The sequence below is a fragment of the Papio anubis genome, chromosome 2, assembly GCF_008728515.1.
Source record: "Papio anubis isolate 15944 chromosome 2, Panubis1.0, whole genome shotgun sequence".
Taxonomy (NCBI): domain Eukaryota; kingdom Metazoa; phylum Chordata; class Mammalia; order Primates; family Cercopithecidae; genus Papio; species Papio anubis.
The window spans coordinates 122,849,812-122,993,990 of NC_044977.1; the positions used below are offsets into that span (position 1 = coordinate 122,849,812).

Below are 144,179 nucleotides of genomic sequence, written 5' to 3' on the forward strand. Positions count from 1 at the left end.
GGGGACTGCGTTCCGCCTCGCTCCGCCCGGACAGCCCGCAGCCCCCGCAGGTGTCTGCCCGCACCTCCTGCCCCCCATCCCTTCCCGGGCTCGGCCCGCTGTGTCCGCGCCAGGTCCGGCGTGGGGCGGGGCACACTGTTGTCTGCTCTCTCCAAGCGTTCCGGAGCGCGCCGGCGCCACTTACATGCCCAACCGGAGCTGTAGGGCGCTTCCTGGCGGCCAGCCGGCAACCGCCCAGACGCAGAAGCACAGTCGCGAGGACGTCTCCGCGAGGCTGATCCACCCTGGCCGCCGCCCGGGCTGCGCGCGGCGCGCCGTTCCGGCTCCGCAAGTCCGAACCCGGCGCAGAAGTTGGGTTCCTCGGGCAGAAGTTGGTGCAGGGCTCGCGAGGCTGGCGCGGTGCGTCTGTCTGCGGCGGGAACTGCAGTAGTTTGGCCCCGACAGGCGTCAGAGGCAGCTGGGAGTGCGAGAGGAGCGGCCGGGCGAGCCCCAGAGGCTCGGTGGCCGCTGAGCTGCATGCCCCTGCTCCGCCGGGAGCGACTGAAACCGAGTGAGCCCAGCGGCCCCGCAGCCCCCGCAGCCCCGGTGCCATGGAAACGCGCTCGCCGCCCTCCCGCCCCAGCCCCTCCGGAGCGCTTAAAGAGACAGCCCCTCCGCCACCGCGGGCGCGAGGCGCTGCTGGGCGTCCCCCACGCCCTGCGCCCTCCTCGCCCCCTCCTCTTCACCCAGCCGCGGCGGGGGCTGGGCGCTGGGGACGGGAAGGGCAGCTGGGACGCAAAATAAGGGGCTTCGCTCAGTACTCAGCCTAACTCTGCTCCCACCTCATTCTACCCTCCCCACTCCCAGCACACACACTCAAATCCCGCCAAAGAGCCCAAGCAGTCCTGGCTTTTCCTCTCAAACATCAGCCTGCTCAGAACCAAACCAGTTGTGCAGGAGCAGAGACCAAAAGAAGGCTGACTTTTGATTCTCTTGTTCTGCTCGCTCCCCACCCCGAGTCTGGGGAGCTGGTCAGAGCGGTAGGCTGAGGGAGGTGTGTTTGAAGTGGGAACCAACTGGCAGTTGATTGAGTCAAATCTGCCAAATCGACAGTTGCAGGACACATCGCCGGCTTATCCAGAAATCCTCCTCACTCAAAACGGGGTCATCTCTCTTCGTTTTATTTGGCTATCATCTCATCCCCATTAGGCACCAGAGTTATAAGGAGGAGCCAACGCTTTTACAAACTTAATCCCTCCTTTCCTTCAAACCAGCTACTTTCCCCCAAATATAAGGAGGAACAGCCCCTCCTTCCCGGAATGGGAAGCTCTCTGGCTGCGGTGCTGGCCAGCGCAGCCAGGGACGCACGGCCAAGCGCGAGGCAGTCGCCAGCAGCTCAGGCCGTAGTCTGTGCCTCTGCCCGGTGCCAGCTGCTGTCTGGAAGGCCACAAACCTCTGGAGTCTGTTTCGTGAAAATAAAAATCTATGGTGCATCGTGCCCTCCAATAAAGGACAGCCCAGACTCCGAAGCCATAATCTGCTGTTTATCCCTGAAAAAAAAAATGGATCAATCTGCAGCGGAGCGACTTTTTTCTTTGATTCCTAAACTTACCAAAAGTGGCTCTCCAGTGACTCATTCATGTCAAATACTGTACTCAAAGTGGTACCACCTGATTTCCTCAGTTCTGGGAGCCCTAAAAGGATCTTTCCCAAATGGTTATGTGGGCTCCCTCTTGTCCTGCATATTTGAAATAACCATCTGGCTCTTAGTTTCAGTGTTTTGAGCCTTTGTTCCCTTTTCTTTCTTCTTCCTTTTTTTTTTTTTTTTTTTTTTTTTTTTTTTTTTGGCTCTGTCGCCCAGGCTGGAGTGCAATGGCGAGATCTCGGCTCACTGCAATCTCCGCCTCCTGGATTCCAGCGATTCTCCTGCTTCAGTCTCCTGGGTAGCTGGGACAACAGGCGCGCGCCACCACGCCCAGCTAATTTTTTGTATTTTCAGTAGAGATGGAGTTTCACCATGTTGGCCAGGATGGTCTCCTGACCTCGTTATCTGCCCGCCTCGGCCTCCCAAAGTGCTGAGATTACAGGCGTGAGCCACCAAACCCGGCCCAATTGGGCTTTTACAGAAGGGATTGAGAAGCAAACTTTTGTCATTTCTCTGAAAAGGAAAAAAAAGATGGAGGTGAGATAAAACCAAACTACTCCTGAATTTTTCAGCATTCTGTGACTTTGCTCTTCTTGAGTTTCAGAATATGGAATTCAGGCCACCCTACAGTATCTTCTATTTCTCTGAGACATATCTGTATCTTTTACTTCTTTTAAAATTGAAGTTTAATTTAGTAAATTAAAAAAGCCACAGGTACAAGTACATAAGTAAACATCTTTATCCTTTGACAAATATCTTTAACAAACATAATTTTTTAGCTCTTTCCACAATAGAAATCATTACCTAACCCCCCTTATTTCATTAAAAAAAAAAAAAAAGATTCATTCTGACTTCTGTTTCTAAATGCCAGATATACATCAGCCAGGCCTTCTGTAACCCCAGAGACAGTGGACTTGGTGACAGTGCTGATTATCTACTGTAGAGATGCATTGTAACTTGGCTAACTAATTAGTTCTAATATTAACAGGCCTAGCATAGGCTGCTAAAACACATTGACAATTTAAAAATATATTTTTAACTCTTCTAACTTCTACTCAACCTCTTTGCCACCTTTTTAAACAAGTAACAAAGTTGATTGCTTAATTTCAACTCCTCTTTTTTTTCTTTCCTCTTCTGGTGAGATGCTAATGAACAGTGAAATGACCAAGGCAGGCAGGGCACTGTGGGGGAACAAGGAAAGAAGAGAAACTGACTAATACACAAAAATGGTGGTTCCTGAATTGAGTGTACTAACTATATAAGGTGGGGTTGTTTTTCTCCCTATCTGGATATAGCTATAGGTAAAAAAATAATAATAATCGTCTCCATTGATTCGATTTTTTGTTTGTCTTTTGAATGAAATGTAAAGACTCCAGATTGTTTCCCTACAGTTTAATCTTAATTATTTTAATACAAATTTATAGCATACCTAGAGATGACAGTAAAAATTAATTGTACCCCAAAATTTCCTTTGACTTGCTAAGCTTTTATTTGCTCCTGAACTAGTTTTAACTCTGCTTGGATGTATCTCCAACCAATTTCATTCCCTCCTGGAATGTAAAAAGTTTCTAAACATTCTGTTTCATAATATCACTGAAAGTCTTGCATAAATAATAGATCACATTTATTACAAGGCTAAGTTTTATGTAAGCCACAGCTAATATTCAGAACTATTTTAAAAGCTAAAGAATAATAGAAATACAAGAATGTTTGTAAATCATCTGATTGCATAGTTGTTTAGTAAAGGACAGCTTAGGTACGTGGGAAGTAACTAAGCCCATTGAAAATCATAAATTAGAAAATTTTCCTTTTATATACATTGGTTTCAAAGCACATTTTTTACTATAGATGAATATTTAAAGCACTTAGGATGCTACAGAATAAATATGAATAGTGTACATTTCAAAAAGTGAGATTTATTTCAAATTATTCTAGCATGGATAATAATATGAACACAATGTCATGTAAGCAACATCATTAAATGAAATATACTCTTCTAACATAAGTGTTAAAATTTTGCCATGAACTTGAAAACACTAATTTGAAATCAGCTCCCCTTCTGCAGTATATTCATACAATCTTGAAATAACTGGTTATTTGGTTCGATTGGTCGGGTATGCTGTATCTTTAAAAAAAGTATTATGAAACCTGTTAGTTATAATCTTCCATATTATAAGAACAATGCAGTTTGGTGTTTGGGGGTTGTTATGGACACACAAAATGAAGGCAGACACAGAACAATTAACTCGGCCTTTATTGTCAAAGGAAAATAAATTTTAAATTTAACCAAGCAAGAGAATGAGCCAGTTACACAAAAACCAATTTTAAAAATAAGAGAATAAAAAGTTTTGTGTTGATGATATCCCTTCTTTGGACATAAATATTACAGAAAAAATCCAGAAACATTATCTATTTTTATTTTTGTTAATGATCTTTCACAATCTCAATCTAGACAGATTCTTAAAAATGAGTTAGAAATTGAAGACAAACATTCTATCTAAAAGGAGTCCTAAAGATTTTAAGGGAGGCCTTCATGGGAATTCCACATGCCACTTCACTCTCCCTCCAGACCTGTATCAAAGGAGTAATAAATCTAACCAGCTTCTCTCTTGTTAGGAAGGGGTGGGGTAAGCCAATTTAATGCTTTATGTATGCTGGTTGTAAAAGGGGATGCTTACCTAAAAAAAATAAATTCCGACCAGGTGTTCTAAAAATCTTCTTGAGTTCCTGCTTGAAGCTTTACAGTTACCAGATACTTTATCTTCTCATCTATCTTCTTCTCATTGAGAAATTGTTGATCCATGGCAATTCAACAAGCAGGCTGCTACAAACCTTCCAGCCAAAGCTTTTCAGTCCTGCTCTCCTGCACACAAAAAGTTCCAGTGTCTATATGGGGACAGGAAAGGAGTACAGGCCACTTCATTCAGCAGGTGTTGTAGGTTGAAAGAGGAGGAGGTCAGAAAGCAATTCTTTAAAGGACAGCTTCTGTCACCTGAAAGTGTAATAAATTGCCATTGTAAAAATGCCTACAAGCACTAATGAGCCATGCACATTGAAATCTTGATGTCAGGCAAAATAGAACGAAATTCACCCGGGAACCAACTGAGATTGTCACACCAAGATGTGAATAATCATTCTCCCTTTGGCTTAATCTGCCACTAAATTCTGCCCCTCCAAGTCCATAGTTTTTCTCTCTCTCTCTTTTTATGAAAAATAATAAATTCTTCATAAAACTCATGAAATATATGGCTAGTGATTTATACATAATTTCTCAGCACTCCAATCCTCATTGGTCATAAAGACTTCCCAATCATATTTGAGTTAAATGGAATGATCAGATCTGGAATTATATGTATTTATTAGAACAGAATTGGAAGATTAGCCCAAATACATATTTTTTTAGAAACTGTACTTTGCACAGATAATGCTTTTTTGGGGGCGTATGGGGTGAAAAATATGTAACTTTAAATTTATAATCTTAACCATTTTTAAGTGTATAGTTCTGTACTGTTAAGTATATTGTTGTGCAACAGATCTCTAGAACTTTTTTATCTTGCAAACTGAATCCATATCCATAAATACTAATTCTCCCTCTCCCTTTCTCCCAGCCCTTGGCAACTGCCTTTCTATTTTCTGTTTTTATGTTCACTATTTTAGATACTTCATATGAATAGAATCATAGAGTATTTGTTGCTTTATGACTGGCTTATTTTGCTTAGCATAATATCCTTGAGGTTCATCCATATTGTGGCATATGACAGGATTTCCTCCTTTTTAAGGCTTTATAATATTCCATTGTATGTATATAAATTTTCTTTATCCATTAATCTGTCAATGAACATTTGGGTTGTTTCCACCTCTTGGCTATTATAAATAATGCTGCAATAAACATGGATGTTCAAATATCTCTTTGAGATCTTGCTTTTAACTATTCTGGCTATATACCCAAAAGTGGGATTGCTGGAACATACAGTAGTTCTATTTTTAACATTTTCAGGAAGTTTCATACACTTTTCCATAATGGTTATACTAATTTACCAACAGCATGCAAAGGCTTTCTTTTCTCCATATCCTTTCCAGTATTTGTTATATTTTACCTTTTTGATAATAGTCATTCTAACAGGTATGAGGTGATATCTCATTGTGGTTGTAATTTGAATTTATCTGATGATTAGTGATATTAAGTCACTTTTCATACACCTGTTGGACATTTTTATGTCTTCTTGGGAAAATGTCTATTCAGGTCCTTTGCCCATTTTTAAAAATCGGGTTATTTGTTTTCTTCCTATTGAATTGTTTGAGTTTCTTTTATAGACATACCTTAGAGATACTGCAAGTTCAATTCCAGACCACCACAATAATATGAATATTATATTCATATATATGAATATGACCACCCAATAAAGTGAATCACATGAATTTTTTGGTTTCTCAGTACATATAAAAATTACATTTACACTATACTGTAGACTATTAAGTGTGCAATAGCATTATATTTTTTAAAAAGTTACATACTTTACTTTAAAAATACTGCTAGAAAAAGGCTAACAATTAACTGAGCCTTCAACAAGTCATACTCTTTGCTAGTGGAGGCTCTTGCCTCAATGTTAGTGGCAGCTGACTGATCAGAGTAGTAATTGCTATAGGTTGGGATGGCTGTGGACATTTCTTAAAATAAGACAACAATAAAGTTGGCCCCATTGATTGACTCTCTTTCACAAAAGATTTGTCTGTAGCATACAATACTATTTTCAGCATTTCCTCACAGCAGAACTTCTTTCCAAAGTGGAGTTAATTCTTGCAGATGCTGTGGCTGCCTCATCAACTAAGCTATGTAATAATCTAAATCTTTTGTTGTCATTTGAACAATGTGCAAAGTATCTTCATCAGGAGTAGTTTCCATCTGAAAAAAATCACTTTCATTGCTCATCTGTAAGTGCCAACTCTTTAATGTTTGATCGTGAGATTTCAGTATTTCAATCACATCTTCAGATTCCACTTTGAATTCTAGTTCACTTGCTATTTCCACTACATCAGCAGTTCCTTCCTCAACTGAAATCCTGAACCTCTCAAAGTCATCCATGAGAGTTAGAATAAACTTCTTCCAAACTTCTTTTAATGCTGTTATTTTGACCTCCTCATCATGAATGTTCTTAATTACATACAAAATGGTGAATTCTTTCCAGAAGGTTTTCCATTTTCTTTTCCTGTATACATCAGAAGAACCACTACATTTGGCAGCTATCATCTTACAAAATGAATTTTTGCCATTATAAAAAGGTGTAAGCCCAAATTGTGGCTTAGGCTCTAACTCACCAGCCCAAAATGATGGTGCTTGAAAGTTCATTATTTTATACTTTCATAAAAACATAGCGCACATTTGCACCTGGAGTATTTTCTGTAGTTTTGTTTGTGTGTTTGTACAGCAGATGAAACAGGCAGCTTCAGCTTACTATACGACTATGGAGCATAGTATCCAAAGTATAGGCAGCATGCTCTCAAGAAAGTGAAAAGACAACTCATAGAAAGGTTTAAAATATTTATGTCATATATCTGAGAAAAGATTAGTATTCAGCATATATAAAGAATGCTTACAACTCAACAATTTTTAAAAATGGGAAAATGGTTTAGATAGATATTTCTTTTAGAAGATATATAAAAAGTCAATAAACACATGAAAAGAGGCTCAACATCATTAATCATTAGGGAAATGCCATTCAAAATCATAATGAAATGCTACTTCACACCTACTGTGATGCTGTAATACAATCAAAGGTACAACAACAAATGTTGGCAATGATATGGAAAATTGGAATCTTCATACATTGCTGGTAAGAATGTAGTGATACAGCCACTTTGAAAAATAGCTTAGTAGTTCTTCCGAACATCAGACATAAAGTTGCCATATGACCCAACAATCTCACTGCTAGGCCAAGATAATCAAAAACATGTCCACACAAAGACTTGTACAATAATGTTCATAGCAGCATTATTTATAATAGCCAAAAATTGGAGATAACTTCAATGTTCATCAATTAACGAACAGATAAACATAAACAAAATGTGGTACATCTGTACAGTAGAATATTACATAGCCATAAATAAAAAGGAATGAAGTACTGATACATGCTACAACATGGGTGAACCTTGAAAACCTTATGCTAAGTGAAAGAGGTCAGACAAAATGGGCTACATACTGACTTATGAATCTATGTATGTAAAAGGTCTAGAATAGACAAATTCATAAAGACAGAAAATGAATTAGTGGTTTTGAGGGGCTGGGGGCAGAAAGAAATGGGGAGTGACTGTTAATATGTATAGGGTTTCTTTTAGGGGTGATGATATGTTCTGGAATTACATAGTAGTGATGATTCTGGAATTAGATATCTGCAATTAGTATTTTCACACAACTTCGTGAAAATATTGAAAAGCACTTTAAAAGGATAAATTTTGTGGTATGTAAATTATATCTCTCTTTTAAAAAAGAAAAAAATAAGCACAGTCTGCAGACCAGTGTCAAACTGCAAAGTGTTTTATACTGGTCCTCAACAAGATGAGAAACTTATGCCAGAATGAAAGCAGACGAAAGCACTAAGCACATTAGTTTAGCAGACTCTTTTATGACAAGATTTTTTCAATGGAGTATGCAGTCCATTGACTTTGATTCTGAGGTAAGCTCCTTATCACTCTGTGGGCCAGGTAATGAAGAGTTTAAAAACCAGCCATTTTAAGCAAAGCATCTATAATCTAAATGCCTCACTTTGAGAGTGCACTTGCCATTGGTTACATGATACACTATTGAATAAATTAATAAATTAAGATATTCATAATTTTTAAGGAAAACATTCAAAATGTATATCTTATCTATCGCTTATACTTAGTAACATAACTTCAATTCCACTCGTCATGCCTCTGTATGCCATGCAGAGAGTTAGGTAACAGAAATAAAGAAGAAAGAGGAGCAGAAGAAAGAGGAGGAGACTAGGAAGTTGAGAAGAAGGAAAGGCGAAGGAGGAGGAAGAAATATCTAAATACTAAGACAGACGCTGCATGCTCAAAGGGTTTACTCTATCTCAGATGAGTCAGCCATGTGACTTGTCCAATGTGTCCAATGTGATTAGTATCATGAGATAGTATCATGAGATAAAATGCAGATAACTGAGGCGTTACTTTGGGGAAGCATAGGCGTTCTATATGTCAAGAAATTCTTCCTCCAGCTGTATATGAGGTGAGTCATAAAGAATGAATAGAAGTTCCGAAGGCACACATGTTTGAACATTAAAGAATGGACTAGGGTTAATTTAACAAGAAGGCCATTTGTATAAACTGGAATTTGTAAAAGTGTGGTCCCCAAACCAGCAGCATCAGCATTGCCTGAGGACTTGTCAGAAATAATTCTCAGGCCCGTCCAATACTACTGAACCAGAAAATCCTAAAAGGGGCAGAGACAGCACACATAGAAAAGATATCATTCAGAATATCATTGGACTTTTGGAAAAGAAACATCAAAATGATATAAAATAGGGAAGCAATAACTTCAAAATATAGAGGGAAACAATTTTAACCTACTATTCCATACTCAGCTGAACTATCAATCAAGGGTAAAAGTAACGCATGTTCTCACTTATAGGTGGGAACTGAACAATGAGATCACTTGGACTCAGGAAGGGGAACATCACACACCGGGGCCTATCATGGGGAGGGGGGAGGGGGGAGGGATTGCATTGGGAGTTATACCTGATGTAAATGACGAGTTGATGGGTGCAGCAGACCAACATGGCACAGGTATACATATGTAACAAACCTGCATGTTATGCACATGTACCCTACAACTTAAAGTATAATAATAAAAAATAAATTTAAAAAAAAAAAAAAAGAATTATGGAATATCTTAGGATGGAATGCAGTGTTAAAATTACTCGTATTCTCACCGCAGAATTATAGCCTCTGCAGCAACAGTTTGAATAAAAGAAAGAAAACAAAAAAAAAAAACAAAAAAAAAACATTTTCCAGACATATAAAAACTAAAAAAACTGAGCCCCACCATACCTTTTCCTGGAAGCTACCGGAGGAAATGCCTCAGCAAAATGAAGAAGTGAATTAAGAAAGAAGAACATATGAACACCAGAAAATAGGCAAAGGGAATTTGTAGGAAATTGGCAAAGGGAATTGTACAATTCAAGCTATGAGCCAGAACTAAAAAGTGTCCTATTAAATGAGAATGAGTAGGGAGTAGAGGATAAATATCTCCAAATGATAAAAGGAGGTAGGTCATTTAGTGTGTTTGGGAGTTACAGAATTTATTTCTGTGCATGGAATATTTGAGGGGAAAATGAACTACTTATGTATGAGAAAACACAAGACAATTATTAACTATAGAAAAAAATTGAAGTTCATATGAGAAAATAAATCTTCTAAGACATTATTTGGCTTAGCTATAAACAATATTCCACATATAAAATAATGCAAATATTCATACAGACATAATTGAGAGCACAAAGGAGAGGAAGAAGGTTTAGGAAGCGTGGATATAGCAGATCCAAAACAGGGAGGAAGTTAATGAATATAGGTTAATGTTGATAAGTTATGAAGTAGCGAATGGGATATTCTATCAGATAGTGGTGTATGTGTGGAAAAACAAAGTAAAGTTATAGGACAGAAAAAGAAGAGAAAAGCAGACTGTTTTGTAATGTGATCAAGCTTTCTCTGAGCAGATGCATGAATTCTTGGAAGAAAATAGTCATTCCAAATCTGGGGAGTAAATATTCCAGGCAGCAGTAATAACAAGTGTTTTAAAATTTTGAAACAGAAATAAATTTGGTGTGTGTCAGAGAGGACAAGAAGACCAGTAAGCAATGAGCAAACAGGAACAATAAAAGAAACATAACTATATGGGAGGAAAAAAAATGAGCTTCAAGATTGAGATATATCTAAGAAGATTCCATGATTCGTAGAAAAACAAAACAGTATCATATCTGAAATCCATATCATGGATTTCTCCTGTTCCACATTACGCCGTCTTAACTTCTTTACCATTTTTGTAGCACCAATCATTAACACCACAAGGTCCTGTATTGTAGTAAACGCTCAGCAAAAAGTTATTTGGTTAATATATCTGTATCTACTGCTTGTCAAGGAATTAGTTCATTACCACATAAATCATGCCTCCTCCCATTTCTATCTGCTCTACTCCATTTTGCATTTCTCAATATAATCTTCATCTTCCTGATTTCCTATTTGCATTTTAAATAGTAGTGACTTATAATATTTCACATTTTCTGAAAACACAAGGTTCTTGTGTAGAAATTATAATTAGGCTGGCTGGGCAATGTTCTATTATTAGTAAGAATTGTGATTTTTTTTGGAGTTGTGGGTTAATTGCTAATAACTGTATGCAGTGTTTTCCCTCAAGATGTTTTCTATTATAGTAATTAACTGAGCAGCTGGGAGAGCAGACATTAACCATTTATCTTCACAGTAGCCCTCACTTGGGACTCTCCCAAAACCTTTGCACGTGGCTTTATTTGTTGTTTGATAGGTGATTTAGGAGAGAAGAATAAATGATATAGGATGTTCATACTTTCGGATAGACAGCAAGTTTAAAACTTTTTTTGGAAGAATTCTTTATCATGTATGTGATAAATAGATTCTGAGAACCACAGAATGTATTTTAGTTAAACAGACTTCCTGGGCTAGTTTTTATGGGCATGCTTCTTTTAATATCCTCATATAATGAAATTCTATCACAGTGTATACGTCAGAAGCCTGAGTTACTCTGAAGACACCACTGGTTTATCTGTTTACAAAGTAGATTGGATCAGTGAAAGCTGGTTATACTAAAAAGTCTGTTCCATAAAACTTTAGGAGCTGCTTTGCCTGACAGCCCTATTCTTTTTCATGATAGCAGAATCCCATCAGATTATTAACTCAGCTCTGCTCCTTGATTTCAGTATCCTGCATCTCCCTCTGAGACTCTTGGTTCTTCCATGTGTGAATTCCTGCTTACTACCTGCTATGGCCCCAATCTCAATACTCTATGAAAAATCTGATGCTTGACCCCAGCTTCTCCTTACCAACTCCGCTATTGTTAAATGGACTCTAGCCCTGCCAACTTCCTTTCTATAGAATGCAAAAACCTGTATCTTTTCTTAGTACAAGGGCATTAATTTTCTTTTAAGGGGGCATTTTATTTAATATTGTTTTAAAAAGCAATGTCCAAACCACAAGCAGCACTTAGTACAGAAGAAAAAAAAAATGAAGGTAGACTTTTAGAAAATTGTTAGGTACATAAGAATGTTTTATCTTCCCTCCTGTTGAATAAAATAATACATTTTCTGCTATTCAGATATCATCACTTTTTTTAACCTCGTTTCTCCAGAGGCAAGAATTTTATTTCTTCTTAAGATTACGCCTTTTCTTTAAGTCCAGAAAAGCTCTGGGTTTATACTGCCATGAGCATTTGGTTGTAAATGCCTCACTAGAAAGCTATCTGATTTTCTGTAATTTCACAGAAGCCACACAGAAAAAGAGCATGCCAGGGCCTCTGGTAAATGAGGCTGGCTGCAGTTTCCCTCCCACTCTGAAAATTTCAGTTACGGGACCCTGATCCTCTGTGCTATGGTTGGTGGTGGCTTGGTACAACCTGTTGGGGCCACTCAGTCAGTGTCAGCGGTCAAAAGGAAGATTCACCTATCAGAGACCATGCTCATGAGTCTAAAATTGTCAAATCTCAAGCCTATTTTGTATTTGAGACGTCCTGAATATTTGAAGGCAAACAAAACTGTAGTATATGTGAGGGGAACTTTCCATACAGATGAGACACTACAAAAATCACCAAGAGCCTGAGCCATTGACTGGAACAATCTGGAAACATTGACAAGACAACCAAAGTTACTAGGATGTGGAGTCTGGATTAGATACAAATGAGTGTGAGTCTGTGGTCCTCAGGGTCAGTGAGAACTTCAAGCAAAAATAAAGCAATATCCTGCGTACCTTCTTGGAAAGGAAATGTATCTGACCACTTAGATGTGGATGAGGAAGCTCTGGGGCATCCTGCTTCTTCCTCTAGAAAACTGGATTCCATGGACTCACTCTCTCTGTACAGCATTCAGACCTAAATGATGCTATCTGCTTAATTATTTATAAACAGTGCCTTGAAGGGAAATACTTTAATGAATCTTTTTTGATTGACTGGTTGTTGAACCAGTTTTGGAAAAGCCCTGCAAAGCATGACTCAAAATATATATTGAATTTAGAAAATATCAGCTTACATATTCCAAAAAAAATGGTAAGCACTTCTTAACTTGCCCTCACAATTTTTCCTCATGGCAAGCCATTTTCCAACACACTCCCAGCAGTAACTAACATGGGAAGGTGAAAAAAAAAAAAAGCGAATATTTTCTGCCCACCTAACAATGAAATTCACATGATAAAATTTGAGTCGCTTATTTCACATTCATATCCAAATGTTTTAATTTTACTGTCCACTACCCCCATCCAAATTTATTTTGAGCTCCTTGAGATGGAAAATATGTCTCTTAACCATTTATCTTCACAGGAGCCCAGACACTGTTTGGTGAGGCCATGTTGAATGATTGAAGTACTTTAATTAAAACCAAATATCCTAGGCCAGGCATGGTGGCTCACACCTGTAATCCCAGCACTTTGAGAGGCTGAGGCGGGCGCATCACGAGGTCAGGAGATCGAGACCATCCTGGCTAACATGGTAAAACCTCATCTCTACTAAAAATACAAAAAATTAGCCGGGCATGGTGGCGGGCACATGTAGTCCCAGCTACTCGGGAGGTTGAGGCAGGAGAATGGCGTGAACCCAGGAGGCAGAGCTTGCAGTGAGCCGAGATCATGCCACTGCACTCCAGCCTGGGCGACAGAGCTGTCAAAAAACAAACAAACAAACAAACAAACAAATATCCTAAACGCCAACTAAAAACTAACAAAAAAGTTAACTTATATTGCCATTAATACCTTGATTAACAGAAAAAAAAGTAAGATAACAATACCTCTTTTGGTTAAAATATAAACACCATCCCATCTAAGAAATTAAAACCAAGGACAAGTCTTGACATTTGGTGAGTTCTTTATAAGCAAAGAAACGCGTAAAGTTTTGCTGTAATTCAAGAGCCACTCTTGTCAGCGCTTTAAAGAGAGTAGAAATTAAGCTACATTAAAACTTGTCTTGGCCCAGTTATAGAATGAAAGCAAGCATCTATGGAATGGTTCCAGGATAGGTTTCAAATCAGTTTGAATCCAACTATTGGGTCCTTATTAGGACTTCAGGGGACAGCCAAGAATTACATTTAATTCATTATCTTGTTCTGAAAGTGGTACATTGACTGCTACACAAATTGAAAGCAGCATTTACACAAGCTAATACCTATGGTATCTTTCCAATTTATCTTTTAGGCATTATCACTTCCCAGTGTGCCTCCTTGAAAGTTTGACATGTGGCCTGAATTCTCATTTTGTAGGATGATAGCTATTCACCCTGAAGAGAACATTGAAGAAAATGGCCCTGCATTAAAGTGCCAAGAATGCTACCTGAAATACATTTTAAAAGATTTGAAAATAGCTACAGCCTTGTGGCAGAAATTGTGTTAAGAACATACCTTCTAAGCAGTTCATTCTCTCTAGATTAAGCTGCAGCATTCTTGAGTTAATTCATTGCTGTTTAGCTCATGTTAGTCAATCTGGTGTAAATTCACATGGAATTATTGTCCCCCTTTTTGAAACATTCAAGGCAACCAATTTTTGTCCTTCACTGTTCTTGAAAAGAGAGAAAATTTAAACAATATGTTTGTCTCTGTGATGTCAAAATAACTATGTTAAAATTCAAGACAGGAAAATGTTCCTTTAGTAAACCAGGAGGGATGAAGCAGGAAGAAATGTTGCCCACATATAGAGTGACTTTGAATAGTTCATTGATTTCACTGTTTAGCATCCCCTTTTATAGAGTATTAACAAAACCCTGCATAGATACGAAATTGACAGTATAATCCTAGAGTGATATGTTACTAGACACTAGCGACTGAGAATACTGTATTGACTCTCAGATTTCAGCCAATAGCCCTCCAAGCAACTCATATTAATGCTGTACATTGATATGAAACCTTTCTTCCAAAAGGACAAAGCACTTCCTTAAAATTGCCTTGCTGGGTTTTATAACAACTCAACGATGAGACTGAGACCACGGTGTGTTAAACTGAGATAATACATTAAGTTTTCTCATTTTCAATCTAGTATTTCAAACACTTAATCATTAGTTGTCCTTTCAGTCTCCAAGAATGCCAGGAATTATCCATTCTATACAAGATTTGAAAAAGGTTATGTTTCAGAGAAGGTTCTTTTGGAGTCTATAAACCATTAAATAAAAGTGTAAAAATCAATTGTATGAGACATAAGTGACTTTCTTTTTCAGCTAAGGTTTCTATTTTTCCATCCCAAAGAAAAATAACATGAATGTTAGAAAATATCAATAAAATAGATATTTTCAGTAACTGTACAAAATATTTCAAAAGTTAAGCACACTCTTTACTAATTGAGAATGCTTGACTAACCTTTTGACTGCAGAAAGCTTTCACTGGTCTTTTAAAAATGTAAGGATTAGCCATATTAGGAAATATTTAAAAACATTTTGATGCAGATATCAAATGAAAGAATAGGGTTTTTTTAGAAGTTAATTATGTCTTCCTTTCTTATGTTATTTCTAGTCTCTGACTTAACAACATGCAGTGCCTAAATTACAAAATCTGCTACCAGATGTAATAAATGCCTGAAGAAATGAACACTATAAGATCAAAGCTCTATACAAGTGCAAAGTAAAGAGAGGCTTAGTGGTCCAAAGCAAGTTATACAAGTCAAGGCCTCAGCCATTAATTTGACTTCCTGTTTTGTTGAATCTAATATGATGAGCTAATGCCTAACCCAATGCATTGCCCTTCTCTGTTCTTTTTAGAGCACCTCTTCCCTTACCTTCCTCTTAATCACTTGATCCTTTGAAGATATATATATCAATGAGAAGGAAAATCCTTTCCTAAAGCTAGCAGCTCACAGTTAGCATCTCATTGAAATTTCACAAGGAGGAGCACTGAGCATGTGTTTTTGCCCTCTGCTTTGATAAGCTGCATGATGGCTTTACCCAACACCCACCGTTACAATTGTATTTGCCCTTTGGATTAAAAACATAGTGAAGGAGAAAAATATATGTTTCATTTAGGTTTAAATGATCTCAAACCAGCAAAATCATGTGCCATCTTTGCCTTTTCTAGAATCTATATACTTTCTTTTTCATTTGGAGCAATAGTGTGTTTGGTTAATAACCTGTTTTCTGCTGCTAAGGGAGCTGAAGTGCCATTAACACATATTAAAGTACCATTGATTCCATTAGCGCCGACAAGCACTAAATCCCAATTTCTTTTTAAATAAGCATTAAAACAAATGCAGATGTCCTTTATTAACAAGTAACATGCTGAGCAACCCTTATTGCAATTGTTTAATATATGAGAGATGTCTTAAAGACCAAGTTAGAATCTCAAGGAGCTGAAATGCTAGAGCTTGGGTACAATGAAAAACAAGTGAAGGAATGAATGTGAATTTCCTCCATGCATAGGAGCCTATCCAAAGTGCCATTTTTTAAATCTCTCAGGTTAGAAACAATCACTTTTCACTTTCATATGCTTTCACATTCATATATTATAATACAAGTAATACCACATCAGTAAAGAGACACAAGTTATAGAGTTACAATAACCTAATTTATGATTGGGGAACCTAGACCCAGGAGATGGATATGGCTTAGATGGACTCTCCTCTGTGGCCTCTACATGTGATCCCCATAATTAGATGTTCCCACAGAATAGTCAAACACTTGCCTAGGAAGGAATCGCACAGAAAAAACAACTATGACCCTGGGCATCAGGCCTTCTTAAAAATGTGAGTATTCTAAGACCTTATCTTATCCTAGGAGAACTTAGAATCTTCTAATTAAACCATAGAACCAAATTTGTGGCAAAAACAAATATGTTTTAACTTTATGGTATTAGTCTCATTCCTAAGCACCGCTTTATTTCTTTTTCTCTTCCCTGCTTGTTTATCATCTCTTCTTCACCTATTTCTACTGTGTATTGTGTTATTTATACATATTCCTTGTGATCTGTTTTTAATATTTTTTCAAATACAGTTGAAGGTAATAAGACAAACGTGAGAGATATTGACTCATTTTGCTTGCTGCTGTATTTGCAGAGCCTAGAATAATGTCTGATATATAGGAGGCATCTTGGTAAATATTTGTTGAATAAATAAAAATATGGTAGATGACAAGCAGGTAGGTGTGAAGACAGAAGATATAGCACAGGAAAGGAAGGAAGGAAGGAAGGAAGGAAGGAAGGAAGGAAGGAAGGAAGGAAGGAAAGAAGGAAGGAAGGAGAAAAGAAGGCGAATATTTTGGAAAAATTGAGGGGAAGAAAGAAGAAAAGAAATGAGAAAAAATATTGGTATCCAAATGAGAAATTAATTAGGGGGATATTGGTATTTGTCATAACAGGAATGAACACTTGCTTACGTCAAATGTGCCCAAATATGTAAGATTGTTTTCAACATGTCAACAATCCATCAAATGTTTATCAAATACTTATGTGTACAACAATGCTAAGTGCTGGGAGGATTAAAAACTACATGGCATGATCTCAGCCCACAAGATGCTTACAATAGATTTAGACATATGTAAAAGTTCACAACTGTGTAAATTTTGCCATATTTAAATAGCTTTGACTAAGTGGAAGAAATAACTATACAAGTTAATGGATTAGCCTTCTATGGGTCCATGGATGCTAACAGAAGAGAGGTGACTCTTCGTCAGAGACAAGGAACTATATTACTGACAACCAAAACAAAAGCAGGAGTACTAGCATATTTGTGCTGGTTCTACAAGTTCCTAAAGTCCTTCAATAGGGATATATGGAGGGCCAGGAAGCCCCTAAGCATGGAGTAGGATGTACCACAGGAGTTCCATGAGCTAGAGAATCTGTCACATTTTAGAAGCAGTAAGCAAGCTGTTCTTTGTCTGGAAGGTAAACAGTTGCATTGTATGAGACCTGTGATTGTTTACCTTGCTTTCCATGTTAGCCACTCTTAGGATTCCCAGTCCAGTAAAATAAGCATCCATAATGGAGGATACATCTGTTATAGTATGTAGTTTTAGAGATAAAACTGTGTTGCACTACAATGTCTGATTAGGAAATAAGCTGTGATTATGTATGTGCTGTGGGAGCTGGCAGATAACTGAGAGGTGATTGACCAAATAGAAGAATCATAGCAGAAAGTTATCAGCACATTCATCATATAGAATAGCCTTAGACAACTTGAAGCACATGGTAATGTCTTCACCCCTTCCCCCAAAGTGTCTATTATGGATGGTTTGCACATACAGAGGCATGTATAGAAGTCACTGTAGTACACTTAATAAGGAGTGTGACATCAGGTGTTAGCCTGGGGTTGCAGGGGGCTGGGAACTTTGTAGGGGTAGACGTGATAGGCTACCTAATTAAAAAAACACATAGCAAAAGTTGAGTTCATTTCCTAGTTGTTCAAAGGAATGTTCACATTGTAAACTGGTTGAATAATAGGGCTAAAGGCTTAATACTAACATCTATGTCCACAATATAATGTTGTCATATCAAACCTCCCAGGTGGCTTGTGTGAGCATTCTCTGCAAAGTTCTCCACTAAACACATCCCACTGTAAGGTTATTGAGACTGTCAGAATCTGCCTTCCTTCTTAAAGAGTGTATTTTGAAAACGTTTTGAGTATATTCTCTTTAGGAAAAAAATGCACCTCATTATATTTGGTTTTTACATGTAGCAACTTCCTGAAGAATTTTGTTTCATTGGACAGCAGGGAGGTTGGAAGCAGAAGGACACTAATGAAATTTAAAAAGAACATATTTTTATCTCTCAGGGTTTTAGCTGCTTTGGTTACTTGTTTATCTCCTGAAATTCTAACTTCCTCTTTTTGATATAGAAATCTTAATTTCATTCATTGCAATACCAAAAGCAAAACAGAAACCATGCGCTTTTAGATGAGGAATAAGGATCAGGCTAAATAAACTCCTGTGCACACTGCCTTGATGTGTTAATGGTCTATAGTCAATAACTTGCTATTCATTTTGCTTTAAAAAATTACAGTTTTATACAGAAATTCAGGTGGATAAACACAAAAACTTGGTATAAATGTACCAGATTTGTTTTTCTGCACAGGTATTTCTAGGTTCAAAATATTTTCGTGAGTGCATTTTTACTTTTGTAGAGCTGCATGTGTCATTTTATCACTCTGTAGATACAGGGAGACATCCTAAATGAGTCCTTAGGGTTTCCTCTGGGTTATGTCTCCTCCTGTTCATTGCTGCCATCAGGTTATTAGAGTTTAATGAACTAAGCATTTGTTTTGGTTTGATTTTTAAGACAACATAATTACAAATCTTCAAGACATTTCACAAATACAATTTGACAAATATGTCAGTATTTGTTTACAAGATGTTAGAGGGCTTTGTTCATTTAGCTGTAAAATAACTAAATCTAAGAATAAACATTCCAAAAGATGTAAACAAGAAGCTAAATATCAGAAGTATGAAATTAGGTTTCTCATTTCAACCGCAAAGTTTGCTTTGATCTTGAATTTCATTCAAAAGCGCCTTGAATGTCTTAACATGGTCACAGTCCCAATGACAATTCTAGCATTGATTTACTACTCACTATTTAGCCAAGAGTCACAAGGTCTTAAATTACCTTAACTTGCTTAAGTTTTAGAGCACTTTCTTTCTTGTTTTCTTCCAACTGAAGCATCCTGAAGTGGATTGTCTTATACAATAGGATGAAGACTTTCAAAAAACATGTAGCATAAGAAAAGAGTACAATTGCTTTGGGAGACGTAGCCAAAAATTTCTTGCCAAGGCCAATGTTGAGAAGAGTATTTCCCAAGTTGTCCTCCAAAACTTTTATAGTTTGAAGTCTTACATTTAAATCTTTAATCCATATAGAGTAAATTTTTGTATATAGTAAAAGGTAGGGGTTCAACTTTAATCTTCTGCATATGGCTAGCCAATTATGCAAGCACATTTATTGATAGTGCTTTCCTTTCCCCATTGCTTATTTTTGTCAGACATATCAAAGACCAGATGGTTGTAAGTGTTTGGCTTTATTTCTGAATTGTCTCTTCTGGTCCATTGGTCTACGTGTCTGTTTTTGTACCAGTACCAAGCTGTTTTTATCACCGGGGTTTTATAGTATAGTTTGAAGTCAGGTAGTGTGATACCTCTGGCTTTGTTCTTTTTGCTTAGGAATGCTTTGGCTATTAAGGTTTCTTTTTGGTTCCATATTAATTTTAGCAGAGTTTTTTTCTGATTCTGTGAAGAATGACACTGGTAGTTAGATAGGAATAGCATTGTATCTGTTAATTGCAAGTAGGACCTAATAAACTAAAGAGCTTCTGCACAGCAAAAGAAACTACCAACAAAGTAAACAGACAACCTACAGAATGGGAGAAGATTTTTGCAAACTATGCGTCTGACAAAGTGCTATTATCCAGAATCTATAGGGAACTTAAATCAACAAACAAAACACAGATAACCCCTTTAAAACATGGGCAAGGAACATGAACAGACACTGCTCAAAAGAAGACATACAAAGTGGCCAACAAACATTTGAAAAAATGCTCAGCATCACTAATCATCAGAGAAATGCAAAACAAAAGGAATAGCATCTCACACCAATCAGAATGGCTATTATTAAAAAGTCAAAAAACAATAGATGCTGGCCAGGCTGTGAAGAAAAGGGAACACATATACTAATGGTGGGAATTTAAATTAGTCAAGGCACTATAGAAGAGTTCTCAAATAACTTCAAAAAGAGCTACCATTTGACCCAGTAGTCTCATTAATGGGTATATACTCAAAAGAAAATAAATAATTCCATCAAAAAATTACATGCATTCGTGTGTTCACCACCGCACCATTCACAATAGCAAAGGCATGGAATCAACCCAGGTGCCCAACAGCAGTATACTGCATAGAGCAAATGTGGTACATATACAGCATAGAATACTATATAGTCATTAAAAAGAGTGAATTCATGTCCTAAGCAGCAATATGGTTGGAGCTGGAGGCCATAATTCTAAGCAAATTAATGCAGGAACAGAAAACTAAATACCACATGTTCTCACTTATAAGTGGTAGCTAAGCACTGAGCACACATGGATATAAATATGAGAAAAACAGACTATGTGGACTACTAGAGAGTGGGGTTGGGTTAAAAATCTACCTATTGGGCACTATGCTCACCACCAGGGTGACAAGATTCATTTTCAAAACCTCAGCATCACAAAATATTCTCATGTAAAAAATTCGCCCAGGTACCCCCAGTATCAAAAATAAAAGTTAATTTTTTAAAAAAGTGAACATTGCAAATATTTTCCACTTATAATCTTTTCTCATTAATTTTTATTAAATAACAAGCTCAGATCATTATTTTCTAATTTTCTCAAACACTGGTTAGAAGTCAAGAGTAGCAAAAAATTTGTGTAGGGAAAGTGTTTTTGCTTTTTTTGTTGTTTTTTTGTTTTTGTCTTTTTTTTTTTTTTTTTTTTTTTTGTATAGGGTAGGGAGAAGTATATAAGCCTAGATGTGAAATGGAAATAGAGAGGCTATGCACTAGGACCTTGGAAAGCCATTTTGTTCATCTAAGATTGTAAAGATAATACATATGTATTGGAAGAGGTGACTGTGACTTAATTTGTTCTTATTAATTTCACAGGTTTGAAGAGATTTGTTGACATTTATGATCCAGTTCTACTCACCCATATTTATCACCTTTGTCTGCAAGAAATATGCTTGCAATCACAAGTACTTCATGTGGCATGCCTTGGATAGTTGTCTACTTCTCTCATTTAAGATTATTTTAAGGCTTTCACCTTTTAAAAATTGTTGATATTATTATAAGGGACCTAAGATTTTGATGACAATAAAATCTGGAAAGAGAAGACCCTCAAAAAATTACAATTAAAACTACTGTATGATTTAGCAATTCCACTACTGGGTATATATCCAAAGGATATAAAATTAGTATGTCAAAGAGATATCTATACTCTCATATTCATTGCAGCATTTTTCACAATAGCCAAGACACAGAATCAATCTAAGTGTCCACCGACAAATGAATGAATGAAGAAAAGGTGAAACATACACAATAGAATACTATTTAGCTTTAAAAAAAGAGGAAAAGAGGAGAGATCTCTACTGTGGCCTCAGAACATTAAAAAATGCATCAAACAGGTATCAGTATTGTATTTAGTATACCAGAGTCTCTGCAGAGTACCTAATATTCACCTAATAGAATTGAGTTGTAAGTTTTGTCACAATTAGAAATAGGCTTTCCCTATTGTAGAAGCTTTACTTGATTTTCAACACAGTTAACTTTCAGTTTTATAGGATAGCCCTGCATTGGGCACCAGCACCCAAAAGGTAAATAAAGAAATGCAGTAGGCAGGTGAAATGAAAAAGAACCAAGTGTAAAATTATTTTTCTCATCACAGTTCTTCCAAGGGTAGGGCCTGTTTCCATTCCTCATTGTTTTTACCTGGAAACTTAGCATTAGGCTTACTGGAGATCAGAACAGGAAAGTTTTCTCCTCAGGACATGAACCAAAGATGCCTATTAAGCTTTAACTGTGAAATATTTTAAAGGAAGCTAATATTAGCATCAGCACTCCATGGTGACCAAAACCAATAAAATTATTCTGAGGGTAAAAATTAACACTGATCACGCTCCATAAAGTGGATAGTGTATCTATGTGACCTGACTGTTATAATTAAATAGTTTACACAGACATGCACACTAATTGATTAATAATATAAGGCCCAATTTTAATGGCATAAATATCCTTATGCTAACTGAGCTGCCTGATATGTGTCTCAGGCATTTATTAGCATGAAGAAAGATATTGCCAACTATATAAGGATGTGAAAATAGGGCCACTGTAAATTCAGAATAAAGAATTAAGGTGTCTAGATCTGACTTATTGCCAGCATCTTGTGAGATTTCTGACTAGTAGCAAGTCCTTTGTTTGACATACTTTTTTACTGTTCCTCATCTTGTCCGATGTGCCTTACACAGAGAGGGCATGTGCCTTTGTTTGCTTGAATATGTCAAATATAATAAAGTCCAAACTAAAAATTATGAGTCTTTGGTTCCTAATCTACCTTTTGCCTATAGCTGTGTAAGCCTAGAAAAATATTTAATTTCTCTTCCCCTTAGTTTTTGTTCTCTATATATGTTGGACTAGATGAACTCTGAGTACCTTTCTAGTTCTAATATGAGGTGAACTATCCTACGGAGAGGTACCTGTTTAAGTAGACCTCTGCTCTATTTGCCTCTGAGCTTTCATTATTGTAACACTGTGGGTTTTTTCTTCCCTCCTTCTACTATGTGCTTTGGATGGAGTTGTCTCCAACCCTGGTTCCAGAGTGGGGCATGTGGTCAATGCTGGCCCATCAGAGCATTGACTTTGTCTGGCCACAGTCACATGGAAGCAAGCCATAGGCATAGGATCCAGTTGAAGCAAATAAAATACAATGATAGCTTGGATTGCTGGGAGAATCAGTCCTAAGGATGCTATGAGATGGGACATGCCGAGACTAACTCAGCAAGCCAGTAAGCAGAAAGAGAAAGAGAAAAATCAAGTATTGACATTATTTGATCCCGTGAATCAAACTCACCCAGTGGCAATACAATCTGTAAACCTTTCCATTATATGAACCAATGAGTTCTTTTGAGGTTTATGTCAATTTAGGTAAATTTCTGGTCAGTGGCAATGAAAAAAGTACTAACTGTTAATTCCTGCAAATGTCCTGCATTGTGTTTCAAACCCTTTTGTTATCCAAAATATTTGGCTGTGATATAGGACAGATCTAATGGATCACCTGACGCATGCACCTGGTACTACAAAAACAAGGCCTCTATAAAAATGGAAGAAAAGTTAGGATTGAATTTGTGTTTTATTAATTCAATGAATGTAAATTATCAATCCTTATCCAAAACTGAAGAAGAGAAAAGTCAAATAATGCACCTCCATAGTAGGCTAGTTCTCCAACCTGATCTGATAGATATTTTTTTAGACAGGGTCTTACTCTGTCACTCAGGTTGGAGTGCAGAGGCACAATTATAGCTCGCTGCAGCCTCAAACTCCTGGACTCAAGGGATCCTCCTGCCTCAGCTTCTCAAGTAATTAGGACTACAGATGTGCGCCACCATGCCCAGCTAATTTTTTTATTTATTTTTATTTTTTATTTTATTTATTTATTTATTTATTTATTTTCAGAGATGAAGTCTTGCTTTGCTGCCCAGGCTGGTCTGGAATTCCTTGCTTCAAGCAATCCTCCCACTTCAACTTCCCAAAGAACTGGGGTTACAGGCATAAGCCTGTCCCACTCTGGAACCAGGGGTAGAGACAGCTCCATCCAAAACACATAGTAGAAGGAGGGAATCTGTTAGATTTTCAAAGGCCGCCAAGATCAGTTAAGCAATTGCTGAGCTAAAGAAAAGAGCTTACGATTCATCAAGTATCTTTGACATCCCATGTAGTTATTGAAATAAATATTTGTATGCTACTTCATGTCTTTATCCTGATGCCTTTCTCTGTTCCTTTCTCAGATGCAATTGAGCAAAATACATTTTTTCAGCAAGATATATGCCTGAATTTCCCAATGCCTACCACTTAGAGCACTAGTTTATGAGAAAACTGATGTACAGTTTTGTCACCGAGTCCACATGTCTGGGAGAACAAGTTTAAAATCTATCCCTCTCCAGGAAATTTACATGAATATGAAGATATCAAATTCTCTATTTCTTTTTCATGTTATTTAATGCAGCATTTCCCAAACTATGTAGATAAAAGCCATTTCATGCCCCCTTACAATACTTATAAATACATGAGAGAGTAGCATTCCACAGAACCTACTTTGGGAAATACTCATTTAGCTGATGGTCTCAAAACTCTTCAAAAAAAATTATAAATATAAACAGAGCTCAGAATCAAGCACTTAAACTTTCCCTTTTATTGGACCTCTATCTTACCTGCTCACCTTCCAATTCCAGTAGAAGCTTGGACCATATAAAGTTATCCATATTTGATGGCTTTGATCCACATCCCAACTCATCCCCTGCACTGCATGTTTTTCATTTGCCCCTCCAGGTCCACTACTCTTATCTACCCTACTCTGTGTCTATGAGGTTGAGATTCATAGTCTGTATCAGTGGAATTCCTTGCTGTCTAGCTTCCCAGTGGGGTTAGACAGTTAGGTTGGTTGGGGTTAGGTTGGGGTTGCCCAGTGAGGCCCACTGGGATATGGGCAGGCAGGAGGGAGGGAGGTCCGATATCTCATGCCACAACTTTCTCTTTGCCTCAGGTTGCCTAGGGTTATATAAAAAGTCCACACTCTCAGTAGCCCTCTGTTTTCACGATACTTTCTCTGGCACAAGGTTTCTAGGCCTTCACACTATTGACATCTTGAGCCGGATAGCTGTTCATTGTATGCATCTGTTTAGCAGCATTCCTGGCCTCTCCACACCAGGTGCCAATAAGATCCACTCAGTCAGGGCAATCCAAAATGTTTCCAGACAAATCAAATTCTCTGACTATTTCTTTTTCATGTTATTTAATGCAGCATTTCCCAAACTATTTAGTTAAAAGCCATTTCATGCCCCCTTACAATACCTTATAATACCAAGGAGTACAATCTCCTCCTACCTGCCACCCCACCATTGAAAACAACTGACAGCAACTCCTTCCAGGTTCCAGGTTTACTACTAAGTGCCCCCCATGGCACCTTAGACAGGGTTAGTAACATGCCTCTCATTGCTACCATGGCAGTGCTTCTCTGTTCCTGATTGGTTTCCTTTTTTTTGTAAAGAGTCCTTTATTAAAATTCTTTCCAGTTCCCTCATTTGAATATGCTATATATTTGCTGTAGGGACACTGACTGATAAACTCTCCATTCTTCCCCAATCCCACTAAACTGTTTACTGTCCACCACTTAAAAACTCGATCACTTTCTTTAAGTCTTTACACAAGTCCTGTTTATAAGAGAAATGGAGTATTAATTAAGAGTCCATGACATATCAAATATAGTGACTGATACTTACATATTGTGGTAAGCAGAGGTTGATTGCATCCTGCTCCATCCCAGCATCCATTTTCTCCTTCCAAAAAGCACCCTAATTTGGGTTCAAGTATCCACCACTCCCATCCTGTACGTAAAACATGCCCTTCAGGCAGAGTGCACCCCACTGCTAGCTTCAGAGACTGTTCTAAGGGTAATCCCATTGTCCTTGTAAGTGACTGGCTTGGGAGCCCAACCGTGGACCACCTAGTGAAAGATATTACTTAGGTCTCAGACTTGGCTCACTAACGGGCATGTGTTACAATTTGGTCAAATGACCCATGAAGATAGGTTTCATGGGAGTTCTGGGAAAGACATTTTCTCATTTCAAAAAGAAGGCCACCCCAAATGACCTTTTTTCCTCTGAATTTTCTTTGTGCATTTTAAGCCCTAAAGCTCTTGTAGCCATGTCAGTACTCGAATGAGGAAGAAGTCAGCTCAGGAAGGAAGGCAAAATATAGAGAATCCCGAAGAAGTAGAGTCACCAATTCAACCATATCTGACCACTGTGAAACATTTAGACTTTCACAATTTTGTTATCCAACATATTTCTTCATTTTGAAGGAAATTTGAGTCGGGATTTCTACCACTTGTTACTAAAAGTTTTCTAGCTAAAACATTCATTTGATTGATTCAACAATTGCATATTTTGTGCTTACTATAAACTAGACCCTGCTCTAGGCATTGGAGCTGCTGCAATGACCCCAAAAGACCAAAAGTGACAAGCAGAGTTATGTGGTTAATTTTCACATCATCTGTAAGAGCTAGATGTAAGTGTCAAATGCTGACAGAATTCTCAGCTGAGAGATATTAAGTGACTTGTTTAAAGAGACCCAAGTAGAAAGTGTTGGAACCAGACTAGGCCTGTCCGATGACATGGCCTTTCTATTTCACTCCTCTCAGTTAAAATCAGCCCTATCAAATCTTCCATCTGTCACTTAATCTAGACCAGTGACCAGATAGACAAGACATAAATTTGGTAAAATTTGATAAGGAGGAGGCAGTTAGGTAGTCCAAGAGTCTGGAATAGTCTCCATGAGTTTAAAGGAGAACAACAATGGACTTGGAGTTGCCCTCCACCGATGACTTGCCCTTCTTTGGCTCTTGCTGACTTGCAGAGCCCTCCGAGTGTTGCCCACATTCTCCACCCTGTAGCCTCAGAGCAATCCTAATGGCTCTCAACTGAGCTAACTTCTGCTTTCTTTGTAGGAGCCTAGAGAACATCTGCATCCTTCTGTACATGTCCTGCTCCCATGTTTACTCTATCCCTACATTCCAACTGGATGCCAGTGTGAAGCTCTGTTTTCAGATTTCCCCTCAATGACTACCACTCTACCAGATGCCCTCCTGGGTTTTCAACCCAGAGAAAGGAAAGCACACACACCTGTCTGATCAATTACCTCCCTTCACGTCTTAACTCTTTCTTCCTCCCACTCACAGAGGGTAGAATGGGCAGGATTTATACTTCTTCATGTTTTTCAGATTCCGTTCCTATTTTACAATCCTGACTCTGACCTTTTTCTGGGACCATAGGGTGGACTGGGTGCAGAGATAGAAGCCACTTGATTATTAATATTCCTCATGAAACATTCCAGAAATAGTGACCCTAGTTCATTACAAATACCAGCACAATGACTAGGTGAAATTGTTTTGGAATCAAATGAAATTACATAAAAGCTGTTGCTAAGATGTAAAGAACCATACAAATGTAAGATAGCATAGTGTTATGCAGTTACAAGGAAACAATCCATTTAGCCATATATTCCAATTTCAATGTATCTTTGTACTGAAGTAAATTATAAAGTTAAATTAAAAATGCCAACTGTATACTATTACAATATGAAGCAAGATATCCATCAACAGATTATATCTGTAAGTTGTTAGTAAATCTCAGACTCATCGAATAATATGTTCAGGTGAGGTAGACTTACAATCAGTGGACCTCAGCCATGGCTGTACAAGAGAATCACCTGGGCAGGACTGAAATAATGACAGGTGTCCAGGCTCTACCTTAAAACCAAATAAACTATAATTAATTTTTGAGAGAAATAAAATTACATGAAAGAAACAGAAGAAGAAAATAGTTATTGATATAAAATTAAAAATTTTAAAGTTGGAGCTTCTCTGGAATATTAAGGCCTCAATATAGATGAGTAAACTAAAGTTAAAAAAAAAACCAGATTATTCAGATAACCTATAATCATATTTTCAAGGCTAGAGAAATAAAAAGTGATTTTATCTAGATATCATTTTATTTTTAGAGTGAGAAATATGAAGATTTACCAAATTGTCTAAAGTCTTCCTCCACCTAAGATCCCTGAATTATACCAGGACTTTCAAAGATAGGGATGGCATTCCCTTCCAGAATTCTCTGCCCTCTGATTCAAGCATTTCAGCACCAGCACCTGCTTCTCTGCCCATTGCCCAAGTGATAGCACGACTTCAGAGAAATGTGAAGTACTTCTTACTCACACTTAAATTGGCCTAAAACACCAGCTTGATCAGAAACACAGATGCCTGAAATAGAAATAGTCCTGTCTCTCTGGTTCCCAGGGCCAGAAGACAAATGGGATGGGGGCCAGAGCCACAAAGGAGGTGCTGTTGGAGCTGGCATCCCAGCGGCAAAGTGAATCATCACTGTCATTCAAGATTTGTCCAAAACCAACCAGAGCTTAGGGGAAGAGAAGGAGTTTTTGGGGTGTGTGTGGTTTTTTGTTTTTTTTTTCTGAGACTTTACAAGGATGGTGGTGACAGCAGCTGTGCTTCCTCCCCTTAGAAAGTCATTTTAGCATTAGATTTTCCCTAAGGAAGAAGCAGATGGAGAGAAGCTTGACTCGCACATATGTGGCTGCTGCTGGCATTCCTGCTGCTGCTCCTGACCCTGGATTTTTTGGAGAAATAGGCCTTTGGAGGAGGGAGGGAATGATTATTCAAGAGGCTCTTTTCATACCTGCTGAATTAAAGCCCCAAGGGCAAATTAATGTTAGGCATTAACTGTATACTCTCTGAAATTCTCCTAAAGATGGTAGCAACAGGCTATTATTTTTTTGTAAAGTGATGTTAACTCCTGATCTCTTAATAAACATGGTAGGAACAATGGGTGACAGGCAAGGTAGCTATGCAGATGAATAGCACAGAATTCCTGGCCACAGAGTGGTTATAGTCAAGTTCTTTAGCAGGATGGTGGATTGAATCCTAGGCTGTTTTTACATACTCACCAACATATTTTCCTTTTGCACATAGTCTACTTCCCAACTTCACCCTACAGAGAAGCACCTGCTCCACACTGAGTATATTACCCAGGAGGGCAATGTAATTGGGTGAAAGCAAAGAAATAAAAAAACAGTCTGCTTTTTTCTGACTTCACTTCCAAAGATTTAAGCCTTGAGGACATACTGAACTTCTATAATGGATAAAACATTTGCTTGAAAGATTCTCTTTTACTGAAGCAGAGAGGAGAGATGAAAGGGGAGAGAATGAGAGCAGAGAGTTTAGTGAGAAAGAAAAGAGAGGGCCAAACCTGTTAAAGCCAGGCAAAATGAAAAATATTTTCAGGAAAGGGCAACCATGACCTTGTTTAAGCATCTGGAAACTGAATGGGAGCTGAATTTTCATCTTCAGACTACATGCTCCCAAGATAATGCAAGCAGTTTCTCCTACTGGCAATTGCATCTGCAGAGAGTTTTCCTTTATTAGTAGCCAGCATTTTATCATTGACCACACGGAAGTTGACATCTGTCCTGACCCACAGACTTGGCTTCATCCTTTGTATGTACCTCACATGGACAGGCTTTTGTTACACCCAAAAGAATGAGAGTGGCCACTGGTACCTAGGAGGTCCTCACATCTACTGTGTATCAATATTTGGGAGAACAAAACAAAAACTTGTCAAGATTCTCCCTGAGGGAGGAGACTGATAAACATATCCCATTACAGATGTTACAGAAGGAATGATATAAGCATAAATAGAGTCAAATTAGAAAGAAAAAGAAAGGGTCATTTATGTTTCTAGGACAAGAAAAGACATTGTGTCTTTGAGTAGGTGATACTGGGCACCAGTTTAGAAAGATGAATGAGTAGAAGATTTCCAAGTGGAGAGTGCAACAAGGAAAGCATAGCATCCAGGGAAGCAGAAGATGCAAAAGTTGTTAAGACATAGAACGGAAAGAAAATGCAGTATGGAAATAGTAATTAATCACATCAAATGCATTAGAAACCTTCTAAGCATTTACTGGACATGAGAAGCGTTCATTAGAGTTGTCCGTTAGGAGAAGATTGGTGATTCCGATCAAAGCAAAGTCAGTGGATAATTAAGTTCCAAGATAGATTATGCTAAACAGAATAGTGAACTAGAGGAGGAGAAGTGACAGCATACATGAAAAGCATGGTTCTCAAAGGTGTTCCATCTGACTAGCAGCACCAATATCACCTGGAAATTTGATAGAGATGCAAATTCATGCCCCCTCAACTCCCACTCAGATGTACTGAACCAGAAGATAAGGAATGGGGTCAGAAATCTGGGTTTCACAAGTCATCCAGATGACTTTGATGCTTGCTACAGTTTGGGAACCATTGCTGTAGACTATTCTTGTGATGAACTTAAAATGTTTATTTAATAATACCAGTGAGGACTTTAAACTAAGTGTTTATTTAATAACATTGAGGATTCATTTGTATTAAGAGCTTCTTGGTAAGTAGTGAAATATTTCTTAATGACTTCTGGTAGTGGTTAAGAAAGCTCACCCAATAGATGAAATCAGCAATAGGTATATAAGTCCAAGAAATTTCTAAGAATGGGTGACTAAGAGGTTAAGAGAACAGCTCCAGAGCCAGATAAGGTAACTCAAATGAATGTCAAGATTACAGACTTAAAATGTGTTACCTTAACTGAATCAATTTTGCACCCTTTTCGGAAACAAGTATTTGACCATCTATATACAAAGCCCTCTAGATGGAGTGGAGGTAGAGAGGAAGCGAGAGGATAGGAAGAGACAGAGAGAATGAAACAAACAAGCATGCATATTTTTGTTCTTTAGAGAGCTGATTTATTTGTGGAGTTGAAAAGTCTATCAGGCCTTTTCGTGCCTTGAAAATATCCCTAAAGACTTTTTATTTCCCATTTAATATCTTCTCTTACTCCCCAAGCTATCTACCAATGACAGTTTAACATCCCAGACACTTTGATATTCAATCCATTCTTAGAACCTGGCAAGAAGCCCTTCCCCTGGGCCCTGTGCTTTAGTGCCCCACTCTGACCCTCCTCTGAACACATCCATGGGTGTAGGATTGACCTCCTTCTAGCATCGTGAGCTGGGTACCTGGGATTCTACAGGTCCCTGCTCCAATGGCTCCAAGTTTGAGTCAAACATCTGTACCAGCTCTTCCTTGGGTCCCACCTCCCAAAGGCAGGCAGAGGACTGGCCAGCGGGTGGCTGTTCGCTCTTCGTATAGATTGAACTTGTGCTTATATAGCCTGTTCACAGCATGAATGTGAGAGTCCTGGGAAATAAAAGGAAACAACCAGTTATAAAAAGAGATGGGCAGCTAGCTGAAGAGCACAGGCATGGAGGCCAGGGGCCATGAGGCTGGCTCCTCCTCACAAGGAAAGCTGAGAATTGTAATTCTAACTGGCCTTCTAGATTATAATGAAGCTATGTTTGTCAAAATAGAAAGACAGAACATGTTTTAAACAGTAATAAATTAATTTATAATTTGTAAACACTTGAATGGTTTGTCAATGGTTTCTTGATTCACACTCTTGCCTCAGGCCCCACAAACGTTACCGGTAGGCCTGCTAAGTAGTCATAAATACTGTGGTCATGATAAAAAATATTTTGTATCACAAAGTTAATATATTGTCCTTCTTATTTATGAATAAACTTCTGGCAAATTTTCTAATTGTAAACCACTTCCTTGGCATCCAGTCAACAGAATTCCCTACTCCTGTATTCTTGAGAACTTGATTCAAACCATAGAGACCATGTAAAGTTGATGGTGCTCATGTGCTTGACCTAAGTACCAGCTGACATTCTGGGTGACATTAGTATATTTTATACAAGAGGAACAAAAAGGAAGAATAGAAAAAAGGAATACACTGAAGAAGAGCTGAAGCCCAATATAAAGAAATTTCATTTTTAACACATAAAAAAGAAAAATGCCAGCCATTACTCAGCTTCATTTTAAAGGTTTAGAATTAATGGCAAAAAAGCAAAAGTCTGATGCATCAATTTGGAAAGAGCTGTTATCAAGTACTAAGTGTCCCTTAAGTAAAATTATGGAAAATTGGAATAGAAATTCAGTGTATTGCACAAATAGAAAATTATGTGGGAGGCATAAAAGATATGTGTTGGAATCTACCTAAGCTCTAAAAAGTAGGAATACCCTACTGAAGCTATTCTTTTTTTTTTTTTTTTTTTTTTTTTTTTGAGACGGAGTCTTGCTCTGTCGCCCAGGCTGGAGTGCAGTGGCTGGATCTCAGCTCACTGCAAGCTCCGCCTCCCGGGTTCATGCCATTCTCCTGCCTCAGCCTCCCGAGTAGCTGGGACTACAGGCACCCGCCACCTCGCCCGGCTAGTTTTTTGTAGTTTTAGTAGAGACGGGGTTTCACTGTGTTCACCAGGATGGTCTCGATCTCCTGACCTTGTGATCCACCCGTCTCGGCCTCCCAAAGTGCTGGGATTACAGGCTTGAGCCACCGCGCCCGGCCTGAAGCCTTAAGTACTTACTGGAGACCACTTCAAGTGACTAAAGCTGACAGTGCAGGTGGGGACTGTGGTGCATTTAAGGCCAAGGGCATATGGAATTGCCCCAAGGCCTGAGGCATATGGAATTGCCCCAAGGCCTAAGAGTAATGGAGATCAGTGACAACTCCCACCATCAGAGACAGATAATCTGCATATTACCCCCAGAGACTTTCCAAACAGAGACAGTTTTTAACAGGAATTGTTTATTACAAAGGCAGGCAATTTTAATACCTTCCAAAGTTGAAAGGAAGAACTTAGAACATGTAGCATGTCAGAAGAGTATGTTGGTCTTTGACATACACAGCTTGAAAACATAATTTTTCCGTCTGAGCTAAAAATCACAAGAAAGATTTTAGATCATGGTTCAGTTTCTTGCAGATAAATATTTGAGTTCTAGTGGCTGCACATTGAAGGAATACCATTCATACTTATCAAATGTAATTTTTAGAAAGATCTCAAGTATTATCTACCACATCTTTTGCCAGTTTCATCTGATGGAGTCGGTAGGAAGTGGGGAAGAAAAAAAGTGGTAAATAGAAAAGTGGGGGGGAAGTACAGATGGTAAGGTAACACTAATAACATTTCACATTTGGATGTAAAACTTCCCTATTTAAAGAATTTTTCCGAACTCTGTTATTTGCTCATTATAACCAGCCCATAAGATTGGTATTATACATTCATTTTACTGAAGAAAAAAAAAACTGGATATAGTATAGGATTAAATGACTTGTCCAAGATCACACAGAACAGCTGTGAGGTTTGGGCCAGGATCAACAACATAACTTCCAGTTTCATAACCATAATATTAGTGATTATATTGATGCTGCTGCCACTGACACTTAATGTATTCTGATTGCTATGTGTTCAACATTGTATCATGTAATCCTGCAAGATAATGAGTTTGGATTAGTTTTATTGTCTTGATAAAAGAGACTTGGGGATAGAAGTTAAGTAACTTGGCCAAGTCACACAGTTAGCAAAGTGTCAAGAAGACCCAACTAGCCACTTCTGTCTGCCATTATTCTTAATAATTACAGCTCTGTGTGTGCTGCAGACAGGTAAAATTCACCTGCTCATCTTTTGTTTTCAAACATAATGAAGAAATAAGCCATGATTGTCTTTTTCTATTCTTTCACTTTAGTATTCTTTCATGCTGCTCTTCCTTCATTCCACCCAAGTCAACCTTAAGTCTTTTTAAAATTTAAAAAAAAAAAAAAAAAAACTATTTTAGTGCACTTGGGTTAAACACTAAATTCTTCACATCCCCAAATAAATTTTCAATCATCCTTCTATTGGTCTACATTTCCCTCCAATATAGATATTTTTTATATCCCAAGCAGTTAAATATTGGATCATTTAAGAATGTATTTTCCCATTCCATTCTATGTGTGCTCTTTGAGCTATCAGTGTGGGGTAGAATCTGTCAGTTCCTTCACAGATATTTATAGTCTCTCCTTCTTCCATACAAACAGAACATCGGTTTTTCAACCAAAAAACCCTATATTTTCCCAGGACCCTCAAGGTAGTGGTGGGCATTAGGCTCAGTTCTGGGTAACAAAATGTAAGCAGAAGACAACTTGGCTATCTGGGAGAGTTTTGTCTTTCCTGATAAGTGTCATCGTTTCTCCCTGTAGCTTTCTTCTTCTTCCATCTGTGATACTCAGGGAAGGCTAGAGGTCAAGCATCTTGGATCTGTGAGATGACTGGGTGGATGAAAGTCACATATTAAAAACAGAGGAGCAGGAAGAGACACATCTAAACTCTGATAGCATGAAGAGCCACTGTAACAGTCCTGGATGGCTGATCCCTGGGTTATTTTCTATGAAAGCAAAATAAACCCTTATTTGGATAACCAACTATGATCTGTTTTATGTAGGTGAAAAAACTTTTATCAGACACAGTGTGTTAATGCTGAGATCATAGTGTAACCAAACACACTCGTACAAGAACAAATCTAATACCAACAAAATCAGCAATAATTATATTAGAAGAATATACACTGAGGTTTCAGGGGTGTGAGTTTATATTCCAAAAATGCAAAATCAACGCTGCTTTCCATGGGCTCTTGGAAAAGCGAAACATTAATTGGCAAGAGATATAATCAATAGAGAAAGCAAACAGATAGTAAATGAAAATACAAGTGTTAAAAACTGATGTAACAGTATAGTATACGGCTGGGTGTGGCGGCTCATGCCTGTAATCACAGCACTTTGGGAGACTGAGGTAGGAGGATCACCTGAGGTCAGGAGTTCGAGACCAGACTGGCCAACATGGTGAAACCCCATCTCTACTAAAAATGCAAAAATTAGCTGGGTGTGATGGCAGGCACCTGTGAACCCAGCTACTAGGGAGGCTGAGGTAGGAGAATTGCTTGAACCCAGGAGATGAAGGTTGCAGTGAGCCAAGATCGCACCACTGCACTGCAGACTGCGTGACAAGAGTGAGACTCCATCTCAAAAGATTCCGTCTCAAAAAAAAAAAAAGTATAGTATACATGTTTATTTTAGTCATATGCAATTTTCCATGCACATTTAACCCTGTGAGGTGCTAAAGCAAGTATCAGTGACCTAAATTATCTAGGTAGAACTCTGTTTAAGGCAAAACTGTACATTTGAAAAATGCTTTCTTTGATGTCCCTTATTTTTTGCGGCTGCTCTACTGAATTCTAATATCCTCAGCCCTCTCTAAACCCTCATGATCTCTGAGGTAGTGTCTCATATTGTTTCCCCTGGCATAGCATAAGACCACCCCCAAAGCTCATTTGCCATGTTTTTCAAACTTTTAGGACATATATACTGAATTATACTAATATGTTAACTAAAAGATATGTCTCACTTCCACTTTATATAAAATATCCATAAAAACTTAACACATGTTTCTGGTAGGCCTTAAAGGCATGACTAATCACAGGAGTTTTCGGCACCATGGCACCCCAATGGGTCTTTCAGCTCTCCTTAAATGACCCTCTACAGGGAGCTGCCTATCCTTTTTGTAGAGTTAGCACTGTCTCCAGGAAAGGAAACCTCATACAGGCGATGGTTAAAAACAAAAACGAAACCAAAACTACAACAAAAAAACCCAGCAGTCATCACTGACCCCTGTCCCTTAGCAAATTCTTTCAGGATATTTAATAAGCCAAAGTTGCCCTTTCCTGAATTTTTACTACTGAGCTCTGCATGGTTCTCCAGTGGGCACTACATAACTAAAAAACAACCTTACTTTGGTTTTATGGCATCTAATCTCAAGCATAGAAAGCCAGTAGTTTCTGTAATTCAATGCACCGTTTTCCTTTACTAAATTTTGCATTGTGTTATTACACTTGTTTGTTGAGTCCCTTAGGATATATGGATTAAAATGGCTATTAGAGTAACTTTCATTTCTATTTAATTGAAAGTTGCTGGTCAGACAAGTGTTCTATGTAATTGTTCACATGGGATGTTAAAAAAAAAAAAAATCCATACTGTATTTTCCCACACCTAAGCAGATCTGTATGATTTTCTTCAACTTTGATATGTACTTTTTCCCCAAACAAACTCTGAACTAAATGACCTCACCAGTTTAGTTTAAAGCTCTAACCTGGAAAAGGTTTTGCTCTTGAGATTCTTTTGTGAGTTTAAGCCTCTCTTTTCAAATTGATTGGTGGATGAGAAATTTGAACATTCAAGTCTTTATGATGAATGATTTTTTAAAATCAAATAATTCTAATTTCATATGGCTCTTCTTAATAACTTTTTATAATAGCATTCATTCTCTCCATTGTTCCCACTTGTTTTCCATTTACAGAATGAAATTCAGCATTTGCTAAAATGAAGTACCCGATGAACAATTACACTTAATGTGTATTTTCTCTTTTTCTGTCTCTTAGTGTATTGAAGTTATGGATTCAGACAGAATCTCTTTGCGAATGTGGACAGCAGACTGCACTCTGTCTTTTCATGCTGTCATATTCCTTTGTTGATATCTCTGTTTTAAGATGAGTTTGCCCCATGCATCACCAATTGTCTTTTGTTTTCACCCTGTAGGGAAGACTGGGCTAATCCATATGTCACTATGAAACTTCAGGCCTCTCTGTTTGACAGGTAGCAAGCCTGACAGCAATCTATTGAAAATGCATTTTAGACAGCAATCTATTGAAAACGCATTTTAGACGATCATTTTTCCAGTCTAATTTACTCTTAATAAAATGACTTTGAAGACAAGAGGTCCACTCTGTGTTGGTTTGTTTCTTTCAGATAATTACATTTTGAGAAAGACACACTGACAGTTTTCACAAATACAAGATGATGAAATTCCCTTGGGAATGAAATGAGATAGCTTCACAATAAATAGCATCTTTTAGCCTAAGTGATCCCAAAGCACTTTGGCAACTGTGGACATTCATGTGACTCCCCAGGCGAAGAGAAGCAGCCAGACGCTTATCCAAGTCTTACAGCAAGACACATTCTATTGCATGCAATGGAAAAACGCAGCACCCACCCTCACCCCATGCATATACCTTTACATCTTTACAAAACAAGGCATATTTCTGTAGTGTATGTATGTGTATGTATATGTTACAATTGCTGGCAAAAGACTACAAATATATATGCATACAAAATATAAAACTGTATACATAAAAGCAATAGCATCAAATTATTTTTAACATGGCTTCATTTTAAAAATTCACTTGATGCTGCACATTTACTCAGAAATCATTTTTTCTCCCTCCAAAGAAAATAATAATAATAAAAGTTAATACCTACTGTCCATTTATCCATATTCTGTTACCCTCGATAAGTCATTAACCAGATCTCCAAATTGAAAGAACAACTCCTTATACAATTTACCTCACAGAAAATTTTGATTACATTTTGCCAAATGGATACATAATCATCCAGTAAAGAGTGTTAATTTATAAGGTGGGTGGTATTTTTTAAGTAGTTACAATTTTGCTAAAATTTTAAAAACCCTCAAAGATTGTTAAACTGTATCATCAGGACCATCAACTATTAATTGTGGTGATTGGACAAAAACTGTCTATTCTATACTTAAAACATAGTACAAAGGAGATACATTTGTTTTAAAAACTTAAATGTTCATCCCTGTTATTTTGTTATATCAATAATAATTAGATTTTAAAAGGGAAGAAAAATACAATTACATTTTAAAATTGGGAAAGAATGGTTAATTTTACTTCTCTGTTTAGCTAAGACACTGAATGCATAGATTCATTTTTACTTATATTAATTATCATTTTGATAAAAGACAGCAACGGTATTGTTATTCTTGCCAAAATGAAGTTTGGTAACAGAACCTTAACACTGAGAAAAGAACAGGGAAGCAAACATGAAAATGACTGAGTGAAAATGACTGAGTCTCTGGGAATATTCATGTCCCTCATTTGGCTCTTTAGCATGATTCTAAAGAGGAAAACATTAAGACCTTTTCCCAGGAAAGGTTTCTCTCGCTCTCTCTCTCTCTCTCTCTCTCTCTCTCGCTCTCGCTCTCGCTCTCTCTCTCTCCCCCTCTCTCCCTCCCTCTTTCTCTGCCAATAAAAAGCAACACCACCACAGATTCTGGGAAGTTGGAGTATGAATTTTAATTTGTTGAAATTGCACCTGAGGCTGTGCTATATAGTCTCAGAATAGTGGAAGATTTGGATTCTCCCCCCAAAAAAATGCGCGTTAATATTTAAAATATAATGTTTTGGTGCCATCTGGTGTATAAATTGCAGGTTTGCAGCTTCACTTAAGCATCTAATAAAATGCTTTTGAGGAAGGACAGAAGAAAAAGCCAGAGGAATGAAGGAAGAAATTATTAATCTTCACGTGTCACAAATAATGTGGAGCTGGTCACAAGATATGCCAGGAATTAGTAGTAATGAGATGAAGGAGAGGCAGAAGTCAAGATGGAGGGATGAGGGTAAGGGAGGAAGTGGTGTTGAAGCCAAGCTAGCAAGAGCTCAAACAAGGACAGAGCAGCAGCATGGGCCTCATATATCAGGAGGGCTACACATTGTTGTCTGAGTCAGGGTCACAAGCCTAAAGCACCTGAGCCAACTGAAGTCTACCTGGGCAGCTGGACTTCTTCTGGGATCCGTGGAAAGGAGGGAAAGGTCAAATCTTAGGGACCAAAAGTCATTTCCAGCAAATGACTCTGGATAGCAGCAATTGATCAGAGTCTGTGAAGACTCAGTTTTCCAAGTGGAAAATAATTGAGGCAGAAATTGAAAAATTGGGGGGTAGAGTATTGGCAGGAACTGAGTTGAAGGGTCAAAGCTAAAACTCCATTGCTGAAAATCTTTGGGGACTCAGAAGTACCTCAACTCAAAATTCATGTACTTTCCTGTCATCAGCCCAAACCTAAAACTAATAAACAATCAAACAAATAAACAAACTGTTCCTAGTTTTCCTTTTTCAAAGATGGCAAACTGTCCAGTTTCCAAGCCAGAAAAATAAAGTCTCTTCACGGCATTGCCATTTCTCATGCCGCATATCTAGTCAATTCCAAAGTCTTGTTGATTTCTCCCCTTAAATAACTTTTGAATCTGCCCATCTTCCGTCACTGACACCACCTGGTTCAAGCAACTACTATGTCACCTGGTTGACCACTTCCTGATTTCTCCACCACCGTCCACTTCTCCGACTTCTAACCTACTCTCCATAGCATGGTCAGGGCTGCAGTTTTAAAATGCAATCTGATCATGGTGCCACTCTTACTTAAAATGTTTTTCGTCACAACCTCCCTCCCTCAGGATAAATGCCAGATTCTGACATGTACTGCAAGTCTCCGCATGATTAGGCCCCTATTTTTCTAGTCTGTACCCTGCCTTGCCCCTGTGCACTCAGCTCTAATCACTGTGGCTTTCTTCGCAGCCCTTTCTTCCTACTGCAGGATCTTTGCATATGCTACTCCTGCAGCCTGGGCTCTCATGTCTTCCCGCTGCATCTGGTTAACTCCTATTCATCTTTCAGAACTCAGTTCTAGATCCCTGATTTTCCCTTGCCTTTTTAAGTCAAAGGCCCTGACCTTGAATTCTAATAGCTCCAAATTTCTCTCATTTGGGCAAAAATCACACTTGCGATTTTATTCTTAGAAATCATTTGAATATTTATCTCCCCCACCAGAATGTAATTCTTATGAAGACAGAGACTACATATATTTTGGTTCATTATTATATATCCTGGGACTAACAAAGTTCCTGAATTAATAAATACCTGATAAGAAGGAAGAGAGATAGGAATAAAACAAGGAACGAAGGAAATTTCAGGAAATTATAAAAATTGTCACAGTAGTAAAAGCTAAGTTTTTCTAAAACTCAATATATAATTAAAAGTTTGCTTAAGAAGACCATCCTGAACCTTCTTTATGATCCAATATATATTGTAAATGCCCTTCTATAATCCTAACAGCTACAGGCTCATGTAATGTAGTTGTTAGGCATGGCGCTGCTCAGGCCAGACAGCCAGAGGTCCAATCACAGCTCCTGTGCTTACCAGCTGGAGATCTCAGCCAACTACCTTCTCCTCTCTAATGCTCAATTTCCTTATGCATAAAAGAGGAATAATAGTTCCTGCCTTACAGAGTTGAGAGAAACAAATGAGGTAGCTCAAATGAAGTATTCAGCAAATTCTCCAGCAATACTAGCTTTTATCATCCTCCATAAGTGAACCCTGTTGTAACACCCTATCACTCATGGCCGTCAAATCCAGACACATTTCCTTTGCCTCTGCTTTCCCGTCCTTCCCGCTTCTTGCCATCTGGGCTTACCATGGTGAAAACACTCCTCAGCCTCCAAGACCTCATTCAAATGCTGCCTTCTCTAGAAAGGCTTCCATGCCCCTTTGTAAAAACTCATATATATATTTAGTTAGTGTATCCTATATTGCCCCATTCATACTTGATGAACTCATGCATAACACTTATAATAGGTACATATAACAAGCACCAAATGGTCTAACTTTTGCTTTTAAAATTTTTATTTTAAAAAATCATTTAATATTCTGTAGTACAAGATACCTAATTTTGGAACTAGATTCATGTCTTTTTGTGCAATTTTCTCAATCCTGTTACTTCCAACTATCGTAATAGTCATGACAATTATTTAGCATTCACTGTATGATCACAAGGCGCTATTTTAAACCACCCTAGGGGACTGTGTGGGAAAGTCAAAGGATGGCAAGCAATAGAGTCTGTGTGCTGTGAAGGAAAAAGAAATTAAAACAGGGATGGAGGAGGAAGTGGCTTGCTGGAGGACAACACATTGCTTGCATCACTGGAAGAGTCCCAGTGCTGGCTTTTGAAGGACACGTAAAAAAAAAAAAAAAAAAGACAAGGGTATAGTGAATCTTCATCACCCGCCAGGCTCGGTGATCACGATGCCATCTTACAACAGTACCAAAGAAGTGAGAACTTTTCTTTCCCTCCTTTCCCACTAGAAGAAGATTCAGATGAGATAGAGAAGAATTTCTCACTTGAAATCAAATTCAGAGTTTTTGTTGTTACATGAGAGCAGACTATTTTCAGAATTGAGGTAGGGTTTACAACCTTGAATATCTGAAAGTCTTTTAAATATCCAATATGTAGCAGAAAATTCACCAGTCAGCTTGTATGTCCAATTAGCAGCAGGGAAAGTACTTTCCTACTGAATAAATTTTAAAAGGACAGTGGAAGATAAAAATAAAGATGCTTTCTGATTATATCTCATGATATAATCTGCTTGTTCAACGTATTATTTACTTGAATTCTCGTAATACTATAAGATAATCTTAGTACGACTGAGTACCATTCCCATTTTAAAGATGAGAAACTAATGCATTGAGGGTTTAGATAAGTTTGGATTCATAATACAAACTCAGTATTTGAGCTCACGTTATGCTTAGCCACTCCACCATAGGTGCCTCAATATATTATAATCTTATGCAAGCACATTAAACATTTTAAGTTTATTCTTTATATTTATGGTTTCTCTTCTTCTCTTAAACCTACATCAGAGCTCATTTTACTGATTCCCTGAAATTTTTGGCAGCTCCCTGAAAACTGCCTGGGATCCCTCCTCCCTAGAGCACCATGAAGCCAGTTTCCCCCTCTCCAGGCCATGGAAGGGCTGCCAGAAGGCTGTGGGTAAAGATTTCTATTTCTCTGGATCCCACAAAATTATCTTTCTTTCTAAACCTTGGAAAATCCCTTTTCAGTCTGGGGAACAGTGTCTCTGTAATTCCTTACCTTTAAGTAGACTGGGACCAGATCTTCTTTGTATTAAAAAGTTGGATTTCCAGATTTACTTTAAAAAAAAAAAAAAAAAAAAAAAAAAAAAGGAAGCTTGGGTTCCCTGGGCTCCTATCTCACAGAACTAAAGCTGGGGCAGGGTAATACCCACCTTTTTTACCCAGGCCACTGCCCTCCAACTCGCCACAGACCCCTCCAGCTCACCACTCCTGTTATTTTATCTGCCAGACTCCTCTAAACATTTGGATTTCTGAAACTTGGCTTTGGATTTTGGAAACCAAAGTCAGGAAGGTTTGTTGTGACTCCTTTGGAAAATGTCATAATTTTCCCCAGAAAGGATGAAGCAAAATAAGCTATCTGCTGTTCTGGATGACAAAGGGAAAGAAAAATAGGACAAGATGGGGAAAAGGGGAATGGGCACAGGGGCTCATGCCTATAATCCCAACACTTTGGGAGGCCAAGATGGGCGGATCACTTGAGACCAGGAATTCAAGACCAGCCTGAGCAACAGAGGGAAACCCCATCTCTACCATAAAAAGTGAAAGAAAAAAAAAAATCACTAAGTGTGGTGGTATGCATCTGTCGTCCCAGCTACTTCAGAGGCTGAGGTGCGAGGATCATTTGGGCCCAAGAGGTCAAGGCTGCAGTGAGCTGTGATTGTGCCACTGAACTTCAGCCTGGGTAGCAGAATGAGGTCCTATCACAAAAAAGCCGGGAGTGGGAGGAGTGTGGAAAGAAAACCCTCAAAATTTGATCCACCTGCTAACTTTCTCTCATGAAGAAAATTCACTTCCCTTCATGTACACCTGAATTTGTAATCTGAAATGCACACCTGCTACCACTGAAACTTAATAGCTATGTTCAACATTCTGCATTGCACACAGTAGCCTACCATAAATATTTTGGTTTGGGTTTTTTGCTTGTTTGTTTTTTGTTTTGAGAGAGGTTGATATTACTCCCAATATCGCAGGGGGTGTACAACCCCTGTGATACTGTTTTGTTACTTTTAACGTCACAGGGGGTGTACACCCTGTGATATTATTTGTAATATCCTGAGGAGATATTACTTCAAAGTGGATGTGCACATGGTGTACCAATGTATTCGTAATATTTTAGGTAGTTATTACTTCTAATATCACAGTGGATGTACACCCTGTGATATTTTTCATAATATTTTAGGGAGATATTACCTCTAACATCACAGTGGGTTTACTCCATGTGTGTACACCCTGTGATATTATTTGTAATATCCAAGGGAGCTATTACTCCTAATATCACACAGTGGGTGTACACCTTGTGATATTATTTATAATAATCTAGGAAGATATTACCCCTAATATCACAGTGGATGTACACACTGTGATATTATTCATAATATCCTAGGGGGGATGTAACTCCTAATGTCACAGTGGATGTACATCCTGTGATATTTTTTGTAATGTCCTAGGAGGATGTTACTCCTAATGTTACAGCGGGTGTACACCTGTTATATTATTTGTAATATCCTAGGGGGATGTTACTCCTAATGTCACAAAGGGTGTACACTCTTTGATATTATTCATAATATCCTAGACATATGTTACCCCTAAAGTCACAGAGGGTGTACACCCTGTGGTATTACTCATAATATCCTAGGGGAATGTTACTCCTAATGTCACAAGAAGTGTACACCCTGTTATATTATTCAGAGTATCCTACTGGGATGTTACTCCCAATGTCACAGGGGGTGTACTCCCTGCGATATTATTCATAATATCCTACCGGGATGTAACTCCTAATGTCACAGGGGGTGTACACCGTGTGATATTATCTGTAATATCCTATAAAGATGTTACTCCTCATGTAACAGGGGGTGTACACATGGTGATATCATTCATAATACCTTAGGGGGATGTTACTCCGAATGTCACAGAGGGTGTACACCCTGAGATATTATTCATAATATTTTCGGGGGATGTTACTCTGAATGTCACAGGGGGTGTACACACTTGATATTATTAGTATCCTAGGGGAATGTTACTCGTAAGGTCATGGGGCTGTACCCTCTGTGGTATAATTTGTAATATTCTAGGGGGATGTTACTACTAATGTCACAGGGAGTGTCCACCCTGTGATATTATTCCTAATATCTTAGGGGGATGTTACTCTTGATGTCACATGGGGTGTACACATGGTCACATGTCACCATGTGTGTACATCCCCTGTGGTATTATTTGTAATATCCTAGTGGGATTTTACCTTTAATGTCACCGAAAGTGTGCACCATGAGTGTACACCTTCTGCAATATTATTTGTAATATCCTAAGGGGATGTTACTCCTAATGTCACAGGGGTGTACATCATGTGTGTCCACACACTGTGATATTACTCATAATATCTTAGGAGGATGTTACTCCTAATGTAACTTGGGATGTACACACCTTGGGGTGTATAAAATGTGTGTACACCCCCTGTGATATAATTTGCAATAACCTGTGGGGGTTTTACTTTTAATGTCACAGGGGTTTTATATCATGTGTGTACAACCCTTGTGATGTTATTTGTAATACGCTAGGGGGATATTATTCCTAATATTTTGGTAGATGTTACTCCCATGAAACAGGGGGTAATATCTTTCCTAATATCTTAGGGCAATGTTACTCTTAATGTCACAGGGCTTGTACACCATGTGTGTGCAACCCCTGTGATATTATTCATAATATCCTAGAGGGATGTTAATCTTAATGTAACTTGGGATGTACAACATGTATGTACACCACCTGTGATATTATTCCTAATATCCTAAAGAGATGTTACTCCTAATGTCACAGGGGTTGTACACCATGTGTATATTCATAATATGCTAGGAAGACATTTCTCCTAATGCCACAGGGGGTGTACACCATGTGTGTACACCACCTGTCATATTATTCATAATATCCCAGTGAGATGTTACTCCTAATATCACGGTGGGTGTACACACTGTGTGTACACCCTGAAATATTATTTGTAGTATCTTAGGCAGATGTTACTCCTAATATAATAGTGGGTTGTCAACCCTGGATTATTATTCGTAATATTCTAGAGAGACATTACTCTTAATATTACAGTGGGTTTACACCTTGGGATATTATTTGTAATATCTTGAAGAGATATTACTACTGATATAATGGTGAATGTACACCCTGGGATATTATTTGTAATATCTTAGGGAGATATTACTTCTAATATCACAGTAGGTGTAAATTCTGAGATATTATTCATAATATCCTGGGGAGATATTACTCCTAATACCTCAGTGGGTATACACCCTGGGATATTGTTCATGATATCCCGGGGAGATATTTGTCCTTATATCACAGTAAGTGTACACCATATGGGTAAACCCTGGGGTATCATTCATAATATCCTGAGGAGATATTAGTCTCCCAATATCACAGTAAGTGTGCACCATGTGTTTACACCCTGGGATATCATTCGTAATATCCGGGGTAGATCTTATCCTTCTAATATTGCATTGGGTGTACACCATGTGCATACATCCTGGATATTGTTCGAAATATCCTGAGGAGATACTACTTTCCTAATACCACGGTGGGTGTACATTTGTTTGCAACCTGGGATATTATTCATAATGACCTGCAGAGATATTACTCCCCTAATATCACAAAGGGTGTGCACCATATATGTACACCATATGTGTACACCCTGGGATATTATTTGTCATATTTTGGGGAGATATTACTCTCCTAATATCACAGTGTGTTTACACCTTGTTTGTATATCCTGAGATATTATGTGTAATATCCTGGGAAGATATTTCTCTTCTAATATCACAGTAGGTGTTCACCATGTTTGTACACCCTGGAATATTATTAGTAATATCTTGGGGAGTTATTACTCTCCTAATATCATAGTGGGTTTACACTGTGTGTGTACTCTCTGGGATGTTATTTGTAATATTATGGAGAGATATTACTCTCCTAATATAACAGTGAATGTACACCATGTATGTACAACCTGGGATATTATTCAAAATATCGTGGGGAGGTTATAGTTTCCTAATATCACACTGCATGTACATCATGTGTGTACACCTTGGAATATTATTGGTAATGTTCTGGGAAGATATTATCCTCCTAATATCACAGTGTGTGACATTACACCCCATACTGCAGAGGGTGTACACTCTTTCTTTGATATTTTTCCTAATATCTGGTGGGGAAAAATGATATTACTCCTAATATCCCCAGGGTTGTACACCCCCCTTGTAATATTGTTCCTAATATCTAGGGGGAGAGAGAATAATACTCAAGATATCACAAGGGGTGTACGTTCCCCAGTGATATTGTTCCTAATATCCAAAGGGGAGAGGATGACATTACTCCCAATATCGCAGGTGGTGTACACCCCTTCTGTGACATTGTTCCTAATATCCAGGCGGGGCGTGGATGATATTACTCCCTATATCGCAGGGGATATACACCCACCTTGTGATATTGTTTCAAATACCCAGGGGATGAGAGGATGATATTACTCCCAATATCACAGTTGATGTACAGTCTTTCTGTGATGTTGTCCCTAATATCTACAAGAGGAGAGGATAATATTACTTTCAGTATTACAGTGAGTGTCCAGCTTCCTTGTGATATTGTTCCTAATTTCCAGGGGAAAAAATGATGATATTACTGTCAATATCCCAGAAGGTGTACACTCCCACTGTGATATAGTTCCTAATATTTAGGGGGAAAGCGAAAAATACTACTCCCAAGATCCCAGGGGTATACAACCCTGTGGTACAGTATCTAATATCCAGGTGGAGAGAGGATGATATTATTAAAAATATAACAGGGCATGAAGAGCCCTCCTGTGATATTATTCCTAATATTCAGGTGGAAAAATGATATTACTCCCAATATCACAGGGAGTAGACACCCCCGTTGTGATATTATTTCTAATATTTAGAGGGGAGAAAATATAACATTACTCCCAATATATCAGGGAGTGTACACACCCCCTTTGATATTGTTCCTAATATCCTGGGGGAAAGAAAATGATGTTACTCCCAAATTCGCATGGGGTGTACATCACCCCTGTGATATTGTTCCTAATATCCAGGTGGGGAGAGGATGATATTACACCCAATTTCACAGGGGGTGTACACCCACACAGTGATATTGTTCCTAATCTCCATGGGAGGAGAGGATGATATTGCTCTTAATATCACAAGGGCTGTACACCTCTCCTGTGGTATTGTTTCTAACACCCTGGGTGGGAGAGGATGTTATTACTCCCAATATCACAAAGGGTGTACACCTACCCTTTGGTACAGTTCCTAATATCCAGTGGGGGAGAGGATATTACTCCCAATATTGCAGTGGGTGTATACACTCCCCCCGCCCCGTGATGTTTTTTCTAATATCCAGGGAAAAAAGGATGATATTACTCTCAATATCGCAGGGGTTGTGCACCCTCTGTGACACTTTTTCTATTATCCAAGTGGGGAGAGGATGACACTACTCCCTACATCACAGGGAGTGTACATTCACCCTGCGATATTGTTCCTAATTTCCAGGGAGTGAGAGGGTGACATTACTCCCAATATCCCAGTGAACGTACACCTTTTCTGTGATATTGTTCCTAATATCCAGGGAGGCAGAGTATGATATTACTCCCAATACTGCAGGGGTTGTACACCTCCCCTATGATACTGTTCCTAATATCTTTCAGGGGAGAGGATGATACTACATTCAATATCGCAGGCGGTGTACACCACACCCCCGTGATATTGTTCCTATCATCTATGGGAAGAGAGGATAATATTACTACCAATATCGGAGGTTGTGTACACCACCTGTGTGATGTTTTTCCTAATATTCAGGGAAAAGAGGATGATATTACTCTCAATATTTCAGAGGGTGTACACTCCTCCTCGATATTGTTCCAACTATCCGGGGGTGTAGAGAATGATATTACTCCCAATATTGCAGGGGATGTACACCCCCCTGTTATATCGCTTTTTACTATTCAAAGGTGAGAGGATGATATTACTCCCCATATCATGGGGGTTTACACCGCCCTTGTGATATGGTTTCTAATGTCCAGGGCAGAAGAGGATGTTGTTACTCCCAATATTGCAGAAGATGTACACGACCCTGTAATATTGCTTTTAATATTTAGAAGAATAAAATATTGTTTCTAATATTTAGAAGATGATATGACTCCCAAAATTTCAGGGGGTGTACACCCCTTCAATGATATTGTTCTTAATTTCCAGTGAAAGAGTGGGTGACATTACTCCCAATATCATAGGGAGTGTACACCCTTCTGTAATATTTTTCTTAATATTTAAAGTTTGAGAGGATGATATTACTCCCAGATCCCAGGGACTGTACAATCTCTGTGATATTGTTTCTAATATCCAGGTGGGGAGAAAATGATATTACTCAAAATATCACCGGGGGGTACACCTCTTCTGTAATATTTTTTCCTAATACCCAGGTTGAGAGAAAATAATATTACTCCCAACATAGCACTGGGTAGACACATTTTCTGTGATATTGTTCCTAATATCCAGGGGAGGAAAAGATGATATTACTTCCAATAAATCAGGGAGTGTACACTCCCCTTTGATATTGTTCCTAATATCTTGGGGGAAAGAAAATGATATTACTCCTAATATCACATAGGGTGTACACCTTCCCTGTGATAATGTTCGTAATATCCAAGTGGGAGAAGATAATATTACACCCAATTTCACGGGAAGCGTACACCCTCACGGTAATATTGTTCCTAATCTCCAGGGGGGAGAGGATGATATTACTCCCAATATCGCAGAACGTTTACATCGACCCTGTGATATTGTTCCTAATATTCACGGGGGGAGATAATATTACTCCTAATATCGCATGGGCTGTACAGCCACCCCGTGATATTGTTTCTAGTACCCAGGGATAAAGAGAATAATATCACACCCAATATCACCAGGGGTGTACAACTTCCCAGTGATATTGTCCTAATATCAAGGTGGTTACAGAATGACATTACTCCCAATATGGCAGGATGTGTACACCCCTCCAGTGATATAGTTCCTAATATCCAGGGAGTCAGGAAATGATATTGCTCCCAATATCGCAGCAGGTGTACAACCCCTTGTGACTTTTTCCGAATATCAAAGGAGGGAGAGGATGATAATACTCCCAATATCTCAGGAGTGTACACCCATCCTGTCATATTGTTCCTAATATTCACGGAGGGAGAGAATATTACTCCCAATACTGCATGGGGTGTACAGCCACCCTGTGATATTGTTCTTAATATCTAAGTGGAGAGAAGATGATATCACTTCCAATATAGCAGGGGGTGTACATTCCACCTGAGATATTGTTCCTAATATGCAGAGAGGGGAAGGATTTTGTTTCATTCGATATCGCAGGGGGTGGACACCCCCCATGTGATGTTGTTCCTAATATCCAGGGGGGTCAGGATGACATTACTCCAAATATCGTAGGGACTGTACACCCCACCTGTGATAGTATTCCTAATATCCAAGGGGGGAGGGGATGATATTACTCCCAATATCGCAGGTGCTATACACCCTCCCCCAATGTTATTGTTACTAAAATTCAGGCGCAGAGAGGATATTACTTCAAATATCTTAGGGGTTTACACGTCCTGCGTGATATCATTTCTAATATCCAGAAGAGGAGAGGAGGATATTACTCCCAAAATAGAAGGGGGTGTACACCCACCCTGTAATATTGTTTTTAATATACAGGGTTTTTAATATTGTTTTTAATATACAGGGTTTTTAATATTGTTTTTAATATCCAGGGAGTAACATTACTCCCAATATTGCAGGAGGTGTATGCTTCCCCTGTGATATCATTTCTAATATTCAATTAGAGAGAGGATGATATTGATCCCAAAATCACAAGGGGTGTACACTTTCCTTGTGTATATCCACCCTGTGATATTGTTCCTAATACACAGAGGAAAAGAGGATGATATTAATCCCAACTCCAGGCCTCAGGCGATTCTCCCACCTCAGCCTCAAAAGTAGCTGGGACTACAGGTGCACGCCACTATGCCAGGCTAATTTTTGCAATATTTTTCGTAAAGACAGGATTTCGTCATATTGCCCAGGCTGGTTTGGAACTCCCGGGCTTAAGTAGTCCACTGCCTTAGCCTCCCAAAGTGCTGGGATTACAAGCATGAGCCACTGTACCCCCACTGTGCCTGGCCTTCCATAAATGTTTACTCAATCAAGTTGTGTTACTGTTTTTAAGTAGATTAGTACAAAAATGTGTGAGATCAGCACCTATGCCTAACAGAGACAAGAATTGGTTCTGTAAGTTTTATTTGCACTCCCATCCTTTGAAATTGCAAAGTATACAAGTAAGAAAGATACAATTGATTGATGACTAAATAATTAGTTCTTCGGGCCCCAAACATTATTAAAAACAGAGTCATTAGAAAGCTGGCACTCTATCCCAGATGTGTTTCCCCCGCTGTGATACTGTTCCTAATATAAAGGGAGAAAGAGGATGATATTACTCCTAATATCGCAGGCAGTGTAAACCTTGCCTGTGATATTGTTTCTGATATCCAGGCATGGAGAGGATTATATTACTGCCAATGTCACAGGGGGTGTACACCCACTCTGTGATATTGCTCCTAATATCCAGAGGTGGAGAGAATGACATTACTCCCGATATTTCAGAAGGTGTACACCTCCCCTGTGATACTGTTCCCAATATACAGAAGTGAGAGGATGATATTACTCCCAAAATTGCAGGGGGTGTATAAACCCTCTGTGATATTGTTCCTAATATCCAAGGGGGTAGAAGACGATCCTACTCCAGTTGTCACAAAAGGAGTACGCCCCCCCCCCCCCCCCCCGCCATGATATTTTCCCCAATATCCAGGGTGGGAGAGGGTGTTTTACTTCCCAAATCGCTGGGGGTGTACGCAAACTCTGTGATATTTCTCCTAATACCCAGGGTGGGGGGAGAGGATGATAGTACTCCCAATATAGAGAGTAAACACCCCCTGTGATATTGTTTTTAACATCCAGGAAAGTCAAGATATTACTCCCAATATCTCAGGGAGTGTACGCCTCACCTGTATATTGTTCCTAATATCCAGGGTGGATTGCATGATATTACTTCCAATATCGCAGGGGGTGTACACCCCCTCTGTGATATTGTTTCTAATATTCAGGAAAGGAGAGGATGATGTTACTTGGAATATCGCAGGAGGTGTACATCCCCTGTGATATTGTTCCTAATATTCAGTAGGAAAGAGGATAATATTACTCCCAATATCACAGGAGATGTACACCCCCAGTGTGATACTGTTCCTAATATCCGGAGTGGGGGAGAGGTTGATATTACTCCCCATATGGTGTAAAGTGTACACCCCCCTGTTACCTGGTTTGTAATATGCAGGAGCGGTGTAGGTGACATTACTTAGCATATCGCCCATATCCCTGGTTGTGTACACCCCCCATTATCTGTTTCATAATATACAGGTGGGGAGAGGATGATATTACACCCACTATCACATGGGGTTCTCACTCATTTGTGATATTGTTTGTAATATCCAGGAAGAGAGAGGATGATATTATTCCCAATATTGCAGGAAATGTACACCCCCCGTGATGTTGTTTCTAACATCAAGGGGGGAAAGTATATTACTCCCAATATCGCAGGGGGTGTACACCCTTCCCTGTGATATTGTTCCTACTATCAAGGGGGGAGAGGATATTATTTCCAATTTTGCAGGAAGTGTTCACCCCACCTGTGATATTGTTCCTAATGTCCAGGGAGGGAGAGGATGACATTACTCCCAATATTTCAGGAGGTGTACAACCCCTCTGCGATATTGTTTTTCAATATCCAGGCTGGGAAAATATAATATTACTTTTAATATTACAGGGAGTGTACACCCTCCTTATGATATTGTTCCTAATATCCAGGTAGTGGAGAGGGTGATATCACCTTCAATACCGCAGCAGGTATACACCCCTTCTGTGATATTGTTTCTAATATTCAAGCGGGGGAAAGGTGATGTTATTCCCAATGTTGCAGGGGGTGTACAACACACCTATGATATTATTCCTAATATCCAGGGGGATAGAGGGTGACATTACTCTTTATATCGTGGGGGTGTTCACCCCCTTATTGTTCCTAATATCCAGGGGTGAGGGGATAACATTACTCTCAATAATTTTGCAGTGGGTGTACACCCCTCCTGTGATACTGTTTCTAATATCCAGGGGTGAAAAAGATTATGTTACTCCCAATATGGTAGGGACTGTATACACCTCCTGTATATTGTTCCTAATATCCAGGTGGGGAGAGGATGATATTACTTTCAATATATGTACACCCGTGCTGTGATATTTCTACTAATATCCAGAGTGAGGGAGGATAGTATTACTCCCAATTTCGCTGAGGGTGCACACCTAAGCTGTGACATTGTTTCTAATATCCAGAGGGGAAGAGGACGATATTACTCCCAATATCATAGTAGTTGTACACCCCTTCTGTGATATTGTTTCCAGGGTGGAAAGGCTGATATGACTCCCAGTATCATTGGGTGTTTACACCCCCACTGTGATACTGTTTCTAATATCAAGGAGGGAGAGGATGATATTACTCCCAATATTGCAGCAGGTGTACACTCCCCATGTAATATTTTTTCTAAATCCAGGGGGTGAGAAGATGTTATTAACCCAATATCGCACAGGGTGTACAGTCCACCTGTGAAATTGTTCCTAATACTTAGTGAGGGAACGGATGATATTACTCCCAATATCACACGAGGCATACATAACCACTGTGGCATTGTTCCTAATATCTGGGGGAGGGGGGGAGAGGATGAAATTACTCACAATATTGCAGGGGGTGTACATCTCCCTGTGATATTGTTTCTAATATCCAGAAGGGGAAAGGATGTGATTACCTTCAATATCGCATGAGGTGTACACTCCCTCTGTGATATTGTTCCTAATGTCAAGAAAGGGAGAGGATGATATTACGCCCAGTATCCCAGGGGATGTACAGTCCCCCTGTGATATTGTTTTTAACATCCAGAAGAGGAGAGGTTGATATTACTTTCAGTATCACAGTGGGTGTATACCCACCCTCTGATATTGTTCCTAATATCCAAGGGGGATAGGATGATGTTACGCCAAATATTCCAGGAAACGTACACTCCCCTGTGAAATTGTTCCTAATATCCAGGAGGAGAGAAGAATATATTAATTCCTACTTCCAGTGTCGCAGGGGGTGTACACTGTTGCTGTAATACTGTTCCTAGTATTTGGGGGAGGGGGGAGATAATGACACTACTCCCAATATTACAGGTGTGTACACTCCCCGTATGATATTGTTGCTAATATCCAGGGAGGAAAAGATGATATTACTTCCAATATCACAAGGGCTGTACACCCATCCTGTGACATTGTTTCTAATATTCAAGTGAAGAGAGGATGATATTACTAAAAATATTGCTGGGGGTGTACGCTCCACCTGTGGTATTGTTCCTAATATCTAGGAAAAGAGAGGATGATGTTACTTTCAATATCGCAGGAGGTGTACTTCCTAACTCTGACATTGTTTTTAGTATGCAGGGAGGGAGGGGAGGGTATTACTCCCAATACTGCATGGTGTGTACACCACTCCTGTGATGTTGTCCCTAATGTCAAGGAATAGAGAGGATAATATTACTATCAATAACCCAGGGGGTGTACATCTCCCTGTGATGTTGTTTTTAATATCCAAAAGAGGAGAGGTTGATATAACTCCCAATATCACAGTGGGTGTATACTGACAATGTGATATTGTTCCTAATATCCAGAGGGAAAGAGGATGATATTATCCCCAATAGCGGAGGAAGTGTACACGCCCTCTGTGATATAGTTCCTAATATCCAGGGGAGTGAGGAAAGGATGGTGTTACTCCCAATATTGCATGGGGTATACACCCCGCCCCGTGATACTGTTCCTAATATTCAGGAAGAAAGAGGATGACATTACTCTTAATATCATAGTGGGTGTACATCCTCTCTGTGATATTGTTTCTAATGTTTCAGGGGTGAAGATAATATTACATTAAATATGGCAGGAGGTGTACACCCCCCACGATATGTGGAGTAATATCACCCTCTACCACCCCCCCGGGATACTATTAACCATATCACAGGGGGCTGTACACCCCCTGCAATACGGGAAGTAATGTCACCCTCTTCCCCCCGGAATATTGCGAACCATATCACAGGGGTCTGTACGCCTGCCGCGATATGGAGGGTAACATCACCCTCTCTCCCTGAAGATATTACAAACCATAATACAGGGGAGTGTATGCCCCTGCGATATGGGCATAATATCACCCTCTCCCTCACAGGATATTACGAACCATATCACAGGGGGTGATAACTTCCAAGAAGTGGGGGGTAATATCACCCTCTCTCACCCGGGATATTACGAACCATATCACATGGGGGGTGTACACCCTCACGATATGGGAGGTAATATCACCCTCTCCTCCTGGGATATTATGAACCATATCACGGGGAGTGTACACCACCCATGATATGGGGAGTAATATCACCCTCTCCCCACCTGGATATTACCAACCATATCACACCCCCCATGATATAGGGACTAATATCACCCTCTCCCCCCCAGATATTACAAATCACATCGAGAAGGGTGTACACACTTTGTTATATGAGGAGTAATATCACCCTCTCCCTTCCCTGGATATTACGAACCATATAACAGGGGGGTGTAAACCCCCAAAATATGGGGAGTAATATCACCCTCTCCCAAACTGGATATTACAAACCATATCACAGGGAGGTGTACACCTCCAGGGATATGGGGAGTAATATCACCCTCTCCTCCCCTGGATATTATGAACCATATCACAGAGGGGTGTATATCCTTGCGATATGGGGAGTAATATCGCCCTCTCCCAGACTGGATATTACAAACCATATCACAGGGGGTGTACACTCCCTGCCAAATGTGGGGTAATATCACCCTCTCTCCCTCTGGATATTACAAACCACAGGGGGGCTTACAACCCCTGCGATATGGGGGGTAATATCACCCTCTCTCCCCATGGATATTATGAACCATATCACAGGGGACTGTACACCCCCCACGATATGGCGGGTAATATTACTGTCTCTCCCTGGGGATATTATAAACCATATCACGGGAGGCTGTACACACCCCACGATATGGTGGGTAATAACACCCTCATCCCCCCAGGATATTACGAACCATATTACAGGGGAGAGTATACGGCACATGATATGGGGGGTAATATCACCCTCTCCCCCACTGGATATTACAAACCATATCACGGGGGTATGTACACTCCCCGGCGATATGGGGACTAATATCACCCTCTCCTCCCCTGGATATTACAAGCCGTATCATGGGGGATGTACACCTCCGCGATATGGTAATATCACCCTTTCTCTCCCCTGGATATTACGAACCATATCATGGGGGGCGTGCACACACCCGGTATTTACTATATTGAAAGTAATATTATTTTCCTTTCAGGATATTAAAAACAATATCACAAGTGGGTATACAACCCTTACGTTATTGGAAATAATATTATCCTGTCTCTCCCTGTATATTAGAAACAATATCACAGGGGACGTGTACATTCCCTACAATATTGGCAGTAACAACCTCTTCTCCTTTCCTGGATATTAGAAACAACCTCACACTTGGGGTGTACACCCCCTGGGATATTGGGAGTAATATGATCTTTCTGCCTGGATATTAAAAAGCATATCACATGGAAGATGTACACCCCCTGTGACATCGCAAGTAGTATCATCCTCTCCCCCACTGGATACTGGAAACAATATCACAGGTGAGGTGTACATTCCCTGCGATATTGCAAGTAATATCATTTCATACTCTTCTGGATATTAGAAACAGTATCACTGTGGGGATGACAGCCCCTACGATATTGGGGGTAGTATCATCCTCTACTCACCTGGATATTAAGAACAATATCACAGCGCGGGTGTACACCCCCTGTGATTGGGGGATAACATCACCCTCTCCCAGTCCCTGGATATTATGAACCATATCACAGGGGGATGTACACACCGGTATTTACTATATTGGGAGTAATATTATCTCCCCTCCTGGATATTACAAACAATATCACAAGGGGGCATTCAACCCCTGTGTTATAGGGAATAATATCATCCTCTCTTTCCCTGTATATTAGAAACAGTATCACAGGGGGCGTGTATATTACCTGCAATATTGGGAGTAATAACCTCTTCTCCTGTCCTGGATATTAGGAACAACCTCACACGTGGGGTGTACACCCCCTGGGATATTGGGAATAATATGCTCTTTCTGCCTGGATATTAAAAAGCATATAACATGGGAGATGTACACCCCCTGCGATATTGCCAGTAATATCATCCTCTCCCCTACTGGATATTAGAAAGAATATCACAGGGGAGGTGTACATTCCTTGCGATATTGAGAGTAATATCATCCTTCCCCACCCCCCCGCCTTGAATTTAGGAACAATATCACAGACGGGGTTCACACCCCCTGAGACATTGGGAGTAACATTCTCTCCCCCCCGGATATTCACAACAACGTCACAGCGAGGGTGTACACCCCCAGAGATATTGGAGTAATATCATTCTCTCTCTTCCCGGATATTAGGAACAATATTGCAGGTGGGGTGTGTATACCCTGCGATATTGGGAGTAATGTCATCCTGTCCTCCCCTGGATATTAGGAACAATATCGGGGGGGGCGGGTTCTACTCTCTGTGATAGGTGATGTAACAAAATCCTCTTTCCCCCTGCATATTAGGAACAATATCTCAGGAAGGTGTACACCCCATGCAATATTGAAAGTAATGTCATCATATCCACCCCTGGATATTAGAAACACTATCATAAGGAGCGGTATATACCCCTCTTAATATTGGGAACACTATCACAGCGGGGGTGTACACCCTCTGCGATATTGGGAGTAATATCATTCTTCCCCCACCCCTGGATATTAGGAACAATATCATGGGGGGGTGTACACCTCTACCGATATTGGGTGTAAAATTACCCTCTTCCCCCCTGGATATTAGGAACCACATCACAAGGTGGGTGTGCACTTCATGCGATATTGGGAATAGCATTTTCTTCCCCCATGGATATTAGGAACAATATCACACGATGGGTGTACAACCCCTGCAATATTGGGAGCAATATCATCCTCTCCAGCCCTGGATATTAGGAAGAATATCAAAGGTGGGATATACACCCCCTGCGATATTTTGAGTAATATCATTTTCTTCCCCCATGGATATTAGAAACAATATCGCCAGAAGTTGTACAACTCCTGCTATAATGGCATCCTCTGCCTCCGTGTATATTAGGAACAATATCACAGAAAAGGTGTACATTCACTGGGATCGTGGGAGTGATGTCATCCTCTCATTCCCTGGAAATTAGGAACAATATCACGGGGGTGGGGTGTACACACCCTGCGATATTGGAAGTAATACCATTTTCACTGCCCCTGGATATAAGAAACAATATAACATGGTGGGTGTACACACCCTGCGATAGTGGGAGTAATATCATCCTCTCCCACTTTGTACGTTACGAACAATATCACGGGGGGGTGTACACTCCCTGCGATATAGGGAGTAATGTCATCCTCTCCCACCTTGGATATTAGGAACAATATCACGGAAAGTGTACACCCCCTGCAATACTGAGAGTAATATCATTCTCTTTTTCCCTGGATATTAGAAAAAACATCACGGGATGGGGGTGTATACATCCACTGCAATAGTGGGCATAATGTAATCCTCTCCCCCACTAGATATTAGGAACTGTACCACAGAGTAGGTGTTCACCCCCTTAATAATATTCTTTCACACCGAGGATGTTAGGAACAATATCATAGGAGTGGTGTACAGCCCCTGTGATAAGAAGAGTAATATCATCCTCTCCCTCTGTGGAAATTAGAAACAATATCACTGTGGGGGTGTACACCCCCTGCGAAATTGGGTGTAATATCATCCTCTCCCCACCTGGATATTCGGAACAATATCACAGGGGTGGTGTACATCCCATGTGAATTTGGGAGTAACATCATTTTCTTTCCCGCAGGATATTAGGAACAATATCAAAGGGGGTGTGTACACCCTCTGTGATATTAGGAGAGTAATATGTCTGCAGGTTATTGCAAATACTATCTCAGGTTATAAACAAATGTTGTACATCCACTGTGGTATTAGGAAAGTAGTATCTCTCCAGGATATTTCAACAATATCCAGGGTGTATGCACATGGTGTACAACCAATGTAATATTAGAAGAATAATATCTTCCCCAGATATTACGAATGATATCCCAGGGTGTACACACATGGTGTACACTTACTGTGATACTGGGAGACTAATATCTCCCCAGGATATTACGAATGATATACCAGGGTGTATCCACATGGTGTACACCCAGTGTGATATAAGGAGAAATATCTCCCCAGGATATCATGAACAATATCCCAGAGTGTACACCACTGGGCTATTAGGAGCAATATCTCCCCAGGATATTATGAATAATATCCCAGAGTGTACACCCACTCTGATATTAGGAATAATATCTCGCCAAGATATTATAAATAATATCCCAGGGTGAACATTCACCATGATATCAGTAGTGATATCTCTGCAAGATATTACAAATAATATCCCAAGGTGTACACCAGCTGTGTGATATTAGGAGTAATAGCTCCCTTGGATATTATAAATAATATCACAGGGTGTACACACATGGAGTATACCCACTGTTGTATTAGAAGTAATATCTCTCTAAAATATTATGAAAAATATCACATGGTGTCGACCCACCCACTGTGATATTAGAAGTAATAATTACCTAAGATACTACAAATAATATCACAGGGTGGGCACACATGTCTACACCCACTGTGATATTAGGAGTTACATTTTTCTAAAATATTATGAATAATATCACAGTGTATGTACAGCATGTGCACACCCACTTTGAAGTAATATCTCCTTAGGATATTACGAATAATATCACAGGGCTTACACCCCCTGTAACATTAGGAGTAACATCTTCCTAGGATATTATGAATAATATCACAGGTGTACACGCCCTGTGACCTTAAAAGTAACATTCCCCTAGAAAATTACGACTAATATCACAAGGTGTACACCCTCTGTGACATTAGGAGTAACATCACCGTAGAATATAGCAAATAATATCCAAGATTATACACCACTTGTGACATTAGGAGTAACATTTCCCTAGGATATTGTGAATAACATCACAGGATGTACACACTCTGTGACATTAGGCATAATATTCCCCTAGGATATTACTGCTAATATCACAGGGTGTGTACACCTATTGTGATATCAAAAGTAATATCTCCCTAGGATATTACGAATAATATTCCAGGGTGTACACCCACTGTGATACTAGAAGTAATATCTCCCTAGGATATTATAAATAATATCGCAGGTTGTACACAGAGGCTGTACAACCACTGTGATATTAGGAGTAAAATCCCCCTAAAATATTATGAATATTATCACAGGGTATACACATATGGTGTACACCCACTGTGATATTAGAAGTAACATCCCCCTACAATTATATGAATAATGTCACAGGGTGTACACAGATGCTGTGCCCCCACTGTGACATTAGGAGTAACATCCCTTTAGATTTTTATGAATAATACCACAGGGTGAACACACATGGTTTACACCAACTGTGACATTAGGAGTAACATCCTCCTGGGATATTACAAATAATATCACAGACTGTATACACATAGTGTATACCCACTGTGACATTAGGAGTAACATCTTCCTAGGATATTGCAAATAATATCACAGGGTGTACACCTATTGTGATGTTAGGAATTAACATCCCCCTAGGATATTACCACTAATATCACAGGTTGTACACCCACTGGGATACTAGAAGTAATATCCTAAGGAGATATTTCTCCTAATATCACAGACTATATACACATAGTATACACCCACTGTGATACTGGGAGTAACATTCCCCTAGGATATTACAAACAATATCACAGAATGTACACACATGGTATACACCCACTGTGAGATTAGGAGTAACATTTCCCTAGAATATTATGAAAAATATTATAGGGTGTACACCTATGGTGTTCACCCACTGTGACATTAAATATAACATCCCCCTAAGATATTACAAATAATATCACAAGGTGTATACCCATTATGAGATTAAATATAACATCTTCCCAGGATATTACAAATAGTATCACAGGGGGAGTACACACATGGTGTACCCCCACTGTGACATTAGGAGTAATTAGGAGTAACATCCTCCTTGGATATTACGACTAGTATCACTGGGAGTACCCATATATTTTGTACACTCACTGTGATATTAGGAGTAACATCCCTCTATGATATTATGAATAATAACACAGGATGTACAAACATCGTCTACACCCACCATGACATTAAGTGTAACATTCTTTAGGATATTAAACATAATATGACAGAATGAACATTCACGCAACATCCCTCTAGAATATTAGGAATAATATCCCAGGGTGTACACACACGGTGTACACACGCTGTGACATTAGAAGTAACATTTTTCTAGGATACTATGAATAATACCACAAGGTGTACACACATGGTGTACACATGCTGTGACATTAGCAATAACATCCCGCTAGAATATTACAAACAATATCATATAAATAATTATTATAGTAATTATTAATCAATATTATTCGTAATATCCAAGGGAGATGTTACTCTTAATATCACACGGGGTGTACTTCCAGTCATATTATTGGTAATATCCTACTGAAATGTTACACCTAATGTCACAGTGGGTGTATGCCCAGTGATAATATTCATAATATCCTACTGAGACGTTACTCCTAATGTCACAGTGGGTGTACACCTAGTGATATTATACATAATATTGTAGAGAAATGTTACTCCTAATGTCACAGTAGGTACACACCCTGTAAAATTATTTGAAATATACAAGAAAAATATTACCCCTAATTCCAAAGTAGATATTACAAAGGATTTCATGCCCCCTGTGTATTACAAACCATATCACAGGGCAGTGTACACATCCAGCAATATGGGAATTAATATCACTCTCTCACCCTCTGGATATTATGAACTATATCACTGGGGGAGTGTACACTCTCCCAGACTCCCCCAGTGATATAGTTCATAATATTCAGGCAGTCAGAAAATGATATTACTCCCAATATCGCAGCAGGTGTACAACCCCTTGTGATTTTTTTCTGAATATCCAAGGAGGGAGAGGATGATAATGCTCCCAATATCACAGGGAGTGTACACCCACCCTGTCATATTGTTCGTATCATTCACGAGGAGAGAGAATATTATTCCCAATATTGCATGGGGTGTACAGCCCCTGTGACATTGTTCTTAATATCCAAGGGGAGAGAAGCTGATATCACTCCCGATACAGCAGAAGGTGTACACTCCCCCCTGAGATATTGTTCCTAATATGCAGGGAGGGGAAGGATTTCATTACATTCAATATCACAGGGGGTGGACACCCCGGTGTGATATTATTCCTAATATCCAGGGGGTCAGGATGACATTACTCCCAATATCGTAGGGACTGTACACCCCACCTGTGATACTGCTCCTAATATCCAAGGGGGGAGGGGATATTACTCCCAATATCGCAGGGGGTGTACACCCCCCACCGTGTTATTGTTTCTAAAATTCAGGTGCAGAGAGATGATATTACTTCAAATATCTTAGGAGTGTACACGTTCTGCATGATATTGTGTCTAATATCCAGAAGAGGAGAGGATGATATTATTCCCAATGTAGAAGGGGGTGTACATCCAGCCTGTAATATTGTTTTTAATATCCAGGGTTTTTATTATTGTTTTTAATATCTAGGGAGTAATATGACTCCCAATATTGCAGGAGGTGTATGCCCCCGTTGTGATATTCTTTCTAATATCCAACTGGAGAGAGGAAAATATTGATTCCAGTATCACAAGGGTTGTACACTTTCCCTGTGATATTGTTCCTAATATCCAGGTGGGGTAAAGGGTGATATTACTCCCATATTCACAGGGGGCGTACACCCCACCTGTGATATTGTTTCTAATATTCTGGTAAATAGAGGGTGATATTACTCCAAATATCTCAGGAGGTATGTACTCCCCACCCCTTGATATTGATCCTAATATACTTGGGGAAAGAAGATGATATTACTCCCACTTCCAGGCCTCAGGTGATTCTCCCACCTCAGCCTCACAAGTAGCTGGGACTACAGGTGCACGCCACTAAGCCCGGCTAATTTTTGTAATATTTTTCATAGAGACAGGGTTTCATCATGTTGCCCAGACTGGTCTGGAACTCCTGGGCTTAAGTAATCCATTGCCTTAGCCTCCCAAAGTGCTGGGATTACAGGTGTGAGCCAGTGTGCCCCCACTGTGCCTGGCCTTCCATAAATATTTACTCAATCAAGTTATGTTACTGTTTTTAAGTAGATTAGTACAAAAATGTTTGAGATCAGCACCTATGCCTAACAGAGACAAGAATTGGTTCTGTAAGTTTTATTTGCACTCCCATCCTTTGGAATTGCAAAGTATACAAGTAAGAAAGATACAATTGATTGATGACTAAATAATTAGGTCTTTGGGCCCTGAACATTATTAAAAATGGAGTTATTAGACAGCTGGCACTCTATCCCAGATGTGTCAGCTATATAGATCAAATACACACAAAGTAACAAAGGATTCTGAAGAGTTACCTGGATAAATTCAGTAACCTGTTATTTCCTCCTAGTAACAATGCTTTGACTTGTCGGTAAAAGAAGGGTGTATGCTCTTTGGCTAAATTTTCAAAGTAATTGCATGTCTACCTGACCAGAGAAAGAGTACGTGGTATGAAGGAAGTTCCTAAAATAAGGATACCTCAATAATATTAAGATGTTTGAAATGATTAATTGCCCTCCCAGCTAATGATAAGCTGTTTCCTTAAGAATTCTCTCTAATGCTGGCTTTTGCTACAAGGCTAGCCCAGCTGAGCAATGTACTGCCAGTTTTCCAAACACTCTTCTTCTCCTTTTTTTACTTTTCCTGTAAGACTAAGTACTTCAAAGACTGAGTCAGTATTAGGTCTATAATAACAAATACTGGACCCATTATATTTTCAAACATCATTTGCTATTTGAAAGACTAGATCCTTTCATAGAAGTTGTGCTGGCTTATCAGCTGGGTTCAGCAAATACAGTGGTAGGTAATAGTAACTGGCAATCTTTAATTATCTATGGCATGCTAAATATTTTGCATGTGTTTTAAATATCTTATTAATTCTTATAACAACCTATGTTTTATACAGGTGAAATCAAAGCTCAAAAAAGTGAAGTGAGTTGTTCTAAGTCACATAGTAATTGAACTATGTGTTAAAAGCATCTCATGTGCTTTTAACTCATGGTGTAATCCACAATGTAGTCCTGAACTCAAGACCTCATTTGTACCTTTAAAACACTCTAGGGAGGCCTAGAGAAGAGTCGTGGCATCAAGATTTTGGATGAAGGGGCAGGAAGACACTTTGTTATTGTACTTGTTAGAAAAAAAGAAATATAATCGGAAATGCCAGATCCAGATGATTAATCACAGTCAGAGAAGGTAATCTCAACATCCTCTACATTAGCTTCACACTGCACCCTTGGCTGCGACTGTATTTTTGAGGGCTGGAAGTGTACATGAGCTGCTTTTATCTAAAAATTTTAAAACACATAATTAGCATCTACTGATTACACCTTATAGCATACATGACCCGTCTGTCATTTTATCTTAACTCAGACGCGAGAATTATGAGGCATTTCTAGGAAGGGAGTAAAAAAAAGAAACAAGGAAAGAAAAGATAATGAAGTCTAAGTTTTCCTATGAAATTGTGAAAAATAACAATTGCAAAGTGTCTCACTCAAGAAAGAGTGATTTAAAATTATGTATTTATGAGAATTTTTTTTATTTTTATTGTTTTAAGAAGGAGTCTCACTCTGTCGCCAAGCTGGAGTGTAGTGGCACGATCTCGGCTCATTGCAACCTCCATCTCCCAGGTTCAAGCGATTCTCGTGCCTCAGCCTCCCGAGTAGCTGGGATTACAGGCACATGCCACCACACCCAGCTAATGTATTTTTAGTAGGGATGGAGTTTCGCCATGTTGGCCAGGATGGTCTCGATTTCCTGACCTTGTGATCTGCCCGCCTCAGCCCCTCCCAAAGTGTTGGGATTACACACGTCAGTCACCGTTTCCGACCATTTGAGGACTTTAAATTTGGGAATAGGGAGAAAAAATGTCTCAGTTGAGATTCACATTTGAGTGTTGAAGTATTTCAAAGTTTAGGGGTAGTCCCTGGAGTAGGCGGGTAGGTGTGCCTTTCACATGCAAATCTGCCTTAGGCATTCATGAATTGAGGATATTGAAAGGCAAAGGAGACTGGGTAAATACCCATGTCCGAATTTTGCCCAGACTAGATAAACAATTGTTTCTCTCCAGAGTAAAAAATAATATTAATAAAAAAAAAAAATTCCTCAAAATGGGTATCTCTAACCACCTGTTACCAGGTCAGCTGGAAGTGCTTACTAAAAATACAGCTATCCGAGCTACATCCTTTATGTTCTGCATCTGAATCTCTGTGGGAATTATCCCCAAAACTGCACTCTTAACCAGAACCTCCCAAGTTACACATACTAAATCCTGACAATCTCTGGAAGAGAGAATATTTAGTATATTTGTTGACTAGAATGGTTTGTCTCAAATCGTATTCTAACAGATGACAAAAATTAGTGATAACTCATGTTCAACTGCATTTTCAAAATACACATGTAAGAAAAATACCTGACAACTATTCATCATTATTATATGGCAGGTTCTCCATAAGGAACACTGTGCTACATATGAGAACATAGTAAAGCTTGTGAGCAATCGTGTGTAGGCAGATGTGCGGCGGCAGACCGGCAGATTAATGTTAAGCACCATTTGCTCACTAGCCATTACAATGTACCCATCTGTTTACGGTCCATTATACATTTGAACCAGCCTCAATACAAGCTCCTCAGTCAATTCTTCTTGACCATCCAAGATCAAAAGTAACAACTAGTACTCACAGAGCAATTCTTATATAACAAACACTATGCTTTCTACCCTTCAGCTCACATAATTCCACAGCAACTCCCTGAGGTAGATTTCAGCATTAGCCACATTTGATAAGAAAAAAAAAAAAAAAGAAGTAGAAATTAGTAAAGTTAAATCAGTGTATATAATCAGACAGTCTAAAAAATTGCACACCCTAAACTCAAACAAAGTTCTGCTGGATTCTTATCTAAAAATAAATTTTCTCCTAAAAATAAGTTCTCCCTGCTCTATATCACCCTAAGCCTTATATCACTGCTGAAATTTCACCATTCAGAATTCCCTTTATTTGTAGTGGGGGCAGGGGGAGGGATTGCCAATCAAAACATCATTAATTCTCCTTTTACATTAAAATACTGATAGGTAGGGGATGCTAGGTGTTAGTTCTTCAAACTTACTGTGGATAAGAATCAGCAATGAAGACTGTTAAAAATTGCTGAACTACATGAAAAGAAAGAGGCTCAACAGGGCAGAGGTGTGGTTAGGGTGCACCGTCATGCTCAAATGAGCAGGACTGAAAGGGGTGGAAGAGTAAAGCCCTCTTATTTCTGGGAGATTTGAGGGTCCCGAGTGCTTGGTGTTCAGGGACATGGGGCTGTGCAGAGTTGATAATGTTAATCTGTAAATATGCACCCTGTCATTTGCCTAGAGTTGGTCCTAGTTGCATTACTGTAGTACTTTCAAGCACATGAGCAAAAGAGTTATGCTTGAAGCCCAGCTCTGCCATATGCCAGATAGGTTAAAATTGGCCCAAATCTGTTCCTGTTGTTGGAACTCTTGCCCAGCAGTCATGCTTCTTAAAGTCTGGGGTCATTGTCAACAGTCTTAAGAGAGCACATGGTCCCGTAACATGTAAGACATTATTGAAGTAAACCGGTCCCATCTTAAGCCTGGTTCATTAAAAAAAAAGTTCACTAATATTTTATTGATTAGAACCCATTCATTCTTTCAATGTTATCCCTTAGAGCTGCCTAATTGTATCTATCCTGTATTTCTGCCAGTCGCCATATCCTATAACCTAAAATAAACAGCAGTAGGTGAGGCTTCTGATATTTGTCTTTTCATAGCCTCATTGCTCCCAATGCCATATTATCAAAAATTAAACAAACAAACCAAGCCGTAGTCCACAACTAGTTCTAGATTTTTTTTAAGTTATTTAACCTTTAAATAACTGGAAAATCAAGTTATATAAGCCAAGTTTCCTGTATCTTATATAAAAGTCACAATAGAATGGAGCTAAGAAAAATACAGAATGTCGGCTGGGTGCGGTGGCTCTCGCCTGTAATCCCAGCACTTTGGGAGGCCGAGGCGGGCGGATCATGAGGTCAGGAGATCGAGACCATCCTGTCTCATTTCTTTATAATACAGTTTCCCAGGTAATTTTGATGAAAAGAAAATCACCTAAACGGCCAAAGGGGCTTGCCTGCAAGCCCCTATAGTTAGCACTTTGGAGTAGACATTTGCCTAGCATTCAGCCTCCAAAAGAGTCAATGGCACCTGCAGTATATTCTAGAATTAATATTTTAAAATAATGTGGACGGTTGCTTAGTATTTTATATGGGATAGAGACACTTTTGTCCAAGAGATGTTATAGAAGCACTTGTTTGACTTCTAAAATAAACATCAGTAGGCAAGGTTTCTGATATTTACCTTTTCATAGTCTCCTTGCTCCAAATGCCGCAGTATATAATATTGTCAAAAATTAAACAAACCAATTATTTAATTAGGCTTTGCATATGTAGTGAAACCTGGCAAAGTGAGCATATCTATAAAAAACTGATTATGTGCTTATGTGTGTCGGTATATGCGTGTGTGTGTAGCTAAGACTCATTCCAAAAGGCTATTTGGGAGTATATGTAGAATATAGGTGGTTTTCCTGGGTAGGTCTTGGGTAGGACTCAATTTGTGAAGCTGATGATAGTATGATAGCCTGTACTTAAGACTTGAATGTTTATGTGTTGCAGTTTATTTATTGAGTGGATATGTGTAAACTCTCACTCCTTTATAAAAAGAACAGTTTTCCTAGGAGAGAAAGAATATTATTAGCATAAAAATTAGAAGGTGTAATTATTTTAAAATAGCACAGTAGTTAAAAGAGTGGTTCTAACATCATACCACCTGGGTCTCAATCATGCTCTGCACATGGCAGATGTGTGACTTTAGGCAAGTTTCTTCACTATGTTGTGCCTCAACTCTCTTACCTTTAAACTCTGGTTGCATGTACACGCAAACTTTTATTGAATGCCGAAGTTTAATATTTAAACTGAGTGATTAAAGCTAAGAAACATTGAGGCAATAATGAGACTCAGTAGAATAATTTATATATGTGCATAAACTTTTTGTGCAACCAATGTGACATATTTTTGCTTTCTGGTAAGAAGGCAATAGTTAATTCTACTTTGCTAAAAGTAGGATTTTCAGCTAGTGTCAACTTTAGTCTTAGAATAACTTATTTTAGGAGTGAAGGTAAAGTTAATATCCAGTGTTTTCATGCTTAGTTTACCAGTGTGTTCATATACATAGTGTTTATTATACTAAGCTTTCAGAAGTAAATCTCAAGTCAGAGTTAATTCTTTTCTCTATATTTCTATTTCTTCTTTCTGCACCATTTAGTGAATGTGATAAGTCAAATGGCTTAAATTGTTGGTATCCCCTTTAAAGCATCATTTATAACATAACAAAGTTATTCTCTTCTTATTGGCTTCAAAAACATCTACATTAAATGAAAGGTAAGCTCCTATACATTGTCTCTGTGTACTCTGTACTATCAGGGAATTGTGTTACATTTCCCAGGCACTTTTTCCTTTAAGGTGTTAACAGTCTACTCTCAGAGTGGGCAAACTCCTGCCAATGGGCCAAATCTGGCCCATGCCTTCAGGTAAGAATGGTCTTTATTAAATTGTTAGAAAAAAAATCAGAAGAAGAAAAATATTTCATGACACATAAAATTATATGAAATGCACAAGTCAGTATCCCCAAATAAGGTGTTATTGGAACACAGCCATGCTTATTCCTTTACATATTGTCTATCGTCTATGGGTGCTTTGGTATGACAACAGCAAGATGAATAGTTACAACAGAAATAGGGCTCACAAAACCTAAAATAAGAAAGTGCTGCTGACCCGCTATCTAGCTTAAACATATCCCAGAAAAAATGGAAGATTAGCATTCTATCAAAATCATAGAAAAGGTTCTACCAAGCTGAGAATATACAGGTGTTGATCTGATGACTGTGGAATACTCCTCTATTTCAAGACAAGAGAGAAAAAAAAAAAGACCAGTTCTTTTTTTTATCTACTCTTCTATTTCAAGACAAGATAGAAAAAAAAAAGAAAAGAAAAGAAAAAGAGAACCAGTTCAATTAAGAAACTTCACTTAAAGGTTTCTCATCTTAAGTATTTTTTCATTAGTTTGACCCTAATAACACTAAGTGTAAACTTATTTGGTTACTGTATTCTAAATCCTACATGGACAGCAAGTGAGAAATTCAAGCAATAGAGACAAAACTCTAAACCTGCCCCATATTCCAGGCAGTTGTTGAAATGTTAATGTCTATTGGGCTCACACCTCTTCTGGAAAGGTGGAGTAGGAAACTCCTCCTGCAGGAGGAACTGCCATGTTGGGTACCAGTTAACATTCATTAACTCACCTCCTCCTATTCCAGGCATTACTCTCAGTATTGAGGATATAGATACGAGAAGGAAAGCAATGCCTCTGCTCCCATGGAACTTAAAACACAATGGAGGAGACCAAAATAAACAAATGAATACATGAGGAAATGTTGAACAGCGCTATGAAAACACAGGTATAAAAAAAGTACAGTTTCACTTACATAAGGTACCTAGAGTAGTCAAATTGACAGAGATAGAAACACAACAGTGGTTGTGAGGGGCTTGGGAGAAGAAAAGAGTTGTTTAGTGAATATGGGGCTTCAGTTTTGCAAGATGAAAAGAGTTCTGGAGATGAGTGGTGGTGATAGTTGAACAATAATATCAATGCACTTAATACCACTAAGCTAGACACTTAAAAATTGTGAAGATGATAACTTTTGCATTAAGTATATTTGACCACAATAAAAAACATTGGAAAAAATGCTAGAGATAAAGAGATTGTTCTAAAAGCTTCCATAATAGGGACAGGAAAAAAGACAGATCACCTACAACAACAACAACAAAGATCATCCAATTTCTCCAAAGGAACATCGGATGCTAGAAAAGACTAAAGAAAAACTGTATTCAAAATTCTGTGATAAAATTATTTTCAAATTAGCATTCTGTGCTCAAATTATTAACTCTTTGTGGATGTAGAATACGTTCTTTTCAGACAAAAACATATACATGCATGCAGGCATACATATCATAAGGTATAATGATGGTCAATGGCTAAGTGGCTGTGATTTATTTTAATGAATTTTCAGTTTTTAAAGTATTTTGAATAGGTAATTTATTCACATGGCTCAAAAATCAGAATGTCTAAAAAGCTATGTGGTAAAACCCCTCCTCTTGTGCTAACCTGCATGTATATTCTCAGTTTGTTCCCACTGCTCTTTCCCAGAAGTAACCACACTATTGTTGGATCTCAGACATATTTCTAGAGTATTTCTGTGCATACATATGCAGATTTAAAGATGACTTTTTTCTCCCTCTCCCCATCCCTCAAATAGTTGGTTTAAATAGGGTAGGTAGGCAAGGCCTCTCTAAGGCGTAACAGGAAGATGCAGCCATGTGAAGATTTAGGAGAAGAACATTCCAGGCAGAGAAAAGAATGAAACAAGAGGCTCCAAGACAGGAGCAGATACCATGAGTTAAAGGATCAGATGGAAGACCAAAGTGCTCTATGTCGCAGTCATCTATGGGAGGGAATGGGAGGAGAAAAGGGAGAAAGGGAGAAGGCGGGGGAAAAGGCCAGTGACTCATCCTAGAATGTTAGTTGGTAGATGTCCAACCCTGTGTTCATTGAGAAACTGCCTGCCATGGTAGCCATCCCTGCCCCTGCCCCATAAGGATCATACAATACTTTGACCTCAAAAACGCATCCCATTGACCACCATTCATGCCAGGGAAAGATCTGCTACAGAAAACCCCCACCCCTAGTGCTGAACATTCCTTTGACTTTTGAAGTGGCCCCAGACCACTTACTTGCCCCCTTGAAACTAACCAGGGAATGCCAAATGTGCCTGAAGACCAAATAGAGAGTTGCTCCTGTTTCCAAAAGTCTCACCTTAATAAAATGTTTCCCAAGCAGAGATTCTTTGTATTTCCTCTTTTTACCCTATAAAACTTACTTGCCTTGTTACCACCTTAGAATTCCTGCTGCAAAATGATAACAGATGGATTCCCTTGCCTAGTTTATGAACAAACAACTGTTGCTAATTTTGTCTCTGACACAGCTTTGTCTTTGATATCATGAAACTGTTAGTTACACTTTTGGTCTAAGTATGGGTCCCCACCTTACCCCAGCTCCTAAAATAGAGATGGAACAGGAGAGGAATAAATCAATGAATGCCATTTTAATTTCTTTTATTTTATGTATTTCTCATGCTTTTAAAAATCTATCTCCCAGTACTATTTTCAAATACTTATTTGATTTTAGCTCCAAAATTGGCATTTAGAGGAGTTTTTTTCAAACTAAAAACCTTTATTTTGTCCAATATATGACTAGAAATAAATTTTCAAAACTTTCCACTGCTTTATTTAAATAGTTCTCAGATGTGATTTCCATAAAGTAACACCATGACTCAGCATGCATATTTAGATAAATTATGATGATTTCTTTAAAAATTCTAATTACAATTTAAATAACCTAATTGCTATTCAAAATCACACACATTATATACCCAATTCAATGTACTTTTTAAAAACATTACCAAGGATTATAATAAATTATAATGTATAGTGCATAATTTCACCTTAATTATGCCCTTCTGTGATTGGTTTTCAGATTCAGTATATCTGTTATCTTTATAAACCATCTTATTCTGCCACAGTATTTTTTTACTTTATAAAAAGATAATGCTTAAAAAGATGAGACTTAAAATTTTAAAATGTTTTTATTACAAAAGTAATACATATTTTAAAAATGCAAAACAATATGGAAGTGGGTAAAGTAGAAGGTGACATTTGTCCCTTTCTCCACCAATTTGATTCCCATGAAGTAATCAAGATATGATATGTACGTATATATGTACATACTTATGTGTGTTTTTTAAAGTCAGGAGTAGGGCTCTGAAAGTATAGCCAACTGCAAAATTAGAGGGTACACAGTACACACAAGACTTTCCTCACTTTTGACACCAACTGTGTAAGATTCCCAAAACCACTATCAGATTCAATAATTCTCTGGAAAAACTCACTGAAAGCTATTATACTCATGGTTTTGGTTTATTGCTAGGAAAAGATATAGTTTTAAGTCACCCAAGGGACAAAACCTATAGGACAAAGTCCAGGGAAGTACCAAACATAGGGTCTCAATTGTCATCTCCCCATGGAATCAGGAGGCATTACTTTCCCAGCAGTGATGTGTGACAATACACATGAAACACTGCCAACCAGGGAAATTCACCCATGCCTCACTATTCAGTTGTTATTTGCGTCCTGTTACGTAGGCACAATTGATAGATTCATTGCCTATGCGATTGATCTCAGCCTTCAGATTATGTTACATATCATGACCCAAGATCCGTACTCTGAATATACACGTTGCTAGGTTGTTTAGTGTGGCCAGCCCCCACTCTACATCAGGCTATTAGACTATCTGCTGGGTGAAATTCCTGGCAAAAGAATTTCCTATCAGGCCTGATATTAGAGATTACCTCCCAGAAGCCAAGGTCAAAGGTCAGATTTCCTTTGGGGCAAGGTTAAATTCTTTACTACACAGGTTTCCAAGTGAAAAAAACATTAGAGGAGTAAAATCATCCATACTGAGTATTTTCCATTGATTTCAGACATTATTCCATGATTTTTAAGAGGAGGGAACCAGTAATTGTCTTCTTGACACCATTCAGAGTATAAGAGGTGCTAGGGGAGAATGGACACAATTCATTTCATGTTTTTGTTGTTTCTCACTATAGCTCTCTGTTTCACTTGCTTCCCTTTCTCTCCTGCTCTGCCTACCCTAGTCCACTGCTGTTAGATCTGATTACTCAAACATCACTCCAAGTTAGGAATTAACCTGTACAAATGCCCACGGAGGTATGTAAAGGAGGGAAGCTTCTCTTTGACATTGATTCAACATTGACATACTTTATTTGCATATTAAGATAAAAGAGTATCTTTCTTTTCCAGAAAGGAAATATGTTCCTTTCCTTCTCCCCCGACTCCCTACTTCTTTCCTGAATTGTATGGACCTCTCGGCAGTTCTCTCATTTTCCCAATTTTGGTAGAGCATACAGAGAAATTGCTCTCTGCCACAGTAAAGTCAACAGTGTGGGCATGTTGAAACTTGGCACTGACTCGTAGTCTCAAGTCAAGTAAACAATACAGAGTGCTAGTGATGGTGGTACTTTAAAGTATATCGCCTCATCTAAAGGAACAGTGGATACTTAGCCCTAGCTGATGGTTACATAGTGAAAATGAGAAAGCAGTTTCCCAAGAAAGGTAGAAAATCTGAAATCACTCTATTTATTCATTCATTTATTCAGGCGAAATTCACATAGCATAAAATTAATCGTTTTGAAGTGAAAAATCAGTAGCATTTAGTACATTCACAGCGTTGTACAAACACCACTAGCACCTAGTTTCAAAACATTTCCATCACTCCAGATTAAAATCCCATACTCATTAAGCATATACTCCCTATCCCCTCATCTGGCAACCACTCTGGAAACTACCAATCTACTTTCTATTTCTATGGATTTACCTATTCTGGATATTTCATAGAAATAGAATCATACAATATGTGATCTTTGTGTCTGGTTTTTGAAATCGCTTCATTTAAAATATGATCACAATGCTAAAAAACAATTAACAACAACACTGAGTTAGCTAAATAGACACATTTTAGGGTGGATTGGCCCACTTTCTGCTAGCTAATAGTCTCTGCCCTGATCCAAAGAGTGTTAGAAGGGGCCATAGCTAGAAGTTTTATTAAGAGAAATGGGCCTGGCAAAGATGTTCTGTAGGAGATCAAGGAGTTGAGACAGGTCACCATCGATTCATAAATCCAAATAAGGACACAGAATCCTGTAAAGAGAACACCTTAAAACATGGTTTAGAAAGGCAAGCCAAGTCCAATATTCCCAAAAGTGCTAAAAAGTACAGAACACAGAAAAGCACTGTAATGTGGGCAATCAAGTAGACACCAGACTTGAAAAGCATACAGGGAAAATGGAAAGTTGTGGGGCAAAATTAAAATGTTAGGTATGACACCAATTGGAGTTCAACTTGATGCACAGGCTTGCTTTGATACTCAGCATTTTAGTCTCAGTTACTCCATCAGAAAATTAAGTATAATCACCCATTGTGCTGAATTGTTATTAGAATTATAGACATTGTTTTTACAATATCTAGTAAAAAGACAAAACTCATTAAGTAGGAATTATTATAATGAGAACGGTATCAACAGAGTTTACACCACTAATCTTAGGAAAGACATTTGCCCTCTGGAGAACTTTTCTATTTTCTACTGGGTAAAGGTGGAATATCATGCACAGGTAAGTCAGATCCTCAAAGGGTTTAGTATCTCCTCATAGATACACCCTTACAGGGATAGAGACATGTCTTACAAAAGTATACGAAGTAGCGTTGCCACCAGCTTAGGAAGAATGACCATGGACCTTTAAATTAAATCTAAAATAATTTCCTCATTGGAAAGGATGACAGATGGACAGTGTAGCCCTCTGTAATCCTTTTTGGTTGTAGAAATGGCAATTAGTGAAGAGATTAAGCCTGTCAGTGTCACACTGCCAACTGGACATATCTCAAATTTAGAAGGACAACTTCTGTATCAGACTAAATAGGTCAGATTTTTCTACCTTTTCCATAAAGTCATCTTTGCTATGCAGAAGGAGAATATTCAGAGGGGTTTGTCGGTTTGACAAGGTTTATATTTATTTTTTTCAAATACTTTTAGTAATTAACTCAACTTTCAAAAGTAAGAGAAAAATAAGTCACTACTTTCCATAACACAGTCCACATTTTTAGAGTATTTAAACCCAATTTTGCATCATAAAGAAACAGACTTAAACACATAAGACCAAGTCTTAGCTATTATATAATCTTAAATAATGCCCATGTTTGTGAAAAGCAATGAGCTCTGCACAATGTGAACATTCATGAAGAATAGGACCATATTTTATTCCTTAAAACTATTTTCTCAATAACTTTGTATGTATGAATGACAAAAAGTTGAACATCCTTTCCAAAAATCAAATGTCTCTGTAAGTAATTAAGTTAGTCAAGGGGAAAGAGGTCTTATTTTTTGGAACTCAATATATCAAAGTAAAGAAAATGAAGTCTGAAACTGACATTTGTCTCCTAAAAATGAAATGAATGGATTTTCTATATGAAGTCTTTTCCCTGGGGTCATTAATGGTCCTTGACTTGGGTGGAAGTAAGTGTGATATTGACAAGAAAGATGTGAAGCCTTTGAGATAAATTTGGATCTAATAATTTTAGGAAGTAAACAATGAGAGATGTGCCTGGTCCTACTATACCCTGGGCCTCAGAAAGTTAATAAGGCTATTGATTTGGGCAGGGGTAGGGCCAAAATTATGGAGAGTGGAGCCCTAGTTTGGAATTGATTGATTGATTGCTTGATTAAGCTAGTATTTGACAGGGGAGAAGGGAGTAGAAATCATTTAAACCAGTGTTTCCAAAAATATGGCACTTACTACTGGTGGTAAACAGATCAAGTTAAGTTAAATATGCATTACACATTAATGTTTTTAACTACTCCGTCTATGACAAATAATACTGATTTTCCATTTACAATGTGATACATAATTTTCTTTTTATGTGGATTTAGTTAAATGAAAAAGTGTTTAATTCAAAAAACAACTAATGGTAAAGTTTTATGTAACATGACAAAAATTATGAAGGTTGTATATAAGTGACTAGTTTGTGAAAAATTAATTTCAACTAAAAAAGTAGATAAATTCCGTAAACACATATAATCCTTAGGGACACTGGGCATTGGAGTTGACATTCTGAGGCTCTTGGCTAAAGACCTGTTAGAGCCTCGCACAGTGGCTCACACCTGTAATCCCAGCATTTTAAGAGGTCGAGGTCAGAGAAAGGATCACTTGATGTCAGGAATTCAAGGTTACAGTGAGCTGTGATTGCATCATTGCACTCTAACCTGGGTAATAGAGCAAGACCCGGTTTCTTAAAATTAAACAAACAAAAAAGATCTATTGTAACTACCAGATTTGGGGTTGGGGTCTGGATTTTAGCTTTTTTCTCACTGTGTTTTTCATATTAAATCCTGTGAACACAGCCTAACAGATATTAAACAGAAAAAGACACCATTTCACTAGTATCCAGGATGAAGATGAATAATGCAAAGAATAAGAAAAGATCAACCCAACTGTGAGTACTTTGAGTACAGTTATAATAAAAGTTGGTTACTATGTGAAATACAGATATTATACTTACTTGGCATATTTATACCATTATTTAGAATGGTACCTAAAATTTAAAAAAATTGTCTCCCTATTAAAAACTATTTTAAATTTAATTTGATTTAATTATATTAATCTTAGTTCAAGAACGAATTCACTTGGTTTCAGACACCCACAATATAGTAGAACTTTCAAAAGCTGGCTGAGAGCATGGGCATAAAGGAAGGAGAGCACGAATGTAGTGGTATACAGCATGTAGGTCTATGATGGAGGTAGAGTGCAAGCTGGATCTGAGCTTCCTGACAGGCCAAACAAGTACAGACATGTAATTAGTTACAACAGGGATCAGTAACTATAGCTCTTGGGTCAAATCTGTTCTGCCACCTGTTTTTGTAAATAAAGTTTTACTGGAACACAGCCATGTTCATTCATTTCTATATTGTCTATGGCTGTTTCTCCATTACAATGGCAGAACTGAATAGTTCCTACAGAGGCTGTACAATCTGCAAAGCTGAAAATACCTACTACCTCACCTTTACAGAAAAATTTGCCAACCACCCAACCACTAAGTTACATTACAGTATCTAAAAGTTTTTTTTTTCTTTTTTTGAAAGGGAGTCTCACGCTGTCGCCAGGCTAGAGTGCAGAGGTGCAATCTCGGCTCACTGCAGCTTCTGCATCTCGCCTTCAAGCAATTCTCTTGCTTCAACCTCCCAAGTAGCTGGGACTACAGGCGTGCGACCCCCCGCCCAGCTAATTTTTATATTTTTAGCAGAGACAGGGTTTCACCATGTTGACCAGGATGGTCTTGATCTCCTGACCTCGTGTTCCACCCGCCTCAGCCTCCCAAAGTGCTGGGATTACAGGCGTGAGTCACCGCTCCCGATCTCTAAAAGATTTTTTTTTCTTTTTTAATATACTTTTAAGTTCTAGGGTACATGTGCACAATGTGCAGGTTTATTACATATGTATACATGTGCCATGTTGGTGTGCTGCACCCATTAACTCATCATTTACATTAGGTATATCTCCCATTGCTATCCCTCTCCCCTCCCCCCACCCCACCACAGGCCCCGGTGTGTGATGTTCTCCTTCCTGTGTCCAAGTGTTCTCATTGTTCAATTTCCACCTATGAGTGAGAACATGCAGTGTTTCGTGTTCTGTCCTTGAGATAGTTGTCTCAGAATGATGGTTTCCAGCTGCATCCATGTCCCTACAAAGGACACGAACTCATCCTTTTTTATGGCTGCATTGTTTTCCACAGTGTATATGTGCCACATTTTCTTAATCCAGTCTGTCATTGATGGACATTTGGGTTGATTCCAAGTCTTTGCTATTGTGAATAGTGCTGCAATAAACATATGCATACATGTGTCTTTATAGTAGCATGATTTATACTCCTTTGGGTATACACCCAGTGATGGGATGGCTGGGTCAAATGGTATTTCTAGTTCCAGATCCTTGAGGAATCGCCACACTGTCTTCCACAATGGTTGAACTAGTTTACAGTCCCACCAACAGTGTAAACGTGTTCCTATTTCTCCACTCCTCTCCAGCATCTGTTGTTTCCTGACTTTTTAATGATCGCCATTCTAACTGGTGTGATATGGTATCTCATGGTGGTTTTGGTTTGCATTTCTCTGGTGGCTAGTGATGATGAGCATTTTTTCATGTGTCTGTTGGCTGCATAAATGTCTTCTTTTGAGAAGTGTCTGTTCATATCTTTTGCCCACTTTTTGATGGGGTTGTTTTTTTCTTGTAAATTTGTTTGAGTTCTTTGTAGATTGTGGATATTAGCCCTTTGTCAGATGAGTAGATTGCAAAAATTTTCTCCCATTCTGTAGGTTGCCTGTTCACTCTGATGGTAGTTTCTCTTGCTGTGCAGAGCTCTTTAGTTTAATGAGATCCCATTTGTCAATTTTGGCTTTTGTTGCCATTGCTTTTGGTGTTTTAGACAAGAAGTCCTTGCCCGTGCCTATGTCCTGAATGGTATTGCCTAGGTTTTCTTCTAGAGTTTTTATGGTTTTATGTCTAACATTTAAGTCTCTAATCCATCTTGAATTAATTTTTGTATAAGGAGTAAGGAAGGGATCCACTTTCAGCTTTCTACATATGGCTAGCCAATTTTCCCAGCACCATTTATTAATAGGGAATCCTTTCCCCATTGCTTGTTTTTGTCAGGTTTGTCAAAGATCAGATGGTTGTTGATGTGTGGTATTATTTCTGAGGGCTCTGTTCTGTTCCATTGGTCTATACCTCTGTTTTGGTACCAGTGCCATGCTGTTTTGGTTACTGTAGCCTTGTAGTATAGTTTGAACTCAGGTAGCCTGAAGCCTCCGGCTTTGTTCTTTTGGCTTAGGATTGCCTTGGCAATGCGGGCTCCTTTTTTGGTTCCATATGAACTTTAAAGTATTTTTTTCCAATTCTGTGATGAAAGTCATTGGTAGCTTAATGGGGATGGCATCGAATCTATAAATTACCTTGGGCAACATGGTCATTTTCACGATATTGATTCTTCCTATCCATGAGCATGGAATGGTCTTCCATTTGTTTGTGTCCTCTTTTATTTCACTGAGCAGTGGTTTGTAGTTCTCCTTGAAGAGGTCCTTCACATCCCTTGTAAGTTGGATTCCTAGGTATTTTATTATCTTTAAAGCAATTGTGAATGGGAGTTCACTCATGATTTGGCTCTCTGTTTGTCTGTTATTGGTATATAAGAATGCTAGTGACTTGCACATTGATTTTGTATCCTGAGCCTTTGCTGAAGTTTCTTATCAGCTTAAGGACATTTTGGGCTGAGATTATGGGGTTTTCTAAATATACAATCATGTCATCTGCAAACAGGGACAATTTGACTTCCTCTTTTCCTAATTGAATGCCCTTATTTCTTTCTCTTGCCTGACTGCCCTGGCCAGAACTTCCAACACTATGTTGAATTGGAGTGGTGAGAGAGGGCATCCCTGTCTTGTGCCAGTTTACAAGGGGAATGCTTCTAGTTTTTGCCCATTCAGTATGATATTGGCTGTGGTTTTGTCATAAATAGCTCTTATTATTTTTGAGATGTGTTCCATCAATACCGAATTTATTGAGAGTTTTTATGATGAAGGGCTGTTGAATATTGTCAAAGGCCTTTTCTACATCTATTGAGACAATCATGTGGTTTTTGTCTTTGGTTCTGTTTAGATGCTGGATTACGTTTATTGATTTGTGTATGTTGAACCATCCTTACATCCCAGGGATGAAGCTCACTTGATCATGGTGGATAAGCTTTGTGATATGCTGCTGGATTTGGTCTGCCAGTATTTTAATGAGGATTTTTGCATTGACGTTCATCAAGGATATTGGTCTAAAATTCTCTTTTTTTGTTGTGTCTCTGCCAGGCTTTGGTATCAGGATGATGTTGGCCTCACGAAATGAGTTAGGAAGAATTCCCTCTTTTTCTATTGATTAGAATAATTTCAGAAGGAATGGTACCAGCTCCTCCTTGTACCTCTGGTAGAATTCAGCTATGAATCCCTCTGGTCCTGGACTTTTTTTGGTTGGTAGGCTATTAATTATTGCCTCAATTTCAGAGCCTGTTATTGGTCTATTCAGGGATTCAACTTCTTCCTGGTTTAGTCTTGAAGAGTGTATGTATCCAGGAATTTATCCATTTCTTCTAGATTTTCTAGTTTGTTTGCGTAGAAGTGTTTATAGTATTCTCTGATGGTAGTTTGTATTTGTGTGGGGTCGGTGGTGATATCCCCTTTATCATTTTTTATTGCGTCGATTTGATTCTTCTCTCTTTTCTTCTTTATTAGTCTTGCTAGCGGTCTATCAATTTCGTTGAAATTTTTAAAAAACCAGCTCCTGGATTCATTGATTTTTTGGAGGGTTTTTTGTGTCTCTATCTCCTTCAGTTCTGCTCTGATCCTAGTTATTTCTTGCCTTCTGCTAGCTTTTGAATGCGTTTGCTCTTGCTTCTCTAGTTCTTTTCATTGTGATGTTAGGGTGTTGATTTTAGATCTTTCCTGCTTTCCCTTGTGGGCATTTGGTGCTATAAATTTCCCTCTACACACTGCTTTAAATGTGTCCCAGAGATTCTGGTATGTTGTATCTTTGTTCTCATTGGTTTCAAAGAACATCTTTATTTCTGCCTTCATTTCATTATGTACCCAGTAGTCATTCAGGAGCAGGTTGTTCACTTTCCATGTAGTTGAGTGGTTTTGATTGAGTTTCTTAAACCTGAGTTCTAGTTTGATTGCACTGTGGTCTGAGAGTCAGTTTGTTATAATTTCTGTTCTTTTACATTTGTTGAGGAATTCTTTACTTCCAACTATGTGGTCAGTTTTGGAATAAGTGTGATGTGGTGCTGAGAAGAATGCATATTCTGTTGATTTGAGGTGGAGAGTTCTGTAGATGTCTACTAGGTCTGCTTGGTGCAGGGCTGAGTTCAATTCCTGGATATCCTTATTAACTTTCTGTCTCATTGATGTGTCTAATGTTGACACTGGGGTGTTAAAGTCTCCCATTATTATTGTGTGGGAGTCTTAAAGTCTCCCATTATTATTGTGTGGGAGTCTAAGTCTCCTTGTAAGTCTCTAAGGACTTGCTTTATGAATCTGGGTGCTCCTGTATTGGGTGCATATATATTTAGGATAGTTAGCTCTTCCTGATGAATTGATCCCTTTACCATTATGTAATGGCCTTCTTTGTCTCTTTTGATCTTTGTTTGTTTAAAGTCTATTTTATCAGAGACTAGGATTGCAACCCCTGCCTTTTCTTGTTTTCTATTTGCTTGGTAGGTCTTCCTCCATCCCTTTATTTTGAGCCTACGTGTGTTTCTGCATGTGAGATGGGTATCCTGCATACAGCAAACTGATGGGTCTTGACTCTTTATCCAATTTGCCAGTCTGTATCTTTTAATTGGAGCATTTAGCCCATTCATATTTAAGGTTAATATTGTTATGTGTGAACTTGATCCTGTCATTATGATGTTAGCTGGCTATTTTGCTCATTAGTTGATGCAGTTTCTTCCTAGCATCGATAGTCTTTACATTTTGGCATGTTTTTGCAGTGGCTGGTACTGGTTGTTCCTTTCCATGTTTAGTGCTTCCTTCAGGAGCTCTTGTAGGGCAGGCCTGTTGGCGACAAAATCTGTAAGCATTTGCTTGTCTATAAAGGATTTTATTTCTCCTTCACTTATGAAACTTAGTTTGGCTGTATATGAAATTCTGGGTTTAAAATTCTTTTCTTTAAGAATATAGAATATTGGCCCCCTCTCTCTTCTGGCTTGTAGAGTTTCTGCCAAGAGATCTGCTGTTAGTCTGATTGGCTTCCCTTTGTGGGAACCCCGACTTTTCTCTCTGGCTGCCCTTAACATTTTTTCCTTCATTTCAACTTTGGTGAATCTGACAATTATGTGTCTTGGAGTTGCTCTTCTCAAGGAGTATCTTTGTGGCATTCTCCGTATTTCCTGAATTTGAATATTAGCCTGTCTTGCTAGGTTGGGGAAGTTCTCCTGGATAATATCCTGCAGAGTGTTTTCCAACTTGGTTCCCTTCTCCCTATCACTTTGATGTATACCAGTCAGACGTAGATTTGGTCTGTTCACATAGTTCCATATTTCTTGGAGGCTTTTTTCATTTCTTTTTACTCTTTTTTCTCTAAACTTCTCTTCTCACTTCATTTCATTCATTTGATCTTCAATCACTGATACCCTTTCTTCCATTTGATCAAGTCAGTTACTGAAACTTGTGCATTTGTCACATAGTTCTCATGTTATGGTTTTCATCTCTATCAGGTCGTTTTAGGACTTCTCTGCATTAGTTATTCTAGTTAGCCATTCATCAAATCTTTTTTCAAGGTTTTTAGCTTATTTGTGCTGGGTTCGTACTTTCTCCTTTAGCTCAGAGAAGTTTGATCGTCTGAAGTCTTCTTCTCTCAACTCGTCAAAGTAATTCTCCATCCAGCTTTGTTCTGTTGCTGGTGAGGAGCTGCGTTTCTTTGGAGGGGGAGAGGCGCTCTGATTTTTAGAATTTCCAGCTTTTCTGTACTGCTTTTCCCCCATCTTTTTGGTTTTATCTACTTTTGGTCTTTGATGATGGTGATGTACAGATGGGTTTTCGGTGTGGATTTCCTTTCTGTTTGTTATTTTTCCTTCTAACAGCCAGGACCCTCAGCTGCAGGTCTGTTGGAGTTTGCTGAGTGTCCACTCCAGACCCTCTTTGCCTGGGTATCAGCAGCGGAGGCTGCAGAAGAGTGAATATTGCTGAACAGCAAATGGTGTTGTCTGATTGTTCCTCTGGAAGCTTTGTCTCAGAGGTGTACCCAGCCATGTAAGGTGTGAGGTGTCAGTCTGCCCCTAGTGAGGGATGTCTCCCAGTTAGGCTACTCAGGTGTCAGGGACCCATTTGAGCAGATAGTCTGTCTGTTTTCAGATCTCAAATTCCATGCTAGGAAAACCACTATTCTCTTCAAAGCTGTCAGACAGGGACATTTACATCTGCATTGGTTTCTGCTGCCTTTTGTCTGGCTATGCCCTGTCCCCAGAGGTGGAGTCTACAGAGGCAGGCAGGCCTCCTTGAGCTGCAGTGGGCTCCACCCAGTTGGAGCTTCCTGGCCGCTTTGTTTACCTACTCAAGCCTCAGCAATGGTGGGCACCCCTCCCCCAGTCTTGCTGCCACCTTGCAGTTAGATCTCAGACTTCTGTGCTAGCAATGAGGGAGGCTCCGTGGGCATGGGACTCTCTGAGCCGGGCGTGGGACTCTCCGAATCAGGCTTGGGATATAATCTCCTGGTGTGCTGTTTGCTAAAACCCTTGGTAAAGCACAGTATTAGGGTGGGAGTGACCCGATTTTCCAGGTATTGTGTGTCACAGTTTCCCTTGGCTAAGAAAGGGAATTCCCTTCCCCCTTGTGCTTCCTGGTGGGGGACAATCTCTCGCCCTGCTTCGGCTCTCACTCATTGGGCTGCACCCACTCTCCTGCACCCTCTATCCGACATGCTCCAGTGAGATGAACCTAGTACCTCAGTTGGAAATGCAGAAATCACCCGTCTTCTCTGTTGCTCACGCTAGGAGCTGGAGGCTGGAGCTGTTCCTATTCGGCCATCTTGGTGTGGATTCCTCTAAAAGATTTTTAAATCTTCATTGATTCAGAAAAAAACACAACTTTTCAAAATTACTAAAAGCCATTGATATTGATTAAAATATTTATAAATATTTATATGTTCGCTATTAATGTTTATTTCATATTTCTGTACTAATGGATAGCAGAGGTAGGTAACATTGTAAATTTCCATTTGCCAAAGCTCATCTCTTATTAGAAATAAAACACTGTATGTTCAATACTTCCCTAAAATATTCTTAAAAGGAGAGCTTCTATAGGCCCAAATCTAAAATAAATTGATTACCTAGCAGCTGTCTCTTCCACAAGACTTTTATATACAGTCTTCTACCTTTTAAGATGCATCACATTAATCATTAATTTCAGAAGAAAAGCAATCTCTCAATAAAGGACATTTCCTTATGCTCAATCTTTAGTAACGATAAACAGCAACTGTTATATAATAGACTTAGGACAATACACTGAAAGAAATGGATGAGAACGCCAATAAAGCTTCTTTAAAAATCTTTCTATGTACTTAGATTTCAGAGAAGGCAGGAAAAGAAGTAAAGGGAGGCAGGCCCACCTATGAAAAATGATGAATGTTCATTCTTAGCTTTGACTCCTAGGAACCTAAATTTGAAGCCCATCTTACTACTTCCATTCCCACTTATTTAAGAGTGAACCTGTTACATGTTTGGATAATCAGATTCTATCTCCAGGGAATTGGGAAGAGACTTGGGAAGTTGGCGCTGAGGCACATCAATGGTAGTACTCAGAGGTGCTGGATTGAGGAAGGTGCCTCAATATCTGTTGCTGAATGACACACCTGGAGCTGCCTCACTGATACCTGAGTGTTCAGATCTTCCTTGGATCCAGTAAATTTTTCCACATTTTCCTAATTTCTATTACCTGTATTGAGCAGAACTTTAATTAATCCATGAAGTATCTTTTCAAATACTTGTGGATAGCTATCATATCCTTCCAAACTTCCCTTCTTCACATGAAATATCCTTACTTTATTCAGTCTCCTCAAAATAATATTACTTGAGAGAAAAATCCCAATAACAAATAAATTGTTTAAAATAAACTTTAATCCCAAACCAAGCTCTAACCTTAAAATCTTGCATCCAGAACTGCATACAATGCTTCTGCATGGTGTGATTAACTCAGAGTAAGACAGGACTATCATCTGCGTTATTCTAAACGCCATACTTCTACTAATGCAGCCATAAGTCATCCTTAGCTTAAATTTATTTATAGACACATCATACTAACAACCCTATATTTAATTAAATCAATCATATTTTTATAATTAAAGCTGACAATCTTGTCATCATTTTTAGACCCAGGTAAATAACTTATATTTATTGCTAGCATATTTGATCCTATTAATTGATTCATGCCTCCAGTTTGCCTAAGTATTTTTAGATTAATAACATATATAAGTAATTATATAGTTATTTATATTAATAGTAAGTTATTTTATAGTTCCTGTGTGCTAGAAAACATGTTTACACATTTTAAATAATTTCATTTTCACAACAGTCCTATGAAAAATATGACTATTTGTTCCCAACTTCTTCCATTCCCCACTCCCCACCAGGGAAAATGTCTTTCAATTGAAGTTTATTTTCTTTGTGGACGTGAATAACAATCTTGCCATAATGGAATCACATAAGTAATTATGTATAAAGAAATTAAAACATCTTTTAAAAAATGTGCTTATGTTCACACTGTGTACAAATAGATAAGAAAAAGAATAGATAGGAAGGTCATAATGAAAAGAATAATGAGGTTGAGACAGGTTAGGTAACTTGACCCAAGTTACAGAACAAGTGGGAAAGCTGGGTTTTAAAACCCAATCTGGATAGCTGAGGGGGCGGAGCAAGATGGCCAAATAGGAACAGCTCCAGTCTCCAACCCCAGCGCCAGCGTTGTAGCACTGCGATTTCTACTCAACTGGCGTACTGGGTTCATCTCACTAGGAATGCCGGATTAATCGCGCGGCCAAATGGGTTGCAGCCCGGACCAGGGAGAGTTGAAGCAGGGCGAGTACCGCCTCACCGGAAGCGCAAGGGGAAGTGAATCCCTTTTCCTAGCCAGGGGAACTGAGACACACAACACTCCAAAACAAAATTCCACCCCAATACTGCTTTTAAGCAAACAGGCACACCAGGAGATCATATCCCACACCTGGCCGGGAGGGTCCCACCCACGAGCCTCCCTCATTGCTAACACAGCAGTCTGCGACCTCCTGGCAAGGCAGAAGCGAGGCTGGGGAGGGGCGTCCGCCATTTCTGGAGGCTTAAGTAGGTAAACAGCTGCTGGGAAGCTCGAATCCGGGTGGAGCTCACAGCAGCTCAAGGAAACCTGCCTGTCTCTGTAGACCACCTCTGGAGACAGGGCAGCCAACATGCCATGAAACTTCTGCAGATGCACACCTGCCCTGACAGCTGAAGAGAGCAGGATCTCCCCAACACGGGAGGCTGAGATCTCAGGCATGATCGCCTGCTCAAGTGGGTCCCTGGACTCTGAGTAGCCTAACTGGGAGACATCCCCCACTAGGGGCAGCGCCCGACACCCCACACTCACAGGGTGGGAGTACAACTCTAGAGGTGCCTCCAAAGCAAGAATCAGACAGGTACACTCGCTGTTCAGCAATATTCTATCTTCTGCTTCTGCCATACCGTGGCAAACAGGGTCTGGAGGGACTCTCAAGCAATCGCTAACAGACCTACAGTTGAGGGTCCTGACTGCAAGAAGGAAAACTTTCAATTAGAAGGACACTCTACACCAAAACCCCATCAGTACATCACCATCATCATCAAAGACCAGAGGCAGATAAAACCACAAAGATGGGGAAAAGCAGGGCAGAAAAGCTGGAAATTCAAAATAAGAGTGCATCTCCCCGGCAAGCAGAGCCAGCCACGCCAGCGGGTGACCAAAGCTTCATCGAGAATGACTTTTGATGAGATGAGTAAAGAAGGCTTCAAACCACCAAACTTCAGAGCTTCAAGGATAAATTCATGCACCAGCGCAAAGAAACTAAAAATCTTGAAAAAAAGTGTAAGAATTGATGGGCCAGAGCAATGAATAATGCAGGAGAAGGCCCATGCAAACTGAAAATGAAAGAGATGAAAACCATGACACCAGAAATATGATAAATGCACAAGCTCGAAAACTGGACTGACCCAACCTGGAATGAAAGAGTATCAGCAATTGAGGATCAAATGAATAAAATGCTCAGCGAGAGAAGAGAAACCAAAAGAAAAAAGAAGAAGAAGAAATGAACAAAGGCTGCAAAAGAAGTATGGGATTATGTAAAAAGACCAAATCTATTGCCAGTCTGATGGGGTGCCTGGAAAGAGGGGGGAAATGGAACCAAGTTGGAAACACCTGCATATCTATCCAGAAGAATTTCCCAAACCTAGTAGGGCAGGCCAACATTCAAATCCAGGAAATACAGAGAACGCCACGATACTCCCCAAGAAGAGCAACCCAAGACACATAATTGCCAGATTCAACAAAGTTGAAATGAAGGAAAAATCTTAAGGCAGCCAGAGAGAAAGGTCAGGTTACCCACAAAGGGAAGCTCTCCATCAGACTAACAGCAGATCTCTCGGCAGAAGTCTACGTCAGAAGAGAGTGGGGCTAATATTCAACATTCTTAAAGAAAAGAATTCAAACCCAGAATTTCTACATCCAGCCAAACTAAGTTTCATATGAAGGAGAAACAAAATCTCATGATACCAGAGATTCTGTCACCACTAGCCCTGCCTTAGCTGTAAAGGAATCCCTAGCACCCAACATGGTGAACAACCGGTACCACAAAACCTCACATGCCAAAATGTAAAGACCATCGAGGCGGAAGAAACTGCATCAACTAATGAGCAAAATAACCAGTTAATATCATAATGGCGGCATCAAGTTCACACATAATTCACCAAATGCAACCGGACTAGATGCTCCAATTAAAAGCATGACTGGCAAATTGGATAGAGCCAAGACCCATCAGTCTGCTGTATTCAGAGACCCATCCTCACATGCATAATACATAGGCTCAAAATAGCGGGATGGAGGAAGATTTACCAAGCAAATGGAGAACAAAAAAAGCAGGGGTTGCAATACTAGTCTCTGATAAAACAGACTTTAAAACCATCAAAGATCAAAAAGAGACAAAGAAGGCCATTACATAATGGTAAAGGGATCAATTCAACAGAGAAAGAGCTTAACTATCCTAAATATATATGCACCCAATAAAAGGATCACCTAGGATCTATAAAGCAAGTCCTTAGGAGACTGCCAAAGAGACTTAGACTCCTGTACAATAATAATGGGAGACTTCAACACTCCACTGTCAGATGGTGGCGATCAACGAGACAGAAAGCCATTGCTATTATCCAGGTCGGAACTCAGCCCGCACCGCTGCACTCACAATAGACATCTGCTATAAACCTCCACCCCAAATCAACAGCACCACATCACACTTATTCCAAAATTGACCACATAATTGGAAGTAAAGCACCCTCAGCAAATGTACAAGAACAGAAATTGTTACAAACTGTCTCTCAGACCACAATCAAACTAGAACTCAGGACTAAGAACTCAATCAAACCGCTCAACTACATGGAAAACTGAACAACCTGCTCCTGAATGACTACTGGGCAAGCATAATGAAATGAAGGCAGAAATAAAGATGTTCTCTTTTGAAACCAATGAGAACAAAGATACAACATACCAGAATCTCTGGGACACATTTAAAGCAGTGTAGGAGGTACTACAGCACTAAATGCCCACAAGAGAAAGCTATGGTTATCTAAAATTGACACTCTTAACATCACAATTGAAAGAACTAGAGAAGCAAGCACAAACGCATTCAAAGCTAGCAAGGCAAGAAATAACTAAGATCAGAGCAGAACTGAAGGAGAGGAGACAAAACCCTCCAAAAAATCAATGAATCCAGGAGCTGGTTTTTGAAAAGATCAACAAATTGACAGACTGCTAGCAAGACTAATAAAGAAGAAAAGAGAGAAGAGTCAAATAGATGCACAAAATGATAAAGGGATATCACCACTGACCCCACAGAAATACAAAACTACCATCAGAGAATACTATAAACACCTCACGCAAATAACCAGATTAATCTAGAAGAAATGGAAAATTTCCTGACAACGCACACTCTTCCAAGACTAAACCAGGAAGAAGTTGGAACCCCGAATACCTAATAATAGGCTCTTGAAATTGAGGCAATAATTAATAGCCTACCAACCAAAAAGTCCAGGACCAGATGGATTCACAGCTGACTCCTAAATTAGAGGTACAAGGAGGAGCTGGTACCATTCCTCTTGAAACTATTCCAATTAATAGAAAGAGGGAATTCTTCCTAACTCATTTTATGAGGCCAACATCATCCTGATACCAAAGCCTGGCAGAGACATTAACAAAAAGAGAATTTTAGGACTACATCCCTGATGAACATCGATGCAAAATCCTCAACAAAATACTGGCAAAACGGACTGTTAAGCACATCAAAAGCGATCCACCATGATCAAGGGCTTCATCCCTGATGCAAGGCTGGTCTAACATTCACAAATCAATAAACATAATCCAGCATATAAACAGAACCAAAGACAAGAACCACATTGATTATTATCTCACATGAAAAAAGGCTTTTGACAAAATCCAACAGTTCTTCATGCTGGGGTAAAAACGCTTGAACAAATTGCATTGATGGAACATAATTTCCAAAACGTATAAGGGCTATTTATGGATGTTCCCACAGCCAATATCATACTGAATGGGCAAAACCGGAAAAATTCCCTTGAAAACTGGCATTAAGAGCAGATGCCCCCTCTCTCACCACTCCTATTCAACATAGTGTTGGAAGTTCTGGCTAGGGCAATCAGGCAAGAGAAAGAAATCAAGTATTCAGCTAGGAAAAGAAGAAGTCAAACTGTCCCTGTTTGCAGATTATACATGTATATTGAGAAAATCCCCATTGTCTCAGCCCAAAATCTTCTTTAAGCTGATAAGCAACCTCAGCAAAGTCTCAGGATACAAAAATTAATGTGCAAAAATCACAAGCATTCTATACACCAGCGGCATGCCCGTAGAGCCAACCAGGAATGAACTTCCATTCACAATTGCTTCAGCGAGAATCAAATACCTAAGAACTAACCACAAGGGGATGTAAAGGACCTCTTCAAGGAGAACTACAAAACCATACTGCTCAGTGAAATAAAAAGAGGACACAAACAAAATGGAAGAACATACCATGCTCATGGATAGGAAGAATCAATATCGTGGAAAAATGGCCATACTGCCTGGGCTAAGCTATTTATAGATTCAATGCCATCCCCCATCAAGCTACCAACGAGTTTCTTCATAGAATGGAAAAAATAGCTTTAAAGTTCATATGGAACCAAAAAAAGAGCCTGCATCTCCAAGACAACTTAAGACAAAAGAACAAAGCTGAGGCATCATGCTACCTGACTTCAAACTATACTACAGAAAATCCAAAAACAGCATGGTAATTGCACAAACAGAGATATAGGATCAATGGAACAGAACAGAGTCCCCAGAAGTACACCACACATCTACAGCCATCTGATCTTTGACAAACCTGAGAGAAACAAGAAATGTGCTGATTCCCTATTCAATAAATGATGCTGAAATTCACATAGCCATAAGTAGAAAAGCTGAAAAATGGATCCTCTTCCTTACTCCTTATATGAAAAATTAATTCAAGATGAATAGACCAAATGTTAGACCTAATACCATGCAAAACCCAGAGGGAAACCGGTAGTACCATTTCAGGACATAGCATGGGCAAAGATTTCATGTCTAAAACACCAAAAGCAATGGCAGCACAAACACAAATGGGATCTCATTAAACTAAAGAGCTTCTGCACAGCAAAAAAGAAACTACCATCAGATGAACAGGCAACCTACAGAATGGGAGAAAATTTTTTGCAATCTACTCATCTGACAAAGGGCTAATATCCAGAACCTACAAAAGAACTTCAAACAACAAGTGGCAAAAAAACAAACAACCCCATCAAAAAGTGGGCAGTTGATATGAACAGACATTTCTCAAAAGAAGACATTCATACAGCCAATGACACATGAAAAAATGTCACCACCACGGCCAACAGAAATGCAAAATCCAAAACCATTAATGAGATAATTATCCTCACACCAGTTAGAATGGCTTAATCATTAAAAAGTCAGGAAACAACAGGTGCCGGAAAGATGTATAGCTGAGGGTGTTCACTTTTACACGCCGGTGGATTGTAAACTAGTTCAACCATTATGGAAAACAGTATATGATTCCTCAAGGATCTAGAACTACGTACCATATGACCCAGCTTATCCCATTACTGGGTATATACCCAGTTGATTATAAATCATGCTGCTATAAAGACACATGCACACGTGCCTATTGCACTATTCATAATAGCGCATTCGGAATCAAACTCAAACAACCACCAGTACAGACTGATTAAGAAAATGTGGCACATACACCATAGAATAATATGAGCCATAAAAAGGATGAGTTTGTGTCCTTGTAGGGACACGCAGCCAAGTTCAATGCCTCAGCAAACTATCACAAGAACAGAAAAAACCAAACACCGCGATGTTCCTTTTCACCTCATAGGTGGAACTGAACAATGAGATCACTTGACTCGGGAAGGGGAACATCACACACCGGGCCTATCATGGGAGGGGGAAGGAGGGATTGTACTGGGAGTTATACCTGATGTAATGATTTGTTGAGCAAGTTTATTGTTACAAGTAGCACAGCAACATGGCACAAGTATACATATGTAATAAACCTGCAAGTTATGCACATGTACCCCAGAACTTAAAGTATAATAATAAAAAAGAATTTAAAAAATAAATAAATAAATAAATAAAACCCAATCTGTCTTCAAAACCTACGTATGTAACCACTATGTTCTGGTGCCTCCAACATTTAACCAAATAATTACTTCCTAAATATCACTTTTCTTGATCATGAAATCTTCTGAACAGGTTTTCTATATCTTCATTTCTATCATTGCTTTAAAAGGAAATACTGCAAAGAAAAGAGCCAGTGGCAATCTGCTAGAAACTTTAAGGCTGTTTTTTTTTTTTTTTTTTCCTTCCTATAATCAGGTCCTTTTTCTACAGCAAATTTAATTTATTGAACTATCATCTACCCTATATTTATTAAATTGTTCTTTAAAGATGAAATAAGTCTGTATCAAATATTTGTTTATATGCAGCTACATTATGCCTGTATTTTTTCCCTTTTAAGATCAGTCAAACTAGTCTGTCAACAAAACAAAAGTTGTATAACCTTTCTGGAAAACAATTCAGAAGTATATAACAAGGCTCACAAAAATGCCCTTATTCAATCATCCCACTAAATCTCTCTTCAAGAATAGATACTAAGGAAATAATTTACCTTTTTGTAAATAAATATTTTCCTAGATTTTAGATTCTTTCATACTTCTTCTATTTCTGCATTCCATGTTTTTAGAAAGGTAAAAAAGCAAACAGTAAAAATAGAACTACAAATACGTTAACAGCATACAATGAACTACTTCAATGACTTTTAAATGATGCTTTTGAAAAATGTGTATTTATTGACATAGGCAAAATGCTCATGATAAATGAAATATAAGGATGAAAATATATAGTGTGATCTAATTTTATAGCTACATTTAACATGTATATATAATATGTACTATATGTATGTAGTAATAAATAACTAGAGCCTATGTTTCATTCTTCTGGATTTCCCTATTGAGCATTAAATCTTTTGCCAGGAATTGTCACCACTACTTTTCATCAGGCACTATTCTTGAGTGGCTAACTAATGTTCTGAAGAAAGCCTACAAGCCTGTAACAGCCCCCAAAACTAAGTCCTTCCTCCCCTAAAGTTTTCTAGATACCTGTTTTTATGTATTTTTTTTCATGATGATGTGTTGTCTGGACCCTACAGTTTAAGCTATTGAAAGGTTTAGAAAATCACTGTGTCCCAAGAATGTTTTGAACTCTCAAACATTTGTTATGAGGCATGCCAGTGAAATTGTAATATGTATTTCCACAGGATTTGTACTCACCACCTACCTGGACACGGAGAATCTCATATATTATATGGTATTGGTCCAGGAACAATGTAGAGGTTATATCACCAAGACATATCCTTCAAAGATATTGCCTGAAATAATTATATCATATATTTAAATGTGCTTTTCCCAATAATCTGTAACACTAATCATTGTTTTCATGAGCCATTGGAAGGCAGCAGGAATCACTAGGATTCTTTAGGGCATCTTTTAAATTTCATAGAGCTCATAGAAATAAACACCATCTTAACCTTTTCTTTCTTAGCCTTAGAAATATGAACTATTCTGCTGTGTATATTTGTATAGGTTGTTTACTGCTTGATAGCACAACATCTAAGGGAGTGTTATTTACTTCCTAATTATTATACATTTGTATAAAATGCTTCAATATGAATAGATTATTGAATGATGCAAGTTACATGTTGTTTTATGAAGTATAGAAGCTGAAGTAAGGGGGTAACTTTGTCTAATTTGCAAAAAATAAAAATAAAGGTATTATATGAAGCTTCAGTAGCCCTAACACTAATTGTAGTCACTTTCAAGTTCAACACTGAAGTATTAGCTAGACCAAGTATTAGTCTAGCTAATACTTGGGTAACTAACACAGGCTGGGTTGATGTTGAATGATACTACCAGTTAAGAAGGGGGAAAAGAATATGAGAGGAATTATACTTCAGATTTGGAAATATGAGACTGGAACTCAAGAGAAAAGGGTTGGAAGACTAGAGAGTTGAATTTATGAGAGTGCATGAGACTGTCCAAATACATGTGAGCCTAGAATATACTCACGGGTAAGAAAATCAGTAACCCAGACCTGAACAGGCAGAAAGTGGGAAAGTAGTAAAAAACACTTATAGAAAATGATTAGAATAGTGAGAGAATTAAAGGAAATAGTATCACAGAAACAAAAAACTCTTAAGAGAAATAGGTGGTCAATATGATCAAAAGAAATGACAAATCACAGCATTATCTTTGATAAACAGATACTCTTGGTACCTTCAACAAGAGTAAATTCTAGGGTTGGATTGTTATGGGAATCAGATTGCAAAGAGTTGAGGAGAGAATGGAAGATAAGTAACTAGAGATAATAAAGGTAGACTAGACATCAAGGCTACTAGACACTTAAATCTGATTTTGAATGAAGAAGAGAGATTATTATTTCAAGTGCAAATTCTTATAGGAAAAAATGCTACATTAGAAATTAATTTCCTTGGTTAGCCTATAGCATTTATTTAGTCTATAATGAAAGCCAGAAACTGCAGATTGGTAATTAATATTAGAGGAAAGAAATGCTGTTTGCAACACTTGTAATAAAACAAAATTTAAAAAATAATATACTTCGATAACAAACTGCTTTTTCCTAGGTATTGAATGCTGGTAGCTGAGGAAAATAGACTTAAGTAAAGGATTACAAGTTGGCAGATAGTTTTAATGTAAGGAGTCTAATATGAACTTCCAGGAATGTTTAAGGTCTTACTTTTTTGTTTCATTTGGTCTAATTTTACTCTAAAACAAATAATTATGCTTTACTTTGACTTTTCTATGTCACTGGCATTAATCTTACAGTTTCCAGCTCTGTCTGGAGTCTCTTTTCAGGTATTTACAAACAAGAGAGAGAAAGAGAAAAGAAATTGTAGTTTTAAAAAGTATATATAGAAGCCAGTCTCAATTTTAGTGTGAAGAGAAGTATCTGTGATTCAAAGGCATTTTTTAAAAAATTATATTCATATATAAGGTGATCAAACCTTGAAAGAGTCTATTCCAATTTTTAATTTAATGTAAAAGGGCAAAAGAATCAAAATGGTGAGAGAAGTTCAAAGTTCCAAGGAGTCAACAGTGAAAAATGAGTGAGAAGAAAAAAGGGCTATATTCAATGGACCAATAAATTAAATTTATTTTGCAAGAAAGATGAATTTTATAAGCTCTTACCACGCTATTGTCATAAAATACTTCAATCGTCCATTGGGAAAGGTGATGAAACCTAGTTAGCTATGTTGTCATAGAGAGAAAAGTCAACTGTTTAAGGGAACTTCTTGTTGGACCTTAATGGTTTTACAGCTACAGGAAAACTGGACTCATTTAAATAAAAAATTATATATATGGAAGACCATATATATAAGGCATTACAAAGGAAACAAAAAAGCTGACCAAAGTGACCTATTTAAAATCTGCAAAAACTGTATTCCGTGAATATCTCAATCTGAAAGAATGTAGTGGGCCTGAAAATGTTAACATCAACAGTTGCTACAGGGTGTATAATAGAAATATTAATAATTAAAAATAGTCTGCCTTACTATTCCTACCCACCCTCCACTGGAAAAAGACACCCTTCAGGCCCAGATTCCTTCACAGTTGAATTCTACCTGATGTTTAAGGAACAAATAATGTCAGTTCTACACAAACTCTCAGAAAATAAAAGAGAAAATCTGTTTCAACTCATTTTAGAAGACCAGCATTATGCTAATCCTAAAACCAAGCAAACACATGATAGAGAAAAAGTTACATACTACTATCTTTCAAGAAAATAGATGTAAAAATCTTTAACAAATATTAGCAAATTGAGTCAAGCAATATGTAAAATAATACTATATCTTGACCACTGGTGTCCATTTTAGGAATGCACAATATTAACAATCTAAGAACAACAACATGATCATCTCAATAGATACAGAAAAAGCATTTTACAAAATTAAAACCTATTCTTGATAAAATTTTCTACCAAGCCAAGAGTCAAAGGGAACTTTCCTAATCTAACATAAAACTTAATTGTGAAAGATTGAATATTTTTTCCCTAAGATCAGGAACAAGGCAGGCTATTCACTCTCATCCTTATATTCTACACTGTAGTTGAAATTCTAGGCAAGGCAATTGTATTTTAAAAATATTTTCAATTTCTAGTTGTTCTTTACATATATATAAAATAATTGATTTCTATATTAACCTAGTTTCCTTTGATACAAAGTTCTTGATGCAACAGCATCGAAAACGATGAAATACCTAGGGATAAATTTAACAAGAATGTGTAAAACATGCTTATTAAATATTACAAACATTTTTTAAAGAAATTAAAGAACCCCTACCTAAATGGGAAAATGTATTATGTTTATAGATTGAGAAAGCTCAATATCATTAGTGTGGGTTCTCCCTAAATTGACCTATAAGCTTAACACAGCCTCAAACAAAATCCTACCTGTCTTTTTGTTGTTGAAATTGATAGGTTGATTCTATAGCTAACATAGAAACACAATGAAGAACAAAGTTGGAAAACTTCCACTGGTGTAAAAATAAAAATATAAATCAATAAAACAGATGAAATCCATAAATACAACCACACATATATGGACAATTGATTGTTGAAAGAGATACGTAGGCAATTCAAAAAGGAAAGGATAACATTTTCAACAGATGGTGCTGAACAACTAGAAATTTATGTGTAAAAAGGAACCTTGATTATTACTTCACAGCATATACAAAAATTATTCTAAAACATGTATCATAAACCTAAACCTAAGAAAGAAAACTATCAAACTTCTAGATGAAAACATGAGAGAAAATTTTTGTAGCATTAGCTTAGGAAAATATTTTTTACTTAAGACATCAAAAGCACTGATATGGTTTGAATTTGTGTTCTCACCCAAATCACATGTTGAACTGTAATTCCCAGTGCTGGACCTGGGGCTGGGTGGGAGGTGATTGGATCACTGGGGTGGATCCTTCATGAATGGTTTAGCACCATCTCTTTGGTGCTGTTCTTGTGATAGAGTTCTCATGAGATCTGGCTGTTTAAAAGAGTGTAGCACCTCCCTGCTCTCTATCCTCTTCCTGCTCCCATCATGTAAGACAAGCCTACTTCCCCTTCACCTTCTACCATACTTGTAAGTTTCCTAAGGCCTCCCTAGAAGCTGAAGCCACCATGCTTCCTGTACAGCTTGCAGAACTATGAACCAATTAAACCTCTTTTCTTCATAAATTACCCAGTCTCAGGTATTTCTATATAGCAGTGACAGAATGCACTAATACAGAAAATGGTACCATGGAGTGGTGCAATGCTATAAAGATATCTGAAAATGTGGAAGCAACTTTGGAACTGGGTAACAAGCAGAGGTTGGAACAGTTTGGAGGGCTCAGAAGAAGACAGGAAGATGAAGGAAAGTTTGGAACTTCCTAGAGACTTGTCAAATTGTTATGACCAAAATGCTATAGTGATATAGACAATGAAGTCCAGGCTGAAGAAGTCTCAGATGGAGATGAAGAACTTATTGGGAACTAGAGCAAAGGTCACTTTTGTTATGTGTTAGCAAAGAGGTTGGCTGCATTGTGCCCTGGGCCTAGGGAACTGTGGAACTTTGAATTTGAGAGTGATAATTTAGGGTATCCAGCAGAAGAAATTTCTAAGCAGCAAAGTGTTCAAGATGTGGCCCGGCTGCTTCTAACAACCTACGCTCATTTGCCTGGGCAAAGAAATAACCTAAACCTGGAACTTACATTTAAAAGGGAAGCAGAGTGTAAAAGTTTGAAAAATTTGCAGCCTGGCCATGTAGTAGAAAAATCCATATTCAAAAATTCAAGAAAGCTGCAGAAATTTGCATAATTAAAAGGAAGGCAAATGCTGATAGCCAATCAATGGGAGAAAGACCTTGATGGGATTTCAAAAACTGCTGCAGCAGCCCCTCCCACCATAGGCCTGGAGGCCTAGGGTGGAAAAATGGTTCTGTGGTCCAGGCCCAGGGCCCTACCACCCTGAGCAGCCTTGGGACACTGCTGTCTGCATCCCAGGTGCTCCAGGTCCATGTGTGGTTAAAAGGGGACCAGGTATAGTTTGGGCTGCTTTTTCAGAGGGGGCAAGCTGTAAGCCTTAGTGACTTCCAAATGGTGTTAAGCCTGTGGGTGCACAGAGTGCAAGAGTTGAAGCTGGGGAGTCTCTGCCTAGATTTCATAGGATGTATGGAAAATCCCAGATGTCCAGACAGAAGCTGCTGCAGGGACAGAGCCCTCATGGAGGACATCTACTAAAGCAGTGCAGAGGGGAAATGTGGGGTTGGAGCCCTCATACAGGGTCCCCACTGGGGCACTGCCTGGTGGAGCTGTGAGAAGACAGCCACTGTCCTCCAGACCTCAGGATTGTAGATCCACTTACAGCTTGCACCATGTGCCTGGAAAAGCTACAGACACTCAACATCAGTCTATGAAAAGTAGCCATGGGGGCCGAACACTGTAAAGCCACAGAGGAGGAGCTGTCCATGGCTTTGGGAGTTCACCCTTCACACCAGTGTGCCCTAGATGTGAGACATGGAGCCAAAGGAGATTATTTTGGATCCTTAAGATTTAACGACTGCCCTGCTGGGTTTTGGAGTTGCATGGAGACTGTAGCCTCTTCCTTCTGGTCAATTTCTCCCTTTTGGAATGGGAGTATTTACCCAACACCTATACCTCCATTGTGCCAAAACAAGAAGTAACTAACTTGTTTTTTATTTTACAGGCTCATAGGCAGAAGGAACTAGCCTTGTCTCAAATGAGAATTTGGACCACAGACTTTCGAGTTAATGCTGGAATGAGTTAAGACTTTGTGGTACTGTTGGGAAAGCATTATTGTATTTTGAAATGTGAGAAGGCCATAAGATTTGGGAGAAGCCAGGGTGGACTACGGTTTGGATCTCTGTCGCCACCCAAATCTCATGTCCAAATGTAATCTCAGTGCTGGAGCTGGGTCCTAGTGGGAGGTGACTGGATCATGGGAGTGGATCTTTCATGAATGGTTTAACACCATCCCTTTGGTGCTGTTCTTGTGATAGAGTTCTCACAAGATTTGGTTGCTTAAAAGTGTGTGGCACCTCCCTGCTCTATCTTCCTTCTGCTCTCGACATATAATATGAGCCTGCTTCTCCTTCACCTTCCACTATAATTGTAAATTTCCTGAGGCCTCCCCAGAAGCAGAAGCTACCATGCTTCCTGTAGAACTTGCAGAACCATGAGCCAATTAATCCCTTTTCTTTACAAATTACCAGTCTCAGGTATTTATTTGTAGTAGTGTAAGAATGAACTAATATAAGCACAAATCAAAAAGATTAAAAAATTGATAATTTAAACTTAATAAAAATTTAAAACTTTTGCTTTATAAAAAATACAAGAAAAATTCTTATCCAGACTAAATAGCATAGACTTCTTTCTCTCTGCTCTCCTCTGCTAAATATATCATAATCCTTGCAGTATCACAAGAGACAAGAGATCACCAAAGGAAAAATAGGAAAAATCTAAAAGGTAGAAAGAGGAACTAATTTGAGATCCTAGGACCCGAATAATGACACAAGGGAAGGACATGTTACCTCCCTTCACCCAAAAGAAGAAGGCAACCCAGACCTGGTGTTTCCCAACCCTCAACCTAGTGACAGAAGGCAGTCCAGGTAGGACCAATTCTATCTCTACAATAAAATAGCAGTCATCTGAGGACAAGCATGGCACCACTGGCAAACGGATAGGTCCCAGAGTCCAGTTCAAAACAATCAATCAGGGAAGAACTCTCTGTCCCTTATAAGACCAACACTTCCCTCCTATAACTAGATACACCAGAGTGGCAGTGGCATCAGCAATAAGACCTCTGCCACAACAAGTTTCTCATCCCCAAAATCCTCTTTGCCCTCAAAGCCTTAAGACTACCCTTCTCCACCAAGGGACACCAGGCTTCCCAGCATGAGAAAATATTTATACCCCATCAGCACCAGCAGAGACCAGTGGGAACCCCAGGTAAACCAAGAACAAAATAACATCACAAAGGCTCTACAAAATAAACTTTCATTGGAACTACAGACCACAGAAGTAGGCCACAGACTTCACACTAAATCTAAGCAGGGTGACTGCCTGCTAAAAATGAAAAGGAGAGAGAGAGAAAGACAAAGAGAGAGAGAGAGAATTGAATTAAAATGTAACATATCAAAATATGTAGAATGTATTTAATGCAGTGTTGAAACAGAAAATTATTCCCCTAAATATTTACATTGGAAATAGGGAAAGGTCTCGAATAATTAGTCTAAGTCTCTACTTCAAGAAATTAGAAAAATGTGGTTTCAAAAAAAAAAAATAGTTAAGAAGAATAAAACCTACTATTTGATAGTACAACAAGGTGACTATAGTCAATAATAATTTAATTATACAGCTTAAAATAGCTAAATAGTACAATTAGATTGTTTGTAACCCAAAAGATAAATGCTTGAGGAGATGGATACCCTATTCTTCATGACGTGATTATTAGGAATTGCATGCCTGTATCAAAACATCTCATGTACCCCATAAGATTATACACCTACTATATACACACAAAAATTAAAAAAAAAAAAAAGAAATGAGAAAAACAAAAGCAAACTAAACTCAAAGACAAAAGGATGGGAATATTAAAGATATGATCAGAAATCCAGAAAATTGGCAACAGAAAACCAATAGAAAAAATTCAGTAAAGCACAAGCCAATAAAATTGATAAAACCCTAGCGAGACTAGCAATAATGAAAAGAGAAAACACAAATCACCACTATGAGGCATGAAACAAGATATATCACTACAGGTCCTGAAGCCATTAAAAAGCACAATAAGGAAAAACTACACACAACTTTACCCTCAGAAATTTAAAAATTTAGAAGAAATGGACCAATTTCTCAAAAGTTACTAGCTGCCAAACTCAACCAAGATGAAATAGTTTGATTTGTACTATAATTAAAGAAATGAATTAGTAATTAAAAGGTTCACAAAGAAAGAATTCTCCAGGCCCAAACAGTTTCACTAGAGAATTCTATCAAACATTTCAAAAAAAATTAACGCTAATTTTACATAACCTCTTTCAAAAAACAAGAAAAGAGAGAACACTTCCCAGCCTATATTATGAAGCCCATATTACCCTAATAATCAAACCAGAAAAAGTACAAAAAAGAAAACTACAGACCAAAACTTTTTATAAACTTAGATGAAAAAGTCCTTACCTACCTATTAGCAAATCGAATAAAACAATGTATAAAAAGAATTACCCACCATGACCAAATGAAATTGATTCCAGGTACTCAAGTTTACTTCCGTGTTTGAAAATCAGTCAATGCAACTGATCACATCAACAGTATAAAGAGAAAATATATAGTTTTATTAACTGATTTAGAGAAAGCATTTGAGATAGAAAAACTTTCATGCAGTGAGGGACAAAGGAGAATTAATTCAACTTCATTGAGAGCATCTACAAATAATCCACAGCTAACATCTTACTTGATGAAAGACTACTTGTAGACAAGGCTAGGATGTTCACTTTTACCACTTATTTCAACATTGCTGGAAGTTCGAATCACTGAAATAAGTAAACAAGAAATAAAAGACACACAGATTGGAAAATAAGAGATTAAACTGCCTCAATTTGCAGATGATGTGATCATCTACATGATTGGCTGGAACTAACAAATGAGTTCAGCAAGATCATAGAATGTAAGATAAACACAAAAATATCAATTACCTTTCTTTTTTTAAAATTTTTTTTTATTTTTTATTATTATTATACTTTAAGTTCTAGGGTACATGTGCATAACGTGCAGGTTTGTTACATATGTATACTTGTGCCATGTTGCTGTGCTGCACCCATCAACTCGTCAGCACCCATCAACTCGTCATTTACATCAGGTATAACTCCCAATGCAATCCCTCCCCCCTCCCCCCTCCCCATGATAGGCCCCGGTGTGTGATGTTCCCCTTCCCGAGTCCAAGTGATCTCATTGTTCAGTTCCCACCTATGAGTGAGAACATGCGGTGTTTGGTTTTCTGTTCTTGTGATAGTTTGCTAAGAATGATGGTTTCCAGCTGCATCCATGTCCCTACAAAGGACACAAACTCATCCTTTTTTATGGCTGCATAGTATTCTATGGTGTATATGTGCCACATTTTCTTAATCCAGTCTGTCACTGATGGACATTTGGGTTGATTCCAAGTCTTTGCTATTGTGAATAGTGCCGCAATAAACATACGTGTGCATGTGTCTTTATAGCAGCATGATTTATAATCCTTTGGGTATATACCCAGTAATGGGATGGCTGGGTCATATGGTACATCTAGTTCTAGATCCTTGAGGAATCACCATACTGTTTTCCATAATGGTTGAACTAGTTTACAATCCCACCAACAGTGTAAAAGTGTTCCTATTTCTCCACATCCTCTCCAGCACCTGTTGTTTCCTGACTTTTTAATGATCACCATTCTAACTGGTGTGAGATGGTATCTCATTGTGGTTTGGATTTGCATTTCTCTGATGGCCAGTGATGATGAGCATTTTTTCATGTGTCTGTTGGCTGTATGAATGTCTTCTTTTGAGAAATGTCTGTTCATATCCTTTGCCCACTTTTTGATGGGGTTGTTTGTTTTTTTCTTGTAAATTTGTTTGAGTTCTTTGTAGGCTCTGGATATTAGCCCTTTGTCAGATGAGTAGATTGCAAAAATTTTCTCCCATTCTGTAGGTTGCCTGTTCACTCTGATGGTAGTTTCTTTTGCTGTGCAGAAGCTCTTTAGTTTAATGAGATCCCATTTGTCAATTTTGGCTTTTGCTGCCGTTGCTTTTGGTGTTTTAGACATGAAGTCTTTGCCCATGCCTATGTCCTGAATGGTACTACCTAGGTTTTCCTCTAGGGTTTTTATGGTATTAGGTCTAACATTTAAGTCTCTAATCCATCTTGAATTAATTTTCATATAAGGAGTAAGGAAAGGATCCATTTTCAGCTTTCTACTTATGGCTAGCCAATTTTCCCAGCACCATTTATTAAATAGGGAATCCTTTCTAACAATAAACATGTTAAAACCAAAATTAAAACCACAATGCCATTTATTGCTCCAAATAATGTAATACTTAGATATTAATATAGTTTGGATAATTTCTCCTCACCCAAGTCTCATGTTGAAATGTAATCCCCAATGATGGAGGCAGGACCTGGTGGGAGGTGTTTGAATCATGGGGGTGAACCCCTCATGAATAGCTTGGGTCACTGCCTTTGTGAACTCACTCTGAGTTCACAGGAAATCTGGTTATTTAAAAGCGTGTGGCACCTCCCCCCACCCCACCTTGTTCTTGTTTTCCACATGTGACGTGTGAGTTCCCACTTTGTCTTCTTCCATTAGTAAAAGCTTCCTGAGGCTTCACCAGAAGCCATGTTTCCTGTGCAGCCTGCAGAACCATGAGCCAATTAAACCTCTTTTGCCTATAAATTATCCAGTCTCAAGTATTTCTTTATAGCAATGCAAAAACCACCTAATATGCACAGATATGTACTTAAAAACATGCACATAATCTATATACTAAAAAATTACAAAATACTGATGAAAGAAACCAAAGAACGAAATAAATAGAAGAACACTGTTTTCATGACTTTGATGATGCAATACAGTATAGTATAGAAGTCCCTTCTCAAATTTGTCTATAGGTTTAATGAAATTCCTATCAAAATCCTAGCACATTTACAGAAGGTAGTCCAGGTAGGACCATTCTCTCTCTACACTAAAAGTTTATAAAAGATTTACAAAAGTTTATTTTAAAATTTATACAAAAAGGCACAATCTCAGAATTGATAACACAATCTTGAAAAAGAATAAAATAAGAGGAATCATACTATCAAATATTAAGGTATACCATATAACTATAGTACTCAAGACAATGCAATATAGGTGGAGAGAAAGACACATAGATCAAAAAATGCTACATGAGAATCCAGAAACGTACCCATACATATATGATTAACTAACTGATTTTTGACAAAGGTGCAGAAGCAATTAAATTTTGAAAGCATATCCTTTTCACCAAATGGTACTGGAGCAATTGAACATCCATAGGGGAAAAAGTCAATCTCAAATTCAGCCTCACAGCTCATATAAAAACTAACTCACAATGGAGCATTGATTTAAATGTAAAACATAAAACTGTAATTTAAAAATATATTACATATGTTAATATAATAGAAACTATGTTTTACAAAATAAACAGAAGAAAATCTTGGGGATCTAGCACTAGCAAAATGTTCTTAAACTTGACAACAAAGGAATAAATCCCAAAAGGAAAAATCCACAAGTTGGACTTCAAGAAAATTAAAAATTTTTGCTCTGGAAAAGACTATGTGAAGAGAATGAAAAGACAAGCTACAATGTAAGAAAAAAGCAAGAAAAATATAAGAAAAAAGTATTTGCAAATCATATAGCCTGCAAAGGGCTAGTCTCTCAAATAAATATATATATTTATTATATATTATATAAAATATATATTTCTTATATATAATATATATTTTTCATTTATATTTATATATTTATATTTATTATATGTATAAATATATATAAATTATATATATAAAAACTCAATGGTAAACCACTAATCCAATTAGAAATGAACAAATGACATGATCAGACATTTATTAAAGACAACATATAGATGACAAATACAAACATGAAAAGATGTTCAACATCATTAGCCATTAGGAAACTAAACATTAAAATCACAAACCACAGTGCAATACCACTGTGGGCCTATCAGAGTGATTAAAATATAACATAGTGACAACACTAAATGCAGCAAGACTCCAAAGAAACTGTATCACTCCTGCATTGCAGGTGGGAATATAAAATGGTGCAACCATTCTGAAAGGCAATTTGGCTGTCTCTTATAAAACTAAACATATAATTACAGAAATTGCACTCTAGGGCATTTATTCCAGAGAAATAAAAACTTATGTTCATACAAAAACCTGTACAATATTTGTATGAATGTTCACAGCAGCTGTATTCCTAATAGCCAAAAACTGGAAGCAACCGCGGTGTCCTTCAATGGGTGAATGGTTAAAGGAACTGTGGTACATGTATCACAGAATACTACTCAGCAATAAAAGGGAAAGAACTGTAGATAGTTAGATAATGTTTAGATAATTATGCTGAGTTCATCTCAAAAGATTACATATTATGTAATTCTATCTGTATGCCATTTTTAAATGACAAATTTTAAGTGGTTTTCATGTGTTAGGTATCAGACGGGGGAGTCAAAGGTAGGTGGTTACAAAAGGGCAATACTAGGAATCCTAGTGGTGATGAAAGTGCTCTGTATCTTGACTCTGATGGGGGATACCTGAGGCTACCTGAATCTACACATGTATTATAATGTTACAGAACTAAACACACACACAAATGAGTACACATTTTTTTAAAGAGAAAAAACGATGAAGTTTTAAAATTTTGGGAATAAAGTCTTTTCATAGGTTTTTTGTTGTTGTTGTTTCAGACGGAGTCTCGCTATGTTGCCTAGGCTGGAGTGCAATGGCCGGATCTCAGCTCACTGCAACCTCCGCCTCCCGGGTTCAAGCGACTCTCCTGCCTCAGCCGCCCAAGTAGCTGGGATTACAGGCGTGGCCACCATGCCCACCTAATTTATTGTATTTTCAGTAGAGATAGAGTTTTGCTATGTTGGCCAGGCTAGCTTCCAACGCCTGACCTCAAGTGATCCGCCGGCCCTGGACTTCCAAAGTGCTGGGATTACAGACATGAGCCACCGCGCCCAGCCGCCTTTTCATAGGTTTAAAAGAGAAGGTAATTGTGCAAAATATGGAAAAGCAAGTCACAGAATGTGAGAAAATATTTGCAAAACTCAGAACATTGCTGATCTCTTCCCCTTCCAGTAACCAACCCTTCTTCTTTCCACTAACGATATTTCCTGGTCTTGTAAATTCCAAGATTCTCTGCTGTGCTGCACTTATTTGGTATTGAATGCACACTACTCGTTTATGATCCATTCATGCACATGTGTATGGCACATCTCCTCAGTGAGGCTGTATGACTAATATGCCCCCATAATGCCTATCAGAGTGAATTCATCTGTTTAATGTTCAAGGTACAATCTGGTTATTCTAAACCAAGGAAATTTTTTCTTTTTTCCATATTTATTTATCTTCCCTCTATTTCTTTTTTTACGATAGACAATTCTTTCGAGGTTTTATATTTACAGAAGAACTGAGATAATCGTACAGATAGTTTTCATATCCGCACTACCCAGTTTCCTCTATTAACAGTTTACATTAGTATGGTACACTTGTTACCGTTGATGAACCAATATTGACACATTATTGTTAACTAGGAGTCCATTGTTTTTTCAGAGTTCTTTATTTTTACTTACCGTCCTTTCCCTGTACGTGGGTCCCATGCAGTATATCACGTTACATTTACCAGTCATGTCTTTTTAGTTTCTTCTTTGCTGTGACAATTTTTTAGACTTTCCCAATAAAACCTTTTTAGAAATTTTAAGATTTTTTTCTTGAGAATTATCCGGGATAGGTACTTTCTTAAGCCTTTTATCTTTGCTGACGGTATCATAATTCTAATGAGGTTAAAAAATGAAGTAAGAAACTCACATGGCCCATCAGACTGTGTCTTTTCACCCTACATAGTCATTCTCTAAAATACCTAAGAGAAAGAAGCTGGTGAATAGAAATCTATTTCCAGACATACTTTTAAGGACACTGACTTAATCATTCCTCCCACTCTCCATTTCTACATTTAGGGTCACCCCATTTGGTTGGGCAGATTGTTCATGGCACCAAGGCACTCAGCCAGAGGGTGGGATAAAATCCACACCACACTCTACTCCCCAAGCTATATACCCATAGATTGCCTCTCCTGTAGGAACTGCTTATGACAAATTTACACAGAGGTGCTATTTGAGCTGGGGAGGTTGGGGTTTCTAAGTATAGATAGTTCTACCACCCATTTGTCTTTTAAATTTATAATTCTTCTCTGATACTCAAATCAGTATCATTTTATCCCTTACCTGAACCATTGCAATTACCTTCTAATTGCAATGAATACGTACAAAACACTTTAGCATAACCTACAACATCTTCAGCTGTCCTCAGCTTACCTTATTGGCCTCATCTACCTTTGCTATCTGGCATACAGCCTGTAATCTAGCTACATGGCGCTATCGGAACATAAGCTCTTTTGTACCTGTAGAAAATGGGGCAAAAGAAGCCCCAAACAGATCTCGAGAATTCGAGGTCAAAGAGAACTGTGACCCAGTTCCGAGATGAAGCATCAACACTGAAACATAAAAATGGATGTTCAATGTGTCTAAGCAGATGGGGCAGTAGTCAGCCATACAAAAACAGAATGTTTGAGAAGGTATTGGAAATATCTAAGAGAGAGGCAGACTCAAAAGAACCCTTTGCTTAAAAACAAGAGCTGATTCAGCAGTGACCTGTGGGCGCCAATGTTCAAAGAAGCAAAAACATCTCAGCTGAAGACAATAATGCAGAGGGCTAGATGAACCCGTTCTTGTGCAGATTCCTCGCCACAACTAAACCCTATAACTCAGGCCTACACAGGTCAGGGGGAAAAGGGGTACTAAAGTGACTGAGATTGAGTTTTTGCCACCAAATGAAATGGAGGTCTGAGTTCATAGACCCAACTACAAACAATTACTAAATATTTCCCGGTACTTATTAATGTATCTGATACATAGCATGTTCCCAAAGAATGTTTATTGAAAGAATGAACAAAACTCCTAATAATTACTTTAAGCCATCTCCAAGTCCTAAAATCCTGTCGTTTCCCACTAGGTGGCGACATTGGCTGGAGTTCTTTACTTCCTGTGTCGTTCCAGGATTATTTTCCCCAGTGACCCATGGATTCTAGTTTGTAGTTGGCAGAGGTCTTTCAGACTATTTTATCGGAATCTTTTAGATTTCTTCACATGTGAAACTGGGATTTTTGTCTCTAATCTTTCCCAGGCTGCCTCTGTAACTGCTGGGGAAGAAAGACGAAAGAATCTTGCTGCAGTTCATTTAAATACCAGAGCAACCACAGTAAACACGTCCATTTCCCTCTCTTAAAAATGCTCTTTGGACATAGACTGCGCAGGATTTTTCTCCCCTCTGCAAACATTTCTCAGATCTGTCTCTCCTCCATGTTCCCCACGCCCATTTATCTATCAGAAGAATTAATCCGTTTTAATTTATTTTTTAAACTTTTCTAATTGCCTGAACATAAGAAAACAACTAGAAAAGCTTACTTAGAAAACAAGCTTCTCAAGACATAATTTTAAAATTAGAACATTGTCATATACTTACCCTCTGAAAAACCAAATTTAAAGAAAAACTCAGTTACTTGAAAGTGAATAGCGAAGGGACTAGAAAAATTAGTAAAAACTACTGTAAAGGGGGGAATAAAAAAAGAAAAGTTTAAATGTGTTTTCTTCTGACCTGAGCCCTGAGAAAACATGCAGAGGACACCACTGAATCACTGTCAATGAGCTTTGTGGAATTTTGTTTTTTTCTGGGGTTTCTACTCCTCATTCTAGTTTACACACTCTCCTGAGGCATCATCTCAGGCAGTTTTTGTCATGCACCAGTCCTAATACTGGAAAGCTTTTTCCTGCTGATTTCCCAGCCTATCTCTTCAGGAGGCTCTGGCCTCACTCACTCCTCAGGTATAGATTTGTGGAGCCAGTGATTTACTATGCATTTCCATCTGAATGTCTCCCAGAAAACTCAAATTCAAGAGGTCCAAAGCCTGACTTCACCACCACCCACTGTAGGTCCCTTATCTGGAACAATTATATCACCATCCACTCAGGACAGAAACCTGGGAATTCTCCCCAAATCTTCCTTTTTCCTCACCCCACATTTAATCCGTCACCCAGTCCTGTCATTTGTATCTACTCTACATCTCTTGTCTCTATCCCTTCTGCTGTATTTCTAATGCAGGTTGAGTATCCCTTATTCAAATGCTTGGGACTAGACGTGTTTCAAATTTGGGATTTTTTCAGATTTTGGAATGTTTGCATATACATGATGAGATATCTTGGGGATGGAAGCCACGTCTAAACATGAAATCACCTGCATCTTATATACACCTTATACACATAACCTGAAAGTAATTTCATACAATATTTTTATTAATTGTGGGGCTTTATGGAGAAACTGCCTTTGGCACATTGGGCCTTCACATGTGACATTTTATTACCCTCTGTGGACATGTGGTGGGGGGTACTCAGGGCATGGTGGAAAGGATATATCACAGCTGAAAGGGATTGAGAGACCCTGTGCGTTGTGCACCTGCATTGTGACCACAATCTGTTACATGAGATCAAGTGTAAACTGTTTCACTTGTGTCAGGTTGGCACTCAAAACATTTCAAATTTTGGAGCATTTCAGATTTTGGGTTTTCAGATTAGGGATGCACAACCTGTATCCCTCTCTTGGTTTAAGACCTCATCAGCTCTCACGTGAATTGCTTCAGGATCTTAACAAATTTAATTGCCTCACCACCCTCCAAGTCATTACCTCATGATCCCTAGGTTGGTCTTTCCAAAACAAAATGGGACCAGGCATCTATCTGCTTAAAACTCTATTCTATCTCTAGAATAAAAGTCCAAACTCTTCCAGAAAGCCCTGAGTCAGCCCCTGAGTACTTCTCTGTCTTCCACCACTGCTACTGACCTGAACCCTGCATTCCACCCATCAAACCTACTTACACCCACAAAGGGGTCCTACCCTTGTGTGTCCCCATGCCTTTATTAACGCTCATGTTGCACCCTTTCTCTGGAATGTCCTTCTGTCTCCCTCTTCTCCCACATTTATCTGGAAATCTAGAAAACTTCTTATTTTTCAGGACCCAGATCATCCCCCAAATTAATCATTCCTTCCTCCTGGTATATTATATGTAAATCTACTATTAGTGGCATTATAGTTTAATGCCGATACTGTTAGCTTTCTAATAGCAGGGACTACTCCTTATGTTTGCATTCTTTAGTGCCAGGCACTCTCCTTAGCTCTGGGACTCAGTACTCAGAATATCTCAAACAATGAATGAATGAAGAGGTAGAATATTGATTATCAAAATTTACTGATGATCTAATGAGATGAGCACTGTGCTAAAAGCTTTATTAAATATTATCTCATTTAATTCTCTCAACCGTCCAATGAGGTAAGTTCTATCATTATTCTATTTTGCAGATGATATATTTTAAGAAGTTATCAAATATATGCAAAATTACTATATGCAAATTAGGGGCTTAGGTTCATCACTTAGTTTGCCTGACCAGAGTTCAATTTCTTAACCTCAGATATCTATACTGCTTCTTCAAAGACTGAACACAATGAAATACTGCTCTGACTTTCAAAAAAAAAAAAGTTTTAAAGAACATCATGACTTCTACAAACTTACTGCTTGTGAGTTTGATGCTGATTCCAGGAGGAAAAAGTAAGAGTGAACCTCAGACATGGTTTGTGAGTACTTAGTAAGAGGAGTCAAGTACCACTGGGCATTACTAGGATGCAAAATGGTCTGTTTCTCTAAGAACACTTTCCTTCCCTTCTGAGAGGCAGGATGACTTGACTGGAAAACCAGGGAAATAAAATAGCTGAGTATAGGTGTGTGATTATCTAATATCCTTCTTAGCCTTGCCCAACTGTGTATTAGTCATGACATTTTGGGTGTTGACGCCAGCTTCAGAGCTGAGGTCTAAATCAGTGTTTCTCCAAGCACAAGTATGTAGGACTACCATCTGTACTGTTTGATAACAATGGACTTCCAATTTTCATGCCCAGAAAGTCTGAATCCATAGATCTGGTGGCCTAGAAATCTGCCCCCAGTTGCCTCTGATACAGACAGACCAGAAACATGGGTCCAAACCAATCACAAGTACTCATCTGTTTGCCAGGAATCTTGGTTTAAGCCAATTAGTTCAGGTGTTACCTGGTAATGATTACTGGTCCAGGCATAGGTGCTTGGGTGACCAACCATCTGGGTTTGCCCAGGACTTTCTTGGTTTTAGCACTGAATGTCCCACATCCCAAGAAACCTCTCACTCCTAAGCAAATCAGGATTGTTGGTCCACTCTAGAGGGTGGTCCTAATAAGGTTGAAAGAATAGTCTTTCATTTACACTTTCTCTCCTTCTCACCCTCCCTCTGGACAAAAACAAGAAACCGTGTTATCCTCCCTGCTATTGGCAGCCATCTTACAACCACAAAGGAAGTTGACCTGAGGACAACACATGGGAGAAGGTAAAGCCAAATTACAAACAGCAAAACAGAGTCATGGCTGTGGTTGTATCATACTTGGAGCCCTTCCTACCTCTATGCACTCATAAATGTCCTTATTGTTTACTCCAGGTTGATTTAGCATTCCATGCTTGCAAGCAAAACCATCCTAACTAATGCACTTTGGCAAATCAGGATGTTAGGAAGAAATAGGACAAAGTCTCTTAAACAAAATGAAGATGTGGGCTCAAAAACAGAACAGTAGAGTGAATCTGTCACTTTTGATTGTGGATAAAGAATGTCTCTGGGATCTGTATTACCGAAGGTTGTGGGGAAAAGTGTGTTGAGAACCTGAATCAGTATACAAAATATTTTCTGAAAGCTGACACAATGGCCTAAATCTAGCAAGATAAAATTTAATAGCACTACTTTTAGACCCGAAACAGTAATTAATTCCACAAGTTCAAGATAGTGGGAACGTGGCTTAAGAACAGCAAGTGTGAAAGATTTAGGGATTTTGTTTGACTGTAAGCGCAATATAAGCCAATAGTGTGATGCAGTTGCCAAAAATGCTAATGCGATTTTAGGCTGCCTTACTAGAAGTGTAACAAAGATTTCCTCCAGGCCACACCAGCCATAATAACCTTTAAAAACAGGGGCTTTCTGCTTCTTAAACCACACGTGTTCTCCCATTCAATGCATGGGACTTCTAGTTACCCTCCCTGCACCAGATCTTTCTGGGAATTCTTTTTTTTTTTTTTTTAAGACAGAGTCTCACTGTGTCACCCAGCCTGGAGTGCAGTGGCGTGATCTTGGCTCATTGCAACCTCCACCTCCTGGGTTCAAGCAATTCTCCTGCCTCAGTCTCCCGAGTAGCTGAGACTACAGGCACATGCCACCATACCTGGCTAATTTTTGTATTTTTAGTAGAGACGGGGTTTCACCATATTTGCCAGGCTGGTCTCGAACTCCTGACCTTGTGATCTGCCTGCCTTGGCCTCCCAAAGCAATGGGATTACAGGTGTGAGCCACTGCACCCGGCCTGGGAATTCTTTAGGGTTCTCTTACTGTGAACTTGTCCCTCAACTTTCTTTTGGAAATGACCTCAACACTGAATTAATTTAGCTGCTTGCTTTCTGCATTTTGAAGTACAAGCTGCTAAACACTGAGGAAAAACTGATAAATGATAGCACTGTAAGCTCATTTTCACCATTCTCAGCGAGGCTCTCCAAACTCTTCAGTAATCTCCCATTTGCTTTGGGAGACAGAAGGATCACTTGAGGCCAGGAGTTTGAGACCAGCCTGGGCAATATAACAACACACCATCTCTATTCAAAAAAAAAAAAAAAGCCAGGTATGGTGACCCATGCCTATAGTCCTTGCTACTTGGGAAGCTGAGATGGGAGGATCAGTTGAGCCCGGGAATTTGAGGTTATAGTGAGGTATAATTTTGCTACTGCACTCCAACCTGGACAACAAAGCATGGCCCTCTCTCTCAAATTAATAATAATAATAATCTTTCATTGTCCCAAGACAGGACTCTGACCCTTCTCTAATAACCTTTACTCCTCTCCCCAAGATGTAGAGACCTGGCCTCTTTCTTTTAGAAAATATACTGTGAATTAACATAGCCCTTGCCCTCATCTCCTCCTTTGGGACCTCAGTCCTATTATTTTCTGGATACCTGCATGGATTATCCACTTCAAACTGAGAGACACTGAGACATGTGGAGGCCAATAAGCATCTTCAACTGGGCATCCTCTGAATTCCTCCATGTTTTCCATGAATCTCTTTGGTCCCAAGGCTTCTGTCATTTAAGTACAAGGAATCAAAGTGCCGAGGCCCTCTAGGTGCCAAGTAGGCCTGTGTTTCAACTAACTCTGTGGCCTGGAGCCAGCTGGTGCCTCCATATTTCACACACAACAGCTCCTTCAGCTTTTGTTTGTGGCCTTCTTTCAGACAGGTTATAAAAGCATGTATCTTATTTTTTTTTCATCTCCACATTTATTCTCCCCTTATCCCTACTAAAACTTCCTTCTCCATCATTTCACCAGACAAAAAAGTTCTCCTGGAAGCTGGATCATATAACCAGCTGCTCTGGGGTCTGTTTCTCCAATCCAACCATTGTGCCCAGTCATACCTGCAGCCCAGCCATGAACATACCCCAGGCCCAAGATGCGTCTTTCCCATGTGGAAAAATCAGAGGCCAATGAACAGGAAGTCACATCCTTGGCTTTTCAGATCTGGATTCTTTTCTCTGCTCTCCCAGTTCAGCGGAAGGTCTCTCTCCTCCTATCTTCATCACTACTCTGTGTCTGACACCTCTCATCACTTCAGAGCTTGTTTCTCTCTAGAATCTCCTGCCTCATTTTTTTCAGACGTTCTTCTTTTTGGCATGGATACACACTAAAACCTTTCAAACCCTTCTTAAACCATAATAGAACAAGAAATTTAAAGAAGAAAAAAAATATAAAACATTTAACCCAGTGACACAACTAATAAAAATGTTCCCAGAGTAAAATCTAATGTGAATCCTCCTCTACAAATAAGCCCACATCTTTCTTTCTCTTTAAGTATTGTGAGTGGGATTGGCAAAGCAGACACAAGCTTTTTTTCTTTTACTTTCTTTTTGGAGGAATTTGATGTGAACAGGGCAGTGGGGTGAACAGATAGAGGACAAGTACTCTTTTTCCTTCTTTTCCTCCTTCTACAGTATTGAGATTGAATTACAAAAGAAGAGAATGTAGGGTCAGTTTCCTGACCCCGTGTGCTTTCACAGAGCCATCCCAGGTGCTCAAGGCCACTTCAGCCTGCTCTTGGGCTGCAGCTTAAGGTGGGCTCTGAGCTAGCTAAGGTTGGACAGCCCTTCTGTGTGCTCCTGCAGTGGCAAACACTGACACATCTTTGTCCTCTTCGGTTCCGGCCCCTCGGTCTCCACCAAAGAGCCAGCCCTTACCCCAACCTCCAATAAGCAGAGTACACACATCGAGGCCCCTGACTCACAGCTTCTCTGCCATCAGCTTTGTGTTGCTAATGTCTCCCCATCATAGCCCCCACCTTATGAGCTCTCGTACAGCTTCCCCGTGCTCCCCACCTCTCCTCAACTGCACCATGTGCCGTCCACTTCCCACCCTGCTCTACTGTCACATCGAGTCCCCAGTGAACACCTTGTTGCTAAATTCATTTATTATCCTCCAGTCCCTTTATTACTTGGATTCTCTACAATATTTATTGTTGGGTTTCATTTATTATTTCTTGAAATTTGTTGTCCCTTGTTCTGATGAAATCACTTGCCTTAGCCCGTCTTTCTACCTCACAGGCTATTTAATCTGTCTCCTTAGTTACCATAATTTATTCCCTTAAGTATTAGCATTGCCCAGGATTCTGGTGTTTCTCCTCTAATTTTTTTCACTCTTCACTCCATTCTTAAGTGATTATACCCACTGCCATGGTCTCAACCACCATCTATAGACTGTCAACTTCCAAAGCTACATTTTAAATACTAATCTCTCTTCCGAGTTCCAAACCCAACTTCCTCCTAAATGTATGCTGGATATCTAGTAAGAGACTTCAAATCCAACATATTGAAAATTGAACCCATCTTCACCCTTCCTTCATCCCAGTGCCTGGCCTTCCCCTCATTGTCAACAGCACCAAATTCTCAGACCCGGGGGCCATCTAGAACATCCCCGTTTTCATCAATCACCCACATCTTTTCTTTAGGTTAAAACCTCGTATCTTCTCTAGATGCCAAACTTCCAGTGATTTAGTCCAGGACTTTCTCATTGTCTAGCTGATGGCAATACCTTCCTGAAAGATTTCCTTACTTCTAAAGTCCCCGGACTGAACCCCACTACCTATCTCTCCCCTTCTCACTATTATTGAAATATTTTTTCTAATAACATGATAATCCTATTATCTTGCTAAAATCTTTTAGTAGTGGCTTCTCACTGACTTCAGGGCGAATGTCAAATCCCTTATCCTGTTTTATCAGCATTCTCAAACTCAGTCCACATGCTATTTAAGAGAGTGCCTTACAGTTCTCAGACTATCCTGCCATCATGAAAGAATAAATACAAGAAACAGGAGATAGAAAAGCCTTCCTTCCTTTCAAAAAATCAGTTTAAGCCCAAATCTCATGGTTAACTGTGTACTCACATGTTTCTCCTAACACTAGCTTGTGTAGTTCCTAAAAGCAGTAATAATTTTTTTCATATTTTTTATCTCTAATGTTCAGCTTGATATATTGTTCAATAAATGGATGAAAGCAAAGGCAAAAACAAAAGAAAAAAGAGTGAGAGGGAGGAAAAGAAAAGGAAAAGGGTGCAGGAGAAAGAAAGAGGGGGGAAATGAAAAAAGAGAATAGAGAGAAAAAGGAAATGGAGGGAGGGAGGAAGGGAAGAAAGAAGGAAGGAAAGAAGAACAAACAATTCTTAATGAAATTGTTTTATGATCACTTTCAAATCATGTTCTGCTCTTGGCGTGTCTCTGTCTGTCTTATAAACACATGCAGCCCCTAACAGCTTACCATACAATTTTTAAATCAAGCAATCTAATAAAATAATTTTTATTTGAAAGACAGAAAGAACATTTGACCTAAAGAATCCAAGAATCTTCTTGGGGAGCAAGCATCCGCAGACGGCTGGGGATTTTTATTTATTTATTTATTTTGGAGAAAAGGAAAAAATGTTAGGAATTGAGGAGAATTATTAACTTTTCATCCCATTAATATTTAACCCTAGGTAAATCTTTAGCAAGCAGGAGAGGGAATATTAAAGTTCCCCTATATTCTAATTGAAAACTATAAGTATGTTAGACCCCCAACTTAGGCAAAACTAGAGCCCGGAGTAATAACTGCTGCAAGAGTAAGCAACATTAGAGCCCTTTTTCCTGTTTTCTTATCTGTATAAGACACCATTTGATGGCCCTTTCCCTTTGCCTCTGGTGCTTCGCCTTTCCCCCAGCTGATATGATAGATATGATGTAAGATAATGTGCTGTGGATAATGAACTGATCAGGTAAGTCTGGACATAGGAAAGGGATTTCAATGCCAAGGTGTTCAGGAAAACTCCCCAGTCCTAAAAGGACTGTCATAAGATGCCACCAGTTCATAAAATGATCAGAGGGACTTCCCAGGACAACTTTCCACAGGTTAAGGTGAAAAGACTTGAGAACAAGATGATGTGTATGCTCTCCCAGGTGCAGTTATGTAATTTGGGAGCTCATAGGCTGATATTGAAAGGAAAAGTTTTCTTGTCCTTTGAAAGCCTTGGTCAGCAGTGTACACTTTCATGAGATTTGGTTTGTTGCATTCCATATCTTTTGACCTATGAGGAAGAAATAGGGAGAAAAATGTTCAGGAATGCGTCAATGAATTGCAATCAATGTGATGTGACATGGCTGCAAGCTGCAAATTGCATGTGAGTGAAGTAAAGGAGGTGAAAGGTTGGCAGGAGTCAGAGAATTTTCACTGGAATGGTGAGGATTTTGGACTTGACCCCCCACAGCTAATGAGTGCCCATTCATTGAAAGATTTTAAGCTAAAAAATGAAACAGATCTGGTTTTAGGTAGAAGAAAGAGAATGAAGACCAGGAAGCCAGTTTGGAAGTTTTGGAAATAATCTAGAATAGATATGATACAGTCCAAACTTCATCAGCAGAAGTGAAGAGCAGTGGTAAAAAAGGGCAAATGAGAGAGGGAGGAACTGAGAAAAAAATGGGAAGTGGTCATAGGAGACATTTGCCCTAGCTCACACGACTCCAGTTCCAGATTGCCTAATTTGACCAGTTGTTCCACAACCTGGCAAACACACAGGAAAGGACATTTTTTATACTCTTGACAAATCTTAGCATTTAAAGCAAAACTCACCAGCATTGCCCACTGGCAGTGCCTATGGTGCCTTTTAACATTAATGACTCGCTTCTCATTACTGATTTGGTTGGTACTCTTGGAAAACTAAATCACTGCTTTAACATAAAATTGCATCAATAAATACATGCTCCAGACACTAAAAAGATGTCCATTTCTTAACACTTGCATTTTTTAAAGTGCCCAGATGGAAAAATAAGCGACATACATGTATTCTCAAACTTTTGAAATGTACCTCTTATTTTATTTATAATATTCCATTGACTGCTTATAATACATTTTCTTCTGAATATAATTGAAGTTTGAGTCAGTAAAGAATAATGAAAAACATAAACTTAGCAAATAAATTATTTTAGATAAAATAACACACTTGTTCAGTCATTCTCAAACCTAAAATTCATTAAAATTACATTTGGGGAGCATTGAACATTTACTCCCTGGGGCCCATCTCTAGAGATTCTTACTTATTAGAATTAAAGAAGGAGGCAGAATCCGAATTCTACTTAACTTTCCCGGGTAGTTCTGATGTGGGTGATCCATGAACCACGCTTTGAGAATTTACACTATCTCTTTTGCACAGTACTTGTTCCACAGTATATCAGCAAAATGTGTCAGACTTTTCCATTATTGACAAAGATTTTTGCCTCTTCTCTTATTAAATACAAGTGTCATAATTCGTTTAGTTTAAGTTTCTTTTTCCTTCAAGATGGCAGACTAAAGATTTTGTTTATATACTTCATCCACTCAGAAATAACAAAATAGTGTATAGAGATTCACACTGTAAAACTTTTATCCAAGAAGGAACACGGAAGTTCAACATAAAAATGAAATTAACTTCAGTTACCTTTAAAAATACGGTAGGCAATGTCTTGTACTGTGGGTCCAGTGGAAAATAGTGGCTGGGTCCCCAGTGCTTGAGATGAGGTCTCTGCAATACACATTCTCACTGGGGAACTGAGCAACCCAGGCCACACAGGAACTACTTGACCCTTCCAAATGCTAGATCTGATTTGGGAAGTAGCGGGGAGACTGTGAGAAGGAGTGGCAGCAGGACGTGCTTTATGCATGCTTCCAGACCCTGGCACCCATAAAAGAAGGCTCTTCCTGATCCTAACTCATAGTGGGCTGCACAGAAAATGCCAGTCAGCACGGGCAGCAGTCACTAGTTTGGAGAATCTCAGGGACAGAGATTTGTAATCTAGTCTCAAGTGGAGGAGGAGCCCACATGGCCAGAACTGAGAGGTGACTGTGGCATGGGCTCAAGCCATGGGTGTGAAAGTTGTATGCCTCCACTTCCTGGGACACAGCTGGGAGGGGTATGGCCTGGGAGCTGTGATTTTCATCCCAGGCAGGGAGTTTTGTGGTCTGGGACACTTTCATGATCTGAGGACAGACTGCTTGAGTCTTGGCTGAGTGTTTCAGCTTGCTGCTTTTAGTAGGCCATGGGAGGAAACCCCACCAGGTTCAGAGCATAGGAGGGGTATGGGTCCCACTACTGCTGCTTGTCTGGGAAACCTAGCCACCCCTCTTTCTCCCACTGGCTCTTGGAGTGGAAGAAGTTGTTCCATTTCTCAGTGAAGCATTGCCTCAGTGGCCTGAGAACTGCCTTCTGACTCCAACTCCCTCAGGGCCCAGTGCTTGTGCTCAGCTTTTGGGAGCATGAGGACAGACTTGTCCAACCCAGCCCCACCTGGCATTTGGCATTTATTTTCTCCCTCATCCACCTAGAAGGCAGAGCATGAGACTAGGACCCCTGGGAGTGTCACGTCCCAGCACGTACCCTGGAACATCTGAGTACTTCTCCTGGTTAACAAAAGTCAAACATAATAAACATTGCTGCCACAATTATAGCTGGCTCCCACCTGCAAAAGACACCTACTTGCTAGGAGGTCAGTCTACACAACATCTGCTGATACAAGTGCTCAGGAAAGAGACAAACTTTGCACAACCTATGCTACCATCATCATCCACACTGCCTGAGTTACTTAGGATGTCCACTCACCTGCCCAGTACATTACTACTACAACTGACATTTGGGAAGGCCACCACACTAAGGCTATTTATAACCAAAGAGATCATATAGTCTATGCCACTCCCCCATGACCCTTGTCACGGCTGATGCTTGTGCCTACCACTAGAGGATGCAATGGCAGATTTACTTGGTCCAGCCCTGCTATGCTTTGCTGCCTCCCAACCCAGAGCTGAGCATGGCACCCAAGCCACTGTGTGTTCCACAGGCCAGCCAATTGCCTGAGGCACAAGAGCGTTTCTCCTGCTAAACAACTATCAAGCATACATGCTATTGCTACCACAACAGCTAGCACTTACTGGCAAGCCCTGACTGTTGGCCTGAAAATCAAATTGCACAACTCAATACAAAATCTTCTGACATAAATTGCACAGTGCTTGGGAATAAGATAAGATTTTTGAGATCTCTGCCACCCCACTTCTTCAGGAGGCTGTGAGCCTACTCATATGTCCAATACACTACTACTACAACCAGCATGTGAGAAAGCCACAACATTAAAGTTATCTATAACCAGGAATTCGTACAGAGATTTTGCCACTGAGAGCACCCAGAAACAAAGCCAAATGACCTTAGTTAATTAGTCAATATTCATTATAGTAATACTGCTCAAAGGGGAAAACAGTTCCATCTAAATGGAAGTAAATTCAAAGATAAGAAGTGATAATTTCTCCAGATGAGAAGAAACAGTGTAAAAATTCTGGAAGTGTATTAGTCCATTCTCACAGTGCTCTAAAGAAATACCTGAGACTGGGTGATTTATAAAGAAAAGAGGTTTAATTAGCTCATGGTTCTGCAGACTGTAGAGGAAGCATGGCTGAGGAGGCCTCAGGAAACTTACAACCATAGCAGAAAGCAAAGGTAAAGCAGGCACATCTTACATGGTCAGAGTGGAAGGAAGAAAGAAGAGGGGGAGATGCTACACACTTTTAAACAACCAGATCTTGGGAGTACTCACTATCATGAGAACAGCAAGGGGGAAGTCTGCTTCCATGATCTAATCACAAACTACCAGGTCCCTCCTCTGACATTGGGAATGACAATTTGACATGAGATTTGAGCAGGGACACAAATCCAACCATATCATCCAGCCCCTGGCCCCTCCCAAATCTCATGTCCTTCTCATATTTCAAAATACAATCATCCCTTCCTAACTGTCCCCCAAAGTCTTAACTCATTTCACCATTAACTGATAAGTTCATAGTCCAAAGTATCATCTGAGACAAGGCAAGTCCTTTCCACCTAGCCTGTAAAATCAAAAAGAAGTTAGTTACTTCCAAGATAAAATTGGGGGTATAGGTATTGGCTAAATACTCCTGTTCCAAAAGGGAGAAATCTGCAGAAACACAGGGGTTACAGGCCCCATGCAAGTCTGAAACCCAGCAGGGCAGTCATTAAATCTTAAAGCTCTAAAATAATCTCCTTTGACTCCATGTCTCACATCCAGGCCACATTGATGCAAGGGGTGGGACCCCAAAACATTGGGCAACTCATGCCCTGTGGCTCTCCAGGGCTCAGCTCACATGGCTGCTCTCACAGGATGGTATTGAGTGCCTACAGCTTTTCCACACACACAGTGCAAGCTGTCAATGGATCTACCATTCTGGGGTCTAGAGGAGAATGGCCCTTTTATCACACTTTCAATAGGCAGTACCCTAGAGGGGGATTCTGTGTACAGGTTCCAATCCCACATTTCCCCTCTGCATTGCCCTAATAGAGGTTCTCCATGAGGGCTCTGCTCCTGCAGCAGACTTCTGCCTGGACACCCAGGTGTTTTCATACATCCTCTGAAATCTGGGCAGAGGCTCCCAAGCCTCAACTCTTGTACTCTGCACATCCACAGGCTTAACACCACATGGAAGCTGCCAAAGCTTATGGCTTGCATCCTCTGGAGCAGAGGCCTGAGATGTATCTGGGGCCCTTTTAGCCATGGATAGAGCTGGAGCAGCGGGGATGCAGGGAGAAGTGTCTCAAGATTGTGCAGGTCAGCAGGGCCCTGGGCCTGGCCCACAAAACCATTTTCCCTCCTAGGTCTCTGGGCCTGTAATGGGAGGGGCTGCCACGAAGATTTCTGAAATGCCTTAGAGGCATTTTCCCCATTGCGTTGGCTTTTAACATTTGACTCCTCTGTACTTATGCAAATTTCTGCAGCCTTCTTGAATTCCTCTCCTGAAAATTGGTTTTTCTTTTCTACCACATGGCCAGGCTGCATATTTTCCAAACTTTTATGCACTGTTTCCCTTTTAAATATAAGTTTCAGTTTCAGATGATCTGTTTGTTCACACATATGAGCATATACTGTTAGAAACAGCCAGGCCACTTCTTGAATCCTTTGCTGCTTAGAAATTTTTTCTACCAGATATGCTAAATCATCACTCTCAAGACCAAAGTTTCATAGATCCTTAAGGCAGGGGAACAATGCCTCCAACCTCTTTACTAAAGCATAACAAAAGTGACCTTTGTTCTAGTTCCCAATAAGTTCCTCATCTATATCTGAGACCATCTCAGCCTGGACTCATTGTTCATATCACTACTAGCATTTTGGTCATATCAATTTAACGAGTCTCTAGTAAGTTCCAAACTTTCCCTCATCTTTCTGTCTTCTGAGCCTTTCAAACTGTTCCAAACTCTGCCCACTACCCAGTTCCAAAGTTGTTTCTACAGTTTCAGGTATCTTTATAGCAATGCCCAACTCCTCAATACCAATTTTCTGTATTAGTCCATTCTTACACTGCTATAAAGAAATACCTGAGATTGGGTAATTAATAAAGAAAAGAGGTTTAATTGACTCACAGCTCCACAGGCTGTATAGGAACCATGGCTGAGGTGGCCTCAGGAAACTTTTAATCATGGTGGAAGATGAAGAGGAAGTAGGCACATCTTACATAGCTGAAGCAGGAGAGAGAAACAATAGAGGTGCTACATGCTTTTAAACAATCGGATCTTGTGAGAACTCACTCACAAGTGTTCAGCAAGGAAGATGTCTGGCCTCATGATTCAATCACCTTCCACCAGGCCCCTCCACCAACACTGGGGATTACAGCTAAACATGAGATTTGGATGGGAACACAAATTCAAACTATATGAGGAAGTGTAAGAAAACAGGGTGTTACAGCACCCCAAAAGGATCACACTAACACTCTAGCATTGGACCCTAACCAAAATGGAATTTTTGAAATACCAGATAAAGAAGTCAAAATACTGATTTTTAAGGAAGCTCAATGGCATCCAAGACAAATTTGAAAACCAATACAGAAACATCAGAAAATTAATTCTGATATGAATGAGAAATTTACCAAAAGACAGGTATTTTTATTAAAAACAAACAAATAGAACTTTTGGAAATGAAACATTCATTGAAGGAATTACAAACTATAGTTGAAAACTTCAATAGTAAACTAGACCAAGAAGAAGAAATAATCTCAGAAATTGAAAACAGTTCTTTTGAGTTAATCCAGTGAGACAAAAAAAAAAAAAAAAAAAAAAGAAAGAAAGAAAGAGAACTAAAAAATGAAAAAAAGCTTCAAGAAATATGGGACTATGTAAAACATCTGAACCTAAAAAAAAAATCACAGGTATTCCCAAGGGACAAGAAAAGGCAAAATGTTTGAAAAAGCTACTTGAGGAAATATTGAGGAAAACTTGTCTAGTCTAACAAAATATTTAGTCATCAGATAGAAGAGGCTCAACAAACTCCAGAAAAATACATTACAAAAGGACCTCACCATGACATATAGTCATCAGACTATCTAAGGTTGAAATGAAAAAAAAAAATTTTAAATCATCAAAAGTATCTAGTCACCTATAAAGGAAACCCCATTTACTAACAAAAGACTTCTCATCAGAAATCTTACAAGCCAGAAGAGATTGGATTATATGTTCAAAGTGATTTATATATAAAACTGTCAACCTTGAGTTTTGCATTCTGCTTGAATAAGCTTTATACATGAAAGAGAAATACAGCCTTTCTCAGATAAGAAAATGCTCAGGGAATTCATCATCACTTGACTGGTCCTACAAGAAATGCTCAAGGTTGTTCTAAACATGGAAACAAAAGGACAATACTCACTATCATAAAAACACATAAAAGTATAAAACCCACAGGTCTTATAAAACAATTACAAAAATGAAGTGGCAAAGAACTAAATAAAAATTAGTGGTATAACAAACAAACCCTCACATATCAATATTAACATTAAATGTAAGTGGATTAAACGTAACATTTAAAAGATATAGATTGGTGAAATGAATAAAGTAACATGATCTAGATTATAGAGTAGGCAAAGCAAGATGGCTGAATGGAAGCCTACAGTGATCATCCAATGTGCTGGAGACTTAAACACCCCATTTTCAGCATTAGACAGATAATCCAGACAAAAAATCAACAAGGAAACATTGGACTTAATTTACACAATAGACCAAATGGGCCTAAAACATATTTATAGAACTTTTCTTCAACTGCTACAGAATATACATTGTTCTCCTTAGAACATGGATCATTTTCAAGGATAGATCATATGTTAGGTCACAAAACAAGTCTTTACAAATTCAAAGAAATTGAGATTATATTAAGTGTCTTCTCTGATCACAATGGAATAAAACTAGAAATCAATAACAAGAGAAATTTTGGAAACTATACAAACACATGGAAATTAAACAGTATGCTCCTGAATGACCAGGGCTCAATGAAGAAACTAAGAGGGAAATTAAAAAATTTCTTCAAACAAATGCAAATGGAAATACAACATACCAAAACCTATGGAATAGAGTAAAACTTATGGGATAACAGGAAAGTTTATAGTTATACAAGCCTACTTCAGAGAAGCAGAACAATTCAAATAATCAGACTAATGATGTATCTTAAAGAATTAAAAAAGCAAGAACAAACTAAACTCAAAATTAGTAGTAGGAAAGGCATATTAAAGATCAGACATATTAAAGATCAGTAGGAAGGACATATTAAAGACATAAAATTGAGAAAAAATACGAAAGTTCAACAAAATAAAACTTGGTTTGCTGAAAAGATAAGCAAAATTGTCAAGCCTTTAGACAGACTAACTTAAGAAAAAGAAAGAAGACCCAAATAAATAAAGTCAGAGATAAAAAAGAGACATTACAACTGACAACACAAAACATAAAAAATAATTGATATCGTGAGCAACTATATGCCAATAAATTAGAAAACCTAGAAGAAACAGATGAATTCCTAGACCCATACAATCTACCAAGATTGAACCATGAAGAAATTTTAAAAACCTGAACAGACCAGTAACAGGTAATGCAATTGAAGTCATAAGAAAAAGTCTCCCAGCAGAGAAAAACCCCAAGAACTGATGACTTCACTACTGAATTTTACCAAACTAGTAATTTTAAAAAGACTTAATACCAATCCTACTCAAACTAGTCAAAAAAACAGGGGCAGAGGGAATACTTCCAAACTCATTCTTTGCGGCTGGGATTACCCTGATACTCAAACCAAACAGAAACGTTAAAAAACAAACCAAACTACAGACCAATATTCCTGATGAACATTAATACAAAAATTCTCATCAAAATACTTGCAATTCAAGTTCAATAACACATTAAAAAGATCATTCATCATAACGAAGTGAGATTTATCACAGGGATGCAATGATGGTTCAACACATAAAAATCAATCAATGGGATACATCATATCATTATCAATAGAAAGAAGAACAAAAAGTATATCATCATTTCAACTGATGCTGAAAAAGCATTTGATAAAATTCAAGATTGCTTCACAATTAAAACTATTTGAAAAAACTGTTATAGAAAGAACACACCTCAACATAATAAAAGTCATATATGGAAACCCGCAGCTAGTATCATATTGAATAGGAAAAAAACTGAAAGACTTTCCTCTAAGATCTGGAATACGACAAGAGTGCCCACTGTGACCACTGTTATTCAACATAGTAGTGAAAGTTGTAGCTAGAGCAATCAGACAAGAGAAGGAAATAAAGGGCATCCAAGCTGGAAAGGAAGAAGTCAGATTTTTCTTGTTTGTGAGTGATATGATGTTATATCTGGGACTCCACAAAAAAAACTATTAAAACTAATAAACAAATTCAGGAAAGTGTTAGGATACAAAATCAACATGCAAAAATCAGTAGCATTTTGATATTACAAGAGTGAACCATCTAAAAAGAAATCAAGAAAGTAATCCCATTTGTAATAGCTACAAATAAAATAAAATGCCTAGTTAAATACCTTAACTGAACTAAAGAAGTAAAAGATCCCTACAATGAAAACTATAAAACATCAGTACAAGAAATTGAAAAAGATGCAAAAAAGAAAGATATTTCATGTTCACAGACTGAAAAAAATATATATTGTTAAAATGCCCATGCTACTGAAAGCAATCTGCAGGTTCAATGCAATTCCAATGAAAATGGCAATGAGATTCTTCGCAGAAACAGAAAAAATAATCTTAGAATTTATATGGAACCACAAAAGACCCAAAATAGCCAAAGACATCTTGAGCAAAAAGATAAAACCTGAAAGAATCACATTACCTGACTTCAAATTATACTACAGAACTATAATAACCAAAACAGCATGTTACTGGCATAAAAAAGACACACAGACCAATGGAACAAAGTAGATAACCCAGAAACAAATTCATACCTTCAGAGTGAACTCTTTTTCAAAAAAAGTGCCAGGAACATACATTGGGGAAAAGACAGTCTCTTTAATAAATGCTGGTGGGGAAACTGGATATCCATATGCAGAAGAATGAAACTAAACCCCTATCTCTTGCTGTATTCAAAAATCAAATCAAAATGGATTAAGGACTTAAATCTAAGACCTGAAACCATGAAACCACTACAAAAAAATAAAATAAAATAAAATAAAATAAAATAAAATAAAATAAAATAAAATAAAAAAACGCTGGGGAAACTCTCCATGATATTGGTCTGGTCAAAGATTTCTTGAGTAATACCTCATATGCACCGGCAACCAAAGCAAAAATTAACAAATTAGATCACATCAATTTAAAAAGCTGCCAGCTGGGTATGGTGGCTCATGCCTGTAATCTCAGCCGTTTGGGAGGCTGAAGTGAGTGGATCACCTGAGGTCAAGAGTTTGTGACCTGACTGGCCAACATGATGAAACCCCGTCTCTACTAAAAATACAAAAATTAGCCAGGCACGGTGGTAAGTGCCTGTAATCCCAGCTACTCGGGAGGCTGAGGCAGGAGAATCCGTTGAATCCAGGAGGCAGAGGTTGCAGTGAGTCAAAATCACACCATTGCACTCCAGCCCGGGAGACAAAAGCGAGACTCCATCTCAAAAAATAAATAAATAAAATTAAATAAATAAAAAGCTTCTAAAACACAAGAGCAAATATCAACAAAGTGAACAGACAACCCACAGAATGGGAGAAAATACTTGCAAACTATTAAACTTACAAGAGATTAATAACTAGAATACATAAGGAGCTCAAACAACTCAAGAGGAAAAAAATCCAGTAATCCAGTTTTTAAAATGAGACAAAGATGTGAATAGACACTTCTCAAAAGAAGACATACAAATGGCCAACAGGTATATGAAAATGTGCTCAATATCATTGATCATCAGAGAAATCCAAATAAGAACCACAATGAGATATCACTTCACCCCAGTTAAACTGGTTTTATCCAAAAGACAGGCAATAATGAATGCTGGTGAGGATGTGGAGAAAGGGAACCCTCATACACTGTTAGTAGGAATGCAATTTAACACAGCCACTATAGAGAAAAGTATAAGTATTCCTCAAAAAACTAAAAATTTACCTACCATATAATCTACCAATCCCACTGCTAGGTATATACCCAAAAGAATGGATATCAGTATATCAAAAAGATATCTACACTCCCAAGTTTACTCCAGCACTATTCACAATAGCCAAGATTTGGAGGCAACCCAAATGTCCATCAGCATGCAAATGGATAAAGAAAAAATGTTACATATGCATAACAGAGTACTATTCAGCCATAAACAAAAGAGACCCTGTCATTTGCAACAACATGGTTGGAACTGGAGAATGTTATGTTCAGTTAAATAAGAAAGGCACAGAAAGACAAACTACATCTTCTCACTCATTTGTAGGAGCTAAAAATTAAAAGAATTGAACTCATCAAGATAGAGAATACAAAAATGGTGCTAGAGGCTGGGAATAGTAATGGAGAAGGATGGCGTCAGGGGGAAGTGGGTATAGTTAATAGGTAGCTAACAAAAACATAGTTAGATACAATGCATATGATCTAGTATTTGATAACACAGCAAGGGGTCTATAGTCAGCAATGATTTGTTGTATATTTTTAAAGTAACTAAAAGAACATAATTGGAATGTTTGTAACACAATAAAATAATAAATGCTTGAGGTGATGGATACCCCATTTACTCTAATATGATTATTATACATTATATGCCTGTATCAAATTATACACACACACACACACACACACACCTGCTAAGTACCCATGAAAGTTAAAAATTAAAAATAACATGGTCTAACTATATGCCACTTACAAAAAACTCGTTTTACTGGTAAAGACACTTGTAGACTGAAGATAAAGGGGTGGGAAAAGATATTCCACACAAACAGAAACCAAAGCCTGGCAGAAGCAGCTATTCTTACGTCAGATAAAACCGACTTTAAATCAACAACTGTCAAAAACATATTATATAATGATAAAGGGATCAATTCAACAAAAGATATAACAATTCTAAATATATATGCACCCAACACCAGAGAATCCAAATTTATAAAACAAATACTACTAGACCTAAGAAAAGAGATAGCAATAAAATAATAGTAGAGAACTTCAACACCAAATTGACTATGCTAGACTTGGACTTCAGACCAAATGGACTGAACATACATTTACAGTACATTCTACATAACAACCATAATTCTCATCAGCACATGGAGAATTCTTCAAGATAGGCCATATGTCAGGCCACAAAACAAGTTTCAACAAAGTTTAAAATATCAAAATGTTATCAAATATCTTCTCAGACCACAGTGGAATAAAACTAGAAATCAATTCCAAGATGAACTCTCAAAAGTATACAAATACATAGATATTAAACAACATGTTTCTGAAAAATCTTTGGATCCATGAAGAAATTAAGGTAAAAAGTAAAATTTTTTTTGAAATAAATGAAAATGGAGACACAACATATCAAAGTCTCTGGGATACAGCAAAACCTCTCTCTTAGCAAAAGCAGTGCTAAGAGAGAATTTTATAGTGTTAAATACATACATTAAAAAGGTCCCAAATTAACAATGTAACATTACACCCCAATAAACTGGAAAAACAGGAACAAACCAAACCCCAAATTACCAGAAGAAAATAAATAATGAAATTGTGACCAAAATAACAATACAAACAATTAATAATATGAAAAGTTGCTTTTTGAGAAAATAAACAAAAACAATAGAGTGCTAGCTAGACTAATGAAGAATAAAAAAGATTCAAATAAGCACAATCAGAAATGAGAAAAGATGTGACAACTGATTCCACAGAAATACAAAATATTATCAGAGATTACCATGAACAACTCTGTGCTCACAAACTAGAAAACCTAAAAGAAATGAATACATTCCTGGAAATATACAACCTCACAAATTTGAATCAGAGAGACATAGAAATTCTGAACAGACCAATAACTAGTAGTGAGATTGAATTAGTAATAGAATAGTCTCCCCCAAAACAGCAAAAAAAGGCTTCGATTAACATGCTGAGGATTGTAGAGCCATATATTGCATGGGGGTACCCCAATCTGAAATCAGTAAATGAGCTAATCTCAAGCATGGTTATGGCAAAATCAATAAGAAGCGAACTGCTTTGACAGATAACGCTTTGATTGCTCGATCTCTTGCTAAATATGGCATCATCTGCATGGAGGATCTGATTTATGAGATCTATACTGTTGGAAAACGCTTCAAAGAGGCAAATAACTTCCTGTGGCCCTTCAAATTATCTTCTCCACCAGGTGGAATGAAGAAAAAGACCACCCATTTTGTAGAGGGTGAAGATGCTGGCAACAGGGAGGACCAGATCAACAGGCTTATTCGAAGAATGAATTAAGGGGTCTACCATGATTATTTTTCTAAGCTGATCAGTTAATAAACAGTACCTGCTCTCAAATTGAAATATATTCTTGTATTTGTGATTTTTGTTGTTGTTAGCCTGCCTCTGTCTTCCCTTAACTATTGTGGCAAGTCTGGTGTGTGATAAAATTAAGCCAAATCAACTGCCCATTTTGTGCAAAATCAGGGTCGAGTCTGTGAAAGACATCTCTTGGATTTTTAAAAGGCTTTTCTCTACAAAAGATTTTGTTTTTAATTGTGCTGAGTGACTCAAAATGGGTTTATTCTAAGAAAGCCTGTAGGTACGGTAATCCAACTTTGGTTTATGGAAAAAATTGAATTCAGTCCTGAAAATTTATTTCTTGGGCCTTCATTTGTTTATAAACTACATAAATGTGTTCCTTTTCTTTTGCATTCCATTTTTGTATTCTTGTTTTGCATTTTTTGCCATACTTACGTGAGTTACTAATAATCATTAAATACTGTGGGTATTATGAAGGAAGAAATGAAATTTGTGCCCAGGGATGCAAATTATTTCAGAGCATCTGGTGAAATTAATGGGCAAAAACTTGAAAGGTTTTGGTATTTTATAAATAAGTCCTTTATATTTCATGTATTGTCTCACCTAAACTAGTGAACAATGTAGAGTGTAACATGAAGTATATGGAATGAAAGTAAAAAAAAAAAAAAAAACAACACAATGAGATACCATCTTACATAAGTCAAAATGGCTTCTATTAAAAAATCAAAAAACAAAAGATGTTGGAAAAGGTGTGGAGTAAAGTGAATGCTTATACACTGTTGGCAGGAATGTAAGTCTGCATAATATCTATGGAAGACAGGATGGAGACTTCTCAAAAACCTAAATGTAGAACTACCATTGGATCCAGCAATCCCACTACTGGATGTGTATCCAAATGAAAAGAAATTATTATGTAAAAAAGACACCTCCTCTCATACATTTATCACAGCACTATTCACAATGGCAAAGATATGGTCTCAACCTAAGTGTTCATCAATGTATGAGTGAATAAAGAAAATGTGGTATATATTTACACCATGGTGATATGGTTTGGCTGTGTCCCCACCCAAATCTCATCTTGAATTCTAGTTCCCATAATCCCCACACGTCATGGGAGAGACCTGGTAGGAGGTAATTGAATCATGGGGGCAGGTTCCCCCATGCTATTGTTGTGACAGTGAGTAAGTTCTCACAAGATCTGATGGTTTTATAAGGGGCTTCCCTTTTCACTTGGATCTCATTTTTCTCCTTCCTGCCATCATGTGAAGAAGGCAATTTTTTTCCTTCCCCTTCTACCATGATTGTAAGTTTCCTGAGGCCTCCCCAGTCCTCTGGAACTGTGAGTCAATTAAGCCTCTTTCCTTTGTTTTTTTTTTTTGTTTTGTTTTGTTTTGTTTTGTTTTTTTTTTAAATTGAGACAGAGTCTCGTTCTGTTGCCCTGACTGGAGTGCAGTGGTGTGACCTCGGCTCACTGCAAGCTCCACCTCCCAGGTTCACGCCATTCTCCTGCCTCAGCCTCCTGAGTAGCTGGGACTACAGGCGTCCGCCACCACGCCCAGCTAATTTTTTGCATTTTTAGTAGAGATGGGTTTTCACCGTGTTAGCCAGGATGGTCTCAATCTCCTGACCTCATGATCCACCCACCTCAGCCTCCCAAAGTGCTGGGATTAACAGGCGTGAGCCACCGCGACTGGCCAGCGTTTTTCCTTTATAAATTATCCAGTCTCAGGCAGTTCTTTATAGCAGCAGGAGAATGGACAAATACACATGGAATACTACCAAGGCATAAGAAAGAATGAAATCGTGTCTTTTGCAGCAACATGGATGAAACTGGAGGTCATTATCTTAAGTGAAAGAACTCAGAAACAAAGTCACATCCTGCTTGTTCTCTCTTGTAAGTGGGAGCTGATAATGTATACATATGGATGTAGTGTGGAATAATATACATTTGAGGCTGGGGAAGGCTGGGAAGGTGGGAAGGGGATGAGAGATAAGAAATTACTTAATGAATACAGTGTACACTATTCAGGTGACGGCTACACTAAAAGTCCAGACTTCACCACTAAACAGTATGTATATACGTAACTAAACTACACTTGTACCCCCAAATATATGCAAATTTTAAGAGAAAAAAATAGTTTAAAAATCAGGCTCACCAAAATTGTAAAGCAAAATCTTCTGATGTTTGATTTACTTTGAAGGAGAAATTGGAAAGCACAACGGACTGATTAGAGATCAGGAAGTCCTAGCCTAAGGTTGTTCTAATGCTAACTTACCTGATTGTGAGCTGTCTGTCATTACAGCTAGTTGGGATTTGCAGAAAGAGTGCTCTGTGCTCATGGGAGTTGTAAGAATGAGGCATTTACTGTCAGATTTAGTTCAAGATCCAATAGGTAACAAGTTAGTATTTATGACAAGAGTCCAGGGCAGAAACAGGCCAGGAACCAGACAAAATGGTCAGAGATACAAACAAGTAAGAGGGAAACAAGGCAGAAGGGAGTTGTAACAAACTTAGTTGTTCTCCAGGCGATTCTATGTGAATCCAAGATTGAAGTTCACTCCTCTAAATAGCTCGTTCTCCCAACTCATCATGTTGATTGGCCCAGTTGTAAGGGAAAAGGTTTAAATTCCAGTACCTTTGGGCAACACCTATTGATCTTCCAAGACTCAGCTTTAATATTATGTCCTTGATGATATCCATTCCATCCTCATTCCTGTGGGCTCTACTATGCACTCTGTGCACACAATTTTATTGTAACACTGGTAATTTTCATATACTTATTTTTCTCCTCCACTGGGGTCCCAAAGGGCATGATTTGTATGTCTTTGTATACCCATTCCACTTAGCATATAGTCTGACAGGTGACAAATCCTCAATAAATGTTTATTAAATTATTAAGAATTTATAAATATTTATTCTTAAATATATATTTAACCAGACCATGTGGCTCACTTTATAGATGTTTTGAACATTTATAAAAGGAAGAAAATGAACTGTATTGTCTCAAATCTTAATCCCTTTAAAATATAAAATTTTGTTATTTCTGTCTCCCTGTATTATATAAAAATTATATATATATGATGATAGAAATAATACTTAGGTCTGTACTTCCCAAACATTAACATGCATGCTTCTCTCCTGGGGATCTTGCTAAAATGCAAATCATGATTAGGTAGCTCTGGGAGTAGGCCTGAGATTCTGCATTTTTAGTAGGCTCCCAGGTCATTCTGGTACCATCTGGTCAAGGACAGGCCTTCGAGCAGCACAATTTTAGGAGATGGAGACTGATCCTAGCCCTCATGTCACACATTATAAGGCAGATGATATGATTTGGCTCAGTATCCCCACCCAAGTTTTATCCTGGATTGTAATTCCCACATGTTGACAGAGGGGCCTGGTGGGAGGTGATTGAATCACGGGGGCAGACTTCCCCCTTGCTGTTCCCATGATAGTGAAAGTGAGTGAGTTATCACGAGATCTGGTGGTTGTTTGAAAGCATGGCACTTCCCCCTTCACTCTCTCCTGCTCTGCCATGGAAAGACATGTTCAATTCCCCTTCACATTCTGTCATGATGGTAAGTTTCTTGAGGCCTCCTAGCTAGGTCTCCTACCTTAACAGGAAGCCTATAGGCTACAGCAGAACTGTGAGTCAATTAAACCTCTTTTCTTCATAAATAACCCAGTCTTGAGGTAGTTCTTTATAAAGTATGAAAACAGACTAATACAGCAGATAATGTAAACCTGAGCATCAGACTGCCTGGTTCAGATCCTGGTCCTGACACTTTTCTAAGATATTGGACAAATCGTTTTAACACATTTGTACCTGAACTTCCTTATTTCTTATCTGTAATAGATCGATGATAGGGCTTTTGTGAAATGAGCAAGTTAATTCATGTGCAATCCTATTATGATGCTGTACTCATGTAAGTGGGATATGTATAAATACTACAGTTTCACTCCTTACACGTCTACTTGTTTTAGTGGTTATCAGTTCTATGTGTTCAAGAGCCCTAATTTTTAAAATATCTTGAAAATTGTACAGAGGAGATATATTTCCTTAGATCGAGAAAGCAAATGCAGGTTTCATAAGCCAAGAGACAAAACTGGAAGAAAGAAAAAAATTAACTTGTTATTTGTCCAGTAACATCTTTTTTTTTTTTTGCCTTTGCATCTCACAACTGCTCCGTGATAACATTGAAAATAGGTAGTATGTGTACTATTTCAGAAAAGGTAAAATACTGGAATTAAAATTTATAATAAAAAGATACTCCAGCTAGAATATATGAATTGAAACTCAGTGCAGCATAAATGTTAGCACATACAAAAAATACTTTTAACAATAGGATGCAGCACTCCTTTCCTGATGCTAAGATATCAGCTCTTCTGCAAGCCAATTGCTTTTTAATGACAAATGTTAAACTCCTAGGGAGTTGTTAGAATGCAGAAAAGACAGCCCCAACCTAAAATAATAGCAAGTATAGGACTCAGCTTCAGAAAAGAAGGAAAAGATAAGGATCAGCAAAAGAAAAAGTCCCCAAACCAGAAAATCTGACATTATTAGGAGTATTGTGTCACTTTAAGAAGGAAAAAGGGAAAAAAGATGAAAGATGTCCCCCAAAAACCTTTTTGAGTTCCTGCTATCTGCCAAGCGTTTCAAATATATTTGGGTCTTAAATAACCAGTAACACTCTGTGGAAGGTGTTACAAATCTCATTTTACAGATGAGAACCTGAGAGTGAGAAGGTTATACTTGCCAGACCTAGTTTTGACAGAGCTGGGATTTGAATCCACTGTTAGTGGATACCGTATGACTATATGATACTATGTAATTATATATGACTCTCGTTAGTCCCATCTCCTCAAACTTCGAAAGAACCTTCAGATTTTTTTTATTTTGAGATAATTTTACTCTTACTAATTTTTTTTAATTTTTAATTTTTGCGAGTACACAGTAGGTGAATATATTTATGGGTTATGAGCCTCCAGATTTGATCCTGTTCAAGTTTAAATCAAGCTTAAAGTCATATAATAAATAATAAGCCAGAACAAAATGAAGTAGAAATGCATATATTGTGCCAAAGACATTCCATCGTTTAATAGTTTTCATTGAAAGAGTAAATCCTGGGACTCAGACAAGTTTGTCAGGCTTGTTACTAGCCTGTGGGCTTGGTTTATATTTCCCATGGATCTCAGCCAGATGGAATATGGTATGTACTTTCTTTTCTTTTGCCTTAATGTATATTTGGAGAGGAATGTCTGCCCCATTAGGTAGTTCAAAGTACAAAACCTACAGTAGCCTGAGATCCAACCCTGGCTTCTTCACTGAAAATTCTTTTTTTTTTTTTTTTTTATATGTCCCATTGCTTTATTTCTGTAACAGCAACCACAGTATGGTGATTTCTGCTTTCCCTCAAGAGACAGCTGTCCTCCCAACACTTACCCCAATTTTTTTTTTTTTTTTTTTTTTTTTTAATACTTTAGTTCTGGGGTACATGTGCACAATGTGCCAGGTTTGTTACATATGTATACTTGTGCCATGTTGGTGTGCTGCACCCATCAGCTCGTCATTTACATCCAGGTATAACTCCCAGTGATCCCTCCCTCCCCGCCCACAACGGGCCCCAGTGTGTGATGTTCCCCACCCACCGAGTCCAGAGTGATCTCATTTGTTCAGTTCCCACCTGTAATTATGTGATTGTTTAGTTTTCTATTTCTTGCCATAGTTTGCTGAGATGATGGTTTCCCAGCTGCATCCATGTCCCTAGAGGACACAAACTCATCCTTTTTATGGCTGCATAGTATTCACCAGGTATATATATGCCTGGAGCTAGTTAAGAAAGTATTTGCACATATTCACTGCATTAATCCTTGATTTGCCACTGCTCTTTTGACTCATGATTCCATCGAGACTCTGAGCCCTTGGTAAGTGAAGCAGGTTAGTGGGAAAAATTAATTCAGGGTCTTGAAAGATGGTTGATTTAATACCCCAAATTTAGCTAACCTAAAGTTCAACCCATTTACTTATTCATTTCTAAACAAAACAGAATAGAAAATGTAGCCTATTCATTTAAATTACATCTCACTATGCTATAAGATTCTTTTTATATCCCAGTTTATATAAATTCATTAATTATATCACCTATTTTTAATACTGAACCCAATATGTTCCTCTTATTGGACTATAAAGGAAAAAAACATAGGTCTATTCAAATTTTTAGAGTCTATTTTTCATACGGAGTAATGTCCAATTATTTCTTATTTAATTATAAGTTCCTGTATTAGAAGAGAGAAGGCCTTTAATAATGATACTGTTAAGGGGTTCAGTTAACTTGGCAACATTTTAACATTGTGACGTTTCCTAAACAGAAAGCTATCTAAATTTTTTTTTTAATTTTATCTTTATATTTTCACGGAATATATAAGTAAAAGAAAACTAAAAGTCACATTTTATAATAACTAGTCTTAGTATGTGAAGAAATTTTAAATATGCTGTAAAGAAGACTTGAAATTGCAAAATGATTGCAAATTATGTTTTCTTTTAACTTGGCCTAGGAGTAAGGTATTTTAATAAAGAAATAATTATTATCGATATAGTATATAGATTAAATATTATCAAAAATTATCATTTCCTGGATACTGAAATGATTTGGAAAATAAAATGTAATCTTTCTTTGATAACTAAGAAGGTATTTTAAAATCTTAAATGTTTTCTGGGGTCAGCACAATAAATATTATTTAACATGAGTTATCTCATTACTGCCAACATACAGACATCTGTTTTCAGAGGAATGCCAGGTTAAAGAGGAACTAATAGGCTGGGCGCGGTGGCTCACCTCTGTAATCCCTGCACTTTGGGAGGCCAAGGCAGGTGGATCACCTGAGGTCAGGAGTTCAAGACCAGCCTGGCCAACATGATGAAACCCTGTCTCTACTAAAAATACAAAAAATTAGCTGGGAGTGGTGGCACACACTTGTAATCCCAGCTACTCAGGAGGCTGAGGCAGGAGAATTGCTTGAGCCTGGGAGGCAGAGATTACAGTGAGCCGAGATCATGGTGCTGCACTCCAGCCTGGGCAACAAGAGTGAAATTCTGCCCCAAAAAGAAAAAGGAAAAAAAATAAGAGGAACTAATAAACAATATTTTACTATGTGTAACTAACATAGAACGTTTAAAAATATATGTCCCTGTCTTTTATATTTACATAAACTTCCAACTGTACAGCTAATCAAAGTGCAATTGCATATGATTATTTTGCTCCCTGTATGTCTTCATTACAAAAGTGAGATTTGGCAAACAAACGTATTCCTTTCTGAAATCCTCATATGACGTTAGGAGCCAAACAAATTAAGAGCGATGTTTCAAATACGCAAAAGCAAATGTAAGAGACTTAATGTCTTCTCTTAAAACGATTCTCAATCTGTTTGAGCAAAGAAAACTTCCTACTCAACCTATAATTGTTAAGAAATTAACCAGTTTTAAAACATAAACTAGCAACAGCTGTTAAAACTATTTAAAGTCATTGAGTCTCGAGAGAAATGTGCTTTTGCAATATCACAAGAGGAAACAACTTTTTCATTTTGAAGACTTGGAAGATTTATCTAGGAACTAATATTGATCTATTGACTATAAAGTACAGCTGTTGTATAAATTGACCTTACTAATGTACTTGGTGGCATTCATTGAATGCATTAACACCAACTAAGCATTGAAATAAAAATACTGACTGGAATATGTGCATCCATTTGGTTCATGATAAAAACTGACACATTCCTAACATTTTAGTCCTGGTGAAATTTCTAAAATGTTAATTTGCTTTTTATTAAAAAATAATTGGATGGGAAACTAATTTGAGGGTAGGGAATAATAAGAACATTCTGCACACAAAATGCATCAAAGGGAAAGACTCCTAAAAAAACTACAGCTTCTTGATTATAAAACAATGTTGACAAAAATCAGAACTTTCACAGAATCATGGCAGAACTTCCTAAAACCAGTTATCTGAGAAGTAGTTATATAACTGTATTCTCTGCAATGTCTATATAATTTATATGTGCACTAGCTATGGTTCCATTATCTGTATTGTTACATAAGCTTACTATTTCTATCTTAGTTTCCTAAAGCCCAACTTTGAAATATGTATTTACTAAAATATGGTTATAATTTTAAAAATTATCTTGTAAGAGGATAACCATCAGCTTGAAAAGTTGTATTAGTTACTATTCAAAAATTAAAAATAAAACATACTAATATTACATTTTTCTTTTTATTTTCTGTTCTTAATTTTATTTTTAAGTAGATAATTCATTCACATACTACAAGATTCAGAAGTTAATAATATTTTAGGAACTTTTATATATTATTGGGAGACAGGACTGTGCCCTAAGCAAGTTCTAAAAATAGTACATTTTTATTAATAACATGTCTTACTCCTCTTCCACATCCTGTTATAATATTTCCGCTCTCTAGTTTTAATTCTGTATATGCATCTTCAACATTCTGAGGCATTGCTTGAACCAATAAGCAGAATTTCATTCTGACATGATGTATAAACAGGGGAGCATTTCAATTTATATTTATAGATGTATGACATCCTTTATTCTCATGCATTACCTCTTCTGGCCAACAAAATGATTATCAAAATAAGTTGCTTCCAGCTGGGCCTGGTGGTTCATGCCTGTAATCCCAGCACTTTGGGAGACCGAGGCAAGTGGGTCGCCTGAGGTCAGGAGTTTGAGACTAGTCTGGCCAAAATGGTGAGACTCCATCTCTACTAAAAATACAAAAAAATTAGCCAGGCATGGTGGCAGGTACCTGTAATCCCAGCTACTCGAGTGGCTGAGGCAGGAGAATCGCTTGAACCCAGGAGGCAGAAGTTGCAGTGATCTGAGATTTTGCCACTGCACTCCAGCCTGGGCGACAAGAGTGAAACTGTCTCAAAAATAAAATAAATAAGTTGCTTCCCATCTCTTACAGGGAATAGGGATAAGGAATGTAATATAAAATAGACAGCGAGGGGTTTGTTGAGAAATGTGTAATAATATTGAAAAAAATATGCCTAGTCTAAAGGTTTTTAGAACAACAAAAATTTGCTTTTCAAAATTTTTAAGAAAAAAGCATACCATGAGGAAACAAATTAAAGATAAATTTAGAAACACTAACTCTGGCATACTGTCCAAGCCCACACTGTTTTAGATAAACAAATTTAGGCACAGAGAAATTGAGCAGCTTCCTCAAGATTGTCTATCTAATTAATGATAGATCTGAGACTATGATACAGTCTCCGGACCTCCAATTCTGATCTCATTTTGCTGCCAACATCATCCCTATTGATGCACATTGCCCTTGAATGTCCTGCAATGATGGTATATATTCAAATTACAAGTAGAGGATCCCCTCAAATCTTTATGGGAATAAATAAATAAATAGGGTTATGAAGGAATTAGTAACATTCATGGATGATATACTCAGAATAATTTTTTAATTAGGAATGTTTGGAAGCTACTATCAAAATTTTCCCCCGGATATCCCCTCCCCACTCTATTGAAACTGAACTCTCTAAAGTGACGGCCACATGCAATAAATTGACTTCAAGATTGACTATCTTTGAAAGCTGACAAGCCCCATCCCCTGCCTTCTGTGACACCTTGTCTTGGCCATCCTTTTGGATTCTCTTTTTAGCTTCACTTCCTCTGCTTCCATAATTATAGCTTTTACCTAAGGCCTTCTGCTACACTCTTGAACTCCTCTCTCACTGTGATCCATCCATTTTCACTAGGTCTCTGTAGATGCTTTCAAAATTTTCATCTGCTCTTTTGTTGACTTTCATCCTATGTGATATTCCCAACAGCCCACGGAGAATCTCCATTCGAACACCCTGAGCAAGTATCTCAAATTCAACTTGTCTAATAATGAATTTCTTTTTTCTAAAAAAGATCTCTCTCCTAAATCCTGTGTTTCTGTTGTTGTGCTCTCAATAAATTATGATCAAAACATTGGAGTCTTCTTTGATCCTTTGTCTGTTTACAACACATATCCCATACCGAAACTTCATGAACTTTTTAAATTTACCTCATACCCCTCTTCTTTCTCTACTTCAGTTGTCTCTTATCTATATTATCTAATTTTGAGTTATTACATAAACACTTGATATTTTGTCTCTTGCCCCCTAACTCCACCTTGATCAATAGACTCATTCACATTACCTTCAGATGAATCGTCGTAAAGGGTATTTTAAATCCCTTGACATTCTTCTACTCAAACCCTTCAAATTCGCTCACTCTATATCCAAAGTCTTTAGTCTGACATTGAAAGCCATACACAGTGCACTATTGTCTCATCTTCCATCAACATCACACAACTAACACTAAATAAAGTGATCCTATTACAGATTTAGTCCTGAATCACTTTCTCTGACTCATCTCAATTTATTCATTCTGGACTGTTTTGATTCTGGCACCATTTACCCTTGCAATTAAATCTCCTTACACTTGATACTTGTCACTCGTTTGCACTTCAACTCTTTAACTGCTTCTCTTCATGCCTTTCTCCTTGACTGCTATTCTTTAACTATGGAAAATAAATATTCTTCTTTATTATAAGACATTATGTATTAGTCCATTCTCATGTTGCTAATAAAGACATAGCCAAGATTGGGAATTTATAAAGGAAAGAGGTTTGACTCACAGTTCCACATGGCTGGAAGGCCTCACAATCATGGCAGAAGGCAGGAAAGAGAGCATGTGCAGGGAAACTCCCCTTTATAAAACCATCAGATCTCGTGAGACTTACTCACTATCCCAAGAACAGCATGGGAAAGACCCACCCCCATGATTCAATTACCTCCCATGACACGTGGAAATTATGGGAGCTACAATTCAAGATGAGATTTGGGTGAGGACACAGCCAAACCATATCACATTAAAACTTGCCACAGAATTTCCACACTCTTTTCTCCACTATCTACTCTAAGACTTTCTCTGTTTACTCAAAAACTTTCTAGACAACTTCTTCTGGCCATGACCCCTCATCCCTGAACATATAAGTATGCAATGTTCCTTTTGTAGGCTCAAACATCTCTATGTTTGATTTTAGTTAACACAAGCCTAGAATGTTTTTCCCAACTTTCTTTGGTGACTGCATTTCAACTTCACTTCAGTACCCATTAAAATTACCTAAGCATTGCCCACAAAAACACTTCCTCTGAAATTCTGTAGCAACCTTGTTAAATAGAAATAAAATGTAAGCCACAAATGTAGGACAGGAATCTAATTTAAAACTCTTAGAAGCCACATTATATAAGTAAAACTTATTAAATGAAATTAATTTTAGGTTATATTTTACCCAAAATGTCATTATTTAAATGTGAAGTTAACATTAATGAGATGTTTTTACATCTTTTTTTGAAGGATTTTTTTATTATACTTCAAGTTCTAGGGTACATATGCACAATGTGCAGGTTAGTTACATGTGTATATATGTGCCGTGTTGGTTTGCTGCACCCATTAACTCATCATTATACATTAGGTATTTCTCCTAATACTATCCCTCCCCCAATCCCCCACCCCACGACAGGCTTGGTGTGTGATGTTCCCTTTCCTGTGTCCAAGTGTTCTTGGACATCCCATTGTTCAATTCCCACCTATGAGTGAGAACATGTGGTGTTTGGTTTTCTGTCCTTGCGATAGTTGGCTCAGAATGATGGTTTCCAGCTTCATCCATGTCACTACAAAGGACAAGAACTCATCCTTTTTTATGACTGCATACTATTCCGTGGTGTATATGTGCCACATTTTCTTAATCCAGTCTATCATTGGTAGACATTTGGGTTGGTTCCAAGTCTTTGCTATTGTGAATAGTGTTGCAATAAACATACGTGAGCAGTGTCTTTATAGTAGAATGATTTATAATCCTTTGGGTATATACTCAGTAATGGGATGGCTCGGTCAAATGGTATTTCTAGTTCTAGATCCTTAAGGAATCACCACACTGTCTTCCACAATGGTTGAACTAGTTTACAGTCCCACCAACAGTGTAAAAGTGTTCCTATTTCTCCACATCCTCTCCAGCACCTGTTGTTTCCTGACTTTTTAATGATTACCATTAAATGTGAGATGGTATCTCATCGTGGTTTAGATTTGCATTTCTCTGATGACCATTTTTTCATGTGTCTGTTGGCTGCATAAATGTCCTCCTTTGAAAAGTGTCAGTTTATATCCTTTGCCCACTTTTTGATGGGGTTGTTTGATGTTTTCCTGTAAATTTGTTTAAGTTCTTTGTAGATTCTGAATATTAGTCCTTTGCCAGATGGGTAGATTGCAAAAATATTCTCCCATTCTGTAGGTTGTCTGTTCACTCCGATGGCCATTTCTTTTGCCGTGCATGAGCTGTTTACTTTCATTAGATCCCATTTGTCAACATTGGTTTTTGTTGCCATTGCTTTTTGTGTTTTAGTCATGAAGTCCTTGCCTGTGCCTATGTCCTGAATGGTATTGCCTAGGTTTTCTTCTAGAGTTTTTATGGTTTTAGGTCTAACATTTAAGTCCCTAATCCATCTTGAATTAATTTTTGCATAAGTTGTAAGGAAGGGATCCAGTTTCAGCTTTCTACATATGGCTAGCTAGTTTTCCCAGCACCATTTATTAAATAGGGAATCCTTTCCCCATTGCTTGCTTTTATCAGGTTTGTCAAAGATCATATGGATGTAGGTGTGTGGTGTTATTTTTGAGGCCTCTGTTCTGTTCCATTTGTCTATATCTCTGTTTTGGTACCAGTACCATGCTGTTTTGGTTACTGTAACTTTGTAGTATAGTTTGAAGCCAGGTAGCATGATGCCTCCAGGTTTGTTCTTTTTGCTTAGGATTGTCTTAGAAATGCGGGCTCTTTTTTGGTTCCATATGAACTTTAAAGTAGTTTTTTCCCAATTCTGTGAAGAAAGTCATTGGTAGCTTGATGAGGAGGGCATTGAATCTATAAATTACCTTGGGCAGTATGGCCATTTTTATGATATTGATTCTTCCTATCCATGAGCATGGAATGTTCTTCCATTTGTTTGTGTCCTCTTTTATTTCACTGAGCAGTGGTTGGTAGTTCTCCTTGAAGAGGTCCTTCACATCTCTTGTAAGTCAGATTCCTAGGTTCTTCTCCAGATTCTTCTCTTTGGAGCAATTGTGAATGGGAGTTCACTCATGATTTGGCTCTCTGTCTGTTATTGGTGTATAAGAATGCTTGTGATTTTTGCATATTGATTTTGTATCCTGAGCCTTTGCTGAAGTTGCTTATCAGCTTAAGGAGATTTTGGGCTGAGACAATAGGGTATTCCAAATATGCAATCATGTCATCTGCAAACAGGGACAATTTGACTTCCTCTTTTCCTAATTGAATACCCAGAACTTCCAACACTATGTTGAATAGGAGTGGTGAGAGAGGGCATCCCTGTCTTGTGCCAGTTTTCGAAGGGAATGCTTCCAGTTTTTGCCCATTCAGTATGATATTGGCTGTGGGTTTGTCATAAATAGCTCTTATTATTTTGAGATGCGTTCCATCAATACCTAGTTTATTGAGAGTTTTTAGCATGAAGGGCTGTTGAATTTTGTCAAAGACTTTTCTGCATCTATTGAGATACTCATGTGGCTTTTGTCGTTGGTTCTGTTTATGTGATGAATTACATTTATCGATTTGCTTATGTATGTTGAACCAGCCTTGCATCCCAGGGATGAAGCCAACTGATCTTGGTTGATAAGGTTTTTGATGTGCTGCTGGATTCAGTTAGCCAGTATTTCATTGAGGATTTCTGCACTGATGTTTATCAAGGATATTGGTCTAAAATTATCTTTTTTTGTTGTGTCTCTGCCAGGCTTTGGTATCAGGATGATGCTGGCCTTATAAAATGAGTTAGGGAGGATTCTCTCTTTTTGTGTTGATTGGAATAGTTTCAGAAGGAATGGTACCAGCTCCTCTTTGTTCCTCTGGTAGAATTCGGCTGTGAATCCATCTGGTCCTGGACTTTTTTTGGTTGGTAGTCTATTAATTATTGCCTCAATATCAGAGCCTGTTATTGGTGTCTTTAGCGATTCAACTTCTTCCTGGTTTAGGCTCGGGAGGGTGTATGTGTCCAGGAATTTATCCATTTCTTCTAGATTTTCTAGTTTATTTGTCTAGAGGTATTTGTAGTATTCTCTGATGGTAGTTTGTATTTCTGTGGGGTCGGTGGTGATATCCCCTTTATCATTTTTTATTGCGTCTATTTGATTCTTCTTCTCTCTTTTCTTCTTTATTAGTCCTGCTAGTGGTCTATCAATTTTGTTGATCTTTTCAAAAAACCGGTTCCTGGATTCATTGATTTTTTGAAGAGTTTTTTGTGTCTCCATCTCTTCAGTTCTGCTCTGATCTTAGTTATTTCTTGCATTCTGCTACCTTTTGAATTTGCTTGCTCTTGCTTCTCTAGTTATTTTAACTGTGATGTTAGGGTGTTGATTTTAGATCTTCCCAGCTTTCTCTTGTGCGCATTTAGTACTATAAATTTCCCTCTACACACTGCTTTAAATGTGTCCCAGAGATTCTGATACATTGTGTCTTTGTTCTCGTTGGTTTCAAAGAACATCTTTATTTCTGCCTTCATTTCATTATGTACCCAGTAGTCATTCAGGAGCAGGTTGTTCAGTTTCCACGTAGTTGTGCGGTTTTGAGTGAGCTTCTTAATCCTGAGTTCTAATTTGATTGTACTGTGGTCTGAGAGATAGTTTGTTGTGATTTCTGTTCTTTTACATTTGTTGAGGAGTACTTTACTTCCAAATATGTGGTCAGTTTTGGAATAAGTGCGATGTGGTGCTGAGAAGAATGTATATTCTGTTGATTTGGGGTGGAGAGTTCTGTAGATATCTATTAGGTCTGCTTGGTGCAGAGCTGAGTTCAAGTCCTGGATATCTTTGTTAACTTTCTGTCTCATTGATCTGTCTAGTATTGACAGTGGGGTGTTGAAGTCTCCCATTATTATTGTGTGGGAGTTTACATCTCTTTGTAAGTCTCTAAGGACTTGCTTTATGAATGTGGGTGCCTGTATTGGGTGCATATATATATAGGATAGTTAGCTCTTCTTGTTGAATTTTTTCCATTATATTTTTGAATTTTTACCATTATATAATGACCTTCTTTGTCTCTTTTGATCTTTGTTGGTTTAAAGTCTGTTTTATCAGAGACTAGGATTGCAACCCTTAATTTTTTGCTTTTCATTTGCTTGGTAGATCTTCCTCCATCCCTTTATTTTGAGCCTCTGTGTGTCTCTGCACATGAGATGGGTCCCCTAAATACAGCACACTGATGGGTCCTGACTCTTTACCCAATTTGCCAGTCTGTGTTTTAATTGGGGCACTTAGCCCATTTACATTTAAAGTTAATACTGTTATGTGTGAATTTGATCCTGTCATTATGATGTTGGCTGGTTATTTTGTCCATTAGTTGATGCCATTTCTTCCTAGCATCGATGGTCTTTATGTTTTGGCATGTTTTTGCAGTGGCTGGTACCAGTTGTTCCTTTCCATGTTTAGTGCTTCCTTCAGGAGCTCTTGTAAGGTAGGCCTGGTGGTGACAAAAATCTCTCAGTATTTGCTTGTCTATAAAGGATTTTATTTCTCCTTCACTTATGAAGTTTAGTTTGTCTGGATATGAAATTCTTGGTTAAAAATTCTTTTCTTTAAGAATTTTGAATATTGGCCCCCACTCTCTTCTGGCTTGTAGGGTTTGTGCCGAGAGAGCTGCTGTTACTATGATGGGCTTCCCTTTGTGGGTAACCTGACCTTTCTCTCTGGCTGGCTTTAGCAGTTTTTTCCTTCATTTCAACCTTGGTGAATCTGACAATTATGTGTCTTTGGGTTGCTCTTCTCTAGGAGTATCTTTGTGGTGTTCTTTGTATTTCCTGAATTTGAATGTTGGCCTGCCTTGCTAGGTTGGGGAAGTTCTCCTGGATAATATCCTAAAGAGTGTTTTCCAGCTTGGTTCCATTCTTCCCATCACTTTCTGGTATACCAATCAAACACAGATTTGGTCTTTTCACATAGTCCCATATTTCTTGGAGTCTTTGTTTGTTTCCTTTTAGTCTTTTTTCTCTACACTTCTCATCTTGCTTCATTTCATTAATTTGATCTTCAATCACTGACACCCTTTCTTCCACTTGATCGAATTGGCTACTGAAGCTTGTGCATGTGTCACATAGTTCTTGTGCCATGGTTTTCAGTTCCATCAGGTCATTTAAGGTCTTCTCTACACTGTTTATTTTAGTTAGCCATTTGTCTAATCTTTTTTCAAGGTTTTTAGCTTCCTTGCAATGGGTTTGAACATCCTCCTTAAGC

General features: G+C 38.4%; 1 long non-coding RNA gene across 1 annotated transcript; it reads right to left on the reverse strand.

The window, feature by feature from the left end:
- Positions 1-2,344: 2,344 nt before the first annotated feature.
- Positions 2,345-118,509, reverse strand: LOC108584640. Its single transcript, XR_001899961.3, has 4 exons — positions 116,530-118,509; positions 31,165-31,345; positions 27,778-27,856; positions 2,345-4,616 (listed from the first exon to the last, which is right to left on the reverse strand). It is a non-coding gene; the product is annotated as an uncharacterized LOC108584640 (long non-coding RNA).
- Positions 118,510-144,179: the final 25,670 nt, after the last annotated feature.